Source organism: Sphaeramia orbicularis, chromosome 8 (genome assembly GCF_902148855.1).
Source record: "Sphaeramia orbicularis chromosome 8, fSphaOr1.1, whole genome shotgun sequence".
In the NCBI taxonomy this organism is placed as follows: Eukaryota; Metazoa; Chordata; class Actinopteri; order Kurtiformes; family Apogonidae; genus Sphaeramia; species Sphaeramia orbicularis.
In genome coordinates, this window is record NC_043964.1 from 7248858 (window position 1) to 7391721 (window position 142864).

At 41.2% G+C, this 142864-nt stretch overlaps 9 protein-coding genes, 2 long non-coding RNA genes and 1 pseudogene across 18 annotated transcripts in view; 3 read left to right on the forward strand and 9 right to left on the reverse strand.

The window, feature by feature from the left end:
- Window positions 1-2371: 2371 nt before the first annotated feature.
- Window positions 2372-8022, reverse strand: LOC115423817 (CDP-diacylglycerol--inositol 3-phosphatidyltransferase-like). The gene is made up of 6 exons (XM_030140871.1): window positions 7870-8022; window positions 7180-7314; window positions 6790-6943; window positions 5137-5218; window positions 4076-4157; window positions 2372-2711 (listed from the first exon to the last, which is right to left on the reverse strand). The coding sequence occupies exons 1-6, from the start codon at window positions 7910-7912 to the stop codon at window positions 2569-2571; spliced, it is 639 nt and encodes a 212-aa protein (XP_029996731.1). The 5' UTR covers window positions 7913-8022; the 3' UTR covers window positions 2372-2568.
- A 3818-nt stretch (window positions 8023-11840) lies between these two features.
- On the reverse strand, window positions 11841-17850 carry LOC115423816 (CDP-diacylglycerol--inositol 3-phosphatidyltransferase-like). The gene is made up of 6 exons (XM_030140869.1): window positions 17671-17850; window positions 16308-16442; window positions 15417-15570; window positions 13525-13606; window positions 13309-13390; window positions 11841-12182 (listed from the first exon to the last, which is right to left on the reverse strand). The coding sequence occupies exons 1-6, from the start codon at window positions 17711-17713 to the stop codon at window positions 12040-12042; spliced, it is 639 nt and encodes a 212-aa protein (XP_029996729.1). The 5' UTR covers window positions 17714-17850; the 3' UTR covers window positions 11841-12039.
- Window positions 17851-19902: 2052 nt separating this feature from the next.
- On the reverse strand, window positions 19903-32880 carry LOC115423748 (NACHT, LRR and PYD domains-containing protein 12-like). 5 transcript variants are annotated; one of them, XM_030140775.1, is made up of 11 exons: window positions 32806-32880; window positions 31033-31139; window positions 30859-30952; window positions 30233-30456; window positions 28054-29809; window positions 27707-27883; window positions 26992-27165; window positions 25553-25726; window positions 24335-24508; window positions 22481-22654; window positions 19903-22335 (listed from the first exon to the last, which is right to left on the reverse strand). In XM_030140775.1, exons 2-11 carry the CDS (start codon window positions 31055-31057, stop codon window positions 22326-22328), a joined length of 2982 nt encoding a protein of 993 aa, XP_029996635.1. In that variant the 5' UTR covers window positions 31058-31139; window positions 32806-32880; the 3' UTR covers window positions 19903-22325. The 5 variants fall into 5 exon arrangements, with proteins under 5 accessions (XP_029996635.1, XP_029996634.1, XP_029996637.1 ...); XM_030140774.1 differs by having other exon boundaries at window positions 30859-30957; XM_030140777.1 differs by lacking the exon at window positions 27707-27883 and having other exon boundaries at window positions 30859-30957.
- A 4151-nt stretch (window positions 32881-37031) lies between these two features.
- taok2a (TAO kinase 2a) lies at window positions 37032-71272 on the reverse strand. Of its 2 annotated transcripts, none has more exons than XM_030140773.1 (20): window positions 70797-71272; window positions 60748-60888; window positions 56083-56154; window positions 55033-55134; window positions 54740-54785; window positions 54552-54648; window positions 51714-51827; window positions 50678-50769; window positions 50502-50595; window positions 48540-48621; window positions 48277-48447; window positions 47220-47429; window positions 46964-47092; window positions 45943-46179; window positions 44748-44876; window positions 44195-44398; window positions 43199-43438; window positions 41172-41384; window positions 40722-40904; window positions 37032-39403 (listed from the first exon to the last, which is right to left on the reverse strand). In XM_030140773.1, the coding sequence occupies exons 2-20, from the start codon at window positions 60877-60879 to the stop codon at window positions 38522-38524; spliced, it is 3429 nt and encodes a 1142-aa protein (XP_029996633.1). In that variant the 5' UTR covers window positions 60880-60888; window positions 70797-71272; the 3' UTR covers window positions 37032-38521. The 2 variants fall into 2 exon arrangements, with proteins under 2 accessions (XP_029996633.1, XP_029996632.1); XM_030140772.1 differs by having other exon boundaries at window positions 41163-41384.
- Window positions 71273-71877: 605 nt separating this feature from the next.
- LOC115423758 (heat shock 70 kDa protein 1-like) lies at window positions 71878-79555 on the reverse strand. The gene is made up of 3 exons (XM_030140796.1): window positions 79398-79555; window positions 76938-78923; window positions 71878-72019 (listed from the first exon to the last, which is right to left on the reverse strand). The coding sequence occupies exon 2, from the start codon at window positions 78897-78899 to the stop codon at window positions 76977-76979; it is 1923 nt and encodes a 640-aa protein (XP_029996656.1). The 5' UTR covers window positions 78900-78923; window positions 79398-79555; the 3' UTR covers window positions 71878-72019; window positions 76938-76976.
- LOC115423759 (heat shock 70 kDa protein 1) lies at window positions 71886-76184 on the reverse strand. Of its 2 annotated transcripts, none has more exons than XM_030140798.1 (2): window positions 76178-76184; window positions 71886-74005 (listed from the first exon to the last, which is right to left on the reverse strand). In XM_030140798.1, the coding sequence occupies exon 2, from the start codon at window positions 73979-73981 to the stop codon at window positions 72059-72061; it is 1923 nt and encodes a 640-aa protein (XP_029996658.1). In that variant the 5' UTR covers window positions 73982-74005; window positions 76178-76184; the 3' UTR covers window positions 71886-72058. The 2 variants fall into 2 exon arrangements, with proteins under 2 accessions (XP_029996658.1, XP_029996657.1); XM_030140797.1 differs by lacking the exon at window positions 76178-76184 and adding an exon at window positions 74490-74630.
- Window positions 79556-82488: 2933 nt separating the features above from the next.
- Window positions 82489-102028, forward strand: sh2b1 (SH2B adaptor protein 1). Of its 2 annotated transcripts, XM_030140787.1 has the most exons (11): window positions 82489-82642; window positions 85544-86695; window positions 88268-89076; window positions 90015-90116; window positions 90294-90385; window positions 91625-91707; window positions 93168-93323; window positions 96343-96554; window positions 97797-97971; window positions 98266-98356; window positions 100824-100985. In XM_030140787.1, exons 2-11 carry the CDS (start codon window positions 85831-85833, stop codon window positions 100843-100845), a joined length of 2607 nt encoding a protein of 868 aa, XP_029996647.1. In that variant the 5' UTR covers window positions 82489-82642; window positions 85544-85830; the 3' UTR covers window positions 100846-100985. The 2 variants fall into 2 exon arrangements, with proteins under 2 accessions (XP_029996647.1, XP_029996646.1); XM_030140786.1 differs by lacking the exon at window positions 98266-98356 and having other exon boundaries at window positions 100824-102028.
- A 453-nt stretch (window positions 102029-102481) lies between these two features.
- Window positions 102482-113085, reverse strand: LOC115423840 (uncharacterized). The gene is made up of 3 exons (XR_003936012.1): window positions 112976-113085; window positions 111633-111634; window positions 102482-102492 (listed from the first exon to the last, which is right to left on the reverse strand). It is a non-coding gene; the product is annotated as an uncharacterized LOC115423840 (long non-coding RNA).
- On the forward strand, window positions 107495-119863 carry atxn2l (ataxin 2-like). The gene is given in 25 exon segments (XM_030140788.1): window positions 107495-107606; window positions 107982-108039; window positions 108468-108524; window positions 108897-108968; window positions 109466-109640; window positions 110318-110436; window positions 110775-110866; window positions 110955-111149; window positions 111286-111434; window positions 111437-111505; window positions 112160-112249; window positions 112325-112444; window positions 112523-112600; window positions 112825-112886; window positions 113906-114159; window positions 115432-115501; window positions 115684-115854; window positions 115930-115990; window positions 116280-116440; window positions 117134-117250; window positions 117252-117270; window positions 117895-118010; window positions 118089-118259; window positions 118805-118950; window positions 119653-119863. Coding segments are annotated over 25 exon segments (2787 nt in total). The 5' UTR covers window positions 107495-107589; the 3' UTR covers window positions 119801-119863.
- Window positions 119864-130438: 10575 nt separating this feature from the next.
- LOC115423837 (uncharacterized) lies at window positions 130439-136776 on the reverse strand. The gene is made up of 3 exons (XR_003936009.1): window positions 136677-136776; window positions 131038-131147; window positions 130439-130460 (listed from the first exon to the last, which is right to left on the reverse strand). It is a non-coding gene; the product is annotated as an uncharacterized LOC115423837 (long non-coding RNA).
- A 2906-nt stretch (window positions 136777-139682) lies between these two features.
- On the reverse strand, window positions 139683-141770 carry LOC115424060 (methyltransferase-like protein 23; annotated as a pseudogene).
- A 122-nt stretch (window positions 141771-141892) lies between these two features.
- jmjd6 (jumonji domain containing 6, arginine demethylase and lysine hydroxylase) overlaps window positions 141893-142864 on the forward strand; it is a 12479-nt gene continuing 11507 nt past the window's right edge. Inside the window, exon 1 of the mRNA XM_030140825.1 lies at window positions 141893-142337. Coding sequence (XP_029996685.1) covers window positions 142209-142337 — 129 coding nt within the window. The 5' untranslated portion in view covers window positions 141893-142208. The remainder of the gene's footprint in view (window positions 142338-142864) is intronic.

Genomic DNA, 142864 nt, shown 5'->3' on the forward strand with positions numbered 1-142864 from the left:
CACATGTAGTCAAATATTATTATAGTTAATAGTGCATTTACATATTTCTAGACTCATATATGTAAATGCATGATTAACTTTAATAATATTTGTTCAGACTCTTATATGTAAATGAACTATTAACTTTAATATTTGTTCAGACTCATATATGTAAATGCACTATTAACTTTAATAATATTTGTTCTTGTATCAGTAATATTTTCAGTCTGTGAATATGTGAAACTTTTAATGTGTACAAGGAACTAATATCAGAGCAAATACATTAATAAACAGAGGTGACCAAGACAATATCAACTGCCATGTACACTAGTAATAACAAAATAAATTCACTATTTATTAGTTGAAAAGGAGTGGGAAGAAGAAAACATATTAAATCCCATCCCCTCCTCATTTATACTACAGAACACATGACTTTTACTTCTGTAATGATAAGATTATATCTGTTTAGAGTCCTAATAATGTCACTAACAGATAGTAATCACACATACATTCGTGGAAAAAATTCTTAGACCATCAAAAGTCCTCCAAAACAGTGGTTCTGCAGTCCAGTCCTAACTCCTGTATGTGTCATGTGACTAAAACAGAAAAGAAAACATGGAATGTCTAAAAGCACTTTTTGTCAGTACAATGACATAGAGACTGATGGAAGAACTGAAGTGATTTTGGTTATTATCAAGAAAACATGTTAAATGAAATTAAACTACTATGAGATATTTTTTGTTGGTATCATTATATTTGTTCAAACAAATGGACCTTTAGCTGGACCAGGAATTAAAATGAACAAGAAACTGAAGAAAATAAGGGGTGGGCGAAGAATTTTTTCCACGACTGTATGTGAAAGCTCCCATTATCACCAGTAACAGATCAGTTTAGTGGATTTTCCAACAAGGATAAACTTACCCTGGATCAGTTATTAAACACAAAACACAACAAAGTCCATAAAAACATTTTCACTTGCTTTTATTTGCAGCTTTTTCTTTTTGACTGTAAACCACCTGCACCGCAAACAAAGCCTGTCAAACATCTGCATTTGCACATTTAATACTCTTTAAATACACCGTACACTCTGCCTGTTCATAGAGGGTTCAATAATACATTCATACAAACACCAGGCCTGTGCATATATTTATAGAAACTTCTATTTGGACACACAGTGAAACGTGGACGTACAGAATCTAACCCTATGTTCAGACAGCAGGTCTTAATGCACTAATCAGATTTTTGGGTGAAATCTGATTTTTTTTTTTTTTCATATTCCACATTAAATGCTGCTTCTATCAGTTTTGAGTCTGAACTGAATGTGACCCTGAAGTGGCCCACATGCACTAAAGAGGTCCTGATGGAATACAAGACCACATAGACACACACTGTGTTTACAGAAGGAAATATATTTTTCCTCCATTCCTAGGACCACATATGAAAGTGGTCTGGTCAGATTTAGGACCACATATGAAAGTGGTCTGTATCAGATTTAGGACCACATATGAAAGTGGTCTGGGTCAGATTTAGGACTGCCCAATATTGAAAAAAACTGGCATTGCGATTTTTTTAACCCTGCAATATATATTACAATATGAAAAAATACTCAGGAGGATATAACAGCTGTGGCGCTGACGTAAATGGTCAAACTAATTAGTTGTGTTACATCTCGTTGTGTCGACACAGATCACGTTTCAGTTTCATCCTTCTGTAGCTGAAATAATTCCAGACTACTGACGTTGCTTTTCTTTTTGGCACCAAGTCTTCATTTACGGTGATTTTCTCTTGTTCGTTGCTCATTTTTCAATAGTGCTACCAGTGACTCACTCCAAACTGTTTAAGAACGACTGTGATTGGTGATCTGTGTAGTGTGTGTCAGGTCCCCAGTTTGAACTTAGATGAGAACATGTTGAGTTCATTGACCTTCTACATCACAGAACTTGTGATGTGACTATTAGACACATGTACATCGCGATAAGGATGCTCAAACAATATATTGTGCAGCTCTAGTCGGATTTGAAAAAAATCAGATTGGATACAGGTTACATACGGGAACCCCCCCCCCCCCCCCCAAAAAATTGGATTTGGGCCACATTTGTCTGCAGTCTGAACGTAGCCTAAAATTAAACTCACACCAGGAATAACTGACGACCTGAACCACGTCCTACAGCTTCTATTGGAATAAACGAGGAAACAAAGCTGCTCTAACACAATAAGAGGAAGGGTCGTCATGTCTAATAACTAATCAATATCCAATAACAGCAAAATAAGAGCAGTAATAATAAGAATAATAATACGTGACAATAAAATCAGCACAATCAACAGCTTATAAATACTGTGACACATTCAACAGATAAATGACTTTTCAGGGATTGGACTCGTTCGTTTTTCTTTCGTGTAGATTTGATATAATTGACTCAGATTGTTTTCACTCGTCGCACACTGTTGTTCCATCCAATCGCAACTGATCTGACATAAAAACCGTCACACACCAGGAAATTTAGAGACTCTGGACCTCGTCTTTTTTTCGGAGTTTGAATGTCATGGAATTTGGTCATACTCCTGTTGTTTCCGCGGTGACGGCGTCTCTCACTGCCTCTTCTTGTTTGCCTCTCGCTCGGTGGCATCCAGGGCGGCCATGTTCTGTGAGGCGGTGACGAGATGCACGAGGCTGATGCCGGACTTCAGGAAGAAGATGGTTCCGCAGAGTCCGAGCAGCCAGTAGAACCAGGCTGAACACAAGGACAGAGGAGAACGGGTCAGAAACGAGTCTGACGTGAACCATCAGAACATGATGGAACAGATGACAGATGGGTTTAATGTGGATCAGCTCAAAGCAGCGGGACCGGAAGAAAGTAAAAATATAATAAAACTAACAAACAATTAAAAAAAACTGGACCGTCAACAAAATGAACCAAAAAGAAACTAAATATGTAATAAAACTAACCATAAACAATTAAAAAACAACAGGACTGTTGACAAAATGAACAAAAAAGAACCAAAATATATAATAAAATTAACCATAAACAATTAAAAAACAAGACTGTTGACAAAATGAACAAAAACTGACCAAACTAACAAATACATAAATAATAAATGACAAATGAGAAAGAATAAAGTCAAAACAATGAATAAAATGAAACTAGTGAAAACAAAAAACTTTCAAATGAACAAAAACTGAACGAAATATTCAACAAAATAAATAAAGGAGAACATGATTGTCAACAAAATAAAGAATAATGAAAAAAATAAAAAATTTACAAAAATCTCAGAAAATGAAATACTGACCAAACTACCCAAGAAAATTATTAAAATTAATGCAAAAGAATTCGGTGATTAATTAAATGAACTCAATAAACAACACAATGAATAAAATGGACAAAAATTTATGTGGCATTCAGGTGCATGTACTCTGGGTTTGTGTGGCGTTCAGGTACACGTACTTTGGGTTTGTGTGGCGTTCAGGTCCATGTGCTGTAGGTTTGTGTGGCATTCAGGTTCACATACTCTGGGTTTGTGTGGCGTTCAGGTACATGTGCTGTGGGTTCATGTGGCATTCAAGTGCATGTGCTGTGGGTTTGTGTGGCATTCAGGTGCACGTGCTGTAGGTTCGTGTGGTGTTCAGGTATATGTGCTGTGCGTTCGTGTGGCATTCAGGTGCCTGTGCTATGGGTATGCATGGCGTTCAGGTACATGTACTCTGGGTTTGTGTGGTGTTCAGGTACACGTGCTGTGGGTCCGTGTGGTGTTCAGGTGCATGTACTCTGGGTTTGTGTGGTGTTCAGGTGCATGTGCTGTGGGTTTGTGTGGCATTCAGGTGCATGTGCTGTGGGTTTGTGTGGCATTCAGGTGCATGTGCTGTGGGTTTGTGTGGCGTTCAGGTACATGTGCTGTGGGTTCGTGTGGCGTTCAGATACATGTGCTGTGGGTTCGTGTGGCGTTCAGGAACATGTGCTTTGGGTTTGTGTGGCATTCAGGTACATGTGCTGTGGGTTTGTGTGGTGTTCAGGTGCATGTGCTGTGGGTTTGTGTGGTGTTCAGGTGCATGTACTTTAGGTTCGTGTGGTGTTCAGGTGCATTTATGATGAAGGCTGACCTGCAGGTTCCTGGACGTGGTGCAGGATGTAGAGCAAACAGAAGAACAGCTCGTTTCCTGTGCACATGATGAACAACACCGGCTGCAGACGCACAAACACAACAGTGTCATCCAGGGGTGTTAAAAAATATTGGTTCTGCAATATATCGTGATATTTCACTTCATGATACTGTACTGATATTCAAAAGTATTGTATTGACATTTTTCAGTATTTATTCAAATGCAGACATGGCAGAGGTTCATTTTTGAATTTCATGCTCTTTTATTTCTATATTCATGGGTGTTCTGGGTGTTGTCTGTTGTTTGTTTACTAAAACAGTATTATTGTGATACTGCAGGTCATACATGTAGTTTTTTGAAATTGATAACAGTTATTTCAAGCATCCTAAAAGCACTTCTACTGTCTGAAAGAGGCAGATGTTAGGGTTTTTTTTTTTTTATTGGGAATGCACAAGAATAATGTTCTGATGTTGGATGATTCAGGGACTGAACACTATGGATTCTTTTCGCAATAGAATACGAACATTTAAGCAGGATCTTCAACTGTAATGTCTGTAAAACTTATTTGTGTATTTTTTGTTTTGGTAAAGCCATGTGTTCAAACTATGTTTATCCAAATGCTGAACTAAAAGTTTTTCCAGGAAATAATCTTTAAAAAAGAAAAGAAACAAAACAAAAAAAATATCACCTGGTTAACAGTATTGTGATATGTTGTATCATGATCCTAGTATTGCGATTTGTATCGTATTGCCAAATTCTTGCCTATACACACCACTAGTGTCATCATGTCTGTTGGTTCTGAACAGTTCTAACTAGGTCCAAATGATCCAAACAGAACTGGACCGTCCAAACAGAACCGGACCGTCCAAATGGAACTGGACCGTCCAAAAAGAACTGGACAATCCAAACTGAATCAGACCATCCAAACAGAACTGGACTGTCCAGACAGAACCAGACCGTCCAAACAGAACTGGACCATCCAAACAGAATTGGACTGTCCAAACTGAACCGGACCGTCCAAACGGAACTGGACCGTCCAGACAGAACCGGCCCATCCTCACCTCAGACGTGTAGTAGATCCGTAGGATGGGGTTTCCCGACAGGTCGATGGTTTTATGGCTTGATGATCCTTTTATTCTAGAACTGTCAAAGATGGAAAAAAGAACAAACTCATCCTTTCTTTAATCTGAAAATCATCTCAGTTTTTATGTAACTGTTCATTTATTTTATTGAGTCTCACATGTGACACAAACTCAATGAATCTTCACGGATCAGAACCTACAACTAGAACATTTTAGGCATTTTTACCTAAAATGATCAGTATCCATACAGGGATGTCACGGTGTGTTCAAGTGCACAGTATAAACTCAGATCTACACTTGAACTATCATGAAGATTCAAAGTGGTTTTCCTCTATTTTCCTTCATTATTCTTTCGACAACAGTATTTCATAATAATTAGGGGCTAAAATCATAGGTAAAGGCAGGATAAACAAGTAAAGGTAAATAAATAAACAAAATAACATGAACATCGACCAAAACTGTTTCATCTCAACTGTAAATGAACTGATAAACCAAACACAAATTATCTTTTTTCCCAATTCTTTTGCCTGTTTTCAACATCTTTCCATTCATTATTACTATTACAAGTAATACATGCTTAAAACAGTTTGTTATAGTAAAAAGAAAAGAAAAAAAACAAACTTCATTTTTAAAATCATATTTATTTTTGAAACACAACTGTAAATGTTTATAATGAAACTTTATGAGATTCTAGAAATAAACTCAAGGATTTTCCATTTGTTCAAACATCTGAGTTTGTCTGGATCATTCTGTGTCCATGTTCTTATTTTTAGTTCTTTCCAGTCATTTTTAGCCCTGGCTATATAATAAATAAATAAATGTGTGTGTGTAAATATACAAGCATTTATGGAATAGTTACATCTAAAATACATGGACATTTTTCAAGGTCAAACTCAGGCACTTTTTAGGGTCATTTTTCATCACTGGGGTCAAATCCACATCTACAGGAACACATAAACTCAGGATTATTGATTTCACTTTTTTTAATCACATTGATGTACGTTGTATTATATATACACATCTAAAATGATGTCTCATAATAGCAAAATGTTTACAAATTAAAGGAGAACACAGTTTTATCCAAATATAGGGAAGTCACATGGTGTTCTTCAGACAAACTGGAACCAAAGAGACAAAGGTTCAGATCCAACTGGACCTGGAGTCGACTTGAGAACACCTGGAACTGACTGTACGACACAAAGGTCCATTTATATAAATGTGTCACCTCTGTGGAAAGAGCTTTGGCTTTAATTTCAAGCACTTAAACTAAAATTCAAGCACTTTTCCGACCTTGAAAACACAATTAATTCAAGGATTTTTAAGGATTTCCAACACCTGTATGAACCCTGTATACTACACTATAAAAGTAGAGATAAAAAAAGGATAAGACTGGACAAAAACACGTCGAACACACGAGTAGAACACTCCAAATCACTATTATATACAATTATTTACCAAAATTCCCTGCTGAAACCTCGCTGAAATGCTGATAAAAGTCATAAAATCTTCCATATCTCACTCACTGCACTCTGCTGCTCTCTGCTCTGTAATGTGAATAACAGTGTTTGTAAGATGGTGTCCCCAGAGACACAATGGACTCTGGAGAGAAAACAGAAAACAAAAAACCAGTACCTGTGCAGATGCAGCCAGTGGCTGGAGATGTCCAGGCACATACTGATCTGGAACAGGAAGGTGCATGATGGGTAAAGCAGAGACAGGTTGACCAGCAGACAAATGGTGGCGCAGCGGTCCGTCAGCATGTCCATCATTGCTCCGAACTGAGTGGCTGTTAACAAGCAAACGCTGGTTAGACACAGTCACGATTAACGAGGACACGGACAGATTCAACTATTATTATTATTATTATTATTATTACTACTACTACTATTACTATTACGATTATCATTTATTATTATTAATTTATTATTATTATTATTATTACTATTACTATTATTATTTATGTATTATTATTATTATTATTAATTATCATTATTCTTATTATTTGTGAGCTGTGGTCCGTACACTGGTTGAGCGCCCTGGCGGCGTATCCGTCCACGTTGTCCAACAGGACATTGAGCAGGTAACAGAAGATGGCAGGCCACGGACAACAGGGCAGCAGGTAGAAGGACAGCAGTGCCAGCAGCACCCGGGCATAACCTACAGGTACAAAGACACATCTGGTCACAAGGGGCGGAGCTTCTAGACCAGGGGTGTCAAACATATGGCCTGTGGGCCAAAACTGGCCCAACACCAAGTCCAAATACAAAAACTAAAGATATGATCAAGGATGTTCAAACCAGTGTCATCTGAAAATAGAAAAACTAAAAACTAATGCCTACTCCCACTGCTTCATCTCATTTTAGTGTAAAAAAGTCCAATTATATATAAACCTTTACATTTACAAACTATTGTTACCTCTGCTAAGTGTAACGGCGGAGGTTCTATTTTCATCAGGGTTTGTTTGTTTGTTTGACTGTTAGCCAGATAACTCAAAAAGTTATTGATGGATTTGAATGACATTTTCAGTAAATGTTGATACTGGCACAAGGAACAAATGATTACATTTTGGTGGTGATGGGGTGGGGGGGGGGCTGATCTGCCTTGTGGGGTAGCTGCACTCTCCCAGTGCTTTTCTAGTTACATTCTGATGGGACCCTGGTGGCTAATGCTAAACTAGCTCCGTGTGACCGCGAACAGAGAGTTAAAACTTACCGATGAGGTTCGGAATGAACAGGAAGATGTTCTCCTGGGTCATGGCTCCGGTCCGTGTAGGTTCTGGTCTCAGTAAATGTAGAACCGGGTTCTGTTTTTCTAACGAACTTTGGCTTCAGGAGACAAACTACAGGTGTGGCAACCCGATCTGCATACAACCGAATTGCTTGGCGCATGCGCAATACAGTCAGCCATCATGGTCACAAAACTCCGTTTTATACGCAGATCTGGGAGTCCCAGTGGGTGTAGGGTGTATACCTGCGAATGACGTGGACTAAATAAACTACTGAACTGCAGAATATTCCGCAGCACAGCTTCATGTTTCCTACATTACACTTTAAATCACAGAGTTACAAATGTAGTGTTTCAGTCCCTCCGTGTCCTCTGCTCAGAGTTGCTGATAAAGTCGCTCGTCGCCTGTTGTCTTGTCAAACTCATGTTGAATGTTTACACCAAAGACTGACCATGGTGTAGTTTTACAGACTGTCATCATGTGGATTAACCTACAGACATATTTACTGTCAACTTCCGCATCTGTTTTTTGTAAAATAGCGGCTCACAAAGACGACTATCTGACCAATCAGTGGTCTGCAGTGTGTAAACATGACTGGTGTGTGTGGAGTACTGGAGGGGGCGTTTCCGCGAAGCGCGTGTCGAGGCTCGCTTCATTTAGGGGAGGAGCCACAAATGATGACGTCCGAAGCCCGGCTGTACCACGTGACTGCTTCGCGAGGCGCTGCAGAGGTGGTTGTACCTGGTTCAGGTTTGACAGCAAAATAAACCCCTCAGGCTCCAGTTCAGAATGTGGGGTTTGGATTGAGAGTTACGGTCAGTGCAGAGCTTGAACAGAGTTTGGATAGTTTGGATAGCTTTTATATAGTTTGGAGACAGTTTGAAGAGTTTAGAGAGAGATCATTTGAAGATTTAGGAGAGTGAGAAGAGAAGGAAGAGTAAGAGGATGGAGCCAGTGAAGAAGAGGAGGATTTCCCCTGTGTGGGAACATTTGCATTTGATAACTCCTAATAAGGGAAACTAAATCTAACATTATTTCAGACACATAAGGTTTGCTTATCTGGAGTACTGGGAGAGATAAAAATTACTGTACCCCAATTTATATAATGTTGTTCTTGTGTTTTTGTGCATGCCAGCATCTTCTGTACCATGTGAAAGGGTGTTTTCAAACACCGGAGAGGTCGTGTCAAAAAAAAGGAATCCCTTCAAACTAAAAACTGTTGAGAAACTGTTATTTCTGAATAAAAATGAATAAAATGTCCCCTGTTCTGTACATAATTGTCCAAGTTCCACAAGCACTTTCACTGTCCTCTGCCTGTTTAAGTCCCTGACAGTTTCCTAGAGTGACAAAAAAAACCAAAACAAAAAAACATTACACAACCTCCCACATATGATACTAACATTTGGGGGAAATTTACACACACAGAATAAATTCAAAAATATTTTATTATACACATATGTGATAATTTATGTAGAGAAATTATTTGGTCAAACATTTTTTGTTATTCATAGTCATTCCCAAGAGCCATAACAGACCCAAAAATTGACACATTCTGTGGTTCAGATCCAGCTGCCTGTTATTATACACATGGCCAGGAGGTGGTTTCGTGCGCACATGAAGCTTCGAGAAATGAACCCTTTCTCGATCCAACTGGCTCAAGTGGTTCGATGCCTCATGAGGTTTATCTCAACATCACTAGTAAACGTCACGTTTTAGAATCTGTTCCCCAGTCCTGGAACCTCGGCGGAGGTGACACCAAAAAACTAGTACCGGGTACCAGATTCCAGGTCCTTTTTTGTAATGGAAACACAAAAAAGTTGAGTCAAGCCGGTACCAGGTAGAGGAAAGGCGGCATTAGTGTGACAGTTGGACTGTGGATCAGATATCTGTATTCGTAAATGTAAATGTTGTTAATAAAGTTTTTGTGTTTTTTTTAAACGCAAATCAGATAAGGTCCAAAAATCGTTTTTGTCCAAACGGATTTGATTTCATTGCAATGATGGCCAACCATATTGCACATGCGCGAAGCAAATCAGGCAGGTGCGTACAGATGACTTCCAGTCTGTGGAGTGCGGCAAGCTCAGACTGCCATTTTCACACAGAAGTACATTTCCGGTTTAGCTTTTTAAAATAAAGACAAATATTATTATTGTTAATATGAGTAAATTATGACACGATAATGATCAATATCTGAAAGTATTACACTAGTAATAACAAAAATAAATTCAATATTTATTGCTCGAAGAGTGGGAAGAAGAAAACTTATTAAATCCCACCCCCACCTTATGTATGCAACAAAACACATGACTTTTACTTCTTTAATGATAAGATTATATCTGTTTAGTCCTAATAATGTCAAGAACAGATGATAAACACACATAGGTGAAAGCTCCCATTATCACCAGTAACAGATCAGTTTAATGGATTTTCCAACGAGGATAAACTTACCCTGGCTCAGTTATTAAACACAAAAAACAACAAAGAGTCCATAAAAACATTTTCAGTTGCTTTTATTTGCAGCTTTTTCTTTTTGACTGTAAACCACCTGCACCGCAAACAAAGCCTGTCAAACATCTGCATTTGCACATTTAATACTCTTTAAATACACCGTACACTCAGCCTGTTCATAGAGGGTTCAATAATACATTCATACAAACACCAGGCCTGTGCATATATTTATAGAAACTTCTATTTGGACACACAGTGAAACGTGGACGTACAGAATCTAACCCTACGTTCAGACAGCAGGTCTTAATGCACTAATCAGATTTTTGGGTGAAATCTGATTTTTTTTTTCATATTCCACATTAAATGCTGCTTCTATCAGTTTTGAGTCTGAATTGAATGTGACCCTGAAGTGGCCCACATGCACTAAAGAGGTCCTGATGGAATACGAGACCACATAGACACACACTGTGTTTACAGAAGGAAATATAGTTTTCCTCCACTCCTCCTCCTGCGATGAACAACTGGGACGTTTGTCGCATTTCAATGACGTAAAGGTCGGATAAATGCGACCTGGTCGTTCAGACTGAAGTCACATTGGAAAATATCAGATCTGTATCAGATTTAGGACCACATATGAAAGTGGTCTGGGTCAGATTTAGGGCTGCACGATATTGGAAAAAACTGGCATTGCGATTTTTTTAACCCTGCAATATATATTACAATATGAAAAATACTCAGGAGGATATAACAGCTGTGGCGCTGACGTAAATGGTCAAACTAATTAGTTGTGTTACATCTCGTTGTGTCGACACAGATCACGTTTCAGTTTCATCCTTCTGTAGCTGAAATAATTCCAGACTACTGACGTTGCTTTTCTTTTTGGCACCAAGTCTTCATTTACGGTGATTTTCTCTGGTTCGTTGCTCATTTTTCAATAGTGCTACCAGTGACTCACTCCAAACTGTTTAAGAACGACTGATTGGTGGATCTGTGTGTGCAGTGTGTCAGGTCCCCAGGTTGAACTTAGATGAGAACATGTTGAGTTCATTGACCTTCTACATCACAGAACCTGTGATGTGACTATTGCGCACACGTAGATCGTGATGATTATGCTCAAACAATATATTGTGCAGCTCTAGTTGGATTTGAAAAAACTCGGATTGGATACAGGTTACATACGGGCAAAAAAAAAAAAAAAATTGTATTTGGGCCACATTTGTCTGCAGTCTGAACGTAGCCTAAAATTAAACTCACACCAGGAATAACTGACGACCTGAACCACGTCCTACAGCTTCTATTGGAATAAACGAGGAAACAAAGCTGCTCTAACACAATAAGAGGAAGGGTCGTCATGTCTAATAACTAATCAATATCCAATAACAGCAAAATAAGAGCAGTAATAATAAGAATAATAAGTGACAATAAAATCGGCACAATCAACAGCTTATAAATACTGTGACACATTCAACAGATAAATGACTTTTCAGGGATTGGACTCGTTCGTTTTTCTTTCGTGTAGATTTCATATAATTGACTCAGATTGTTTTTGCTCGTCGCACACCGTCGTTCCGTCCAATCACAGCAGATCTGACATAAAAACTGTCACACATCAGGAAATTTAGAGACTCTGGACCTCGTCTTTTTTTCGGAGTTTGAATGTCGTGGAATTTGGTCATACTCCTGTTGTTTCCGTGGCAACGGTGTCTCTCTCACTGCCTCTTCCTGTTCGTCTCTCGCTCGGCGGCATCCAGGGCGGCCATGTTCTGTGAGGCGGTGACGAGATGCACTAGGCTGATGCCGGACTTCAAGAAGCAGATGGTTCCGCAGAGTCCGAGCAGCCAGTAGAACCAGGCTGAACACAAGGACAGAGGAGAACGGGTCAGAAACGAGTCTGACGTGAACCATCAGAACGCGACGAACAGATGACAGATGGGTTTAATGTGGATCAGCTCAAAGCAGCGGGACCGGAAGAAAGTAAAAATATAATAAAACTCACCATAAACAATTAAAAAACAACTGGACTGTCAACAAAATGAACCAAAAAGAACCCAAATATATAATAAAATTAACCATAAATAATTTTTAAAAACATGACTGAACAAAACCTGACCGAAATATTCAACAACAAAAACATATAAAAGAGTACATGTTTGTCAACAAAATAAATTTTATATATATATATATATATATATATATATATATATATATATATATATATATATATATATATATATATATATATATTTTTTTTTTTTTTTTTTTTTTTTTTTTTTTTTTCAAAAATCACAGAAAATGAACAATTACTGATGAAACTATACTTGAAAAATGATTACAAATAATCCAAAATAATCTGGTGATTAATGAAATTAACACAATAAACAACATAACGAATAAAATGGACAAAAATTAATGTGGCCTTCAGGAACATGTGCTATGGGTTTGTGTGGTGTTCAGGGACATGTACTGTAGGTTTGTGTGGTGTTCAGGTGCACGTGCTGTAGGTTTGTGTGGCATTCAGGTCCATCTACTTTAGGTTTGTGTGGCATTCAGGTACATGTACTGTACGTTCAGGTACATGTGCTGTAGGTTTGTGTGGCGTTCAGGTACACATACTCTGGGTTTGTGTGGCGTTCAGGTACATGTGCAGTAGTTTCGTGTGATGTTCAGGTACATGTGATGTAGTTTTGTGTGACGTTCAGGTACATGTGGTGTAGTTTTGTGTGACGTTCAGGTACATGTGGTGTAGGTTCGTGTGGCGTTCAGGTACATGTGCTGTGGGCTTGTGTGGCATTCAGGTACATGTGCTGTGGGCTTGTGTGGTGTTCAGGTGCATGTGCTGTGGGCTTGTGTGGCGTTCAGGTACATGTGCTGTGGGCTTGTGTGGCATTCAAGTACATGTGCTGTGGGCTTGTGTGGCGTTCAGGTGCATGTGCTGTGGGTTTGTGTGGTGTTCAGGTGCATGTATGACTAAGGCTGACCTGCGGGTTCCTGGACGTGGTGCAGGACATAGAGCAAACAGAAGAACAGCTCGTTTCCTGCGCACATGACGAACAACACCGGCTGAAGACACACAAACACAACAGCGTCATCACGTCTGTAGGTTCTGAACAGTTTTAACTAGGTCCGGCCGGTCTAAACAGAACCAGACCATTCAAATAGAACTGGACTGTCCAACAGTACCAGCCCATCCTTACCTTGGACGTGTAGTAGATCCGGAGGATGGGGTTCCCCGACAGGTCGATGGTTTTATGGCTCGATGATCCTTTTATTGTAGAACTGTCAAAGACGGAAAAAGGAAGAGAAAACATTTCAGTTTTTCTATAACTGTTCATTTATTTTATTGAGTCTCACATGTGACAAAAACTCACTGAATCTTCACGGATCAGAACCTACAACTAGAACATTTTAGATATTTTTACCTAAAACGATCAGTATCCTTACAGGGACGCCATGGTGTGTTCAAGTGCACTGTATAAACTCTGGTTTTCCTCTATTTTCTTTCATCATTCTTTTGACAACAGTATCTCATAATAATTAGGGGCTAAAATCAGAGGTAATGGCAGGATAAACAAGTACAAGTAAATAAATAAACAAAATAACATGAACATCAACCAAAACTGTCCAGGCCTGCCTCTGTGGGTTAGATTTAACATTTAAATCATACAGTTTTGGAATCACCACCACTAATAAGAATTCTAGTTCTTTCTTTTGTGTCACTTCACATGAAATGTTTCTGTGTTGAAACTCAGCAGTGACAGTAGATCCACCGAACATAAAAGCAGCACAAACCCTTTAAGGTCCACCACTAGAACACACCTTATTTATGTTGGTTTAATAAAATAAACAGCCTGCCAGGAACAGAGTCTTTCAGATTCCTACAGATTAGACATTTTGTAAAGACTCACCTCAAAAATTTCAAGAGCATAATAAGTTAGACCAATGTCTTAGAGACTGCAGAGGAGAAAAAAGTGCAATTTCATATGTATACAAAGTATTACGAGAATATGGACAGGTGAACATGGAGTGTATAAAAAAGGACTGGGAAAAAGAACTGGGAATGGGAATAGCTGAGGATGTCTGGGATAAGGGCATACAGTATGTAAATACCTGCTCCCTTAATGCTAGACACCGTCTGATCCAGTTTAAAATTCTACATAGACTACACTATTCAAAAGTGAAGCTGCACAGAATCTATCCAGAAATATCATCTGTTTGTGAAAAATGTAATCAAATGGATGCAGACTTGCTACATAGCTATGTACTATGCCCAAGATTAGAGGAATACTGGGATGCAATATTTTCATTCTTTTCAAATGTCTTTAAGGTTCGGCTAAGACCAGATCCCCTACTGGTTGTACTGGGTGCTTCAGAAAGCTCCAAAAATATACAGAAGGCGCAGCGTCACCTCCTGTCCTATGGCCTTCTCTGTGCAAAGAAGCTTATTCTCCTGTTGTGGAAGTCAAAAGAGACACCAACTTTTAAAGCCTGGATAACAACAATGATGGACACCCTTCACTTAGAAAGGATTAGATACACACTTAACGACAAGCTGGGAGAATTTGAAAACATTTGGAAACCAGTGATGTCATATATGGAAGGGCCAAATAGTTAAGATCCACTACATAAGCAGTAGCCCACAGCGTAGCACTACACCAACCTATTTTAATGGCTCTGGGGATGTGGATGGGGGTTGGGAGGGTGGATGATATGTTTATTTTTTTGTCCTGTTGTTTTCTATTTTGTTTTTTTCTTCTTCCTTTTTCTTTTCTTCTTCTTTCTCACTCTATCAATGCCGTTTATTTCTGAATGTGTGTTTGTTGTGTTGATATTAAAAATGAAGCATGATAGGCCAACTGGGGGATTTCATATCTGCAACTGTGATGAAGCTTCAAAATAAAAATATATGAACACAATAAAATAAACCAAATACAAATGATCTTTTTTTCCAATTCTTTTCACCTCGCTGAAATGCTGATAAAAGTCATAAAATCTTCCATGTCTCTCTCACCAACTGCACTCTGCCACTCTCTGCAATTTGAATGACAGAATTTGCAAAATTTTGTCACTGGAGACACAATCAACGTACCTGTGCAGATGCAGCCAGTGGCTGGCGATGTCCAGGCACATGCTGATCTGGAACAGGAAGGTGCATGATGGGTAAAGCAGAGACAGGTTGACCAGCAGACACATGGTGGCACAGCGGTCCGTCAGCATGTCCATCATCGCTCCGAACTTAGTGGCTGTTAACGATCAAACACTGGTCAGACACAGAGTCACGACTAACGAGGACACGGACAGATTCAACTATTATTATTATTATGATTAATAGGGGTGTTACAAATCTATTGGTTCTGCCATATATCAGATATTTCATTTCACAATACTGTGTTGATATTAAAAAGTACTGGATCAGTATGTTTAGGTATTTATTCAAATGCAGATATGGTGGAGTTTCATTTTTGTTTTTGGTTTTCTTTATTGTTTATATCTTATTTATTATGATTTAACACTGTTTTATTAAATAATGGTTATGTGAAGCATCCTAAAATCACTTTTTACTGTCTGAGAGGCAGATGTTAGTTCTTTTGTTGGGATCGCACAAAAATAATGTTGTGATGTTTGTTCTGAACTAACAGAATATGAACATTTGAACAGGATCTTAAACTGTAATGTCTGTAAAACAGAATTTCAGTTTGAACACAGGAACATTTTGTGATATAGCATCAGATCCTGTTGTGATCAAATAAAAATGTGTTTCGTATTTGTGCATATTTCTGGTGTAATTCAATTTTTCCAGGAAATAATCATTTTTAAAAAAGAAACAAACAAAAAATTGCCTATTTAACAGTATCATGATATATAGTGATATATTGTATGGTGATCCTTGTATTGTGATTTGTATCGTATTGCCAGATTCTTGCCAATACATAGCCCTGATTATTATTCATTCTTATTATTTCTGAGCTGTGGTCCATACACTGGTTGAGCGCCCTGGCGGCATGTCCATCGAAGGCATCCAACAGGGCACTGAGCAGGTAGCAGAAGACGGCGGGCCATGGGCAACAGGGCAGCAGGTAGAAGGACAGCAGCGCCAGCAGCACCCGGGCATAACCTGCAGGTACAAAGACACATCTGGTCACAAGGGGTGGAGCTTCTAGACCAGGGGGGTCAAACATGAGGCCTGTGGGCCAAAACAGATCCAACACAGAGTCCACATACAAAAACTAAAGATATGAGCAAGGATGTTCAAACCAGTATCATCTGAAAATAGAAAAACTAATGCCTACTCCCACTGCTTCATCTTAACAAAGTAACAAAGTACAATTATATGGAAACTTTTACATTTACAAACTATCACAGAAAATATGAACAACCTGAAATGGATTCGAAGAAATAAGTTATAAGTTGTGTTCTTATTGTCCTGGTTCTGACTCACTTTAGATCAGATTGGTCTGAATGTGGAACCTGAACTAACAGAACTTTGACATCATTTACTGTTTCTATCTTTAGCATAACTTTTACATTTCACTAATTTATCCAACAGTCTGGACTCTGATGGACCGGTTTTGGCCCTCGGGCTGAATGTTTAACACCCCTGATTTAGATCATCAGTGGAAGACAGACGCATATGTTCAAATAGATGTATAAATATATCTATAGAGACATATATGTCTACAGATGCTTATTTGTTTAAAATGGATTCCCATTAGTTGCTACCAAAAAAACACTAGTCCTCCTGGGAGCCATCACTTCAGATGTAGGCCTATATTTAGATGTATGGATGTATATAAATGTATACATAGATATCTACAGATGTATATGTAAATGTTTATACAGATATCTACACATAGATAGAGAGATAGATAGATCGAGAGTCATATATAGATGCATGTATATGATGGAAACAGTCCTAAACAGTTCGACCGACTGTAAATCTTTTTATAAGTGGAATTAGCTTATTTTTCTACCATTCATTCTATCATGACGGTAGTTTGACTTATTTTTTTACATTTTAACATGACTTTTACTATATTTCTGAGACCATTTCAGTTTAACTTATCAAGAACAGACTTATTTAACTTAATATTTCTATTTATAACACTCATTTTAACAGGAAAATTACATTACACGCACTTTTCAACGTGTTTAGTTTATTTCTGTATAACCTGGTCTTTTTCTAGGGGGGGGTTTCGTGTATTTGTCTCCAACCAGCTCTTCTTTAAATGCATTTTCTCCCATTTTTCCAGATTTTATTTCATTTCTGCCTCCAGTCTGATGAGACCCTGGTGGCTAATGCTAAGCTAGCTCCGTATGAGCGCGAGCAGAGGGTTAAAACTCACCGATGAGGTTCGGGACGAACAGGAAGATGTTCTCCTGGGTCATTGCTCCGGTCCGTGTGGGTTCTGGTCTCAGTAAATGTAAAGCCGGGTTTTGTTTTTCTGACAAACTGCGGCTTCAGGAGACAAACGACAGGATTTTCCGGAGGGATGACTTCCGGTCTGCGATGGAGGGTCAGACCGCCATTTTCACACGGAAGTACATTTCCGATTTGGCTTTTCAAAACAAATACATTATGACACTATAACGATAATTATCTTTATTTTATTTATGTACGTACATTTTGTGTTTCTAGGTATGCACGTCTCATTTTGCGTTCCACTGTTTTTCTCTGTTACACAGAGAAAGAAAATTCTCATCCATCTGCCCAACTTATCATTTTTCTTTTGTTTCTATATTTGTGTGTTTCTTAGTAGTATTTACTATGACAGTGTTCGATAGCAGTTGATACAGTTTTATTTTGTGTTTATTGTACAATTTTCTGGCTTTAGTTTCTATTTTCTGTGACCTTCTGTTGTCTTGGCCTGATCACTATTGAAAAAGATATTTTTAGTATCATCTAGTCATTTTTCTGGTCACATAAGGTTTAAATAAATATTAGACATGACTGAGTGATTAAATCAGGCTTTATACTGGTGTTTAAAAGTTTGTGTGTTTGTTTTTTTACCAGGTGTATTGTAACTGCAGAATTAATTTAAAGCTTTTATTTTATAGACAGAATCCTCCGTTTCCGGTTTGGTTATGAGTTGACAATCACTTGATGACGTCCAGTCCCTGATGCGTCATGACGTTGTTTAACGCATCCTGTGACGCCTCCCTTTAAGGAACCACAATGAGAAGTTATTTTTAGGTACGTTTCCGTTTTCTGAGTGTTTTGGCCCAGAATTGGATTTAACCCCAGTCTGTTTATAAATCTGACCTACAAACATCCTGACAAAAGGCTGTTTATCCATTTATTTCTACGTGTCGTGGGTAAAATTCTTCCATTTTGACACAGATTTCATCCCATCAAAGGAGGTGATTTAACATTTACTCAAACACTCTGTTCAAAAAACATATAAAACAGAGAAAATACAGATTCAAATGGAACATATTAAATCAAGATCCAGCAAAAACACAGACTACTAATTAATTACCACTAGTTTGTTTTAATTGGGTCTCTGCACAAAATGTAAATAAAAACCAATATGATAAAGGCAGATTTTATTCACATTAGAACAAAGAAAACATGTCAGATGTTTAAGCAACAAAATATTTAATAGATAGTATTGTCGCTGCATTAAATAACAATACATTTATTTGCAGTATTTTTTTTAGACTTATCAAAAGCTTTTGATCCAGTCAGTTATATTTCTTTCAAAATTACATGTGTATGGTTTTCATGGAGCTGCTTTTAAATGGTTGCAAAAACTTATATATTGGCAATAGATCTCAGTAGGCCTGCATTAATGGCTGCAATTCGAATGGGATAGATATACATTGTGGAGTCCCTCAGAGGTCCATCAATATTTTTTAATTTATATAAATCATTTGTGTACAGTTTCTTACTCTGTTGTTTGCTGATGACACCACTTTATGTCTCATTCAAATGTATATGCACTTATAAACCAAACCAGTGTGGATTATCTGCATACGACAAATGGTTCAACAGTAACAAACTAGCTTTGAATACAAAAAAAGCAACTATATGATTTTTAGTGGTAAAAAAAAAAAACATTTTCAACTCTAGCCCTGAGCTCAACTTTGCTTCAGTTGAAACAGCTGGTGTGTCATGCACCAGGTTCCTGGGTGCAGATGTAGATGAGAACCTAAACTGGAAAGAACACGTTGACTGGGTGACTTGAAACAGAAATAAACCACTTGGAATTATAAGAAAAGTTAGTCATCATGTTGATTTCAAATGTACAATGTCTTTATATGACAGTTGAATGTATCCATATCTGTTGTATTGTAATATGCACTATCCCATCAACTTTGAATAAAATATTGATCTAACTGAAGCGCTTTGTTTGAATTCCAACCTATTCTACCCCACTGAGCTCTTCTGCTAATTTATTCTTCAAACTAAATTTACTTAATATTTTTACCTCCGCCAAGGAGGTTATGTTTTTGCCAGGGTTTGTTTGTCTGTCCGTTAGTGTGCAACATAACTCAAAAAGTTATGGACAGATTTGGATGAAATTTTCAGGGTTTGTTGGAAATGGGATAAGGAAGAAATTATTAAATTTTGATGGTGATCGGGGGTGGGGGGGCCCATGGGGGGGGCCACTGATCAGCCTTGGCGGAGGTCTGCGCTCTCCGAGTGCTTCTAGTTGATATTAATATCTACCAAATTTGTATTTTTATTTATAAAATTCTGTTTAATCAAAGTACCTTCCCTGAGCATTTCATTTACTATTTTGGAACCAATGCTGCAGTTCATACTAATATATTTTTTTTAAATTAATTAATTGGTTTATTTAGCAGGGACAGTAAACATTAATGAACTTTTCTGTAAATGTGCCATCATTAGTAAAAAAGCTATTTTTCAACTGTTGTCCCTGAGTAAGAAGTAAAATACCAGCATTCATAAAATTAGAAATATATACATACTCGTCTAATACTAATACTGGTCCAAACCAACATTTTCATTTGTCTATATGTGTCTCATCTACAGTTCAGTTTTACATCAGGTACAGAGGGTTTAAACTGCAGAACCAATGTTCACATGTTCTTGGAAATAACACATCAGAGATATGCTTTAAGAAATATTTAAGGAAATCAATTATGATATCGCATTGATAACCCTGTTCTTAAATGGTAAATTTGTCCATGAACATTTTGACATGTAGATACTTGGAGCCAGGATTTGAACCACCAACCCTTTGGTCATTGGACAACCCACTCTACCAACTGAGCCACTTGAAATCAATGGCAACTTCTATGCAAACTGCAGAGGAAAGGATCCACAATGGCATATTTTTTTCTTGAAGGAAGTACTTTGATCGGTATATATTTTGGAATAGATAAATGATCTCCTGAAAAACAAACTAAAAATTATAAAAATCCATTGACAGTTCAACCTTTTGTCAAAGCCCAAATGTTAACATCAAAGCAAACCTTTTATAACTAACCTATTAAGAATGACATCAGGGAGGCGATGGTTTAAATCCAGCAGAACCACGAGGAAAGTTCACAAACAACCGTTTGAATCACAGAGACTAGTGTTCTTAGAAGTCCATTATCTGGGGCCATTCTTACCTAGACTGAACTCACAGAGCTCACAAGTCTGAAATCAGTGAATTTAATATTGAGAAACACCCCAAGTCCTCTAGGGGTGATGGTTACTCTCTGGTGAGCCCAGGGGTCAAAGGTTGTTTGGGGGGGTGTAGCGTCTCAGACCACTACCTCGGTCCAGGGAAGGTGTTTCCACTTTTCCAAAGATGCTTCTTGGACTTCTCTCTCAAATCACTTGTCTTCTCTGGCCAATATTCGGACATTTGTGTCTTCAATGTACTGTATTTTCCAGACTATAAGCTGCTACTTTTTTCTCATGCTTCGAACCCTGCGGCTTATACAACGATGCAGCTCAAGTATAGATTTTTACAGGCTAACAGCCTCCAGGGGGTGCTCTGGCAGGAAGCGTAAAAGCCAGACAGACAGGTGGAAGAGGTGATGAAGCACAAACCCTCATCATGGAAAACATACAAAGAAATGCCTAAGATGCAGCTTTGAAGTTCAAACCAGTCGATGTGTCTGTAAAGAAGGAAATGGAGCTGCAGCACGTAAGAGACAATGAGAGACAACGGAAGAGAGACGTAGAAAGTGTGTGACAGTGCCTTTCTAAGGCTGTTCAACTCCGATACTGAAGAAGACGACGACTGCAGTGGTTTCAATGAGCAGAAGGAAGATGAAGATAGAGATCAATGACTTTTCTGGGTTTGGGAACCAGCCTGTTATTGCCGTTTTACTGCCGTGTTACAGGCAATTTGAAAAAAAGCAGTGAAGGGATGGAAATAAATATGTAAATAATCTGTCTGTTTACCATCTGTCTGTGAAAATAAAAAATGTTACGTTTACACCTGCAGCTCTGGGGCTCAGGTGCACTCTATAGCCTGGAAAGTATGGTAGTATCCTCTTCGTTCATCTGCAGTCAGACTGCAGAGCCTGAGGTGCAGGTTCTCTTCATGGGGGGGTTGTACACATGTATGGATCAGCACATACTGGACAGTTTATCTTTGGGGTGCTGGTGGGTTTGAAGTTTACTGGGATAATGTGTTGGTTGAAAATCCTTTAAAGTTTCTCATAGACTTAAGCCGTCTAAGGAATGATGAGGCCTTTTCCTTTTTCTGCCTCCAGGTTCTTGGTTTGGCTTTGAAGAAGGTCCAGTTAGGAGAACCACAGGTCACCAGTGTTTCCCTGCCCTGTGGTTCTTCCTTCTTGTTTCCTTATTTCCACAGTCAGTTCAGCTGCCAGAGTGGACATAAAAACAGTTGAACTGTGTGAATCTGCAGACTGACGTCATCTTCCAGGTTGGTGTAAAACAAATCCAGTGTAGATCCACTGATGAGACTCTGTGGGGCTCCAGAGGACCAGGACGTGGGTGAACCTGAGGCTCATCAGGATCCAGCTGGTCTTCACACAGTCCAGATCACTGAGACAGGTACAGAGGTCAGACCTACCAACATCTGATGAATGAAGACAGAAGAAGAAACCTCGAATCAGTTCAGTCATAGCACAGATGAAACAAACACTAACTAACCAACCAAGATCTGATTGGTCAACTGTTCTCCTCCAAACTTGGAACTGTTCAACAAACCAACATCTACTCACATCAGAGTCTGCAGAGCATAACCTGGACTCTGCACCAGATCTTTCAGCTCCTTCACATCTGAATCCTTCAGGTCATTTTGAGTCAAAACCAGTTCTGTGAGATATGAGGGATTGGACCTCAGAGCTGAGACCAGATAAGAACAGCTGAGCTTTGACAACCTGCAGGAACTCAACCTGAAGAAAAGAATCAAAGATGTCCATGAATAATCCATGAATAATCTAGTTGTGTTCAGACCTGCAGCTCAGCATTTCTGTGTTCCAATTCAAAAACAAAACTGAAGCAAATGAACATCTTGTAATGCGGCTAGTACGAACCCAGAACCCAAATGCAGAACTAGGAGGCGGATGTAAAAGTTTACAGAGTTTATTAAATTCAGGTATCACAAAAATACTGGCTGTGATAATGAACAGGATCTTGAGGACAGCAGCCAAGGAAGTCCTCGAGGGATTCGTCCTCTGGGCGAGGGACACGAACCCACGGTTAGTCTCCGGGTTTTGAGTCGGCACGCCGACTAGGGAGAAGCAGAGGGAGGTCAGGGACGGAAACAGGTCAAACACGGGAGAGCAAACAGACAGGCAACAGGACATAGGGGTAAAGCTAGCTCACGTACCAAAAACCAGGCGAAGAGGTCAAAATCCAGGGAGGCAGACAAAACCGACAGGGAGCAGGCAAGACAGGCAAAAACAGGATGACAAAACGGGTCGAAACACAGGTAGGCAAACGAACAGACAGGATCAAAACGCTGGTAAGTAGACTACAGGAGAATACGAACTGGCGTCTGATCAGGGGAAAGGACAGGGTATAAATACACAAAAGGGAGGGAAGACAACGAGACACAGGTGGAACACATCAGGGCGGAGTCAGGTAATCAGGGAAAAGGTGAACACGAACCAGGAAGGGAAGTAAAGACAACAGACAAGACACATGAGGAAAACTTAACAAAATAAAACAGGAAGTGGCAGACAAACATAAAAGACAGACAACACCAGACTAACGTCCGGTAGCAGGCTTCACACATCTAAACAATAATAATAAGACAAAGAAAAGGTGAAAATAATAAAACCTAGGAGCTGCAGAAGTTAACTGTATCAAAGTTAAACTTTAATATTTCACACATGACCATGACAGGTAAATATATCAATCTTCTGACAGTCGATCCATTAGTTTTAGTAACTGATAAACTTATCCGATGGGATCTGACCTTAAATAAAATATTGACTTGAAACTGGATGGCTTGGATTGGCTCTGATATGGAGACAGTAGGTTTCTAAACTGAGGCTCTGATATGGAGACAGTAGGTTTCTAAACTGAGGCTCTGATATGGAGACAGTAGGTTTCTAAACTGAGGCTCTGATATGGAGACAGTAGGTTTCTAAACTGACCAATCAGAGGGAGAGGCTTCTATTCAATGCCCACCCACAGTGACAAAATTCAGCAACCGTGAGTGCGTAGAAGGCAGAGAATAACAGTGAGCGTGAAAAAACGGATAGAGAGTGTGTGTAGACGGTGGGATTTATGTACACTGACTCAGTTTCTATGCGTGTGAATTTTATCACTAAATTATGGCCGTAGAGCTCTGTGGCCTGAGAACAAAACCAAACAGATGAAGGTGCAGCTTCTTTCCTGAGGCTGAGGATCATGAACATGAACCATGACACAAACTGGACTGTGCACCGCACCCAACATGTCACACTTTAACCTGCTTCTATTGGGTTTTACAGAACAGAAGTACTGCTTTTTACATTAGATTATTTATCTATTAATTATTACATTGGTCCTCGGTGACACTTTTTGTTCCTCCATGTTTTTCTATGTTTCTGAATGACAATAAAGGATTCTGGTTCTGAACTGACCACAGATTCTTCAGTCTGCAGTTTCCAATCCTCAGCTGATATGACAGAATCTTCACTCCTGAATCCTTCAGGTCATTATTACTGAGGTCCAGTCCTTCGAGATGAAGGGGGTTGGACTTGAGAGCTGAGACCACATATGAACAGCTGATCTCCGACAACCCACAGGAATTCAACCTGAAGAAAAGAATCAAAGATGTCCATGAATAATCCAGTCCTGTTCAGACCTGCAGCTCAGCATTTGTGTTCCAATTCAAAAACAAAACTGAAGCAACTGAACATCTAAACAATAATAATAAGACAAAGAAAAGGTGAAAATAATAAAACCTAGGAGCTGCAGAAGTTAACTGTATCAGAGTTGAACTTCAATATTTCACACATGACCATGACAGGTAAATATATCAATCTTCTGACAGTCGATTCTTTAATTTTAGTAACTGATAAACCTATCTGATGTGATCTAACCTTAAATACAACATTGGCTTGAAACTGTAGAAGTTAGAAGACATGTGAGAGCATGTGAGAAGCAGAGGGCCACACTTCATTTATTTATATTAACCCATAGAGACCCACTGTTACTTCTGTGGCAGTTTCCAAATTAATGTTTATTTATTTTTAACCTTTCTTGTCTGATTTATCACTATTTATTCTAATATTATACTCTGTATTTGGCATTTTTAAGTATAAATCAGGAATTTTCCTTTATTTAATTCACTGATCATGCAGATGTTCATTAAAGCTCAGATTAAAGTTGAGGATTATTATTTAAAAAAACAGTGAAAACTGAATCACCAGTGTCTTTTTCAGTCCAATCTGTCATTAACTGAACATAAACCCAGTGTGTCCATCCACTGTCACTGATCCAACTCCATGGGTTTTACTGGTGAATCAATGCTGTAGAAGATGACGATGTTTCCACAGTAACTACAGAGCCTCTGGATGTCCAAATATGGTCATATCTGATGACCATGAAAGAAGGTGCAGCTTCTTTCCTGAGGCTGAGGATCATGAACATGAATCATGACACAAACTGGACTGTGCACCGCACCCAACATGTCACACTTTAACCTGTTTATTGGGTTTTACAGAACAGAAGTACTGCTTTTTGCATTAGATTATTTATCTATTAATTATTACATTGGTCCTCGGTGACACTTTTTGTTCCTCCATGTTTTTTCTATGTTTCTGAATGACAATAAAGGATTCTGGTTCTGAACTGACCACAGATTCTTCAGTCTGCAGTTTCCAATCCTCAGTTGACATGACAGAATCTTCACTCCTGAATCCTTCAGGTCATTATTACTGAGGTCCAGTCCTTCGAGATGAAGGGGGTTGGACTTGAGAGCTGAGACCAGATAAGAACAGCTGATCTCCGACAACCCACAGCCGTCCAATCTGTGGGGAGGATAAATGATGGAGAGTAAGACATGAGTGTTTGAACATGACAGTTATCAATACATTTGGATTTTCCAGTGGTCTTTGTTCCTTAATTTATAATTTACTGTACAGTGACATGAAAGTGGTCTCTGTTGGTTTGGAGAAAAACAACGGAGATAAATAAGATAAAGTACATTGGTTTTGTCCATTAAAATGTGGACTTTCATGTATTAGATTTTTATGTATATTATCTCCAATGAGACAGAACTTGATAAGATTAGATTAGATAATTATTAGGGATGTACTGATCCGATCTAAAGATCGGTATCGTCTGCCGATCTGACATTTTCTAGAAGATCGGATCTGATCGGATTTAGTCACATGATCTGTCCGATCCAGTTTTCGTCTAACGGCTGCTGTAAATAAAAACTTAATGTCATGCAACATGTTCACTGTGTGGGAATAGTTTTGTCTGGAAAGCAATGACAGTCAAGCAGTGACTTGACAGATGTGTCAACTGAAGGAGGAGCTTCAGGACTGACTTGAATACGACAAATCAGATTCATCACTTACAAAAGTATCACATGACTGAGTACGAGAACTACCAGACTGATGTCATGAAACACCATTATATGTCACTCAAGTTCTTATGGCATTTGTCGTGTTATACGTATGCATTGCCGACCTTTTGCATGTTATTCAACACCATTTGATCACGTATCAATTTACACCAAGATCTCCAGTTCACAGAACCCGAACCCTAACCCTCAGTGCCTTTGGGTCGTACTTCGGTTCCATTTAATTTTAAATCTGCGAAGAACTATTTGGATGTTAACCATTAACCAGAAATTCATGTTTGTTATAATATCAAAATGTAATAGTAAAAAGTATTGGCATTGGATCAGTATCGGCAAAACTAATCATAACAAAATCGGATCAGCAGAAGCAAAAACATCACCAAAAATTATCATATTTTTAAATAAAAAATGTAAAAGAACACTAACAATAACACACATTTACAGTCATGTTACTATGTCCAGAACACTTTGGCAGTGACTGCTGGACAAATGTGGTACAACATGAACAAATACACAACAGAATAAAAACGACCACATCTAGAACCTGTGGATCCATACAGAACAACGAGCTAGTTCTATTTAAGTCACAAAAGTCCGTTTCAGTTTCCAGACAGTAAACATGTTTCTGTGTTAGAAATGACTTCAGGTTATTGTTTTAGAAAAACACAAAGATCTAACTTATGAGTAGACATGGAGTGAACTGACCTCAGCATCTGCAGACCACACTTCGGACTCTTCAGTCCAGAACAAAGGATCTTCATTCCTGAATCCATCAGGTTGGTCTCACTGAGGTCCAGTTGTCTGAGATGAAGGGGGTTGGACTTCAGAGCTGAGACCAGAGAAGAACAGCTGCTCTCTGAAAACCTGCAGTCTCTCAATCTGCATCAAGAATAAATATAGATTCAAATCCACCAATAACTCCTTCAGATTTGTGTGTTTTTCATGTTTAATAGAATCTGTATTTTGTCAGTAGTAGTGTCTGTCACACATGTAAACATGCTCCACACACACATATGTGTCTTCTACCTTTAACCAGCACTAGGCCATGCATCACACACACACTGCATGCTGGGAGCAGTGGGCTTGCCATGCCAGGCACCCAGGGAGCAAATGGGGGGTTAAGTGCCTTGCTCAAGGGCACATCAGCCAACAACTCTCCACCAGTCCAGGGAATCGAACCAGCGAACCTTTGGTCACAAGCTGACTCTCCAGACATCTAGTACACGGCTGCACGGTAACTTATTGTTATTTGAACCATTTTAGTGAAAAAAAAATTATGCTGCACTTTGGAGAACAGGAATGATTGAAAATGACTTTTATGAGTGAACTGCAGACATGGATCTGAGCAGAACCCAGAACACAGAACAGAAGCAGTCACTGTGGCAGGTTTGGGTCAGTTTTAGTCAGGAGGTGAGCTGACCTGAGAGCCTTCAGTCTACAGTTTGGACTCTTCAGTCCAGATGATAGAATCTCCACTCCTGAATCCTTTGACGTACAGTCCAGTCTCAGATCCAGTTCAGTGAGATGGGATGGACTGGACTTCAGAACAGACGTCACAAATTCACACTGAGGTTTTGAGAGCGGACAGGCGGAGAGTCTGTGAATACAGATTTAAGGTAAAGGTCAATATGTGGAACATATTCACTGAACATCTGAGTCTTGACAAAGACGACTTAATGTTTCATGTAAAACTAGTTCTGGGACTCATACGGCGTTCTACAAAAGAAAAATGACACAGATTCATCATGGTAAAACTTTCCTTCTTACCGAGCCTTTCTACAGTTCCTCACAAGTGGGATCAGTCTCTGTCGTCCCTCATATGATGTGTTGAACTTCTCCAGGTCCATCCCATTCAGAACCTTCTCTGACATCTGCCATAAGTAGGCCGCAGCTGAACACTGGATCTCAGAGAGTTTCTTCTTTGATCTGTTCTCTGACTGCAGGACCTCTTGGATCTCCTGACAGAATGAGGGGGTGTTCATCTCCATCAGACAGTAGAAGATATTGACACTTCTATCAGGAGAGATGTAACCAGTGTTCATCTCCTTCAGGTTGTTGGTGATGGTTTTTTTTGTCTCTGGACTGATCTCTGTTGGACCCAGCAGACCTCCTAAAACTTTCTGGTTGGACTTCCGACAGAGGCCATGAAGGAACCGGACAAACAGATCCAGGTGACCGTTTTTACTTTTGAGGGATTTTTCCATGGTTTTTCTCAGGAACTCATCGAGTGTTGAATTATGGTCCCAGTCCTCCAGAAACCTCTCCAGAACTTCTGTGTTGTTGCTGGTGTAACAGTGGTAGATGTAGACTGCAGCCAGAAACTCCTGAATGCTCAGATGAACAAAGCTGTAGATGGTTTTCTGGAAGATCACACTCTCTTTTCTGAGGATCTCTGTACAGATTCCTGAGTAAACCAAGGCCTGTGTGACGTCCAGACCACACTGCTCCAGATCTTCTTGGTAGAACATAATCTTTCCTTTCTCCAGATGTTCAAACGCCAACCTCCCCAACTTCAGAAGAACCTCCGTGTCAGCCTCGGTCAGCTCTACCTCATGTCCTTTTTCATACTTGTTCTTCTTCCTCTTTGTCTGGACTGTGATGAAGTGTGAGTACAGGTCCGTCAGGGTCTTGGGCAGCTCTCTTCTCTGGTTTGAAGTCAACATGTGCTCCAGAACTGTAGAACTGATCCAGCAGAAGACTGGGATTCGACACATGATGTGGAGCGTTTTGGATGTCTTGATGTGTCGGATGATTCTGTTGGACAGATCTTCATCAGTGGATCTCTTCTTGAAGTACTCCTCCTTCTGGTCGTCAGTGGTGAAGCCTCGGACTTCTGTTACCCTGTCGACACATGAAGGAGGGATCTGATTGGTTGCTGCAGGTCTAGATGTTATCCAGATGAGAGCTGATGGAAGCAGGTTCCCCTTGATGAGGTTGGTCAACAGGACGTTGACTGGTTTCTTCTGGGTGACGTCTGAAACCACCTCACAGTCGTGGAAGTCCAGTGACAGTCTGCTTTCATCCAGGCCGTCGAAGATGAACAGAAGTTTGCAGACGTTGATCTGCTCGGCTGTGACCTTCTGTAATGTTGGATGGAAAACATGGAGCAGCGTCAGCAGACTGTACTGCTCATCTGTGACCAGGTTCAGCTCTCTGAAGGACAGCAGAACCACCAGACTGACGTCCTGGTTTTCTAAACCCTCGGCCCAGTCCAGAGTGAACTTCAGCACCGAGAAGGTTTTTCCAACTCCAGCAACGCCGTTGGTCAGAACAACTCTGATGGGTTCATGTTGGTCGGGTAGGGCTTTGAAGATGTCCTGACACCTGATGGGAGTGTCTTGGATGATCTTCTTGGTGTGTGTCTCCAGCGTCCTCACTTCATGTTGGGTATTAACGTCTTCACTCTGTCCCTCTGTGATGTAGAGCTCAGTGAAGATCCGGTTCAGACGGGTTCTACTTCCTGTTTCATCGGTTCCTTCAGTCACACATTCACATCTGCTCCTCAGACTCCATTTATGTTCATCTGAAACCACACAATAAAAAACACTGTTTCTCTGAGTTCATATTAACAACAGGTTCCAAACACAGGACTCTAGACCTGGATCTGCTCATCTGTCCATGAACTGAGGATGGACCAACACAAAGCTGGACATGGACCAGCTGAGCAGGTCTTTGTCTAAGGTAAAAAGTCTGCAAAAAACTGACCTGATGGTCTAAGACCGGGGTGTCCAACCTTGGTCCTCCAGATCTACTATCCTGCATGTTTTAGATGATTCCTCTTCCAGTCCACCTGACGGTGGTTTTCAGTCTTCTGCAGAGCTGGATCATAGGCTGATCATTTGAATCAGATGTTGGAAGAGGTGAACATCTAAAACATGCAGGACGGTGGCTCTGGAGGACCAGGACTGGACCTGGTTTAAGACTAAACTTACAGACTCAGTCTTACTTTGTGCAGTGCTGTCCATATGTGGTCCAGTTGTGGTTCTGGATCTCTTTCCACACTGGGGACAGGTGGACTCTCCTGATGGACCAGACTGGTCCCAGTATGAAGTGATGCACTGTCTGCAGAACCAGTGTCCACAGCTGGTCTGGACTGGATCACTCAGGACCTTCTGACACACACAACAGGACTGTGGGTCCAGTTCAGGGCCAAGACTCCTCTTCCTCCGCCTGTGGACATCAACACATTCTTTAAAACAAACATATGATGGGTTCTATTTCAGGCACCACCCCATCGACAGCCCGTCCTCATCTGGGAACTTCTGTTTGTCCTTGTTTTTGTTGATTGTCCTCCTTGGTCTGTTCTACAGTGAAGGACTTTTATGATTTTAGTTTCTTTAATTTGGGTTGGAGACTACTGATGGTCCAGGTACTGGGTTTGGTTCAGGTTAGTTGGTTTTCTTTCATATAAGTTGGTGGGTTGGTTGTCTCAGGTTGAGTGGAACTGGGTTTGAACTCCAGTAAATAGTGTTTGTTTCTTTCTCCAGACTTTTCCATTTAACGTAAATATTTCATTGAACACTTGCACTTAGAGACACACTAATTAAATCAACAGAATAAACAGTCTCTTACCTCATGTGTGAAGGTCTGGTTTCCTTTCTGAAGTTTATGGATCTGCCATTGGACCAGTCACTCTTCATGGACAGACAGACGGACGCTGCAGACTCTGATCTAGAAACAACAAACACAGTTTATCTCCACAGATGAACTGGCCTGAACGTAAACAAAGTGGACCAGTGGACTCACTGTAGACCAGAGGGTCCAGGTCCATGACTGCCCCCTGAAGGATCCTTCAGAGATGAGTCTGCTCCATCCTGTTCATCCAGTCTGTGACTCATACTGTCCACTTCAGCCTGAAACCACAACCAAACAGTGAACCAATGAATGAATGAACCAATGGTGGTTTTCTTTCAGACATCTGTGGATGATTTTCTTTTTGCACCTACATTTCATGTCCACATGTTTCACTTACCCTGATTTTTTCTAAAATGTACCAAATATTTACAACAAAGTCATTTAATTATGTGTTTAAGTGTTTGCTGTCACTTAAACATAAATGAAATGCATTTCAAATATTAATCTGTATTTTACACACCTTTTTAGTGACACACACACACACACACTCAGGTTCCTTGTGTTCCTCAGTGCCGTGGAACCAACATCCTCCAGAAGTAGACGTCATAAAATTATAAAACTTTTTTTTCCTTTAAGAATTTGATAGACTAAACTTAATTTTATTATGTAATTGAATCTGGTGAAACTGTATTTCTTATTTACTATTTTTTCATATTGTACATGTCCCAGTGGTAATTTTCCACCCTGTTATAATGTCCTTAATTACCTTAAAAAAAACAGAAAAACAATACAATTCCATAAAAACCCTTTACAGGAAGTGGCATCATTTGTTGTTTTTTTGTTTTGTTTTTTTTGTATTGTCCAGCATCCTAACAGCAGAATGGTCATCTGGCAGCCTTTTGATGAAACTCCCCTTGATATTCTACTGTGTTTATTATGAGTGACATGGAGCGGGGGGGGGGATGACCGGCTTCCGTGACCCGCCTCGGAGGCCAGCCCCCCACTCCACTGTCTGTGGGTTCTGGTTTAAGGCCCAGTGGACTTTCCATTGGGGGGGTTCCCACCCTTCCTCCGTGACCGACCTGAACCAGAACCGGCACAAGCCACACTGACAGCCCGTCTGGTCTTCAATCAGCCTAAAAGGGCACATGTCACCCCGTTACTTATTGAGTTACACTGGCTACCCATAGCTGCCCGCATCAAATTCAAATCGTTAATCCTAGCCTACAAAATTCTCAGTGGGTCTGCTCCTACCTACCTAGGTGCACTGATAAAAGCTTATGTTGCCCCATGACCACTCCGCTCATCTGGGGAATGTTGTCTGGTGGTCCCCAGACCTTGTACAAGACAATCCAGGCTCTTTTCATGGGTCGTTCCACGTTGGTGGAACGTTCTACCGAGCACTACGAGAACAGAGGCGTCCCTGCCTATCTTCAAGAAGCTCCTGCAGACCCAGCTCTTCCAGGAGCACCTCCTGTCCTAGCACTGTCAGACATTCCATTTTAAATATTTTAATAAGGTTTTTCCCAGGATTATCACAGATTTTCCCAGGATTATCTCTGGACCTGCTGCGGTAGTCCTGCCTCTCTCCTGCCTTCATCACCACTCACTTATCCTCAACTGTCTCCATGTGTCTCCCCCTCTCCCCCAGTCTCTATCTCTATTGCTCTCTCTTTTCTCTTTCTTTACTCTCTCTCTTTAACCCCAACTGGTCAAGGCAGACGGCCATCCTCCAGGAGTCTGGGTCTGCTCCAGGTTTCTGCTGTTAAAGGGAAGTTTTTCCTTCCACTGTCACCAGTCACAAGTGTTTACTCACCGAAACAGAACAACAGAAACCACTGCTGAACTAAGGGATAAATAAATGTTTCCTGTTCCAGTCCACACAGATAAAAGTGTCTCATAAACTTTCAAAACCTTTTAATCTCATAAATAAATGTCACTCACCTTCGGTCTGAACTTTAAAAACTGTCCCAGTCTCAGTTGTCTTCACTTTCACCTGGAACTCCTTCTGACTGTCCTTTTCCTCCTTTTCCTCTAAGTCACATGATCACCAAGGCACCAGCAGGACACCGCCCCCTAGTGGACAGTCCAGGGCTGGACAGTCCAGGGCTGGACAGTCCAGGGCTGGACAGTCCAGGGCTGGACAGTCCAGGGCTGGACAGTCCAGGGGCTTAAATTAATAAATGCATATATCTATGTAAAATACATTTGAATATAATGTTAATATTATTTGTATGTTGTAAATATTGCAAATAAATGTATATGATATTGATAATTGAAATAAAACATGTTTAATTTGATATTTTCTTTTGTTGTCCATCTGTGACGCTGACATTTGTCTAAACTCTTTCTATTTAAGTTTGATCTAATATTTGTTTTTCCTCTATAACCAATTATTTGGTTGTAAAATAGAAGATTTAAGGTTTACACTGAATACATTTGAGGACGAAAATGTCAGCGGAACTTTATGGAGAGCCATTTGTTTCTTTATTCATCAATTAAAAATAATACATTTTCAACCAAAAAAAAAAAGAGATCTGAGAGCAAAAGACAGTAAGTTGCAATCCCCCCCCCCCCCCCCCAAAAAAAAAGATCATTTTGCTTATAAATCCTCTTTGCTTGTGAGTTAAAAACTTTTGCTTGAAAATCACTCCTCTTTGCAACTTCAAAAGTTTTGCTTGTGAATTTAACTGCACTTAATGGGCGGGGCCTACGCTGATGGATGACAGAAGAGTTTCTATTGGTGGGTTTGACCTGGCTCCAGCTTCCGCGTTACACCCACTTATACTTAATTTCTAAGCAAAATGATCTCTTTTTTTGATTGCCACTTAGTTTTTTGCTCTCAAATCTCTTTTTTGGTTGCAAATCCATTCTTTTTGATTGATGAATAAAGAAACAAATGGCTCTCCATAGAACTTCACTTCGGAATTCTTGCAAAAAAACACTTTTTTTTTTGTTGATGCAGTAGTTGTTGATATTGTTCATTTAAAACAGTTTAAAACTAAATGTTTCCCTTAGAGTCTTTCAGATGGACTTTAGACCTTTACAGTTCTGTGGAATATTTGTGTGAAACTGTTCTGGTTCAACAGTTATGACTCAAACAGTAGTGGGCGGTCCATCTGTAATCATGGTTACTATTAATATTGTTACGACTACACTGCTATTATTTTATTTCCATTATTATTATTAATAAAGTATTTCCACGGTGCAGTTGTTTATTTTTACTGTTTACATATGGTTTTGTTTTTCCAGCTGAATTTCTGGCATTTTCAGTTTGCACGTAAAAAAAAAAAAAAAAAAAAAGACAAACCTTCCTCAGTATTTTCCAAAAATACAGAAAAATCAGTGTTTGGATAAAAAGGTCAGGGTATGGTCATATTTTATTTATTGGTATTTTCATTTTCATTGACAGTAAAAACCATAAAACTTCATGGATTCTGAAGCGTCTTGTCAGTTTGTGTCACTATGGTTTAAATGTGATATGTTTCTAAATATATTTGGACGATGTGAAGTAAAACCTCATGAAAACTATTTCATTTCCTAAAATCCAACACATTAAAACAGTCACATTTTTTGTTCCTTTATTTATTTCTCCAAAATTATTCTGTTATGTTTCTGTACAACTTGTTTTTTTTATGTCACGCCTCTTTAACATTTTGCAATAAACCTGAACATGTTGAACCTGGCGTTGCACATCCACCATCATCATCATCCTCATCATCATCACCATCATCATCAGGGTGACGGGGGTGGGGGGTGTTTGGGGGGTGGGACTTAAACGGACCCAGATGTCAGAGGAATCATCATTTAAAGGAACAGTGCAGTATTTTAGGAAACCTGTTAGTCGGATTTTTTCTTTTCCATCTTTGATCCAAACTCTGGTTCTGATCCTCAGCTCTGGTCTGTTTCTTTTTCAGTTTCCTAAAATGTTCCTTTATTCCTGTCATGAACGGTCCAACAGGACGGTGACGGATTAAAGGGAAACCTATGACCGGTGTGCCTTAACCCAAATGAACTCTGGGTAATTCTGGACACTTTGTGACGTGAGAACTGGTATGTAAATGTTATTTTTTGGGGGTTTCATGACAGGTTCTGCGATATTGAACAAATCGACCCTTTTCCACCAACATTCCTAGGAACTTTTATTCCCTGGTAAATTCATCTACGGTTTTTGTTTCCGTCCGTTTCATTTATTCAGTTCAGACTGTTGGATTCAGACGAACGCAGGTTATTACAACGACCACTGGAAGGAGTGGATGCAGACAAAACTCACATTCGACTGGTAGATTCACAAAGAAAACATTCAGACTTAACGTGGAGGAAGTTGTAAGATTTCTGAGAAGAAATTCAAAACTCTGAGTTTGTGAAGAAAAATAAATTAACATCAAAGGAACAAACTAATGATTAAAAACCTGGATTTTCTGACAATGACAATGGAAATTTATGTTAAAAAATGTTGATATTCTCTGAAATAAATAAAATATTTGCAGAAAAATCTAGATTAAAGTTGAATTTACAATAAAATTAAGACCACAGTTTGAATTTTACTTCAAGAAAAACTCATTTTCTTCTTTAACTCTTCACCTCGGCCCATTTCCATTGCCTTTAACGACAGATTATTATGATAAAATCTAATGAACGCAAGTGTGGAACACTGATAGTGTGTTCGACCACTCAGCATTCACCAACATAAAGCCCCACCCACATGAATTCCAGGAATATAGGAAATTTTACAGGGAAAGTTTGAGGTCGAGGAAAAGATTTTAACCGGGATATTTTTGTAAGAATAGATGGAAGTTTTTCCGAATCAACAGTAAAATCGAAGTTAAAGAATTAATACATACAAACTAATTTCCCACCAAAACTTGAACAATTCTTCATTTTTTAAGAACTGATATAAACATTAGCGAAACCCCGAATTAGTTGAGACGTTTGTGAGGAAAGATTGAGCCACGAGTTGTGTAGTTTTACATTGGATTATTTTGAATGTAAGTGAATGGGAGGAGCCTCTAGTGGCGGTCAGTGGTATTACAGCACTAACGTACAGACACTTCATTATCTTTAGTGTTCGCAGCCTCGCCGTTCATCAGTATTTGGTTACATTTTGGCAGAAAATGCTTCTGATAAATAAATAAGCTCATGTTTTTTTGTTTTTTTTTTTGGGGGGGGGGGTGAAAACTCTGGTGTCTCATTGGTGCAGTTTCAGTTACATTTTTATCGTGATAGAGACACTGAGGACCCCCCCCCCCCCAACTAAAACCTGGTGTTTCTTTCCCTTTAATCCGTCAGCATCTATGTTTAACGTAGTGCAGCTTTAAGTGGCAGAAACAGCACAGATGAAGGAATGGTCGGCACTAAAAGACATCTAAACAAACAAACAAAAAAAAGAAAGTTGGCAAAATCAAATCTCACTCGTCAGATATTTCGTGGATGTAGAGGACAGTTTGGCCCCACCCCCTGCCACCCCTGCCCTGCATTCACCAACAAACTCCAACAAACATAAAAACACATCAGCGTCGGCGTGAATCCTCTGGTCTTGCGCTCACACTCGTCAACATTTACACAAACACAGGAAAGAAACGTGTTTTCCGTCGTACCCCCCCCCCCCCCCCCCCCCCAAAAAAGCAGTCTGACTTTTCTCACCCACACATTCTTTTACTATCAGTGCAAATGAGGTAGACATGACAACGAAAGACAGCATCGGATCACGCTGAGGTCGGCGTTCTGCAGCAGCGATGTCCACGGGGGGTGGGGGTGTCATGTGACCTCTGACCCCGCCGCAGAAACAGACCCCGATGACTTTTCTACCCATTCGAACTGTGCAAAATCAAATGATGAGGTGTCCGTTTAGAAAAGAGGTGGAGCTCCGCAGGGGTACAGTGTTTGGGAAGAAGAAGAAGTCCTTCGAACAGTGACAAAAAAAAAAAAAAAAGCAAAAAACTAAACTAAACATGGCACCAAATGTCGTGAAATAACCTGAAACACATGTCGGCGGTGGACGCTCCACACTTTAATACTGGCTCGAAATGAAAACAAGTGAAAATAAAAACAAAAAACAAACAAAAACAACATGGCCCTGCCCAGTACTGTAGACTCCCACCCTGAAACCTCCACAGGAATGCTGGGAAAGGTAGTCCTTTTGTCCTCCTTTAAAGTGTTTTTTTTTTTTAATAGCTCTATCACAGTAACATTGCGCTTATTCCCCCACCTAGTGGTCAAAAATTGGCAATTACATTTTAAAAAAACAAAACTTAACATAAATATTCCAACTGCAGTAGTAGTAATAATAATGATAGCTTCTATTTGACAGATCGGGATAAAGTCACATGACAAAATAATCATTATTATTACTCTAAGTCAGTCTCCGCTGTAGTGCTTATGTACACCCTACATACAACGCGTGGACCATCTTCAGGACGCCTGCTTCACGTCCACAGGCGCCGGACGTTTCTATAAATAGGTCGAGTGCACGTCGTCTGTCCAAACGCCTCTGTACACACGTCCGTGCGCCGACGGGGACGAATCTGAAATGCACATGTACATCGTATCTACACATCCGACGGACTCAAAGCGCCCGGCAGTGTCTGGTCAAAGGAGCACGAACCGACTCTGAGGAAAAAACAACAGGAGAAGCCGCCTGGAAGAGTCCGAAAACACGGGAAGGACGAGAAGACGCTTTTACAGTAAAACCAGTTAAAAAGAAGCCCCACCCACCAGATTAAAATCCATAAAACCTCTGACATCGCATTCAAATCTGTGGGAAATATTTCTGCGTTCATGTTCAATTTTCGGGCGTTTTGTATTCATCAGTTTTCTTACGTTAATATGGAGCGTCGGAACGTAACGTCAGAAAAATGGAGTGTTTACAGGGAGACGCAGAAGCATCAATGCTCAGAAAATGAAACTGGATTATTTTAGGGAATGCGTTTGGGTCGGATCCTTCGTCAAGGTAACCTGGGATTTCCGGTGCGTTGACAAAGATGATTAAAGAGAGTCCACTGACCTTTGACTGGCTGATTATGGTTGTGGGAGTGGACTGGGGGCGGGGTTTGGCTTCGTTTTGTGCCGATTGGCAGGTTTTTTTGGGGTTGGACATTCTTTCAACCCGCGGGACCGGATCGGACTTATCAATCGTTAAATGACCCGGTTCCCCAGACGTCGGCGGCTCCTCCCACAGACTCCGAGGCGCTGGCAGATTCGCCCTGGGTTCACCCAACAAACCGATGGCAGTGTTTTTAATGTCATATACAGAATCTTATCACTACAAAGTAAAGAAATGTGTGTTAAATGTTCCCTTCCTGTGCCGTCCACATCCTCCGAGTGCAGGACACACTCACGGATCAAACCCTGGTTTAAAGTCAACCTTATCTACATAGTTACAGTGGTTCTTAAAGCACCGCTACCATCACTCCCATCAGAACCGCACCGCCTCACTTTAAAACCAACACTGTCCAATAGTGACGCACGCACACGTCGGATTTTAAATCGTTTGGGTTGGTTCTTCTGTGGTCGTGGCGGCGGGGAGGGAAACCTCGTCCCGACCGTTGAAAACTTGTTGACAGAGATCGGACGTGTTTTAAATCCTGGATTTATCTTTAATGCTCTAATTTCTCTGCTAAAACGCTCTAACTAGCCCCTCCCCCCAGCGGGGGTGGCGGCTTCATGAGTAGGACAGGTGGGAGCCGTTGGAGATGTGTGACGTGACCGATGTGCTCCGGCTGAGGCCGCCGTCGCTGCCACCGCCCGGACCGCCGGACGCCGTCCTGCGCAGCGGCTGGGGGCTGTTCCTCAGCGCCATTAGGCCGGCGCCGCGGACGCTCAGGCCGCCGTAACCGCCTTGAGACGAGGACGATGAGGAGGCAGAGGAGGGGGGAGACGAGGAGGACAGAGAGATGGGAGGGGGCGGCGGCGGGGGGGGCAGCAGAGCCAGGGACTGGGAGGAGGCGTGGGACGACAGGTGGTGGTGGTGTCCCTGGGAGTGGTGAGAGTAGTGGCTGGCCCCGCCCACCCACTCCCTGGCCCGCTCGCGGTCTCGCTCACGGCTGTCGTGGCTGTCGCGGTACAGCTGCGGCGTGCTCTGGTGGTGTTGGTAGTGCTGGGGGAGGTAGTGCTGCTGCTGCGGCTGCTGGTGGTGGTGGTGGTGGTGGGAGGAGGCGTGGCCTCGGGGCTTGGGCTCGCTGTCCCGGCCCAGGCCGTGGGATGAGGTGACGGACTCAGCGCGGCTGAAGGCCCCGCCTCCTCCACCGCTGTGGGTCTGACTGCGCCAGGAGGGCGTGGACACCGAGTTCTGGACGCTGTGGCTCCAGTGACTGCCGGAGCGGGGGACGGGGCGGGATGGCCAGCCCCCGGACCCCGAGGAAGGGCTGGGAGTAGGGTAGCCCTGGTTGAAGGCCTCGGCCGGAATCCCGCTCAGCGCCATGTTACTGAAGCCCAGACGCATGCTCTCCGAGTCGAAGGCCTCGATCTCGTGGGCCTGACGCTCCAGTAACGTCCGGATCCTGTCGGAGCGTTCGTTCTGCAGCGACAGCATCTCCTCCTCGATCTGAAAACACATGAGACCAGAAGAAAAACAGAGACGGCGTTAACGGTGTCAGAGGAGACCGTTAATCACCTGCAGACGAGTCAGAAGGTTTAGAACTGTTTAACTATGTTTTTTCATCAACTTGATCCACAATTAAAAATACCAAATAATAACTGTTGTATTTTAATCCTTTAAATGACAGGTTTGGAACGGAAACAAACCATGTTTTTTGATGCAACCCCCCTGTTCATTTCAAATACTATTATCACTGACAGCAGTAGTCCAGCCAGAATATTTGCATTTGAAAAGCTCAGTGTCAGCCCCAAAATCATGTTTCTGTTGTCATTGTGTGTTTTGGTCTGATGCTCCACCCATCACCTGTCTGCCAGTCACTGAGTCAGTAGCCTTTCAGCTCTAGTTTCGCAGTTCCCACTGAGCTCCAGCTGGAACATTTCTGATCATGAATGTCTGACGTTAATAAACCTAAAAGGCTTCCTATTATTCCCAAATACATCGTGACAAAATGAGAAACAAAACAAGGAGATGTATAGGAGACTATTTTGAAACATGGAGACGGCTGAAAGCAGAGAAGAATTTGAAGACTGACGCCGGTGTCGTCTCACCACCCGGTAAGAGCCACTGAAAGCCGAGGCTGCGGTCTCTTCACCCGGTCCCAGACCGTTAGTGTCTCCTCCCGGGGCTGGGCTGCAGTCTCTTCTCCTGCCCCTGGTGAAGAGACCGGGTACCGGAGTAGGACTTGTCTCTTGCCATGATAGCTCCTTGTAGTTCAGTGTTTTCTGTGGAAGTGACCTTTTCATGTAGCGGTGTGTAATCCGAAAGGGTGGGGCGCGTCCATGGTTCGCCCGGGGGGAGGGGGTCGGCCAGTTTCTTATAATACAACGGGGGGGGGGGTTGTAGGTACGGTAGCAATCCATGCCGCTGATCCGGACGTTTGTCCTGGCCTATTATATATTACACTTGTGTATAATAAGTCTGGTGATGATTTTTTTGTATGAAATTTATGGTGTGGTGGCAAGGATTAGTGGAAACCCTAGTAGTAGACGCTCATGCTGGTTCTGGCAACCCCTAGTCTGGGGGGAGGAGGAGGAGAAGATACACTCTACAGTATTTTGAATGTGATTGCAGTACCAGTTTTGACACCTTTAAGTGAAAATGTTTACATTTACAAACTATCCATTAACAAAAAATGTGAAGAATCTGAACAAATATGAACCTGAAATATCTTCGAAACAATGCGCAGAATTTTAACATCATTTTGTTCATGTTTTGTTCTCGTTTATTTTGTTCATATTTGTTGAACCCCCACCCCCTATCGTACCCGTTGCTCCAGCAGCGCCCGTCGGATCGACACCCTCTGCTCCAGATCTTTGACTTCCCGTTCGTGCTGGGTGTCGGTGTGGATCTTGATCTTGCTCTGGTAGGCGTTGAGCAGCTCCAGCTCCTGCTGCAGCTGCATCCTCAGAACCTGGTACTCGGCCTCCTGAGTTTCATCCAGACGCAGCTGTGGGAACAAACGGACACACATGACCACAGAATCCACTGAACTGGTACCACTGGACCCGTTTACATCCACTGAACCGGTACCAGTGGACCCGTTTACATCCACACCAATACTCTGATCAGTACCTGATTTATGCAGTTATCAGATTCTTCAGTGATCATGTAAAGGGTTAGGGTTTCAGATGTGTGTTTCAGTTGTGTAGGTTGAATGTGTGTGTGTGTGTGTGTTTTGCGCTGCAGATGCTCGGCCGGTCCTTGCCTTACTCACGGCCTGTGTAGACAGCATATCGTTGATGGAGTGGTCGTACTGCTCGGCCAGGATGGCCAGCTTACGTGTCTGCTCCTCTTTGAGGCGTTTGAGGACGGCCTTGTGGTCGGACTTGGGCGTGCTCTCCAGCAGGTGGTTCCTCAGGGCTTTGTACTGACGGGTCTGGATCTTACACGTCTCCTGGAACTGACGCTTGATCTGCAGCTCTTTGGACTAGAAGGACATTTTCAAAACGTGTTAGATGTTCTGTCTGAAACACTGGCAGGTTACAGGGACGTTTCAGACAAAAAAAGAGCAGATCCGAGTATTTCTGTGAGTCTGTAGATGAAGAAGCAGTTGTCCACATTGAACCTTCAGACCATCTGAAGATGAAAGGAAACAGTGTCAGGATTATTAGAGGCTGTGGTATCAGCTCCCACTAGAACAGGACGAGATTTATTTATGTTGGTTTTGTAAGAAAATTGGGGTTTTTTTGTCAATTCTTTTGCACCTTTTTACATGAAGAACTTAACTTCCAATACCTTCCCATTAATTATCATTATTATATGGAATAAATGTTTAAAACGGTGAGTTAGAGCAAAAAATCTTAAAAACTGACTTAAATTTTTATCATATTTATTATGGAAAACAACTGTAAATGTTGATAACGAAACTCTATTTTCCATGTGGTCATTACGGAAGAGGAGTCGGGCCACTGCGGGGGAGAAAAAAAAAAAAAAGAAAAAAAAAAGGTCCAATCTATTTCTTTATTATTATTATGAGAAAATAGTCAGAATTCTGACTTTTTTCTCACAATAATAATAAAAAAAAAAAAATAGATTGGACCTGTTTTTTTTCCCAGTGGCCCTACTCCTCTTCCGTAGTTGATCCACTGTAGTTGTTCTAGATCATTGTGTGTCCATGTTCTTCTTCTTCTTTTTGGTTCTTTGGTGTCATTTGGATCATGTTGATAGTCTGTGTTCACTTTGTGTCTAGTTGTGGACAGAGCCCCTCATTTCACTGACAAAAACATCCATCATCTGATTCAAATACACACACTGCATCTGTGTATGAACTAGATAGATCTGGACAGACGTTTACACATATAAACAAATATACAGACATTTAGAGAATATTTACAGATACAAAAGAGGATCTGCACGTGACGTCACCACTAGCGGAAGTCACTGCGGTTCCACCCACTGAGTGGCAGAAAGAGGGAGATGAGTGACAGCGTTGGCTTCAATACTGTCTAAACTGAAGAACAATCTTTAATAAAAAATGGGGAAGAGCTGTTGTGCGATTGATTGTATGAACAGGTTTGAAAAGCAGTCGAAGCTGTTGTTTTACAGACACCGAAAGACAAAGAAAAGAGAAGTAGATGGATCCACAAATCCAGAAAACCAAACCTAGATTTGTGGATCCCGTTTCCTGTCAGGTAACATTAATTTATGCTGTATTTTTGGGTCAAATCATACCTTAAATTACGTATTGTTTTGGCTAACGTTACTTCTTAGTAAAGCTCTTGGTTTCATGATCAGATCTTTCATGGTTTTTGTCTTCATTTTGTGATTCTGAACCTTGTGCTCCTACACGATTTATAAACTAACTTAAACTGAGGCAAACCTAGTTTTTCAAATACAGGAGAACTGGAGAATAAAGTTACGACGGCATATTAGGGCCACATAAGAAAATAAAAACACTTGTCACTTCGAGAATAAAGTCATAAAATATCGATATAAAACCCGTAATTTAAAAAAAAAATAAAATCAGTAAAATAATGAACAAAATGAACAAAACTGAACAAAAATTTAATAAAATATGGAAGAAAAAACCTAACAAAAATGGAGCAAAAGTCATGAAAAAATGAACAAAACTGAACAAAAATTGAGGAAAAATAATGAAAAGATGAACAAAACCCTCCAAAAATTCAATAAAATGCTGAAAAAAATGAAAACTAAACTAAATAAAATACAGTCATTAAGGAAACTATACAAACCACAGAAGTACAGATAAAAACAAGCCCCCCCAGCCCGTTTCCTTCCTACCTTGAGGCTCTTGGGCTGCTGCCGGACCTCCATGGTGTGCTTCTGCCTCAGCTCCTGCTCCCGCCTCTTGTTGTACTCCATCTGATTGGTCAGTTCGGTCTGGTGCTGGGTCCGGATCAGCTCGGCCCGGGTTCGCTGCACCGAGCCCAGCTGCCTGAACTCCAGCTCCTGGGTGGACTCGTGGTGCCGCAGCAGCATGGCCCTTTCCAGGTCCTTCTGGGTCTGCTTCTTATTCAAGTCCTGATAGAGAACAATGAGACCCAATGTCTACGAGAACCAACATGAACCTGCAGATCCAGACCTCCAAAGGGTCTACAGCGGACAGTGCAGATGTCAGGGTTCAAATATGAAAAAATGAGCACAGACCCAAAGGTCCAACACATAACTGTTACTGCAGTTTGTCAAACCCCAACCCAAATTATCATCAGATTTTAGGATTCAAACACTGAAACAGGCCAGGGGGGTCAGTCGTAGATCTAGGTGTTAGGTCAGGGGGGTCAGTGGTAGGTCCAGGGGTCAATTGTAGGTCCGGGGGTTAGGGGTCAGTCGTAGGTTCAAAGGTTAGGGGGGTCAGTTGTAGATCCAGGTGTTGGAGGTTAGGGGTCGGGGGGGTCAGTTGTAGGTCCAGGGGTCAGAGGGTCAGTGGTAGTTCCAAGGGTCAAGGGGGTCAGTGGTAGTTCCAAGGGTCAGGGGTCAGGGGGGGTCAGCTGTAGGTACAGGGGTCAGAGGGTCAGTGGTAGTTCCAAGGGTCAGGGGGGTCAGTGGTAGTTCCAGGGGTCAATGGGGGCCAATGGTAGTTCTAACGGGTCAGTGTTAGTTCCAGGGGTTAGGGGGTCAGTGGTAGTTCTAGGGGGTCAGGGGTAGTTCTCGGGGGTCCAGGGGGGTCAGGGGTAGTTCTAGGGGGTCAGGGGTAGTTCTCGGGGGTCCAGGGGGGTCAGGGGTAGTTCTAGGGGGTCAGTGGTCAGGGTCAGGGGGGTCCAGGGGGGTCAGTGGTACCTCTCTGAGCAGGTCCTGCTCCAGGTTGTGTCGTGCTAGCAGCATCTTCCTCTTGTACTGGCGACACTGCAGCTCGTAGTACTGCCTCTGCCTCCGCAGCAGACTGGCCTCCTCCTCCGCCTGCATCTGCTGCAGACACTCCTTCTGACGGATCAACCACTCCTGCTTCTCACGCTTCGGAGTCGACTGGTTCTCATTCAGCTCCTGGAAAAAAGACCCCACATGGATGAATCCAAAGACAACAACCGTCTCAACTGATTTGTTTTGTTTTCATCCATGATTTTAAATGTTCTACCTTTAAATGTCTCTAATATTTTTCCTGCTCTAACTGTAAATAATAACCATCTACTTTCATCAAATCTGACTGAGACAGAACAATCTACCCTTAAACTACAGTGAAATACTGATGTTTCTGTGTGTGATCCTCATGGACAGGACCTGTTACAACTGTGGACAGGACGTGTCCACATATTTATGTCCATATACTTTATAAACATGAGTATGTCCTTATAGTCGCTGTGGTCTGTGTACAGGTGAACTGTGGGCGTCATACCTCTTTGAGCTGCTCTTTGCGTTGGCGATACTGGCGTTTCTGTGACTCCAGTAAACTGGTCAGTTCTTTCTTCTGTTGACCGAGGATGTGCTGCTGGAACTTCTTCTCTTCTGCCAGAGCAGCTTTAGTCTGCAGGAAAAACCACCGGGTTCAAAGGTCACATACTGGGACAACCACTCTGAAGTTAAAGACGATGTGGAGAAGACATTCAGGACTGTTTTCACAGATTTTCACTGACATAAACCAGAGTTTTCATGTGGATGGAAGGAAAAAACACAGGAAACAAATCTATGTTTTTACAGATAGTGCCTCAATGGTAGATTAACACCCCCCCCCCCCAACAGGACATGAAAAATGGTGAAAATAATATAAGCGCTCTGCAAGGATTTAAACCCTGGTCTCCTGCATCATAGACTGTAGTGTTACTGGCTGAGCTATCCCTCCACATGTTCTTCAAAGTCCCAAGCCTCTCCTATCTTTTGTATTGGGGGCTAAAAAGGATCACAAAAAGAAGTTTAATCTAGACTAAAGTCTAATCATGAAGAGACAACTGTCTATTCAACAGCATCTGAGTTGATATGAAAAATCAATGTTCAGCCACAGACAGTCTGAATGTATGATTGTACAGATGGAACTATAGAACTGCATGAACTGAATATGAAATATGTTTGAACAGACACAGGTGTCAAACATTGGCCTAGACCTCAACTGGATCCTGTTGGTTCTAATTTTAAACTAGAAGCACCCCCCCCCGATCACCACCAAAATTTAATCATTTCTTCCTTATCCCATTTCCAACAAACCCTGAAAATTTCATCCAAATCTGTTCATAACTTTTTGAGTTATGTTGCACACTAACGGACAGACAAACAGACAAACAAACAAACAAACCCTGGCAAAAACATAACCTCCTTGGCGGAGGTAATGATGTGAATGTAATTAAATCCAACGTCATAACTGAGTCCAGCCTTATTAAACCAACTGTGCTTTGGTTCATAATTTTGGTTCATCATTTTTTCTGAATCCACCACTGCAGCTACATGTGAACATGGTGTCAAACACAAACAACTGTTTGGTTTCTTCAAGTTTTGTCATCAGACTTGACAGAAACACTGATGTGACATTTCCTGTGATAAGCACTGTTATAACATCTTGTTTATATCTAGCCATGTGACCTTTGTGGCCCTGCCCTCACCTCCTTCTCTAGGATGGCCTGGTGCTTCTTCACCAGTTTGTCGGCCTCGGTGGAGAAGCTGTTCCTCTGGTTCTCCAGCTCTTTGTCCAGTTTCAGCTGGTGTTCGTCCATCTCTGCCTTCAATTTGTTCTCCAGCCCCATCAGCTGCTTCTGGTGCTGTCGCCTCATACGCTTATATCCAGACATCTGCTCCCTGAGCGCCGAGCCCTGCTCATGTTCCTGGATCTGACGGGTGACCTGAAGGACGACCAGAAACAGAGTCAGGGAGGAGGACGGATCTGTTAACCCTTAAGACCCAAACGTCCACCTTTAACCCTTAAAGACCCAAATGTCCACCTTTAACCCTTAAAGACCCAAATGTCCACCTTTAACCCTTAAAGACCCAAACATCCATCTTTAACCTAAACCATCTACTGATCTAAACTGTTTAAATACCTGTTGATTGATTAAGCCTATCAATCCATGTCAATAACTGGTGTAAAATACAGTTCTTCATCTTTTCATGGTCATCAGATATGACCATATATGGACATTCAGAGGCTCCGTAGTTAGCGTGGAAACACTGTCATCTTCTACAACATTGATTCACCAGTAAAACCCATGGAGTTGGATCAATGACAGTGGATGGACACACTGGGTTTATGTTCAGTTAATGACAGACTGGACTGAAAAAGACACTGTTTATTCAGTTTTTGTTTGTTTTGATAAAAAAATCTTTGAATTTACTCTGAGCTTTAATGAACATCTACATAATCAGTCAATTAAATATAGAAAAACACAGGATTTATGCTGAAAAGTGTAAAATTCAGAATATAATATTATAATAAACGGTGATAAATCACTTTTAAAAAAAGTTAAATCTAAAGATATATTCATTTGTGAACTGACAGAAGTAGCTCTGAGTCTTTAATAACAGATGACAGTTTAATCATAAATCATATTCAATGATGGAAACGTCTCCTTTAAGTTTCTCTTCCATTGTCTGTAAAAGGTGTGTTGTTTTTTTCTTTTTCTCTCTTACCAACGAGGCCGTTCGGATGGTGGCGAAGTGGTCGCGGTTGCGATAGTAGGCGCGACGGCGTCCGGCAGACGGAGCCTGTGGTTGGTCCATCTCCGGCTGGTAGGGGTCGTCATAGATGTTATCCTGATTCTGAGGAGAAGGGGTCAAAGGTCAAACTACGCTCTCATTCACACCTCACAGGTTACATATAACTCAGGTACAGGCGTGTGTTTGGGTCTATATAGTTCATTTAAGTCAGGTACAGGTGTGTTTTTACCGTGGGTCGGTGGATGATGGAGCTGTTGGAGGTGACCGTGTGCTCCCCCTCCTGCATCATGGCCATCTCGCTGCTGCTATCGTCGGAGGCGTCGGCCAGGCTGTTGACCGAACTGCTCTGGGAGCTAGCGGAGATGGACATACTGGGCACCGACTGGGAACTCTCCATGCTGTTGACGGTCCCGGTCCGAAGGAGGTACTGCTCCACCTCCTGAAAAGAACATGGACACAAATCAGCTCCTGTCCTCTGACATGTATGACAGTAGACACTCCAAAACAGCACTATTACTATTATATACAATTATTTACAAGAATGCACTGCTAAAACACTGCTAAAACCTTGCTGAAACTTTGCTAAAACACTGCAATAACACCTAGCCACAACACTGCTGACACCTCACTAAAACGCTGCTAAAAACTTGCTAAAACACTGCTAAATCCTCATGAAAACACTGCTCAAACCTCACTAAAACGCTGCTAAAACGCTGCTGAAATCTCGCTAAAACGCTGCAATAAAACCTTGCTAAAACGCTCCTAAAATCTCGCTAAAACGCTGCTGAAATCTTGCTAAAATGCTGCAATAAAACCTCACAAAAATATTGCTAAAACCTCACTGAAACGCTGCTAAAACGCTGCTGAAATCTCACTAAAACGCTGCTAAAACCTCACTATACTGCTGCAATAAAACCTTGCTGAAACGCTGCTAAAACACTGCTGAAACGCTGCTAAAACACTGCTGAAACCTCGCTAAAACGCGGCAATAAAACCTCACTAAAAAATTGCTAAAAGTAAGAAAATGTTTCTGTCTCTCTCATCGACTGCACTCTGCTGCTCTCTACCCCACCCACTTCCACCCCTCCCCCTCAGCCAATGCAGACCTCCATCTTAATGTGTTATAGACCAATAGAAAGAACCCATTCTCAACAAAAAGATGACATTTAAGGAGCTACGTCATTTAAATGACAGTGGATGTAAAAATGTGTCAGTGGAAACTCAACCGTCTATAAAGGGTTACATCGATAAACAACCTAATGCATCCATGTGAAGCGCTCCCTCACCTCCTCCTCGTCACCGCCCTCAGACACCGGCCCGTTCTGCTGTGTCTCCTGGAACAGGATCTTCTTCATCTTGCGGTACTGCAGGTTGTCCAGCTCTCGGACGGCGTCCTTGGTGCGTGCGATCAGGTCCATGATGACCGTCAGGGGGCGCTCACGACACAGGAAGCGATGCTGAGGGTGGAGACGTAAAGGGTGGGTGAGAACGCCGCGGTGCGGGGCGTTAACGCATACGTGGTCATTAACGTGGACATGCACATGCTCACATTCAGCAGCACATCAGAGGTAGGACGGTCCTGGGGAATCTTCTGGAGGCAGGAGTCGACGAAGTTACGGAAGGAATCAGACCTGGAGGAGGACGGAAGAATGGAACGAACGGAAATGAGTCAGAATGAAGAGTCACAGACAGAGTAGAACACAGACAGATCAGCAGATCTTAGATCAGAGACAGAGCTCCTTACATTTACACTTTTAGCACATTCCACCTTGGAATGTAATATTACCTTTGGTGATGTCAGCGTTTGTTTGTTTATGCCAATAAAACCTTTTTTGAATTTAAAGGAGTACAGACATGATGTATGATTATGGAGGGTGAGAGAGAGAGCGGGAGAGAGAGGGAGAGAGAGAGCGATAGAGAGGGAGATATAGAAAGAGAGAAAAAGAGAGGGAGAGAAAGAGAGAGTGAGAGAGATACAGAGATAGAGAGAGAGTGTGTGAGATAGAAAGAGAGAGAGATAGAGACCATGACAACAGCTACATCAGGTTTGTCTAACCCATGTTAGTTCAGGTTCCACATTCAGAACCATATGATCTAAAGTGGATCAGAACCAGTAAAATAAGAACAGAATAACTGATAAATAATGACAAAGACAGTTTCAGTGCAAAAAAGTAAAATTACATAATGAAAATGTTTACTTAAAAACTATCCTTTAAAAAAAAATAAATAAATAAATAAAAATTATATATATATATATATATATATATATATATATATATATATATATATATATATATATATATATATATGTATATATACACACACACACACACACACACAGGGGTTGGACAAAATAATGGAAACACCTTCACCTCAAGATGATAATGCCCCAATCCATACAGCTAGAATTGTTAAAGAATGGAATGAGGAACATTCTAATGAAGTTGAGCATCTCGTATGGCCGGCACAGTCCCCAGACCTCAACATTATTGAGCATTTATGGTCAGTTTTAGAGATTCAAGTAAGACGTCGATTTCCACCGCCATCGTCTCTAAAAGAGTTGGAGGGTATTCTAACTGAAGAATGGCTTAAAATTCCTTTGGAAACAATTCACAAGTTGTATAAATCAATACCTCGGAGAATTGAGGCTGTAATTGCCGCAAAAGGCGGACCTACACCATATTAAATTATATTTTGTTGATTTTTTAAGGTGTTTCCATTATTTTGTCCAACCCCTGTATATATACAGGGTGGGGAAGCAAAATGTACAATGAACATTTAGTTGTTTTTTCTCAGCAGGCACTACGTCAATTGTTTTGAAACCAAACATATATTGATGTCATAATCATACCTAACACTATTATCCATACCTTTTCAGAAACTTTTGCCCATATGAGTAATCAGGAAAGCAAATGTCAAAGAGAGTGTGATTTGCTGAATGCACTCGTCACACCAAAGGAGATTTCAAAAATAGTTGGAGTGTCCATAAAGACTGTTTACAATGTAAAGAAGAGAATGACTATGAGCAAAACTATTACGAGAAAGTCTGGAAGATACTATTAAAGAAGAATGGGAGAAGTTGTCACCCGAATATTTGAGGAACACTTGCGCAAGTTTCAGGAAGCGTGTGAAGGCAGTTATTGAGAAAGAAGGAGGACACATAGAATAAAAACATTTTCTATTATGTCAATTTTCTTGTGGCAAATAAATTCTCATGACTTTCAACAAACTAATTGGTCATACACTGTCTTTCAACCCCTGCCTCAAAATATTGTAAATTTTGCTTCCCCACCCTATATATATATGTATAAAATCAACAACCAATTGTACCAATCTACAGCCTCAGTTTATCATTTCCACATGTTCATTCTAACGTACAGATCAAAGTGGATCTACAAATACACAGAACATTTAACAACAGATAGCTGGAACTGAAATTGAACTTTATGATCCATAGTTCTGTAAAGTCCTGCCCAGGTGGGATTGGACCTGCAGTTCCAGACATGCTCACCAGTGATTGGACTGCAGGATTGGACTTTCATTCTGCGCGATGTGGTATAAGGCACTCATAGCGTTCATGTTGAAGAGCGGGGGCTTCCTCTCAGCTGTGGAGGAAGAACAACACAGCGTCACAGCGGGTTCAGTCACAGTCATGTCGGACGTTCGTACGCTTGGACAGGCTCATACCCAGCTCGATGCAGGTGATCCCCAACGACCACACGTCCACCTTCCCATCGTACTGACCCTCGTCCATGGCCAGGATCACCTCTGGAGCCATCCTGAACAAACCCAACAGACACAGAAGTGAACACCAGAGCACAGAGGACACCGAGGATGAAGAGTTAACTCAGTAAAAAGAAGATTTAAGGAGAAAAGTGACAGATGGACAGAACACAGACTGGAGCAGGGACATCAAACTAAACCACAGACAACCCAATACCATCTAAAGGGGTTCAGACCAGTAAGATAATGACATCAGAACAGAAATAATCACAAATATATGTCACTTTGTTTGAGTGTGAAAGAAGTCTAATTGCATTATGAAAATCTCGACAACCTGAAATTTCTTCAGAAGATCAGTATAATTTGACCAATATTCGGCCTCAGTTTATCATTTCCACATATTCATTATAATGTACAGATACAGTGGATCTACAAATACAAAAAAACATTTAACAGAAAAAATATTGGTACAAATACACTGACTGATTGTATAGATTATTGTCAAACTGTTAAAAATAGACACAAATTTGAGAAACGTGAACAGAAATTAACCCAAAAATGATTTAAAAATTCAACAAAAATTAACAAAATAAACAGTAACAAGAGTGAAACAACTGAAAAATTTGAGGAACGTGAACAAATTGAACAGAAATATGTTCATGTTTTATATTCATTTTGTAATTTAAATTTTTTCATATTAAACCAAGATGAACATTTGTAGTTTTGTGTAAATATTTACAGGTTATTATGTTATTTTATTTTATATAATCGTGGTTTAATATCTTCAGTTTTAATTTTTGCATTTCACCAGTTCATCCCATGGTCCTCTGGTGGGACGGTTTTGGTCCACGGGCCGTATTTTTGACACCCCTGGACTAGAGAGTCCCAATAAAACAGATGAGACCAGAACAAATCCTGGAAAAACACTGATATGTCGTATTTTTTCGGTGTAAGTCAATAAGAGTGGCATCTAGTGGCCATCGGCGGTATTACAACTCACCAGTACGGAGTCCCCACGAACGAGTTGGCCGGAGCCACGATGGAGGCGGAGCCAAAGTCGCCCAGTTTGACCTGCCCGGGTTCTGTCAGCAGGATGTTCCCCGCTTTCACATCCCTGCATTCAGACGAGAAGACATGAGTATGACTGGTGTCTCCAGGAAAATGTCCCACATGAACATGTTCACATTCATCTGCTTTATTAGTGAAAACATTCATTCATATTTGTATTTATTCATGGTAAACTCACAGGGTGAGACCACAGATCCAAGGTTAAAAAACTGTAAATATCAGCCCCAGAGCAAGTACAACTTTAGAACTTTAACCCTCTAAGGACCCCCATTATAACTAGGAGTGTTAGAAAATATCTGTTCTGCAATATATCATATTTCATTTCACAATATTGTATTGATATTAAAAAGTAATGTATTGATATTTTTAGGTATTCATTTAAATGCAGATATTGTGGAGGTTAATTTTTTTTCTGTTTTGTTTATATTTTATTTCTTATTATTTAACACTTTTTTATGAAATAATGTTAGTTCCTTTGTTGGGATTGCACAAAAACAATGTTCTGATGTTGGTTCTGAACTAATACAATACGAACATTTGAACAGGATCTTAAACTGTAATGTCTGTAAAACATAATTTCACTATGAACACAGGAATATTTTTGATACAGCATTAGATCCTGTTCTGATCAAATAAAAATGTGTTTAGTATTTGTGCATATTTGTGGTGTAATTTAATTCTTCCACGAAATAATCATTTTAAAAAAGAAACAAACAAAAAATTGCCTTGTAAAAGTAGCATGATGTACAGGGTGGGGAAGCAAAATTTAGAATATTTTGAGGCAGGGATTTAATTGACAGTGTATGACCAATTAGTTTATTGAAAGTCATGAGAATTTGTCACAAGAAAATTGACATAATAGAAAATGTTTTTATTCTATGTGTCCTCCTTCTTTCTCAATAACTGCCTTCACACGCTTCCTGAAACTTGCGCAAGTGTTCCTCAAATATTCGGGTGACAACTTCTCCCATTCTTCTTTAATAGTATCTTCCAGACTTTCTGGTAATAGTTTTGCTCATAGTCATTCTCTTCTTTACATTATAAACAGTCTTTATGGACACTCCAACTACTTCTGAAATCTCCTTTGGTGTGACGAGTGCATTCAGCAAATCACACACTCTTTGACGTTTGCTTTCCTGATTACTCATATGGGCAAAAGTTTCTGAAAAGGTATGGATAATAGTGTTAGGTATGATTATGACATATCAATATATGTTTGGTTTCAAAACAACTGACGTAGTGCCTGCTGAGAAAAAAACAACTAAATGTTCATTGTAAATTTTGCTTCCCCACCCTGTATATGTGTGTGTGTGTGTGTGTGTATATATATATATATATGTATATATATAGGGTGTCCCATAAGTCTCCATACATAGGAAAAATAAACGTTTCTTGACATAAACCATTTTTATTTATATAATATGCTCTATTTGACTGCCATTTTGTCGGGAACACATTTCAATGCGTGTCCTCCACAGCTGAAGAACTATAAAGAAGAAATATAAAGAAATACATGTTAGAACCTTATGTATTATGTCTCCTATGTATGGAGACTTATGGGACACCCTGTGTGTCCCGTAAGTATATAGAAATTATATATATATATATATATATATATATATCTCGTATCGTGATCCTAGTATTGTGATTTGTATCGTATCACCAATTCTTGCCAATACACACCCCTAATTATAACAGGCCTAAATTAATTTGGTTGTTTTTGCAATAAAAGTGTCTTTTGCACCTTTTTTCAGGAAGAACTTAAGTTTCAACATCTGTCCATTAATTATCATTCTAATATGTAATAAATGCTTAAAACAGTGTTATAGTAAAAAAAAAAAAAAAAAAAAACATTTATTTTGAAAAACAACTGCAAATGTTGATTATGAAACTATCTGAGTTTATGTAAATAATTTTTCATCTCCTTTCCATGTGTTGATCCATTGTAGTTGCTCTAGATCACTATGTGTCCATGTTCTTCTTGTTCTTTTTGGTTCTTTGGTGTCATTTGGATCCTGTTGATAGTCTGTGTTCACTTTGTGTCTCGCTGTAGACAGAGCCCCTCATTTCACTGACAAAAACGTCCATCATCTGATTCAAATACACACACTGCATCTGTATATGAACTGGATGCCTTTTATTTACTTGTTTATTATTGATTTTAGTACTTTTAATATTTGACTTTATTGTTTCATTTGAGCATTGTTGTAGTTTTATGTCCTTATTTATTGTTTTTAGTATTTCTTTTAATTGTTTTATTGTTTTTATGATGTGCAGCACTTGGAAATTCATTGAGCAGAAGTAGGGTTGTAAAAACCAGAGGGAGTGTCGACCCGCCCCCCCCCCCCCCCCCCCCAACAAATTGCAACCTGATTATTTACATGAATTTATCATTAAAACCTTGCTAAAACACTGATAAAATACAAATCTTCCATGTCTCTCTCACCGGCTGCACTCTGCTGCTCAAAGCCCTGCCCACTTCCACCCCAGCCAATGCAGACCTCTACTCTAATGTGTTCTCGACCAATAGAAAGAACCCAATCTCAGATAAAAGATGATGTTTAGATTGTGTCAATAGTAAATAGTAAATTTGAATCCCATGAGCTTCATTTAAATTTTCACGTGTCTTTTCTATCTTTATTCCAAACTCAGGACATGAACCAGAATGTTCTGGATCCTGGGTCAGTCTGGACTGACCCCTGATTATTTTGTGGTCGAGGCATTTTTCCAGTTCCAGTTCTGGACATCTGTAAACCTGAACAGATCTTACCTGTGAATCATGTTGTGAGAGTGTAGATATGCTAGTCCCTGCAGTGCACCATGGGTAATAGCAGCTATTTCGACCTCCTGTAGCGGCTTCTTATGAACTACAGAAAAAGAACAGAGGAAGGTGAGGTCACAGCCACATCAACCTGAGGGATGATGGGTACGTGTGTTGGTGTTTGGGGCGTCACTGACCTTCCAGGAGGTCTGAGGCTGAGCCGAGGCAGTACTCCATGACCAGCTGACGGACAAAGTCACATGACACAGGGTTAACAGATATGCACCCTGACCCCCCGACCTTAACCCCTAACCTTAATCCATACAAACATCCATCTGGGTGGAATGAGTCCACTGAAATTTGAGTTTTAATTTGTTTATTATTTTATAAAGTTCCTATCATCACCCTCCCCTGCTGCCGCCCATTGTCTCCTACACCCTTCCACCGTCCCCCACTGTCTCCTACAACCCCCCACCCCCCACCCACGTACCCATGCCGTGTGCTCCTTCAGGTAACAGCCTCGGTACTCGATAGTGTTGGGGTGACGGAGCTTCTGCAGGAACTTCACCTCTTTGATGATGTCCTGCCATTTCTGCACAAAACACACACACACAGATTTAGCTTCACTTTACACAAACATTACTTTCCATCTCATTCTCATCATATCTATTATTCAATCATTATTTTAGATTGGCTGTACATTTCACTGACACTAACGTCCTTTAATTCAGACAGGGACAGAAGTTTATGTCAATACGTGATTATCCCAACTGTAGATCGTAGATCAACAGCTTCAGCTTAGCTCCTTCTTCACCACAATGGGCCGGGTTAGCGTCCACATCATTGCAGACGTCACCCTGATCCGCCTGTTGATCCCGCTCCATCCTACCCTCACTTGCAAACAAGAGCCCAAGATACTTAAACTCCTCCACCTGAGGCAGGACATCCCCCTAACCTAGAGTGGGCACTCCATCCTTTTCCGTATGAGGACCATGGTGTCAGACTTGGAGGTGCTAATCTTCATTCTAGCCGCTTCACACTCAGCTGTGAACTGCCCAAGAGAGAGCAGGAGGTAACAGCTTGATGAAGCTTAGAGGACCATATCGTCTGCAAAAAGCACAGACCAGATCCTCCCACCACCGACCTTGACCCCTTCTACCACCGAACTCCACCCCTTTTACCACCGAACTCCACCCCTTCTACCATTGAACTCCACCCCCTCTACCACCGAACTCCACCCCCTCTACCACCGAACTCCACCCCTTCTACCACCGAACTCCACCCCCTCTACCACCGAACTTCACCCCTTCTAACAGCAAACTCAATCCCCTCTACCACCGAACTCCACCCCTTCTACCACCGAACTCCACCCCCTCTACCACCTTTTAGACCAATAGAAAGAATCCAATCACAGATAAAAGATGAGGTTTGGATTCTGTCAACAAACAGTTCAGTAGTTACAGTCATTTGAATAACAGCGGAGCCGGAGACACGCCCACCCTAAAAGGGTTAATGAAGCTTCGTTAGTGACAGTCGTTACCTCATTAGTCTGTTTGCCGCTGTAGGACATTTTCTTGATGGCCACCACCTCATTGTTGCGCACATCTCGGGCCTTTTGGAAACAGAACATAGACAGAATTAAAAGTCAGACAGAAACCGGGTCAAAGGTCGGCGCTCCACCCTCTGAGTCATTATCCACTTTACCATGGAAACCACACATGACCTTTATGTCCAATAACAAACCTATTGATGGGTTTGAAAGCTCTTAATGGACGGTCCCTAAATGCAGAAAACCTCTGCGATGTTCCATCCTTAAATTCACCGGTCTCTCTCTGATGAACTGGAACTGTTGGGTTTTATTTCCAGTTTGGTCCCTGGAGCTGCTCGCCCACTAAACCTGCAGCCGCTGCCTTTGTTTTCACACAGGGTTATTTTCAGACGCTGCCAGTGCAACACTCACAGATGCTGGAATCCACTCTGAGTGGGCTTCAGGCCTCGTCAAACTGTGGATGGGACTCGTTGTAAAGGTTCGAGTATCACCGTGGTTCTACCTAAAAAATAAAGATACTGGCTCCGTCCACTGCAGATGCAAGTGTGAAAGGATGATTTATTACTTTAATTCAATTCCAATGAAAAATAAATAAGACAAACTAAGACTGTGTGTGTTTAGAAACTCCACAATCAAAGTTTGTTCAGTTTAAGTCGCTAAAAAAATACCATTTGCATCTCACATTTCTATACTTGTTGAATTTCCTCTACAGCAGGAGGGTTGAACTCATTTTATTCAGGTTTCCACATTCAGACCAACTTGATCTAAAGTGGGTCAGAACCAGTGGCATAATAACAGAATAACCTATAAATAATGACTGTTTTACAGTGAAAAAGAAGTCAAATTACATTATGAAAATGTGAATAACATGAGCTACCATGTACAACCTGAAATGTATTAAGAAACTTAAGTGCAGTTTCTCATCTATTATTATTATTATTATTAATCAACAAATACAAAAACATTTAATAACAGGTAAAATATTTCTCAAATTACGCTTATTTTTCATTAGAAATTTGAGGTTATTCACATTTTATTGTGAAAATGTTAATATTCTAATCATGTCATTTTAGTTTTTTCATATTAAGCAGAGGAGAAAATCTGTAGCTGTTATTATTTATGGTTTATTATGATATCTTTTTTTTTTTTTTTTTTAACTTGAGGTCACATTGGACCCATGAACTGTAAACTGGGTTGCAAGCCTGGTTTATTCCAGCTCTATATGTAAGGAGTCAACATTTGATACGATTTGGTGCTATATAAATAAATTTTTATTGATTGATTGAACTAAAAACAGTTCAACACCATTGATGTTTCATGTTTTCAGTCTTTTCTTGCACACATTCATCTTGCAGGCTGGATTGGACCCTTTGTCAGGTCAGTTTTGGTCCACAGGCTGTATGTTGGACCCCCCTGTTTTAATCAACAGGTTAATACTAATCAGCAGCTGTACTGTTTACAGTTACAGGTGGTTTTCCACTTCTTAAGTGTGCAGGTTTTTCCTTTTTTTCCTGGTTTGTCATCAGAAACTTGGAAAACTGTGACTACGGAAATAAAACTCATTGGACATCTGTCAATCATTTCGACTTCAACTGATCATTGGTTTATCTCAGCTTCAGAGTCAGATCTAATAAATGTTGTTGGCATCATCACTGCTCATCTTATGATGAAACTGAAATGTTCTGACACCTTTTCTGGAGCAGAGTGATGGTTCATTTTAGTCAAGTTTGAGACACCAGGAGATGGATCGGACATGTTCACTGAGCAGGACCAAAGACAGAAACATTCACATATCAAACTACATGAGCTGAATCTAGTGACGAAGCAGGTGCAGGAGTCCACATGAGGTACTGGTCTAAGGCCTGGTCCAGGTCTAAGGCTTCACATGTAAATGAAGAAGGACTAAACAACCGCCAGAGGTCCAAACCGGCCTTCAGGGTGGATTTGTGAAGTGAAAAAAAAAAAAAAAAAAGACACTGAAGATATTTACCCTTTAAGCGCCAAGGTCACAATATTGCAACAAGCAACATAACGGGATGAAACAGACAGCTTTTTGAAATTCTGATATCAAAATTTAATATTTTTTGGAAAAAAAAAAGAAAAAGTTCAGGTGCCTAAATCAATCATTTCAATTCAGAGGATGCATACAGATCCTATTATGGTCTCAAGTGGATCAGATCAGTAAAATACTGCCATAATAACATATAAATAATGACAATGTGTACATTTACAAACTAGCCTGTAACAAAAAACGTGAATAATAGGAACTAACTGCAGCGTCTTAAGAGAAGTCAGTGTAATCTTAACAATATTCTATCTTCTATTAAATGTTTTGTGTATTTGTTGTTCCAGTGTGATATAGAAGTTATTATATTCATGTGTAAGTGATAAGTGGAGGCAAAGTTTGGTTAAAAGTGCACTTATCTGTCTTAAGTCGTTTGGGTTCATGTTACTCACATTTTTAAAGGTTAGTTTGTGGATGTAAACATGTTCATAATGTAATTTGACTGTTTTCCTGGTTCTGATCCACTTTAGATCATACTGAGCTGGATGTAGAGCCTGAACTAACAGGAGTTGGACAGAGCTGCTTTAGATCGTCAGCTACACATCCATCTGAAAACACACAACTCAAGTCAAAGCTGTGTTCACCCTCAGTACTGATGCACATGCTCTATTTCTGTGTCTGCTCTCTAATGGCCTTTTAAGGATCCTCTGAAAGGCAGACGTTGGTGAGAACAGTGTGGAGGTGTGGGTCGACCACAGCTTCAACATCACAATACAGGACAGGTGGAATGAGATGCACGGCTCACACTGCTTTTATAACCATGTGGAGAGAAATTCATGAGCTCAGATTCCTGATTAATGCTGAAATGCAGATGAGACGCTGTAAACCCACACAGACCGGCGTCCTAGGTTCAGGACGTTCATCCAAAGAAAAGATCTAGATCTAATCCAGATAAACTCTGTCCACATGGACCACATCAGGGAGGCCTCGCCAACATCAGGTCCTGACCAATGGAACGGTCTTATCTGGGCTGATTTAAAGGCACTGGAACCCTGAGCCATGAAGCCAAATTAAAGACTTTGAAAGACAGTTTTAAAGGTGTTTGGGTCAAATTTCAGACCTTCCATTCATAGAAATAACAGTCCAGGACATTGATATTTGTCCATGAATAATGTTTGTATTACTGACGTTCAACTGCTAAAGCTCATACCTGAACCCCTCCACCCAAGGTGTATACCACCCTGAATACAAAATGCACTAAAATACAAAAAATGCACTAAAATAGTAAGAAAAAAAAAAAAAAAAGCCAAATACACATAAGATATGTTAAAAATACAACTCAAATACATTAAATATACATAAAATAAAAATAAAATACACTAAAAATGCACAAAATATGCTAAAATACACATAAGATATGCTAAAATACACTAAGAATATGCTAAAATACACCAAAACATGCCAAAATGCACTAAAATACACAAAAAAAATAGGCTAAAATACACATAAGATATTCTAAAAATACAACTCAAACACATTAAATATACATAAAATACAAATAAAATACACTAAAAATATACTAAAATACACATAACATATGCTAAAATACACTAAGAAATGCTAAAATACACAAAACATGCCAAAATGCACTAAAATATTTTTTAAAAATACACTAATATATGATAAAAATACAACTCAAATATATTAAAAACACATAAAATAAAATGATAAAATACACCAAAATAGGCCAATATGCTAAAATACCCTAAAATATGCTAAAATACACAAAATATGCAAAGATACAATAAAATGCCCAAAACATACAAAAAAAACAAACAAACTGAACTTCATCCCACTCCCTTTTTTGTTTTTTCTTACTTTTTTTCCTTTTTATTCTTTTTACATTTTTTTTTTAAAGATTCTCATTTAAAACTTTGACACTTTTTAAGAATCAGCACCGGTTCAGGATAACCTGGTAAAAGGGGCTCATGTTAGTAAAACACAGAGTATGAGTTGAAGTGTCATTATTCCAATATAAATGTATATAACATGATAAACACAACAGTAAAAAAGGCAGAAAAAATTAAAACCACAGAAAACACTAATATTTGTACACAATTGTAAATAATATAAAAGACCCAGAGTGTTTTTAAGACCTCTGAGTGTCAGATTTAAGAATTAATGACCAAATTTAAGGATTATTAACCTCCTAAGACCCAGCTATTGGTTTTCCACCCATGTTTGTGGACAAGAGTTTCACAGCTTTATACAAAAACAAAACAAAAAAAACTGTCCACCGCAAAGGACACTCCATAAAATGTTTTAAAAATCCATCTGAAAAAACTGTTGAATCATGATGTTTCTAATATAGACAACTATTTAATAAAAAAAAAGGCAGAACTTGTACTATCTTGACATTTCCTGGGTCTCAGGAGGTCAAGGCCTTAATTTAGGACAAATGTGAGACTTTTGAAAACATCATGATCATTGTATGCTTCATCATTTGTCCCCATTGAAGCAGTAAAAGTCATGAAATATGAAGCCAAAAAAAAAAAAAAGTCTACTTATTTTTTGGATGATAAACATTGAATGGGGTCAAATTGGAAAATACGAGGGTTAAACCTCCAGGAAACTGAAGGTCTTCTACTCACAAAGTAAACGGCTCCGAAGCTGCCGTGGCCAATTTCTCGGAGGTCTGCGAACAGCTTCTCCGGGTCATCTTTGCAGAACAGATCAGCCACCTCCGGGTCTTTCAGATTGCCCGCCCGTGCATTCGAGGGCATGGCCAGGGCCTGGAACACAGCAGAGTGAAGAAATGAAATAAAATAAATGAAATACAGCATGAAGGGAAAGTCCACGAAAGGATCAAACTGAAGTGGAAATTACAATTCCATCACAAAAACAACACATTACTGTCCAAACATCCATCAGATGGAACCAACAGCAGCAGTTCCTGATCTAAACATATGTTCAAAAATGGATTTATGGATCATGAAACAAACTGCACAGCTTTACTAAAGAGCGCTAATGCCTCGGTCACAAAGATTCTTACGAACGATGGGTTTGTACGAATCTTCCAGTTCGTATGAAATCTGGGCATCATAGACATGCTCTCTACAAATGTCTACGAACTCCAGATTTCATTCTTTGAAAATGACAACATCTGGTCTCAGAAAATGAAAAAAAAAAAAACCAGGGGATTTTAGTCCGTTTTTTCCATTTCTGTCAGGTAGTAACTTTATTTTTTGTTATTAGAAAAAAGGAAAATCAATCAACTTTTAAAATTTGGTTTATCTGTTTTGACACTGAAAAAGAAAAAAGCCTTGAAATTAAATTTCAATTCTTCGATTTTTTTTTTTAACAAAAATCAATGAACCACTAGTTTTTCCTTTTGTTTCTGAACAGATCCACTGACCCTAAACCCTGGTTACAACATGCTCCAGTTCCTCTTCTCATTTGTACAAACGTATCATTCCCCTTTTTCAGACTTTTCAGGTTGTGCTGGTCCTAACTGGACCTACTGGCCTCCTGCCCTTCCTTTTACTGGATTAAACTCCATCTTTGCCACATTCTGTTTCACCGTAAACTGTTGGACTACATCAGGGATCTCAAATATGCGGCCCGGGGGCCAAATGCGGCCAACCAAAGGTTCCAATCCAGCCTGTGGGATGAATTTGCAAAGTGCAAAAATTCCAGTCTTGAATTGAATTAAGCAAAAAAAATCAGATTGAATTAAGGAAAAAATCTTGAACTTCAAATTTTTTTGTTTTAGTGCAAAAAATAAAATTAAATTATGAAACTAGAAGCACTCGGAGAGCGCAGACCTCCGCCAAGGCTGATCAGTGCCCCCCCCCGTGGGCCCCCCCACCCCCGATCACCACCAAAATTTAATCATTTCTTCCTTATCCCATTTCCAACAAACCCTGAAAATTTCATCCAAATCTGTTCATAACTTTTTGAGTTATGTTGCACACTAACGGACAGACAAACAAACAAACAAACCCTGGCAAAAACATAACCTCCTTGGTGGAGGTAAATATTTACATTTACAAACTATCCTGTAACAATTAAGTGTGAATAACCTGAACAAATATGAACAACTTGAAATGTCTAAAGAAAATTAAGCACAATTTAAACAATTTTCTGCCTGTTACTAAGTGTTTAGTGTCTTTGTAGATCCGATCCATAATGCACATGTAGAAATGATAAGTTGAGGCATAATATCGTTAAAATTGCACTTATTTTTCTTGAGAAATTTCAGTTTTTTCAGGTTCGTCACATCTTTTTTGTTTGGATAGTTTATAAAAGTAAGTATTTTCAGAATTTAATGGGGGTTTTTTTGCACTAAAACAAAGACAAAAATTTGGAGTTGTAATTATTTATAGGGTATTATGTTATTATTTTACTGGTCCGGCCCACTTGAGATCAAATCGGGCTGAATGTGGAACCTGAAAGAAAATGAGTTTGAGAGCCCTGGACTACATTATATATGAAGGAATGTTGCAGGAGGTGGAAGTGTGTGAATTCATGTCATTAAGCTCAGATTTAAAAGGAACAAGCATCGCAGAGTTGCATTAAACCAACACCCGGGGCCGTGTTTTCATGCATTCATTGAACCCGAGTCCTGGTTCTGTTGTGGTTTTTCTTCAGGGCTCCAGCTGACACTCAAGGATGAGCAGCTACATTAACCCCATTCTAACAGGACGTTCCATTAGTCGATAACCAGGGCTCAGCGTACGGCCACACACCCCATCCAATAGGCCAGTTCAGTCACCAGAACCAAGATCAAAAGTGTCAGAACAGGTTCCACATTCAGACCAATATGATCTGAGTAGAAAATACTTTACTTGCCATTTGCACAGATACATCACAGTATAGGTACATTGGAATTCTTGTGCGTTTCCCTGAGTCACGGAATCCAAAAAGACATGAACAAAAACTGAAAGAAAACATGAACAGAGCTAAAACACATAAAAACAGTTATTGCACAGGCAAACACAAATACACACTTGTAAAATAGAGTACTGTATCAGAAAAAATAAATAAATAAATAAAATAATAATAATAAAGTGGGCTGGACCAGTGAAATAATAACACAACACCACAGAAATAATCACAAAAACAAATTATTCTCTTTGTTTTAGTGTAAAAAAGCCAAATGACATGAAAATATTCACATTTACATAAAAATCCTTTCAAAAAAAAAAAAAGTGAATAATCTGAACAGATTAAAAACAACCTGAACTGTCTTCATAAAAATGAGTGTAATTGTACCAATATTCTGTCTGTATTTGTAGATCCACTGTATCTGCATGTTATAATGTACATGTGGAAATGATAAAGTGAGACAGAATATTATTAAAATTACACTGATTTTTCAATGGAACTTCCAGACTCATGTTCATATCTTTACAGGATTGTTTAAAGATGTAAACATTTCATTATGTAATTTTATTTTTTCCACTATAAAATACACACAAAAGTTTGTATTTGTTATTATTTACAGGTTGTTTTGTTATTATTTTGTGTATGAACTAAATGAGTTTGACACCCCTGAGGTATGAGCAGACTCCAGAGCTGGTCCAGGTCTACGTAGAGTATTTGGAAACCCTGACCACGGTGACTATGCTGGAGTTAAATGTGAGTTGGATCATATGGTGAACATCTGAACACCTCCACACACTGGAGTTTAATTTGAAGAGTGACATCAACCACCGTCAGACATTTTACAGTCTATGTCTTTGTGCTTTTTGAGACGCCGGCGCCATCAACATGGAAAATAGAACCCATTCTGCCCTCGTCAGTCTCATGATGACCTTCATGGTTGACTCATTAAAGGAGAACCAAGTGATTTTGTCGTGGTGTCGTCTCAGCGTGTCGTTGACTGTCCTCATGTCTGTCATCACACGCAGCTGGTTGGTTAACCGCAATTAGTTCAATTAGTTAAACCTGCCCATAGAGCTCTGTTAATCACCTAAAGCGCATAATACATACAGTGTCGTACTAATGTCAGAAGGTTTTTCATACCGTTTGTTTTTGACTTTTCACATTTTTTTGTAGTCCACCAGCTTGAGGCATAAACAAAAATACCACATACTCTATAACCGTCATGTTTTTAACCCTTTAAATGACATGTTTGTAATGGAAACAAACCATATTTCTGATGCAAAAGCAAAAAAAAAAAAAAAAAAATATATATATATATATATATATATATATATATATTTTTTTTTTTTTTTTTTTTTTTTTTTTTTTTTTTTTTTTTTTTACCCAATACTCTACATAAAAATTTACAGAAGAGGATTAAGGCCACTGGAAAATAAATTAAGGTCATATATATATATATATATATAATTTTATTATATATATATATATATATATATATATATATATATATATATATATATATATATATATATATAATTTATTATTATTATTATTCTGAGAAAAAGTCAGAATTCTGACTTTAATCTCACAATTCTAACTTTAAAAAAAATTTTTTTTTTTATTGCTCTGAGTTTAAAGACCAAATTCTGAGAAAAAAAGTCTGAATTCTGACTTTTTTCTCAGAATTCTGACTTTTTTCCTCAGAAATCTGACAGTTATAAATATTTTTTAAATTACTGTTCTAAGATCAAAGTGAGAATTCTGAGAAAAAAAGGTTAAATTCTGACTTTTTTCTTAGAATCCTGACTTTTTTTCCTCGGAATCCTGACTTTTGTCCTTCAGGATTCTAACTTTTTTTCTCAGAACTCTGACTTTTTCTCAGAATTCTGACTGTTTTAAATATTTTTTTTAAATTATTGTTTTGAGATTAAAGTGAAAATTCTACAGCTGAAACGATTAAACAACTCAAAGTGATTCAAAAAAAAAAAAAAAAAAAATCATTCAACCACAATTCTCCTGAATCAAAGCTTCGTTTCCTTCATTTCTCTGCTATTAAACATTGGTTCCACTGTTTTGTTTCACACGGACACTTATTGTGATGCACAAAGAAGCTTCAATTCAGGAAAACTGCAATAGAATATTTCCCTTCAATCAATTCGATTTGATTAATTGAATTGTGAATTTTTGCATTTGCTTCAAGCACCTAATCAATAAATCGGTTTCAGCTCTAGAAAATTCTGAGAAAAAAAGTCTGAATTCTGACTTTTTTCTCAGAATAATAATTAAAAAAATGTACTGGACCTTAATTTTTTTTTTTTCCCCAGTGGCCGTAATCCTCTTCTGTAAAAATTTGATTAGTTATTTTTAGATTTCTTAGTCCTATCATATGTCAGTGATTAACACCAACATTGGTTCATATCCATTATTATTTTTAGTTCTAGGTTAAATGTGAAATGCGTCAGTATGTATTTTGTACTCACTTGGTCGAAGGGTGATAATGTTGGAATTTAACACTGTTTATTATGGGATGGTTTCAGTGGATGGATCAGAATTAAAAAAAAAAAAAAAAAATAGACAAAATGAACAACTGTTGAATTCAGACCAAAAACAAATTGTCAAAAATAATCTGAACTTTAACAAGATGACATGCAAAGTGTGTTTAATATGTTGACCTGGACACCAGAGGGTTAACAGTCCTGCATCAGATGGTTTCTGTTTGTTTGTCATCAGGTTCACCTTTAAGGGAATTAACTGATTCACTACCAGGATGTTTTCGAGCCAACAGCCTGTACAGTTGATCAGATCTGTGTGTGTTCTCATTTATATTTATAATAGGTTTTATATATAATGTACGGATTGGACGGCACTTTTAAATGTCGTTGTACTTCTTATCATGATTCTGTTCTCTTCTCTTCTATTAGTGTGTGACGTATCATGTCAGTAGTCGTGTGTTTATTCCTTTCTGCTCAGAGTTTCTCGTCGTTGATCATATGTCCATGCTCTTTGTGGAACCAGCTGCCGTTTTGAGTCCACATCCGCCTCCATCCTCTGCCCGCCACGTCCTCGGCCTCACATGTCTCATCCTCCATGTGTACGTGTCATGACCCGTTCCTGCTCCAAATAGATCACCTGTGGGACATTCCGCTTGTTTCCGTCACCGAGGAGCTTCACAGCCCACATGACGGGATCTGGAAAGTGTCCTTAGAGCAGCAGCCCCGTATGAAATATGTGGAATAGTGCAGAATATTTGTAAGCGTACGAGCGATTCATAACATGAGAGATGTGGATAAAGCCACAGAGGAGACGGTTGAAAATGGGTCAGTTTGGAGGAGAACAGAATGCATTTTCCAGCATGTTTAACACATTAATTCTGTTCTGCACAGCTGAAGATGCATCATTTTAAAAACAATATGAGCACACAGTCAATGGGTTCAAGAGAAACAAAAAGACTGGATTAAAAAACTCTGTAAACCTTCTGGTACTTGGGTGTGTGTTATCACGCACACATTACACTTTATGTTATTAAAGGTCAGGAAAACCTTAAAAGAATTACATCAAATTTGTCACAATCGTTCACATGGACACAAAGATTACAACTGATGAGAGTCTGGTAGTCAAAGGGTCAAAGGTCATTGTTGGTCATTAATAAGCAACACGTCAAAGGTCAGTGATGACAATGGAAAGATCTGATTGAATGTCATGGTTAATAAACTAAGAGCAGCAGAGCTTGTGAATGTTTGAGTAAATAATGTCTAGTATTAGCCATTACCATATATGGTCAAAAACCAAGAGGCTGAAGAGGCTCCGCCCACTTCTGTTAAACAGTCTGTAGTTGCTTTTCCTTTGGACATCTGCGCAAAACTTTGCTGATATTTACTAAATGTCGAAAAAACAGAAGTGCGTAATGTGGGTTTTTCCATTAAATCACAAATGCAATCAATTTATTTATTATCGCCAGGTGACATGAGAAGTCATTCCATAAACATGGTGACGAACGTAAATATGGTGTTGATTTACAGATATAATAATTATTATTATATATTACTTGTCTATCCCGTACTAAAAAATTATTGCGTTTCCTGGTGTGTCCACACATACCGCGACATGTTTGTTTTAAAACTCTTCTTCTCTTGTTGTAACGTCCGTCAACATTAGGTTTTTTTTTTATTCACATGACTCGTTGAAGAAAAAGGTCTCTCCATTACAGTTTTGTGTGATATACTAATTGCACTACGCCTGAAAAACCACCTCTTGCCAGCACAAAAACTTTAATTGAAAAATGAGAGTTTTGGTGAAATTGTCATTTTTTCCATTAGGTAAATTTTTATGCACAAGTTATATTTGCATAATTTGACGGTCAATGGAAAAGCGACTTGTGGTTCTATCGCGTTATTCTAACACACTAATAAAAACCAGAATGTAACGTGTCTCAGCTGATGAATTAACCCTCTGCTGTCCAGGTGAACATATTACATACACTTTACACTTCCTGTTATTATAGGTCATTTTTATTTTTCACAGTTTGTTTTTGGTCTGAATTCAACAGTTGTTCATTTGTGTCTGATTTTTAAAATTCTGATCCATCCTCTAAAACCATCCCATAATAAACTGTTAAATTCCTATACTAACACCGTTCTTCCAAGTGAGTATAAAATACACACTGACACATTTCACATTTGACCTAGAACCAAAAATAATAATATGAACCAATGTTGGAGTTATTCACTGACATATGACAGGAGGAACTAATAAAAAAATCTAATAACATTTCCATGTGTATATTGAGAATAAAGTTTTTTTGTCTGTTTGTAGTTGACGAAATTAAAAAAAGTAAACAAGTTGAAAACAAACTGTATAAAAAACATTTTGACATTAGAACGACAGTGCTGATCAGAAGAACCTCTACGATACTTAAGGGTGAAACCATTAAGACCGGATGTAGCATTTGTCTGTTTTGGTCTTCATGACTGGTGACATTTCATCAAAGTTTAACAGGCTGTTTCCAAACAATCCTAAGGCCTTAATGGGTTAAAAAAAAAAAAAAGAGAAGTCTTATGACGTCTATTTCTGTCATTTTCCAAAGGAACAACTTTAAGCTCTTCCAACAATGAGGAAGCAAGTTTCCTGAGCTCCCACAACAAGTCTGGGTGAGTTTAAAACCCACAAGAGACCAAGAAGAGAAGGGAAAACTGGGAAACAATCCGTCAGCGCAGCCTGATGACCAGGATCACATGGATGACACCACGCCTGAAATGGAACGGAGAAGCTCCTGATGGGAATGTGAACCCATCATACCAAGATAAACCCCCCTTGGTGGACAAAACACAAGTTGCTGAATAAACAGGATAAACAATTTTGGCAGGGAGTGGTCGAAACATGAAAGAAAGACTTCAAATGTTCTTATGATGCACCATGAAACAGAACTGGAAAAGGGAAACTAGCAGCTGCATTCCAGAGGAAGTCTGGACTAAATATTGTGATTTTCAGTGGAGGGTGTGAAGCTCCGTCTCAGTCCGTACTTACATCACACCTGTTAAAGGCTCAGAATCCTCCGGCTGCTGGAGGAACCACAAGAAACCGCAAGCACCACCACCAGTTTAGTACAGAATTACAGATATGTTTGAGTTTAACCCTTAAAGATCCAAACGTCCACCTTTAACCCTTAAAGATTCAAACGTCCGCCTTTAACCCTTAAAGATTCAAACGTCCGCCTTTAACCCTGAAAGACCCAAATGTCCACCTTTAACCTAAACCTTCTATTGATCTAAACTATTTAATACCTGTTGATCCACTAATCCTATCAATCAATGTCAATAATAAAATAACTTGTGTAAAATACAGTTCTTCACCTTTTCATGGTCGTCAGAAATTACCATATTTGGACATTCAGAGGCTCCGTAGTTACCGTGGAAACACCGTCATCTTCAACAACACTGATTCACCAGTAAAACCCATGGAGTTGGATCAATGACAGTGAATGGACACACTGGGTATATGTTCAGTTCATGACAGATTTTGTTGAGAAAAGCTACAATTTCCTCAGTTTCCTGTTTTTGATATAATAACCCTCAACTTTAGTCTGCGCTCTTATGAACATCTGCATAATCAGTATATTATATTTCAGAAAACACCGGATTTTCACTGAGAAAACAAAAATACACAGGATAATATTATAATAAACGGTGAGAAAAATTTATTTATGAACTGCCACAAAATCAGTGGGTCTTTATGGGTTAATTAGGACAAACTCCTTTCAAACCTCGTACATTTAATAAATTGTAAATGGACCATTTACTTATGATCCAATGAGTCTCTACCAAACAGCGATTAAATACACGGTTTGAGCCGGAGACTCCATCTACTCCAAAAACTGTGTCGTGGAAAGACTCAGATTCTACCAGGAGACTTCTGGACTTTCACTTGGAGAAAACTGGAGATGTAAACTTGTCTAATGTTCTAATATTCCCCTCTCCCTCCTTCTTATATCAATTTGTGTTATTTGTTATGTCCTATTATAATTAAAAACAGAAACTACTGATGCTTGTCTCACTACAGATGAATATATGAACTTTTACACCATGTGGTCAAGACATTAACAGAAGTCCTTCCAAATATATCTGTGTGTGAACTAGGGCTGAATACAGGACCTTGATATGTTTACAGCACTGACACTACAGAATATAAAAAAATGTCTTACTGAAAACTCGAAAATACAAAATTGCACCAAAGCAATAAATGTCATCAGTGCAGCACACACAGCATATAGACATGTTTACTGGTGAGATAGACAGCTAACCCTAACCCTAAGATGTGCAAAGGAATAAGTCAAATAAAAAGTTATGCTGAACAACTGCTTTGATTTAATCAAAATGCTGATGAAAACTGCACTTTTTTACCATATTAATAAATATTTACTACAATACTACAGTACACTTTTGTTACAACACATTTAGAAACTGTACTGAAGCCGGTGTTTGCGAACAGTGCCAGCCCTGGACTAAACTAGATCATCCTTAAAACCTCAATCTATTCATTGTTATGGTAAAAAGTCAGAGAAAGTTGAATGAGTTTTACTGAGCTGATGCCAAACATCCTGAGGCAGACAACGACTTTTTACTGGTAAACATTTGCCTCCCAAATTATGGAGGTCAGAACAAGATACAACGCCTTAGTTTTGGACTTAAAATAGTTCATTAACGTCACTTTTCAGAGATAATCCATCATGAATGGCCTGTGCACTGCCCTGATAATAACTCAGACATTCAGATTAAAGTGGACATTAGTATAAAGGTCAACTGCCTAAATAGTCCTATTTTGGCAGAAGCACTAGTTTTATTTACCAGGTGAGAGAATTCGTGTTCTGTTTTAAAGACTAAATCTGCCTGTAAAGAATTAACACCCGCTTTAGAAAAGGGACTAGTAATTTAGTGATGTAGTTAAACCTCCTGTTGGATGACAACATTATAATCAAATCACGACACAGTTTTTGATGCCATCTCTTCAAGGACTCACTAAATGTTGCTATATTCATATTCATTAATGTGACTTGTATTAAAATCTCTACACTACATAATAAAACGGTTAGTGTCTGGTCACTAAACATAGATCCATATTTCAGATGTATGATAGTAATCAGCGACACCGAACTTGACAGTAATTCCCAGTTTACTGAGGGCTTCAAAACAAATCAAAGACCGCTGAAAGTCCCCGGACCCAAGTTTGAAAACCTCTGGAAAAGCTAACTAGGTTAGCTAGCACTGCAGCTAACTGGAGCAGCTAGCCACAGAGCTAAACCCAGCATTAGCGGACTTACCGCGGCTTATTGTGGTTCCGCTCTGGAACGAAAAACAAGTGTTAGCAGCCAAGCTAACGGTTCCCAATCCTCATAGTCCGGGTTCCGTCGCAGTAGTTAATCGACACGACGCTGTCCCATGTCCGCCGGAGTCCCTCCTGGTTTCAGAACGACGGTGAAATCAATTCACAGTGTAAAATATGAATTTAAAGCTTTCCCTCTGATACCAACCTTAGCTAATTGGCTAGCTTAGCTTTGATAGCTTGCGGGCTAACGTTAGCTATTCTCCGGGGTGTGGCTGCGGTATCTCCACGGTGTCCCTCCTCAAAGCATGCTGTCCCGTTAAAATAACTTATTAAAATATATATCCCTGGAAATTGACTCAACATCTGCGCCCCATCCTGAGCTTGCATTTATTTCTGACACCGTTTTTGTTCTAGCTAAATTCAAGATGGCACAGACCGGAGGGGCGGGACTCAATATGTATTGACCGGAAATGACTAATTCTATTTCCGATGAGGTTACGCTTCGCAAATAAAAGTGTATAAATAAATCGACCCAGATAATATTAATAATCTGGTACAATGGCTCGAAGGCTTGATTTGATGGAGGTACAGCACTTTAACGAGACTTTTCCCATTAACTCAAAATGTTTCCATTAGTTCATTAAAGGTCTCATTTTATGCAAAAAAAAAAAAAAAAAAAAAATCTATTAAGACTGAAGAATTACGAGAAATAGAAACTCGGCCTCTTATGAGAAAATCCATCCTTCAGTTTATCACACACAGTGGAACCATGCTCTGTAAATGGTCCTAATAAATGAGTGTATTGCTAATTTTTCCACATTTTAAACTTTTATTGAGGTTGTCTTGTTACTCTTAGGCCTCCATCTACGTCCTCCATTTTTATTATTTCTGTATTTATTTATATCTTGTTTAGATTCATGTTGCAATGATTAAAAATTGGGATTAGTAAACAGTCTTCACTTTACACATTTCTCGCTATTTTGTGCAGGCTTCACGTTTATAACAGGTCTCCCTCGAAAAAGAGATTTTATCTCAAGGGACTTTCTGGTTAAATAAATAAAATAATGAGCAATCAATCAGTTTCTCATTTTATACAAATTTATTTATTACACATTTAAACATAATCTTATTTGCAAAGTCCAGCATCGCAAACATTTAAGTGAATAATTTACTTTCACGGTAATTTCACTCTATCAATCACATCACAGTGAAGTCAACATTTATGAAAAGAGTCCAGTGAGTCCGTCAGCGTCCTCTTCAGTCCACCTCCTCGATGGTGGGCCCCTGGGCTCCTCCTCGGGCCTCCTGTCCACAGGTGCGTGTAGAAGCTCCACCCCCATACAGCTGACTGATGATGGGCTGACACGCCCCCACCAGCTCTTTCTGCTTGTGTTGGTACTCGTCTTTATCGGCCAGTTGGTTGTTCTCCAACCAGGCGATGGTCTCGTCACACTTCTCCGTCAGCTTCTTCCTGTCCTCCTGGCTGATTCTGTCCTTCAGGTTCTCATCCTGCAGGCTGCTCTTCATGTTGAAGGCGTACGACTCCAGCGAGTTCTTGGCGGCGATTCTGTCCCTCTGATCGTCGTCTTCGGCTTTGTACTTCTCGGCGTCCTGCACCATCCTGTCGATCTCCTCTTTGCTCAGACGGCCTTTATCGTTGCTGATGGTGATCTTGTTCTCTTTGCCGGTGCTTTTGTCCATGGCCGACACATTCAAAATGCCGTTGGCGTCAATGTCGAAGGTGACCTCGATCTGCGGGACGCCTCGCGGTGCAGGTGGGATTCCCGTCAGCTCGAACTTGCCCAGCAGGTTGTTGTCCTTGGTCATGGCTCGTTCCCCTTCGTAGACCTGGATGAGGACCCCAGGCTGGTTGTCCGAGTATGTGGTGAAGGTCTGGGTTTGTTTGGTGGGGATGGTGGTGTTGCGTTTGATCAGGGACGTCATGACTCCTCCGGCCGTCTCGATACCCAGGGACAGAGGTGCCACGTCCAGCAGCAGCAGGTCCTTGACTTTACCCGACGTGTCACCTGACAGAATGGCGGCCTGGACGGCAGCGCCATAAGCCACCGCCTCATCTGGGTTGATGCTCTTGTTTAGCTCCCTACCGTTGAAGAACTCCTGCAGGAGTTTCTGGATTTTGGGGATTCGGGTGGAGCCTCCCACCAGGACGATGTCGTGGATCTGTGACTTGTCCATTTTGGCATCCCTCAGGGCTTTCTCTACCGGCTCCAGCGTTCCCCTGAACAGGTCGGCGCACAGCTCTTCGAAGCGAGCCCTGGTGATGGAGGTGTAGAAGTCGACGCCCTCGAATAGGGAGTCGATCTCGATGCTGGCCTGGGAGCTGGAGGACAGCGTCCTCTTGGCCCTCTCACACGCTGTGCGCAGCCTCCTCAGGGCTCTCTTGTTCTGGCTGATGTCCTTCTTGTGTTTCCTCTTGAACTCCTCCACAAAGTGGTTGACCAGACGGTTGTCAAAGTCTTCTCCGCCCAGGTGAGTGTCTCCGGCCGTGGATTTGACCTCAAAGATGCCGTCTTCGATAGTCAGGATGGACACGTCGAAGGTGCCTCCTCCCAGGTCAAAGATCAGGACGTTACGTTCTCCTGACTTGCCTTTGTCCAGACCGTAGGCGATGGCGGCCGCCGTCGGCTCGTTGATGATCCTCAGGACGTTCAGTCCGGCGATGACGCCGGCATCTTTGGTGGCCTGTCGCTGAGAGTCATTAAAGTAGGCGGGGACTGTGATGACAGCATTGGACACCGTTTGGCCCAGGTAGGCCTCAGCGGTCTCCTTCATCTTCACCAAGACCATGGAGGAGATCTCCTCAGGGTAGAAGGTTTTGTCCTCCCCTTTGTACTCCACTTGGATTTTGGGCTTCCCTCCGTCTCCCACCACCCTGAAGGGCCAGTGCTTCATGTCCGCCTGCACCACCGGCTCGTCAAACCTTCGCCCGATCAGCCGCTTGGCGTCGAACACGGTGTTGCTGGGGTTCAGAGCCACCTGGTTCTTGGCGGCGTCTCCGATGAGCCTCTCGGTGTCGGTGAACGCCACATAGCTGGGGGTGGTCCTGTTGCCCTGGTCGTTGGCAATGATTTCCACCTTCCCGTGCTGGAACACACCCACACAGGAGTAGGTGGTGCCCAGGTCGATGCCAATCGCTGCACCTTTGGACGCAGCCATCATGTGTTTATGTTTTTTATTTGAGTCCTGGAATAAAAAGGACAGAATAATGAAAAGGAGATTCAAAACACAATGAAACGCCTCGACTTTAGTTTAACAGGAGAAATTAACTCCATTTACTGAAGAATATATTTGAATGAACATCGTATTTATAAAGTTTGAGAAACAGTTATTTCTAAAAACTAAACATATGGTTTTAAATGACTAAATTAATCAGTTCATGAAAAACCACAAAATATTTTATATTGTAGAAAACGGTGGATGAATTTAATTTTAATTATTCTATTCCCATAAAACAACAGTTAAATGTCATATTTTTAGTCTGAATATAAACTGTATTAATGTATCGACTGTTAAACAGTAAAAGAACAGAGTGAGCTGCTGTTCTAAACTCAACTCCATCATATTAAACCTACATTCACATAATGACACTTTTCTATTAAAGTTTAAACGTGAAAATGAATTAAAGGTCAGTTTTGTAGAAGAAGAAGAAGAAGAAGTCTGTACTTACAGGTGTTAAAACTGACGATGAAGAGGTTCGGTTCTGTTCGTTTATGCTAGTCTGAGTTCGCTTTTCTTCCGTTTGGCTTAGTTCGGTTCACTCAGGTTCGGCCGTACTGGGCTCGGTTTGGCTCGTTTCGCCTGTGTTAGTCTCTGCTCTGCTGTTTCCATCTCTTCTCCGTCCGTCTGCGGCTTTTATTTTCTCCTCATCTGCTTCCGGTTGCTTCTCGAATCTTCTGACCAATCACAGGCTGAGCGCGAGCCGTGACGTCAGCGGCCGAACTTTCTACTGTATTCTGGACGAACCGAGAAACGGACAGAAAATACCGGAAAAAAACACCAGTCAAACAGTGTAACATACAAAAAACACCAGAAAAGACCAAATACAAAAATCAACAGCAAAAACAACTGGAACAACACCAGAAAACACCGGTTAAAACAGCGACCAGACAGAAAATAGAATCAAAAAACAGAAGAATGAGAGAAAAAAGAGAAAAGATCAGAAGAACCAGGAGTTCAACACCGTCCACACAGTAAAAACACAGGATAGTTTAGTTTTATTAGTAATTATTATTATGCTTATTTACGTCTCATTTCAGACTCATTTTTTAAAATTAATTTTCAGTTCGTTAAACCAACATTATTCCCAATGTTGTGACCTTCATGTCCTGGTTGGTTTGTATTTTTCTCTTGTTGATCAGATTTATTCAAATCATACATACATACATATATATATATATATATATATATATATATATATATATATATATATATATATATATATATATATATATATATATATATATATATTCATCCCATAGGGAAATTTACAGGTTCCATCAGTATCCACAAACTTAAAAACAAACAGTAGTGAAAACACAATCGCAAAAAAACACTTTAACTTTCCACAAGGAGTCCGTGCAAAGGAGACTGCTGTGCTTCGAGTCACTTTGTGTTTCCATAGATTGACCACCAGCTGTCACCACTGGGCTCCATTCAGCCACTTCCACCATGAAACTAATGAACAGAAAATGACACTTTTCAGGACTTAAGGGACTCATTGGACTGAAATGTACCAAAATAAAACTGAAATGTTCAGCATGAGAAGATACACAATGACATTTAAGTGTAAACAGGTTCATGAACAGACTTTAAACATCAGACAAAGGTGAGTATTTGTAAAGTTAAATAGAATGTGGCAGTCACAGTTTGACTAAATCGCTTTCTGTACAGTATAATTTAAATATTCCACCTTAACCATAACTGTCACAGCAATATTTTTTCCATGCTTATATATGTATATTTCTGTAAATTATCACATTGACAGTATTTATCTAGTTAGTATTACACAAATTGCTGTTCTAATTGTGTTTAATATATTGTTTTTATATGTATATAATGTAAGATATAAAAGGATATATACAAGTAATATAAAGTCACAGGTAACTTCTTTATTCTTTCTTGTTTTAACTCTTGTTTTTTTCCTTGTGTCCGTTTTCCAACTGTGGGTTTCCTCGTCCCTGGGTCTATCCTGCAGGTTCTCCTCCAACCCCCTGACCTCGGTGCCCCTCGTGGCCCCCTGGCAGTGTAACCTGGGGGCCGCCCTGCTGTGGCCCCTCCAGCTCTACTGGTTCGGTTTGATCTGCAGAGGCGCCGTCCGAACGTTGACGGGACGACGGCGCTCTGCCTCTGAACCACAGCGGCAAAAACTGAATACGACCTTTGACCCTCAGACGCAGGCGACACCATTGTTTTATGAAGATATTTATTTATGAACATTTGTATGAAATTATTTAATGATTAAAGCTGAAAAATATGCAATTAGTTTCTCATTTTCATTACTTGACTTATTTAACTCCAGACTTTGATGAATAACAATGAAACATCAGAAATTAAACTAATATTCAATATTGTTCAGAAAAATACATGAACATATTTACATCTCTAAACCCTTTAAAACCTATGACTATTTTTGTTGTGATTTTTTGCTATATTTAATTGAATTATCCCCATTCATTCTAAGATTATCGTCTGTATTTGACATGTTTCAGTGTAAATCATATATTTTCTTATATTTAATTCACTGATCTGGAAGGAAAATCAAACTTACATTAATATTACTTTAATCCCAATAAACTGGGATTCAAATAAATTAACAGATGTTGGAGAACTTTCTGTTTGATCATTTACACCTGAAAACCTCTTAATATCTGATTTAATGATTAAACAATGAAATAGAAATAAAAACAGAATCTTTTCATCTTCATTTTATTAATCTTTATTTGACTTTAACCATCACATCATTTTCATTTTAACAAATTCAGAAACATTAAATTATAAGTAACTCTGTGAAACATCCGTAAAAAATAAGAAACAAGTAGAAAATAGGAACATTTGCATTTTTACATTTTATACATGATGAATGAACTAAAGTTCAACTGATCACAGTGAAGTCAACAGGTATGAAAAGAGTCCAGTGAGTCCTTCAATGTCCTCTTCAGTCCACCTCCTCGATGGTGGGTTCCTGGAATCCTCCTCGGGCCTCCTGTCCACAGCTGCGCGCAGAAGCTCCGCCCCCATACAGCTGACTGATGATGGGCTGACACGCCCCCTCCAGCTCTTTCTGTTTGTGTCGGTACTCGTCTTTATCAGCCAGTTGGTTGTTCTCCAACCAGGCGATGGTCTCGTCACACTTCTCCGTCAGCTTCTTCCTGTCCTCCTGGCTGATTCTGTCCTTCAGGTTCTCATCCTGCAGGCTGCTCTTCATGTTGAAGGCGTACGACTCCAGCGAGTTCTTGGCGGCGATTCTGTCCCTCTGATCGTCGTCCTCGGCTTTGTACTTCTCGGCGTCCTGCACCATCCTGTCGATCTCCTCTTTGCTCAGTCGACCCTTATCGTTGCTGATGGTGATCTTGTTCTCTTTGCCGGTGCTTTTGTCCACGGCCGACACATTCAAAATGCCGTTGGCGTCGATGTCGAAGGTGACCTCGATCTGCGGGACGCCTCGCGGTGCAGGTGGGATTCCCGTCAGCTCGAACTTGCCCAGCAGGTTGTTGTCCTTGGTCATGGCTCGTTCCCCTTCGTAGACCTGGATGAGGACCCCAGGCTGGTTGTCTGAATATGTGCTGAAGGTCTGGGTTTGTTTGGTGGGGATGGTAGTGTTGCGTTTAATCAGGGACGTCATGACTCCTCCGGCCGTCTCGATACCCAGGGACAGAGGCGCCACATCCAGCAGCAGCAGGTCCTTGACTTTACCCGATGTGTCACCTGACAGAATGGCGGCCTGGACGGCAGCGCCGTAAGCCACCGCCTCATCTGGGTTGATGCTCTTGTTTAGCTCCCTACCGTTGAAGAACTCCTGCAGGAGTTTCTGGATTTTGGGGATTCGGGTGGAGCCTCCCACCAGGACGATGTCGTGGATCTGTGACTTGTCCATTTTGGCATCCCTCAGGGCTTTCTCTACCGGCTCCAGCGTTCCCCTGAACAGGTCGGCGCACAGCTCTTCGAAGCGAGCCCTGGTGATGGAGGTGTAGAAGTCGACGCCCTCAAACAGGGAGTCGATCTCGATGCTGGCCTGGGAGCTGGAGGACAGCGTCCTCTTGGCCCTCTCACACGCTGTGCGCAGCCTCCTCAGGGCTCTCTTGTTCTGGCTGATGTCCTTCTTGTGTTTCCTCTTGAACTCCTCCACAAAGTGGTTGACCAGACGGTTGTCAAAGTCTTCTCCGCCCAGGTGAGTGTCTCCAGCCGTGGATTTGACCTCAAAGATGCCGTCTTCGATAGTCAGGATGGACACGTCGAAGGTTCCTCCTCCCAGGTCAAAGATCAGGACGTTACGTTCTCCTGACTTGCCTTTGTCCAGACCGTAGGCGATGGCGGCCGCCGTCGGCTCGTTGATGATCCTCAGGACGTTCAGTCCGGCGATGACGCCGGCGTCTTTGGTGGCCTGTCGCTGAGAGTCATTAAAGTAGGCGGGGACTGTGATGACAGCGTTGGACACCGTTTGGCCCAGAAAAGCCTCAGCGGTCTCCTTCATCTTCACCAGGACCATGGAGGAGATCTCCTCAGGGTAGAAGGTTTTGTCCTCCCCTTTGTACTCCACTTGGATTTTGGGCTTCCCTCCGTCTCCCACCACCCTGAAGGGCCAGTGCTTCATGTCCGCCTGCACCACCGGCTCGTCAAACCTTCGCCCGATCAGCCGCTTGGCATCGAACACGGTGTTGCTGGGGTTCAGAGCCACCTGGTTCTTGGCGGCATCTCCGATGAGCCTCTCGGTGTCGGTGAACGCCACATAGCTGGGGGTGGTCCTGTTGCCCTGGTCGTTGGCAATGATTTCCACCTTCCCGTGCTGGAACACGCCCACACAGGAGTAGGTGGTGCCCAGGTCGATGCCAATCGCTGCACCTTTGGACGCAGCCATCATGTGTTTATGTTTTTTATTTGAGTCCTGGAATAAAAAGGACAGAATAATGAAAAGGAGATTCAAAACACAATGAAACGCCTCGACTTTAGTTTAACAGGAGAAATTAACTCCATTTACTGAAGAATATATTTGAATGAACATCGTATTTATAAAGTTTGAGAAACAGTTATTTTTAAAAACTAAATATATGGTTTTAAATGACTAAATTAATCAGTTCATGAAAAACCACAAAATATTTTATATTGTAGAAAACGGTGGATGAATTTAATTTTAATTATTCTAATCCCATAAAACAACAGTTAAATGTCAGATATTTTTAGTCTGAATATAAACTGTATTAATGTATCGACTGTTAAACAGTAAAAGAACAGAGTGAGCTGCTGTTCTAAACTCAACTCCATCATATTAAACCTACATTCACATAATGACACTTTTCTACTAAAGTTTAAACATGAAAATCAATCAAAGGTCAGTTTTGTAGAAGAAGTCTGTACTTACAGGTGTTAAAACTGAGGATGAAGAGGTTCGGTTCTGTTCGTTTATGCTAGTCTGAGTTCGCTTTTCTTCCGTTTGGCTTTGTTCGGTTCACTCAGGTTCGGCCGTACTGGGCTCGGTTTGGCTCGGTTCGCCTGTGTTAGTCTCTGCTCTGCTGTTTCCATCTCTTCTCCGTCCGTCTGCGGCTTTTATTTTCTCCTCATCTGCTTCCGGTTGCTTCTCGAATCTTCTGACCAATCACAGGCTGAGCGCGAGCCGTGACGTCAGCGGCCGAACTTTCTACTGTATTCTGGACGAACCGAGAAACGGACAGAAAATACCGGAAAAAACACCAGTCAAACAGTGTAACATACAAAAAACACCAGAAAAGACCAAATACAAAAATCAACAGCAAAAACAACTGGAACAACACCAGAAAACACCGGTTAAAACAGCGACCAGACAGAAAATAGAATCAAAAAACTGAAGAATGAGAGAAAAAAGAGAAAAGATCAGAAGAACCAGGAGTTCAACACCGTCCACACAGTAAAAACACAGGATAGTTTAGTTTTATTAGTAATTATTTTTATGCTTATTTACATCTCATTTCAGACTCATTTTTTTAAAATTAATTTTCAGTTCGTTAAACCAACATTATTCCCAATGTTGTGACCTTCATGTCCTGGTTGGTTTGTATTTTCCTCCCGTTGATCAGATTTATTCGGATCATTGAACTGAACTGAATAACTGAATTGCGCTTTGTTATCATTTGACAGCACAGAATACATGAAACGATTTGTATTTCCATAGATTGACCACCAGGTGTCATCACTGGGCTCCATTCAGCCACTTCCACCATGAAGCTAATGAACAGAAAATGACACTTTTCAGGACTTAAAGGGCTCATTGGACTGAAATGTACCAAAATAAAACTGCAATGTTCAGTATGAGAAGAATCACAGTGACATTTAAGTGTAAACAGGTTCATGACCAGAGTTTAAACATTAGACAAAGGTGAGTATTTGTCAAGTTAAATAGAATGTGGCAGTCACAGTTTGACTAAATCACTTTCTATACAGTATAATTTAAATATTCCACCTTAACCATAACTGTAATTAAACACAGCAATATTTTTGCAAACTTTATTATGTACATTTTTGTAAATTATCATGGTGATGATATTTGTACATATTGTACAAATTGTTGTTATATTTGTGCTTAATACAGTGTTGTTTACAAACACATGCACACACACACACACACACACACACACATATACATATATATATATATATATATATATATATATATATATATATATATATACACATATATATATGTTTAAATGTAGGTTATATAGTGGTAATATGGGATACTGGTAAGACTTGTATGTAGAATTGATCATTTCTTTCCTGCTACTTCTGTAACACCCAATAATGTCCCCCTTCTGATAAATACCATGAATCTCTCAGTCTCGTTCAGTTCACATCATTGTGGTCCCGATGTTCAGTGAGGTCCTCCATGAGTAGGGTAGTCCACAGAAGAGGTCCAGATGTTCACAGAGTCTGGGTCACAACAGACTGATAGAAGGTAAAGGTGGAGGAGAAACAGGGACCACAACAGTCTGGAGGAGAACGTCAAGAACCACCAGGAATCTAGCAGGTTTCTTGTTGCTAGAGTCCAGATACTCCTGAACCAAAGACGAGGGGATGAAGACCTGGACCACAGTCCTGTTCTCAGATGAAAGAACATTTCAGATTTCGTCTGCGAATCCAAGTCAGACTCCAGATGAAGAGTGAAGAGGCTCAGAGTCCAAGTTCTTTCAAGTCCAGAGTCTCCAGGTCTTCAAAGTCAGGGATGGTTCTGGGTGTCTGTTCATCTACTGGTGTTGGTCCTCTGGGCTGGATTAGTTCACTGGCCCATCACTCATGAGCTGTTGGGAAGGTGATGTTCTTCATTGTTATCGTCATTACTGTTGTCGTCATCTTTGTTGCCATTTTCTTCATCTTCTTCTTCATTGGCAATTTCTCCAAATATCTTCTCTGAGTAAACTACTGGTCAGATTCATTTCTGATTTTACATGTATCTTCCTGAGGACAATGTCTGCAAAGTTTGTTCACAGTTTTGAGAAATTTAGATTTTTTTTTTTTTTTTTTAGCAATTTTTTTTTTTTTTTTTTTTTTTTTTTAGCAATTTTTGAAATATTAACATTTTGCTTTTACTTATAATGTCCATAGTTGACTGTCCATCCAGCTGGTCCGACCTGAACCATTCCAGAATCTATTGGACGATGTCCAGACGAGGATGAGAGACACCAGATGAGTGGAAACTACTGTCAAAACAACCTGGATTCTCTCAAACTACAACTGTCTCCTCCATAACACGCCATATTGATCCAGGAATTCATGCAAAACAAAGGTCCGACCATGTTCTGAATGAATGAATGAACATTTTCATAGAACATACTCCACACTTCTGTATCATAAACACCTGATTATTGATCTTACAGGAAAGTTCTTTTTTTTATACTTTATTTTTATTGTTTGATTTCTGTACAATACAAAACAAACATAAGGGTCATTTGGGATACACTGACCATAAATAATCTTTGTGACTGACAACTGGTTTTAGTAATGTGACACTGAAATGAAAATTGTCCATTTCTCCTATTTATGATGAAACTGCCCGTAAGGAATGTTCTAATAACTTTTAGATGCTGCATTTGGGACATTCATGAGCTGTAAAATCATCTGATCATCACAATTAAAACTAAAAAAAAACAAAAAACAAAAAAAAAACCTTGAAATATTTCACTTTGTGTGTATTGAATCTAAAATATGTTTGATTCAATGTTGGGAAAGTGTACCCGTTCTACTGGAGGAACCTCCACATGGACCTTCACCACCTCTGAATTTATTGATGATTAAACATTGATCAGATAAAAACCGAACCTTCAGCCTCAATCTAACACAGAATAAACCCACTGATGTACACGCAGGTTTTAAAGCTCTACAAAGTTCTGCAAATCCAATCTCTCACATTTTCTGCTCAAACCTCAACGGATTACGGCGCAACTGCACAAACATCGCGAGAAAACACTGGCCGTGCGAGAGTATCGCGGCCAGGCCAGGCATAGCAATATTCATATTTAGCAACAACAACAACCTTTACGAAAAATGATTGTGCCGCTATGTAAACGGGGAAAATGACGAATTACCGGCAGGTTTCAGCTACAGCAGCAGGTGGAGACTTTGGACTGTGATAAACAGGTAGAGGAAACACGGCGCATCCATTTAGTGAAGTAATATTGGTCAGAGCTGGTTTATTAATAGCTAGCTAACAGTGGCTAACGGTAGCCACATTAGCTTAGCTCGCTGTGAATCTTTGGTGAACGCTGCTGTTGGATGATTCAGTATGTAGTTATCCACAGACGGGACACACCGGCCTCTACACAACCCGCTACCCCCGGCCACTGTGTCCAAATGAGGCTGTTAATTAGCCGCAGGCCCGTAAGCATGTTCCGTGAGGTGGCTATTGTTAGCTAAGTGGCTAACACGTCTTTAAAGAAAGCTGAATGAGCAGCTAGCGAGTGAAATGTCCATCTCACACCGCTATCACCACTGTCAGCTAATGACCCAGACCGGTAATTAACGGGTGTGTGGGTTAATTACATCGAGACACGGTCTGGAACAGTCTCAGTTTCTCATTTAGCGGCAGAGATTTGTTACACATTGGAAAGATCTACTGAAAACATCTGGTCACGCAACATCTGCGGGTTAAAGGACAGGTTCAGTGTTTTCCAAATAAAACTGCCTTCAGGTGTCCATGTGGACTAAAATGGAAACATCTACTATATGTTCTAACTGTGAGATGGGACAGATCTACATATTGAGATCTCTATAATGTTCCTTCATCACTAGAGCAGGGACACGTGTGATCAGTTGATATCGCTAAGGCTTTGTGTCCTTTCTGTCCCTACCTGTCCCACTGTCATAGACTGACTCAGGAATAGTTGAATGTTTGATTCCATCTTCTGATTCCATATATTGATCTTGTCCAACTCTCTAAACCTCCAGATGCTGAACTCGGCTCCATTTGACACTACCTTGAACCACCAATATTTCCTCCAATTCCCATCAAAGCCCTGATGCAGTTGGATTCACTTCTATATCATTCATGCATATAATAGTGAAATAGTGCCTTTAATCCATATCCAGCTCCATAGAATGACCAAACATGACCTTTGACCGGAACTCATTTGAATATCATGGTGAAAAATCTAGTCAGGTCATTGGGTTGGACTTTTCAAATCTATAAGAACATTCTGGTCCACCTCAGATATTCTATTGGTGTAAATCTGTTCAACACACTATATTTATCCATCAAATATATCAGCTGTAGAATCTATGAGGAGGAACAGATGTTCAATTTGAAGGACAACTAAGAAGGTTGAACACTGATCCATTCCATGTAGAAGTGAATGGACCATCCAACTGATCACCTAAACATGTCTGATTTACTCATGTTTGTTGTTCTTCTGATCAGAAGGATTTGTTGCTTTAATGGACCTCCTTTCCAGTTGAGTCAATCATGTCCCGATGAATCCAACAGAGTTCAGACTTAGTTTTACAGACATGATCAGGATAAAGGATCCATTTGGAGATGATGGATCTGACTGTTTTACTGCAGGAACTGAGTCATGCGTCACTGAACATGGACCAAAAGGATTTAATAGACACAATTATGCATTTGACTGAGACACACACACCTATTTATAAAATACATCCAAACAGATAGGAGACCAGGACATGTCCTTACATGATAAAAGTAAAATCATTAATTATTGGCTGTTTAAAGTCTGACTTTTGATTCAAAGTGAATGAAACCATTTGAAAAAATTAAGATGGAACTTGGTGAAAACTGTGTAAAAGATGTAAACATAACTAAATAGATACAAGAGAAAAACTAATTTGGTGATTTTCATGCTAATTCTGTTTATTTTTAGTTTGAATGTTGTAAAAGCCTGTTTGTCATTTAACAATTGAGTTGTAAAAGTCTGTTGAAACACCCGTTAAAGGATTCGTTCATCTAAAACTACTGTTTATTCAGCTCTCATGTGGAAACATGTTGCATGTGTTAGAGCTGGATGATGCGGTGTAGATGATTAAAATAAAATACATTTTTATAGATATCAATAATTATCACAATGGTCAAGACAGTCAGAATTACTTTACAGTTTACAGGATGATTTGTCATCCTGAATTGAATAAACCACTTACGAAATGGTTTAGGTCAGAAAGTAAGTAAAATATTTGCATAATAACCTATAAATAATGACAACTCTTGGTTTTTCTCTTTGTTTTAGTGCCAAAAAAGACCCACTGAATTATGAAAATAGTTACATTTTACAAAAAAGATGTGAATAACCTGAAAAAACTGAGATTTCAGTAGAAAAATTAGTGCAATTTTAACAATATTCTGCCTCAACTTATCATTTATACATGAACATGACGCACAGTGTTACACAACAGGCAGAATATTGTTAAAATGTTAGAGTTTGGAATTAAAGTAAGAACAAGTCCCACAATATTACATCTCATCTTATTATTAACACGACTTACAGATGAGAGTGACTCTACTTTATACTTGTATTTATTTGCATTTTATTGTGAAAGGATAGTTAGTAAATGTAAACATTTTCATAGTGTAATGTTATTTTTGTCATTTAAATTTTTTTTCACATAATTTTTCAAGTAGAACTTTAGTAGTTGTCATTATTTATGGGTTATTCTGTTCTTATTTTACTGTAGATCCCATTGGTCTGTATGTGGAACCTGTACTAAAATGACTTTGACATCTTTGACTGTTAATATCTTCAGTGACACTGCAGTGTTTCATTAATTACAAATACTGTGGCAGCGTTTAATGGGTCTAAATACGAAATAAATCAGTTACTGTAATCGTTCACATACACAGACCATCCCATCATGTAGATCTGAAACCCAGAAAGACCCAAACATTCAACATGGACCAGAACCATCCACTGATATAAACTGTTTTTCTTCTTTTTTTACACACCCTGCTTGTTTTATTTATTTATTTATTTTTTTACCCCCCCGTTCGTCCATTTCTGCTGAATTCACTGATCTGTTGTGTTTCTTTTTTTCCAGGATGCGGCGTTGCTTCTGTGGATGTTCGACAGATGGTGAAGATGTTGTGAATCTGTGGTCGTCGTTCATCTGAACCTGCATTTTCCTGTTGAACTGTTGTTTTCTTGGTTGAATAATGTAGCAGAAGGCAGAGCTGTCGAACCCCGTGGTCTGTTGAACTGTCGATGGGGCTGAGAACAGCGCTCGGCCCCACCCTCGTTAGTCGATCCTCAGACCTATGTGCCGTGTTTGTCGTCAGCTGTGCCGTCACTTCCTCTGTTCCTTGTTTTGAAGTGATTTGATCGATCATGAACGGCTCTCTGTTGACCCCGCCTAGCCCGCGGGCCGCTAACTCCTCCCCCCTGCCCCCTTCCCCGTCCCCGTCTCCATCACCTCCATCGCCGTCGTTGCTGCCGCTGTCGCCCCGGCCGCCGCCGCTGCCTCCCCTGGTGAGCCCCCCACCGCAGGCCCACCCCTCCTCACTGTCAGACACCCCCACACCGTCGCCTTCACCCTGCCTGAGCTGGACCGAATTCTGTGAGCTCCATGCCCGTGTGGCGGCTGGCGACTTCGCACGTCACTTCAGGGCGTTCCTCCTGGAAAACCCCCACTACTCCCCCGACTCGGCCGCTGCCTTCTGTCGCCGTTTCACCGACCGCTTCGTTCGCCACTTTCAGAGTGAGCTGGAGGGGGCGCTGCCACCGAGCTGTGCTTCTGGGAGGGAAGAGATGGTGAGCTGGGCTCCCCAGTCCGACGCCACCTCCCTGGAAGAAGAGGCGGTGTCGCCCCTGTCTGCGTCTGGGGGTGCGGTCCTCCCCGCCACACGGGCCTCGTCTAAACCACCCCCCAGTCGGCTGGTCCTGGAGAGCCGAAGCGGAGACAGGTTTCAGGATTCGTACGCCCACGGTCAGGTCCTGCCCCCGTCGTCGTCATCGTCGTGTTGCTCCTCAGTGGGCGGGAACAACGGGCGGCGCGAGGACCGGGGGGGCGTGGTGGCTCCTGGGAATGGGGAGGCGCCGGTGGAGGAAGAGGAGGACAGCTGGTTGGGCGTGGCGTCGGTTGGGGAAGACGTTGAGCCAGAAGAGCGGGAGTCCACGGAGGTGGACCACACAGACCCCGCCCACACTCCTCAGAACACGTCCTCCTCTGTCACTCCTCCACCCAGTTCCAAAGGTAACGATATGGCGGCGTGTTGGAGAAAATCCATCAGCGTCCAGGGTTCAGCGCACAGATACTCAGTTCAGGCGGAGTATCGGATAACAACAATAATATCCTTAAATTAAAACCAGGTTCAAACAAACTCCTCAAAAGACTAAACGTAAACACAGACCTGATGGTTTTGGACGTGGATGAAGTGAAGCCACGTGTGTCACACCTGTTTTAAAACAGCTGAGTGACGAAACAGAGTCCAGAGGCGGAGGTCCAGTTTAGGTTCCTCTGACTTTACACCAGGGACATTAGTCATGTTGGTTCAGGTTCCACATTCAGAAACAGGATGGTCTAAAGTGGATCAGAACCAGGATGATCTAACGTGAATCAGAACCATTACGATCTAAAGTGGATCAGGACCAGTACAATAACTCCAAATCTTTCTCTGTTTTCTTGCAAAAAAGTAAAAATGTAATTGTACCAATATTAAATCTCAGTTTATCGTTTATTCATGTTCATTCTAACGTATAGATAAAGTGAATCTATAAATACACAGAACCTTTAAGAACAGACAGAATATAATTAAAATTACACTGATTTATATGAAGACAGTTCAGATTAGTTTATATACGTTATAGTTCAGGTTCATCAGATTTATTTGTGAAAGCATAGTTTGTAAATATGAACATTTTCATGTAATTTTTACACTGAAAAACAGAAAAGTTGTCATTATTTATAGTTTATTTTGTTCTTATCTTCCTGGTTCTGATCAAGGTTATAATAGTTGGATTTTTCATTATAGTTTAGTTTTATTTAGTTTTGACTTTTTTTTTCTCTAATTCAGTTAGTTTTAAGTACTTTTTAGAGCAGGTTTGCGAGTTTTTATTAGTTTTCATTTTTTTCTGAATGGTTGGTTTTAGTTTAGTTTTAGTATTAATTTTAGTTTTGTCGTATCTTTTCTCTTCTTCTCCGTCATATTCAAATAAATCCCAGACAGGACTCTGCTGCTTTCTCCCAACTTTAGTCTCCATGTTTCCAGGTAGAGTGGGGACCAGAGGACGACTCTAAACGACAAGTGACGAGAAGTGACGGACTGTGAAGTTCCGTACGGTGCCGCTAGCTAAAATTGCTAGAGTGCAATAAATTGCTTTTGTATCAATCCGACATTGACAAAGACGAAAACGAAGGGAATTTTATCCATAATTTTTATACATTTTAGTTAGTTTTGTAAGCACACAATACAGTTTCAGTTAGTTATTGTTTTTTTCTTTAAATTATAGTTTTTATTTTAGTTAAAAATGTTTTTTCAGTTCTAGTTTTCATCATTTTGTTAGTTTTCATTAATGATAATAATTTTGGTTATGATCCACTTCAGATCATATTGGTCTGAATATGGAACCTGAACTAAAATCTTTGTTAATATTTTCAGTTAAATTTTTGCTGGATCAGACTCTTTAACGGCCACTTTTGGCCCACGGGCCGTATGTTTGACCCCTGACCTGAGTAGAAAACAGTAACTTCAGTGTTTTTGGAGAATTCATTCAGTATCATGACAAATTTTGGTGTCTAAGTGTAGTACTGTCTCCTGTCGCCTAGGTAATGGGACACCGAACTCGTCCAAGAACAAGCTGAAGAAGCGCTTCTCACTGCGGTCAGTGGGTCGCAGTGTGCGGGGCAGCGTCCGGGGGATCCTGCACTGGAGGAGCTCGTCCAGCGACTCGGCCCAAAGTCAGCTGCCCTCCAGCTACAGCTACACCATGGGCGTGCAGGATGCCGCCGCCACCAAGAGGAACTCTGGGACGCAGCCACCCACGCCCACCTCCTCCATGCCCGTGTCCCTGTCCATGCCCCTGTCCCTGCCCCACTCGTCCTCATCCTCGCTGCCCCCCTCCTCCTCCAGCAGCGCCACCTCCCTGTCTTTGTCTGAGGCCGCCCGCGACCGGAGGCGGAGCAACGGTGAAGGCGGCGAGAAGGAGAAGTGGAGCCACCGTCTGGAGAAGCTCCGCCTGTCCCGGTCGCCTCCTCCGGTCCTCACCTCTGCCTCTTCCACGCTGCCCCCCAGCAGCGCCGCCGCCGCCTCCGCCATGGGACCCCCGAGGAAGGTGGGGCGGCTGGTCCGAGAGGGCGGGGTCAGCGTCAGCTCGTCCAGCGACGAGCTGAGCAGTGGCCACGCTTTCTCCGGCTTCTCGTTTGGTCTGCTCCATCATGGTACGGACAACAACAACGTGGCCTCGGCTCCGACCGCCGCCACCCCGGCCGGGCCAGCGCAGCCTCTGGGCAGCGGGGGCAACGTCCCCTGGAGGGGGGGCCGCTGGCACAAATGTCGACTGGTCCTCAGAGAGAGGGACCGGGAAGGAGGGGACAGGGGGGAGGAGTACTACCTGGAGTTCTTCATTCCACCCAAAGTAAGAGAACCCTCTGTCACACTATTGGAGCTATCAGTTGGGTGGGGGGCTTAACGGAGCACTACTGCAGAAAGTGGGTGGGGTTAACTAAGTACAGACTACAGGTATTTTTAAAGTCCTCCAGTAGTTCCCATTTTGAACATCAACTACATTTGACTGTTTTATGAGTTTTTCATTTAATTTTTCTTCCATCGTGTTCTTTAGATTAGATTATTTTAGATTACAGTCAATTTGATCAGATAGAACTTCATTGATCCTTCAGGAAATTCAGGTTCCAGAATTGGAACAACACGAAGTGTACACATATAAGAAATATTACAAGTAAATATGAATAGCAATAACTAAAAATAGTAGTGAAAAGACAGGCAATTACACATTAGAAAGTAGAAATAAACAAAGTAAGAATAAGAATAATTATGTTATATTTATGTAATAAAGTGATAATAGTAGTTGTAACAACGATATACAAGTAATAAGTATGTGGTAGTTATAAGGAATAGTTAAAATAACAAAGAATAAGAAAAATAAATTAACAACTACATGAACCAAACATTACACAACATTGTTCTTGTCCAGGAACATTACACTGAAACAGTAATACTAAACATATTAAAAAAAAAAAAAAAAAAAAAGAAGAAAAACAATAAAACAATAATAGACACACTGGGAGCTGAAGCCCTGCCCCCACAGGGGAGGGTAGGTTTAATTAGTGTGTTAATGAACTTCATGTGTGTGAATATTTAGCCTAAACCTGTTTATATTCATCTGAAAACAGCCTAATCTGAGCTAATGATTAAAAAGTGATTCGTCTATCAGTGGATTGAAACTGTTCAGTGTCTGGTGTCACATTATTCCTGTTCCTGATGCTGATTCAACAAACGTTTGGACGCCATACACTGGCTCCTCCTCTTATTTTCACTTCCTGTTTGCGTCCCCAGTCGTCGAAGCCCCGCCTCACTGTCCCCTGCTGCTCCATCGTGGATGTGAGGAGCACCACGGCGCTGGAGGTTCCCGACAAGGAGAACACGTTTCTACTGCAGGTCAGTACACAACAGCTCATACACAAAACACACACAATACACACACAACACACACACAAAACACACACAAAATACACACACAATACACACAAAACACACACAATGGATTGGACTCAGTAATGCAGTCGTCCTATTGGCTGGTCGTGTAACTGAACTGACTGTTGGATTCTGTTTCAGCTCGAAGGTTCAGCTCAGTACGTGATTGAGACCCGGGATGCGGTTCAGATGAGGGCGTGGCTCAGCGACATCCGCAACGGCATCTGTCTCAGGTAACCAGGGGGCGGGGCATTTTGGCCTCCTTGGTGTGGAGATGTAAACTCATCCACAGTTCTGAAGTCACTTATTAGAGTTGTTCTAAAACTGTTCTAAGAGTGTTCAAAGCATGTTCTGAGTGTGTTCTAAGAGTGTTCAAAGCATGTTCTGAGTGTGTTCTAAGAGTGTTCAAGGCATGTTCTGAGTGTGTTTTAAGTGTGTTCAAGGCATGTTCTGAGTGTGTTCTAAGAGTGCTCAAAACATGTTGAGTGTGTTCTAAGAGTGTTCAAAGCATGTTCTGAGTGTGTTCTAAGAGTGTTCAAAGCATATTCTGAGTGTGTTCTAAGAGTGTTCAAGGCATGTTCTGAGTGTGTTTTAAGTGTGTTCAAGGCATGTTCTGAGTGTGTTCTAAGAGTGCTCAAAACATGTTGAGTGTGTTCTAAGAGTGTTCAAAGCATGTTCTGAGTGTGTTCTGTGTTCAAAGCATGTTCTGAGTGTGTTCTAAGAGTGTTCAAAGCATGTTGAGTGTGTTCTAAGAGTGTTCAAAGCATGTTCTGAGTGTGTTTTAAGTGTGTTCAAAGCATGTTCAGAGTGTGTTTTAAGTGTGTTCAAGGCATGTTCTGAGTGTGTTCTAGGAGTGTTCAAACCATGTTCTGAGTGTGTTCTAAGAGTGTTCAAACCATGTTCTAAGTGTGTTCTAAGAGTGTTCAAACCACGTTCTAAGTGTGTTCTAAGAGTGTTCAAACCATGTTCTGAGTGTGTTGTGTGTTCTAAGAGTGTTCAAAGCATGTTCTGAGTGTGTTCTAAGAGTGTTCAAAGCATGTTCTGAGTGTGTTCTAAGAGTGTTCAAAGCATGTTCTGAGTTTGTTCTAAGCATCTTGTAAGTGTGTTCTAAGCATGTTCTAAGTGTGTTCTAATTGTTTTAAGTGTGTTCTTAGCATGTTGTGTGTTGAAAGCGTGTTCTAGGTGTGTTCTAACCGTGTACTGAATGTGTTCTATGTGTGTTCTAAGTGTGCTGTATGTGTGTTGTAAGTGTGTCTAGGCTCGTTCTAAGTGTGTTTTAAGTGTGTTCTAGGTGCGTTCTAAGTGTGTTGTGTGTTCTTAGTGTGTTTTTGGTGCGTTCTAAGCCTGCTCTAGGCATATTCTAAACATGTTCTGTGTGTGTTCTAAGTGTGTTCTAGGTGTGTTCTAAGCATGTTCTAAACATGTTCTATGTGTGTTCTAGGTGTGTTCTAAGTATATTGTGTGTTCCATAGTGAACAGGAGGATGCTGAAGGTGTGTGTGGAGGACCGCTGGAAATCAGTGGGACGCCTGAGATTGTCGACCGTTTGTCACAAGGTTAGTCCATGGTCCAGTACTGTAGTCCACATCTGGACCCGGGTCTCCACCCATCTGGATTTGGATTAAGTCTTTCAGTTTGGTTCATTTATTTTTATTTTATTTATAGTTTTGTTTTTGCTTATGAACTCAGTGTTTGTTATTTTTATTTTTGATCTGGTTTTTTGGAGTCCTTCTGGGTTTAGTCTTAGGGTGTATTCACACCTACCACGTTTGGTCCATTTTAAAACGGACCAGAGTTCGTTTCCCCAGAAAGTCCAGACTTTTTTTTAGGTGTGAATACAAACGTGAACTCTGATTCGAACCAAACAAGCGGAGGTGGTCTCGGTCCGCTTCCAAACGGACTCTGGGCCAGTTCACTTCTGGTGTGAATATAACCGACCTCGAATCGAACCAAACCAAGGAATCTTGTGCCTTTTTGTGCTTGACGAGCCACCGTAGCCGCTGGAAGTAGCCGAAGTTTACAGGTGGTCAGAGCTAATAGCAGCAGCTATGAGCTGTGGACAGACGTGGAGCAATGAGGAAATTGAATGTGCCACTGACATTTGGTCAGATGCCCGTATTATGAAACTGGCTCTGACTGAGCTTTTCTTGAGTGTTAACATTATTTTCGAAAATTTGTGTCAGTAAAAATACAATTTATATTCCGAAAATGATAACTGTAAGTAGGAGTACCACGATTATTTTCATCAACACCGGCCATCTCTAGTTCACCCCGCCCCCGACTTTTCTGTCCAATGCTAGCGCAGTTCGTCACATGCGTGCTTGTGGTCAAGCATTTTGGTCCACTTGCAAAAAGTGCAATGTGAATGCAATCCGACCCAAATGAAAAAAATAAAGTCTGCATTTGATCTGAATCAAATAAGCGGACCAAAGGACTTTTCAGGTGTGAATACACCCTTAGTTCCTCTAGACCTGTTCCAGATCTGTCCGGTCTAAGGGGTCTTCATCTGGTCTAAGTGGTCTTCATCTGGTCTCAGTGGTCTTTATCTGGTCTAAGTGGTCTTTATCTGGTCTAAGTGGTCTTTATCTGGTCTCAGTGGTCTTCATCTGGTCTCAGTGGTCTTTATCTGGTCTAAGTGGTCTTTATCTTGTCTCAGTGGTCTTTATCTGTTCTAAGTGGTCTTTATCTGGTCTCAGTGGTCTTTATCTGGTCTAAGTGATCTTTATCTGGTCTCAGTGGTCTTTATCTGGTCTAAATGGTCTGCATCTGGTCGCAGCGGTCTTCATCTGGTCGCAGCGGTCTTCATCTGGTCTCAGTGGTCTTTATCTGGTCTAAGTGGTCTTTATCTTGTCTCAGTGGTCTTCATCTGGTCTAAGTGATCTTTATCTGGTCTAAGTGATCTTTATCTGGTCTAAGTGATCTTTATCTGGTCTAAGTGATCTTTATCTGGTCTCAGTAGTCTTTATCTGGTCTAAGTGGTCGTTATCTGGTCTCAGTAGTCTTCATCTGGTCTTAGTGTGTTACGGGGGAATCGGAGGCTCCTCTCCGCTCATGGATCCTCTTCCGCCGGAGCTGCCGCCTCGAGCCCCGCTGGACGAACCTGACGGCCGGATCCTAGGAGGAGGCGGGGCCAGTCTGGGCACGCCCTTCGCTGAGACGCCAGACGCCACAGGTGGGTCGTTATCGTCATCAGTACCAGGTTAATTTACTGTAATAATCTGTGACTGACCCAGTTTAGACTCGGGCTTAAAGTTAAACTTCAGTCATTGCATGTGATTTTCACCCTCTAGACCAGGGGTTGGCAACCTTTAACACTCAAAGAGCCATTTCGACCCAGTTTCCACGGAAAAGACAACACTGGGAGCCGCAAACACTTTTTGACATCTGAAATGAAGATGTTAGCCTATATATACCGTAAATTCCGGACTATAAATCGCTACTTTTTTCCCACATTTTAAACATTGCGGCTTATACTCCAACGTGGCTTATACAACGATTTTACCGGTACCACGGCTTGGTGCAGCAGCGGCGGCACACCTCAGGGCGGCGGCACACCTCGGGGCCAACGCTAGGTGCCGTTGCACCGCCGTACCATGGCTCGGTGCCAGGTGCCGTGGCACCGCAGTGGTGCCTCAGCTCGAGGTGCCGGTGGTGCCGCGGCACCGGTGGCTCCCAGTTGTGGCACCACGGTTCCATGGCACCTGACACCGAGCAGTGGCACTGCGGTGCAACGGCACCCGGCACTGAGCCGTAGTACTGCAGTACCACGGCACCTAGCGTTGGCCCCGAGGTGCCGCAGCACCTTGGTCGTGCCATGGCACCTGGCATCATTAAATATCCTATTTTCTTCAGATATTTTTCTTTTCTTAGGTTTCTCCATACTTTGCCTACCTGGGGTTGAAAGTCTCGATAAATGTACGGTGTTTTGGCGGGCTGTCGGAAAGTGTGACGCATATTTTGAGCGACGAAAAATAATGATATATATATATATTAGGCCTGTAACGGTACACAAAATTTTCGGTTCGGTACGTTTTCGGTTTTCAAAGCCACGGTTTGGTTTTTTTCGGTTCGGTACGGGAAGAAAGAAAACCCCTCAAAATGTCTTTAATACATTTATGAATTTTTTAACATTTTTCCCCCAATTTTTGGACACAATAGAATATAGAAAAACAGGAGTAATATAATTCTGCTGCTATAAATCAAATAGAAAATAAAATAAATTATTAATATGACTAAATGTATTTTAAACATTAGTATTGCACTTTTCTCTGACAGGTAGTTTTGAACAAACAAGAAAAATCTAATCACAGTTCTGTCAGTTCACATTCTGCAGAAAAATATCAGCAAAAAAATTCTGCATGAAGTGCAACATTAACAGGAGGGTAAACTGGTATTCTGTTTAAACAAACTGAAGAGCAACATTGACAACAAACTGAACCAAATTATTTATTTTAGGACAGAGAATAAACTGTTTAGGACACTGTGTGTACTTGTGTGTATGTGTGTGTGTGTTTGAGTGTGCGCGCGCGCATGGAACGTACAATTTGTCTGGGGGATGGTTTGTTTGTTGTTTTTTTGTTTTGTTTTTTTTGGTCGGAGCCGGGGGGTGGGGGGGTGCGGTCCGGTCCATAACTAACGTAACTAACGCTGGCGTGAAACGAAAGTGAAACTTTATTTTTATATACTGTCAGTGGCCAACTCCGAGTTTTATTCCTCTGTTATACAGCGTGCGTGAGAGAGAGAGAGAGAGAGAGAGAGAGAGAGAGCTAGTGTGTTTTAGAACTACCGTAGTTCCTAGGGGCCAAACAACGTCCGTCTTATCGACGTCTCTTTCCTCGTTGTTGTCTTTCACCGGGACCTGAAGTGATCCAAACTGGACTGTAATGATGGTGGAGGGTCTTCAGTCTCTTCCTTCCAGGTTCACATCATTTATTTATTTATTTATTTATTTATTTTTTTTTTACCTTATATCAGCTGCTATTTGGTATTTTGGGTCAATGTGCGTGTCCTTTAATATGTCCGTGTGAAACTTGCGCGAATTTAAAGTTCCGCATTAAACGACATCTTTCGTTCCTTTTTCTTTTTGTCAACATACTGTGCCGTTTCGGTACAGCTGTGTGCTGAACCGAACAGGTGTGTACCGAAACGGTTCGGTTCGGTACGTGTACCGTTACAGGCCTAATATATATATATATATAATTTTATTGTAATATTTCGAGATCACAATAATCTTACAATTTACAACTACAATTAAACAAACGAACAAACACAAATAAAATACTTTGTTCAGATATTGTGCAGTTTTGGTGTCGCAGGGCATTCCACGCATGCCGGCTGACACGTCAAGTGCTGTGAAACGTCTCTGAAGAACGCGACTGCTGATCACCGAAATTGCACAAGGTCTGAAGACAGAAGTTAAAAACTTTGACTTAATAAGAAGACATGGTACACGTTTTTGAGACAAATAACATACACTTCAATCGGACACTTATAATTTATTTTCCCAAGCCACGCAGAGCCACATCATAAGGATGAAAGAGCCGCATGCGGCTCCGGGGCCACGGGTTGCCGACCCCTGCTCTAGACTTTAGAACCCGATCAAAGGGAAACTTATTTAGTCAATATTCACTGAAAATGTGGAGTTTAGTTCAGTTTGTGTTACTTTTAGTTTTTGTTAGTTTTAGTTCAGTTTTTGTTAGTTTTAGTTTAGTTTTTGTTCATTTTAGTTCAGTTTTTGTTGGTTTTAGTTCAGTTTTTGTTCATTTTAGTTCAGTTTTTGTCAGTTTTAGTTTAGTTTTTGTTCATTTTAGTTCAGTTTTTGTTGGTTTTAGTTCAGTTTTAGTTGGTTTTAGTTCAGTTTTTGTTAGTTTTAGTTCGGTTTTTATTACTTGTTCATTTTTTTTGATACTTTTAGTCATCTTTTGTGTGTTAGTGTTTGTCAGATTCAAAAAGGTGGAAAATCTGTTGTAACTGTGTCCTTAAAAACCCACCAAAACCTCAGGCCATTAATAGATAAACAGCCGTCCGCTAAAGACAGATATAACATATGTGTCCAAATGTTTGTTATTCTGAAGAACCCTCAAAGTGCAAACGTCAGTAGGATGTAGACTCCACCCTCAGCCTTAACTCAGCTGTGTGACTGGACTCCTGACGTGTTGTCATGAACATTTGTTGTGGCTGTTGTCCGTCAGGGTCCTTCCTGTTCTCCGAGGTGTCGTCAGCCGAGGCGGTGGAACATCCACTCAGCGAGTGTCAGTGGTTCCACGGAACATTGTCCCGTCTCAAAGCCGCCCAGCTGGTGTTGGCGGGAGGCCCGGCAAGTCACGGCGTCTTCCTGGTTCGACAGAGCGAGACGCGGCGCGGGGAATACGTCCTGACCTTTAACTTCCAGGGAAAGGCCAAGGTGAGGAGACAAGGACATGTGGAGCTTAAAACCTGGTTCCATCACACAGGAACATCTGTTATCAGATTCAAAAACTAATATGAACCATGAGAACAAAGGCAGAAAATCGATGAACCCATAAAGACCCAAACACTTTTAACCTAAACCATCTACTGATCGAAACTGTTTAATACCTGTTTATCTACTAATTCTATCAATACATGTAAATAATTAGTGTAAAATACGTGTCTTCATCTTTCCATGGTCATCAGATATGACCCAGTGATACTTTTTGTGTCAGTTCCCAAATCAATTTTTCTTTCTATTTTATCTTTTTTAAATGGTTCATATTTGTCTAATCCCACTTTTCTTAGTCTGTGGTTCATTTTTTTTTGTGTGTGGACCCTAATAGTTCAAACAGTTTGAATTTGAACCCTCCAGCTGCTGCAAAACTATCTTTGGATTTCTACAACCTCTTTGAATTCCTGCTTAATTAGTTCAGTCTATAACTAGGTCCGTCTCCACATTTACACATATAAGGTCCAGACTTCAGATGAACATTTCTCCAGTATTTCTCTATAATTGTTTGTCAACAGCAGCAGTTCTAGTCCATACTGAAAATATGTCCAAACTTGGAGCCCATTACCTCAAATGTTCAGTTGTTGGTTGAACGGGACAGAGCAGCACAGCTGACAACCTGGAGGGGGCGGGGCCTGAAGTGGCTCATGTGCATTTAAAGGGCCAGTGCTCCAAACCACCTTTCTGGCGTCATAAATCAGAAATAGGGTTGAAGATGGACCTGTGGAGTTGAATGAATGAAGAATTCAGACCCAAACAGAGCATTTACAGTTTATGGAGACCACAGGGAAAAGTAGGAAAACAAAGAATAACATTAAAAAAGAAAAATATCACTGCCTTAAGTGATTTATCACTCTTAATCATTACATTATCCTCTGCATTTTTCACTTTTTCAGTGAAAATCAGGTATTTTCTTAAATTTAATTTACTGATCATGTACTTTAATCACCATTCTGATTTTACATTTGTAGGCTATTATATCAAAAACAGAGAGAACTTAAGAAAAAGTGACTTTTCCAGTAAAATATATCATTAACTGAACGTTCTATCTAGAAAAGTGACCCTGGGGTCAGAGTTCTACATGATACTGGTGTTGGCTACGTTTACTTAAAGCAGCTGGGGTGTAATGTTGGCATTGATGTGTGACTTTTGACCCCTGCTGTGTCCCTGCGTTCTGTCCAATAGCACCTCCGCCTGTCCCTGAATGAGGACGGCCAGTGTCGAGTGCAGCACCTTTGGTTTCAGTCCATCTTCGACATGTTGGAGCACTTCAGGGTCCACCCGATCCCTCTGGAGTCTGGAGGAGCCTCCGACGTCACGCTCATCAGCTTCGTGGGCGCCACCGCCGTTCGCCAGCCAGGTACGAACCCCCCCCCCATTTAAAGAGGGACATCAGAGGCTCTTTTTGAACATGCACAGGTCACTTTTTACCGTCTGTGAAGGCTGAGCACGTCTTCACAGTAAAAAGTGTCGTCTTTATCACTTCCTGTTGAGTCAAACACTGGCGTTTCCTTCCAGTTTGACTTTAAACCATGTTGTTGTTGTTGTGTTGTTTCATCTTCCCGCTACAGCGTCTGCACCACCTGACCTCTCTGTTGTTGTTGTTGTTGTTGTTGATGTTGTTGTTGTTTATCCGTTGGCTCATCCCCTGCAGGCCGCGATAGGGCAGGCAGTCGGCCTTCAGCCTGTGATGTCATCACCACGCGCCATCCCGACTCTCCATCAACCCCCATCTCTGACTGTGTGTAAGTGAGACCGGACTCGAATGAATGAATGAATGAAACGAACAAGTGAATGAAACGTTTACACTGAGTTCAGACATTTAAACCCAGAGGATGAGGAGGATCTGAAGAACAAAAGCCTGGTTTCATCAAATGTTTCCAAGTTACATAGAACATACACAATTAGAAGACTGAAAGAAACTATCAATACACACATATGTATGTGTGTGTGTGTGTGTGTATATATATTTATATATATTAGGGTATATATTTATATATATTAGGGCTGCACGATTTTGGCAAAAAAAAAAAATCCCGATTTTTTTTTTTTTTTTTTTTCCTCTAAAAACTCGATTTTCGATTTTGATTTTTGGGTAAAACTACAAAAGACAACAGAAGTCAGCATGTCGTTTTCGTGAGCAGCCCACAATGCAAGGCACTGCTCTGACCTCACATCTGTGATGGTATCACGTGATGAACCCAGAGAAGTTTATTTTTTCTTAATTAAATCTTTATTGAATGAAGTCGAGTATACAAACAATGTATACAACAAGAAAAATAACAGAAGTTTGCCAGGGGGAATACACTATAATACAATGTCCAAATCAGAGCAAATACTTATGTTTTTTATACCTTTTTTGTACCTGCCTTTTTGTTTCCAGATTTATCTAACAGCTTTAAATAAAGTTCAACATATTTCAAAAAATAAATAATATTTGGTTTTGTGTTACAGAACTTATATTTGTGAATGAAAAATTTAGCAAGTAAGAGGACTAAATTAATTATTTAAAAAAAATATATATTATATTTTATTTTATTTATTTATTTATTTATTTATTCTGGGTATCTGGGCCCACAGAAGTGATACCAATGTAAGTCAGTGACAGGCATCAGTCGTGCGTGCGTGGACCAGGTTAATATGAGTGATCCCCATGGGTTCTGTTTAAACTGGGGGATCTGAGCGTGGAATAGACTGACCCAGGACACGCTGGAGGGATTCTATCTGTGGAGCTGGTGGATGTGTGTGGGCACAGGGCTGTCTGAGCTCCTCTGCTGAGGCTGCCGACCCCGAGACCCGGACCAGGATTGGAAGGAGACAGTACGGTACAGATCCAAGACAACGGAAGATGAATGATCCGCATGCAATTATATTTCAGTTGCGGGATCCGTGCGTGAAGCCACGGCTTATATTGCTATAAGTACTGCGGGCTCATGAACACATTTAAAGTCCGGTCATTACACAGACTTCTGTGATAGACCGCTGTCACTGATAGGAGGAGGAGCCTACGGGAGCCCGCAAGCACGCGGCCCGCAGGCACGAGAGCGATTAAATCGATTTTACGATTTCCCTTTTTTAAAAATCGTCCTAATTAAAAAATCCGATTTCGATTTAAAATCGATTAATTGTGCAGCCCTAATATATATATAGCTGTAAACATATGTATGTGCCAAGTATTTGTTAATATTCATATTAAAACACAGAACAACAATTTGTACAATATGTACCAGACAATAGGATAATTAAAAGAAATATACATAAATCATATACATATATATATATATATATATATATATATATATACAGGGGTTGGACAAAATAATGGAAACACCTTAAAGAATCAACAAAATATAATTTAATATGGTGTAGGTCCGCCTTTTGCGGCAATTACAGCCTCAATTCTCCGAGGTATTGATTCATACAACTTGTGAATTGTTTCCAAAGGAATTTTAAGCCATTCTTCAGTTAGAATACCCTCCAACTCTTTTAGAGACGATGGCGGTAGAAATCGACGTCTTACTTGAATCTCTAAAACTGACCATAAATGCTCAATAATGTTGAGGTCTGGGGACTGTGCCGGCCATACGAGATGCTCAACTTCATTAGAATGTTCCTCATGCCATTCTTTAACAATTCTAGCTGTATGGATTGGGGCATTATCATCTTGAGGTGAAGGTGTTTCCATTATTTTGTCTAACCCCTGTATATATATATATATATATATATATATATATATATATATATATATATATATATATATATGTCATGTAAATGGTATCTATTATCATTATTATTATTATTTCCAGGTTTTTTTTCTCCTCAGTTTGGTTCCTGTTGTCATACTTTTAATGACTGACTCATTTCACTGAAACTAGGCTTTAGTCGTTGTATAATTCTTACAGTGTGTATTTTTTTATGAGTGTGAGTGTGTGTGTTTGTTTGTTTGTGAGTGGGACCGCCTCCATGACTCCCATGGACTCGACGACCACAGACCTCCTCACCAAACTGTCATTTTCTCTTCTTCTCTCCTTCTGACTACACTTCACTCCTCACACCTTCACCTCACCTCCTCCTCTTCCTCCTCCTCCTCCTCTTTTTCCTCCTCCTCTTCCTTGTTCTTCTCCTCCTCTGCCTCCTTTTATTTACACTTTTCTCTCCCCCTCTCCTCCCTCTGTCCTCCTCCTCCTCTGTATTTCCTTCTCCTTCATACAGACTTGACCAGCAGACCCCGTAGCCCTCCTCAGCCGCCTCCTCCTCTGCCCCCAAGTCGACCGCCGCCACCGACTCCGCCTCAGGAACGGGGAAACTCCGATCCAGAGCTGATTGGAGGAGGAGGAGGAGCCATGATGCCGACAACAGCAGCAGCAGCAGCAGCAGGAGGAGGAGGAGGAGGAGGCGGCAGTGGCAGCGGAGGAGGAGGGAGCGGAGGCAGTGGAGGTGGGAGTGGAAGTGGAGGAGTGGAGGACTGGGAGGACAGGGACAGGGACACGCCCCTCCGTCAGCTGGACGCCGTGGAGGGCGAGGAGCGTGACGGAGCAAGAGCACCCCGAGCCATTGATAACCAGTACTCCTTCTTCTAATGAAGGGAAGGAGGTGAAAAAAGAAGAGGAGGAGGAGGAGGAGTGTTTGTGTGTCTGAATGTGAGTGTGTGAGCGTGTGATTGGATGAGGCGGCGTACATCATAGCCATTCATAACCAGTATTTTTATTTTGTTAGCAAAGCAGAGGCGGAGCTGTGGAGAAGGAGGAGGAGGAGGTGGAGGAGGAGAGTAAAAGTACTAACACTATAGGAGAGACTAAAGGAGAGACGGGTGAGAGCAGCTTTACAACACTAAACTAGCGGTACACTTTGTTTTTAATGGTAGTCAGATAAGCTTCGTTTTTTGCCGGTATGCCTCACGGAGGGCTCCACCCCCTTTGGAGATGCCCGTGACGCCAGCAGCCCTGATACCTCACAGTGGTCCTGCCAAAACCGAACACGCCAACCCGACGCCAAACGTACGTAGACGCTTCTACTGGGGCACGTAGACCCGGACCGTTAGCATCCGCTGGGGTAGACCACGTCACAGCAAATGCCACATCACAAACGCCACGCTGCTAATGCAACGCCTCGAATATAACCAGACCAGCTACCAGTTCACATTTTACGCCTCTGGTTCCTTTGAATCCAAGTCAGTGCATCTGTGGTTCAGGTTACGTCTCTGACTGAATCACAGATGAAACAGAGTATCAAAAACAGCCTGTATCTGCTGCACTGAAGTCTGTACATTTCACCAAAACTCTGAAGGATTTTAGGAGTTTTTGCTCCGATTTTTAGCTGAAAACTACAACAGCGAATTAGTACCACAAAGAAAAAATAAAAACACTATCACTACAAGAATAAAGTCGTAGTAATATGAGAATAAAGTCATAGTTTAACCCTTAAAGACCCAAACTTCCACCTTTAACCTAAACCATCTACTGATCTAAACTGTTTAATACCTGTTGATCCACTAATCCTATCAATCCATGTCAATAATTGGTGTAAAATACAGTTCTTCATCTTTTCATGGTCATCAGATATGACCATATTTGGACGTTTAGAGGCTCCGTAGTGAAAAATGGAACAAAAATGAAAGAAAATTTATTAAAATTGCCAACAAACGTAACAAAAATTAATAATAAATCAACAAAATAGTACGTAAAATGAACTAAATAAGCCACAAACTGAACAAAACTGAGGAAAAAAACAATAATGTCATACTTTTATGAGATTAAAGTCATAATATTTTGAAAAATAAATTCGCAAAAAAGTTAGTCAGTTCCTCCTCCACAAAATACGCAATTTGCCCCAAATCTGTTCGGTTCTTACAACGAAACAAATCCAAATGTGTGCGAACTGTCTTCAAAGTTCGACTAATGCTAATGTATTGATGGTGGGCGGAGCTAATAGGCTCAGTATTTGGCCTTTGTGTGTAAACCCCAAATGAAAGTAGAACCTCACAGAATGTTCCAAGTTTTACATTATGAGACCAGTGGGTACGACTGTATTCTGGAAATTAGGATATTTTTCCACCTGTTTTTAAATGACGACATTATTCTCGTAATATGGCTTTATTCTGCGAATATCACAACTTATTCTCAAAATATTATGACTTCTTTCTTGTAATATTTTGACTCTTTGTATTCAACTTTATTCTCATAAAATTACGGCTTTTACCTCGATATTTCACGACTTCATTCTCGTCATGACAGGTGTTTTTATTTTCTTATGTGTCCTTAAAACGCTGTCGTAGAAAACAGATGGAATAGAGACATTTATTCTCTTTAAAGGATGTGAATTCGTCCCTGAATGTGCTTCACTAGGGACTGAAATGGTCTTAAAATGCATTTTTAATGAGGTGTGAATGTGTCAAGTTTCACCGCTTGGGTTTTTATCAACATGTTTTTTGGTTTATAATATGGTTTGTGAATCTGAACGTCAGACACTAAAGCAAAAAACATAAAGGACTTGAATTCAGAGAACCAGGAAGTGCAAAATGCAAACAGAATGACAGATTTTCAGAGTAATTTCTGCGCCAAAGGTGAACATGTGCATTAGAAAATACCTGTGTCTGTTCTAAAACTTAAAGGTTTGATGAAAAACCGAAGGACAGAAGTGTGACTACGACTCCCAGAGTGCATTTCACCAGCAGGACTCCAATCACAGAGCTGTGAGTGGTGCCTTCTGAAGCCTCCGCAGCTGTGATTGGCTGATTCTGCCTAGCAACAGCAGATGATTGGATGAAAAAAAATAAACACTGAAAACTCGTGGCCTTAAGAAAAACCTTCTGTTCAGTTCAGTCGAAAGAAAAAGTTCAAATACAGTCGTTTATATCGACTGAAGAGCAACAGATGAATGTAAACACGATAATCCTGACACTAATAAATGAACTTTCACTACTGTTTTTTTTACATATTTAATTTCCTCACATTTAACGAGTGAACGTTGGATGTTTTTTCCAGTTTGTGATACTTTTCCATCATTCAGTTTGATGTTCGTTGACGTCTATAAAAAAAAACAACAAACAAACACAAGTTTAGGGTCAAAAACTGTAAAAGAGTCGAGGACGGACAGTGTCGTATTCAAATAACAGGATTTTCTACAGTTTTGTTCCTCGTTAGCGTTGACACTAAGGTACGATAAAGGTGGATGTGACAGTTAAAAACAACATTCCCCATAATCCTTTGCAGCATAACATTAATGGATGAAATTCAGAATAAAACTGTAAAAGTCACAGAAAAACATGAATGAACTTAAATATATACATTTATCCGACTTTTGAGTCTCAGAATTTATTTTCATGTTAATATTTACATATAAATTCCATGAAGATGTGGTAAAAACACTTTTTTAAATTTATATTTAATAAAATTTCATCATTTTCTTTAATTGCTTTAGTTAAGATGAAAATGCAACGTTTTCAGTAATTTTTTTTTCACTTTTCCTTTATTAACTTTCATTGTGATGAAAACACGACTTTTTCCCCAGAAAAATTTCAACTTTTTCTTTAATTACTTTAGCTAAGATGAAAATGCAACTTATGCAACATATTTTTTAACTTTTCCATTAATAACTTTGTAATTAAAACACAACTTCTTCCAGAGAAAATTTTTTGACGTTTTCTTTAGTAACTTTCTTTGATACGACTTTTTCTCATAAAATTTGGAACTTTTTGTTTGAACATTACTGTCTTTTTCTCGTAATAGTAAAACTCGATAATGAAGACTTAATTCCGTAAACGTCGGATTTTAAAGACTCAAATCCTCCTCCTTGTTCTGTAATTATCTCTTTTTCGGTAAATTCGTCGGGTTTTCTGTTGCCATTTGCTGTGACGTCGTCCGAACCCAGAGGAAACGTAACGAACAGGATCTAAACGATGTGTGGAGTCGAGGCAGGAAACGTTTACCTCAGTCACATCTTCACTCAGTCTGTTCTCTGAACCGATGAAACCGACGACAATAATATGGAAATAAAAATGATAATAACAACGGTCAGAATAATAGTATTAATTTTCTTTGTGCTTTTTTTTTTGTTTGTTTACTCCATGTATGTTCCACTTGTTCCAACTCCATCTTGTTTAAAAATGTCTGTGCCTTTTTTTTTTTTTCTATTTTCGGGATAAAAAGAAGGAAACGGAAGCGTCGTTCTTCGTCCTCGCTCCTTTCGTGCTGTTTCTCCTCCTCGACCTCGTCCTCCATTTGGAAAAAAAAAAAAACAAAAACAGGTGAAATGGTCCCTGATCCTTTTTCTACTTGTGCCTTTCTGTGTCTGTCGTCGGCCTCTGCCTTCCTTCAGTTTCGGCTTCTTCGCCTCTCGTTTTTTTCTTTAAGCCACCGAACATTTCAACGGGTCCGGATGCCCCTCCCCCCGTCCGTCATCATCCCGTTGTGTGTCTTTTCTCAGTTTCAGAACTCTTTGTGCCTTTCTCTGTCTCTTTTCTCTCTTTGCTGGGACCGTGTGTTGAGGGGGGGTCGGCGTCGCTCGGCCCCCCCCGTGTGGTTAGTTTCAGGTACTACATTGAATTTAATGATAATGATATAATATAAATATAGTGAAACAGAGTGGCTCATGTGTCGTTTTTAATCACCCAGCGCCTCAGTCACAAACATCACATGACACGAAAATAAATAATATTATAAATATGAATAAGAAGTAATATATAAATATGTCAGTTTACAAAGGATTGTTGACTTTATACTGATAATATGGAGTGTTTTTAAGGTTCATAAACATCACGACCACAGTTTAGGTTTGAAATAAGTCCATTTGGACATTTTTTTGTCAAACCAACGAGAAATATTTCATACATTTCCACCACTTAACATCGTCTTGTTAAAAATAAAAATTTTACCTTTTTTTTTCTCAAGATTTTGCAACTTTATTCTTGTAATATTAACTTTTTTAAATGAAACATGACTTTTCTTGACTTCATACTTATATTAAGATTTTTTTCTCATGAAGGTCATAAACATCACATGACATGGTAACAGTTTAGGTTTGTCTTCAACTTAAAGTCAATAAATGTAATTTTACAAACATATTTGTCGAACCAAAGAAAAATGTTTAATTTTTCACTTTGTATCTTATTTGTTCAAAATAACTCATTATTTTGAGCAAATGCCTTGGGATTAAGTCACTTATTTCAGACAGAGAGTTTCTATAATGATTATAAGACGCTAAATTTATTGTTTGACTTAACAGGTTTATTTGTTTCATCACAATGACACAAATGGACTCACAGTAAAATAGTTCAATGCTGTGGTTGTTTCTAATTAGATTAGATTAGATCAGATTATCCTCATTATAATCAGTGACAGTGACTGGAAACATCCATAAAACAGCATCAGTGAAGAGAAACGGGTCAGATTCTGCGTCCAGGTGGATCGGACCAGAACTAGGTACGAAAACCATAAATGTTTTATTGGGGTTCACCTCGAATCTGTCGAACTCTTAGATTCTGAAGAAACCACTGTTAACTCTGAAAACTGGATAATCTGGGGCAAAAGGGAAAAAAGCACAGTATGCAAAAAAACAAAACGAAAAGTTATTATAAAAGTTCCTTGAAGTGTTTTATTAGTTATGGAATTCACTTTTTTTTCCCACAATGTTTTGTTTAAGTTTCACAGATAAAATATAAAATAATGTCAACAGCAGCTTCTCTCTTACATTAAAGAATAATGAAAACAATTGGTAATCTGTTACTAGTAAATAGTGTACAATGAATTCAAATATGTTTTAAATTAAGGAATCATCTTAACCAAATGAATGGGAAATAAAGATAAAATAAAAATAAACAACAGAAAATTAATAAAGATAAAATCAAGTCAGAAATAAGTTTTTAAAAAATAAATATAAAGTAAAAAATTCAAAAAGAAAGAATTATTAAAAAATAAATAAATAATTAAAAAAAAAAATTGAAATAAAATTAAAGGAGTGAGTCTTTTCCTTCTAGATCTGAACCCAGTGTTTTCTGTGGTTTAATCCTGGCTCTGCATTAATAAACATTAAAATACCTGCGTTCATTAACACCAAAAACAGCTTTAATTTACTTGTATTTTTCATTCATGTTACATACATGGTACATTTTGCTTCTGATCGTGGAATTTGATAAGAGTTTAATTTTTCAGTAGAAATAAATGATGAAACATAATGCAGTGCATTGAATATTTAACGGACGGTTTACTGTAGTAAAAGAAAATTAAAAAACGTCTTTACATTTGCATGAATCTGATACACAGGCTGGAAAATATGTTTTATTAACATATGTTTTAATTATATTTATAGTTAAATGAAAGTGTTGGAATCGAACACACTGAGATGATTTTAAAAAATCCATTAAAAAAGTATCATAAAACGATTATAATTTCTATTAGTATTATTATTGTTGTTATTATTATTATTATTATTATTATTATTATGGTTTTTTTATTAATAACAATAATAACAACAACAACTTAGTGTCATAAATATTTTAACTCTTCTGTTTGTTTTTAATGTTTTTCTTCATAAAAAAACATGAGACATGAAGTGGGAGGTCGTTCTTAATTACAGAAGACCATCCAATCAGAGGTCAGATCAAAAGTGAGGAACAGAAAACTCATCCAATCAGTTTGTAGAGCACCCCAACAGGCGGAGTTTAGTTTTAATGTGTTCGTTGTATTGGCTCCGTCAGACCCGGTTCACGGTGACCTGCTGATAAAACACATTTAAGCACGTACAGTCAGTGTTTGTGTCGGTAGAAGTAAATGTGTTGGACATGAATTAAAGCTCTGTGTTTTAATCCAACTGATTTCCTCAGAATTCTCCAGCTCCTCTTGTCTCCGCCCGCTTGTTCTCTGAACACTGGCTGTCCAGGTATATAAATGGAACGCCCCCGGTGCCGTGTTTTGTTGTTGTTTTCCGCGGCGCACCGTGTTCGGCCTGTCAAACCGACGGACTTTTCGGTGGGATTACGGGGATGCTAATGACTAAAAAGTATAATTTACACACTTGAACGGGCTCTGCTGTTGGGTTTGAATGCGCTCACAGTGTCGTTGAACGGCTTTGGCTTTTGAACGCGACATTTGACGTTGTGTTCTGTTAGCTAACAGCTAACCTAGCTAGCTGACTTTTACTCTTTAATTCAACAACAAACACATGCGTCATGATTTACCAGGACGAAAAACACTTTAGTTACTATTACTGACGTGATTCAGAGTAAACGGCGCCGTGTCACCGTCTGAATCTTCGGTTTTGTTGATGTTAGTGGAGTCGTGCTGCGTTCACGGACGGGTGGTCTGTTATTGTTCTTAATGAAGCTGATGGTGATTGAATAAAAGTGAGTTTGTTTGTATGTTTGTTTTTTCGCAGGACGAGGATCACGATGAAACCTCCGCCACAGAGTCCGTCAGCTCCTGTCAGCAACCTGGTAAGAAGAACCCACAGAAGAACCCAGGTCCAAGACAGCAATTAGAACCACAACCACAATACTCTATTATTATTATTATTATTATTATTATTATTGGGTGTTAAAGTTGCTCCATTCAAGTATAATAAAAAGTAGAAGAAAATAAATTATCAATATAACAACAAAAAATATATATACACCAAATATACATATTACAGTAGACACTCTGTTAAATGTAATTCAAACAGACATAATGTACCGGTGTGTTTCTTATTGCCATTAGTTCACCTTTTTTATTTCTACTTATGTTCAAAATAAAGTTAATTGTTATAATTTTATGTACTAGACACACACACACACACACACACACACACACACACATACATATCTCCACTTTGTGGACCAGAATTCAGTGACTGTTCCTTTGGTTCCTGTTTGTGTTTGTGCAGATGTTTGAAGGTGTTTACAACAACGCCCGCATGCTTCACTTTCTCACTGCCGTTGTGGTGAGTTCAAGGATCCAGACTTTTACAGGATCAGTGGTTTTTATTCTGATCTCATTTAAATGAGTTGTTTCACCAGGTTCAGTGGTTTTTATTATTATTATCATTATTGTTATTATTTGTCTTTATTGGACTTTGGTTTCTATGTGAAACATTCAGTTTTGTTTTTATTCTTTTCAGTTTCTGCTCTCAACTGTATTTGATTTGATTATTGCGTCTGTGTTTCATTCATTGTGGATTATTGTGATATTATTTTTATGTAACAGCACAGACGTCCCTAAAGCTCCATAAATGAAAAGTCTTGTGTTTAATTCCAGTGGATGGATGATGGGAACCTTCAGCAGTTCCGGTGTCATTAGTTTTGTGTGTTTTCAGGGTTCAACATGTGACGTTAGGGTGAAAAACGGCAGTGTTTACGAAGGAGTCTTTAAAACTCTGAGCTCCGAGGTACAAACACACACACACAGACAAATACACACAGAGACGCAGAAATTCACACAAATACGCACACAGAGGCAGAAATACGTGCACAAACAAATACACACACAGACACACACAAATACACACACACAAAAATACACACAGATGCAGAAATACATACAAACACACAAATACACACACAGATGCAGAAATACACACAAACACACAAATACACATAAGGGCATAGAAATACACACAAAGACACACAAATACACAGATACACACAGATGCAGAAATACACACACACACACCCAAATACTCACAGACACAAACAAATACACACAGACACACAAATACATACAGACACACACAAATACACACATACACACACACAAATACACACAGACAGATGAGCGTCATCGTTTCCTCCACATTTATCAACTCAACATGTTTGTGCGTGTGTCTTTGTGTGTGTGTGTGTGTGTGTGTGTGTGTGTCTGTGTATTTGTATCTTTGTGTGTCAGTGTGAGTTGGCTGTGGATGCTGTTCATAAACTCAGTGATGGAGGAGGAGGTGTTGAAGGAGGCGGGTCTCCGTGGCATCCACAGGTGGAGGACATCACAGACACCATGGTCTTCAGTCCGTCGGACCTGGTCACCATGACCTGCAGAGACGTCGACCTCAGCTTCGCCGTCAGAGGTGAGAAAAAAAAACACAAAGGACACCAGAAGAAAAGAGATGACGTCTTGTATGTCTTCAACACCCTCTAGTGGACGGGACCGGATCTGTAACTGATGCTGCTTTCAGGTGCTGTTGGGAAGATGAGCCTCTCCACTGGTCAATTCAAATCACGTGTGTGTTGTGTTCAAGTGCTTGTGTCGTCGTAGTAAAATAAAAAACGGCTGAAACAGACATTCTGTTGACCTGACACTGGAGTCAAACAGTGTCTATTTAATGTTTTTACAAACTGTGTAAAAGATAAATATGTAAAATCATCTGTTAACAGCAGCAGAACGTTCATAAAACTATTGTTTGTCCTTGAATCCTTGTTGTAAAGGTCATCTTCATCTTGTATTAAATATTTTCCTAGTTCTCCATTGGAAAATACAACACGACAGTGCGTTCAAGTGCCATTTTCCACTTTGTAGCTAGTATTTACCATAATTCCCATAGCCCCTGAATGCAGCATTAGACTGGGCTCAGGTTCTGGTCCGGTTTCAGAAGTTTAACCTGTGTGATGTGTTCAAAGTCTCTGAACCAACACTAGTCGTTGGATAAAATTCAGTAGGACAGACATTAATAATCCAGCTGATACTGAGACGGTGGAGTTGGTGGTGACTGGTCTCCGGTGTTTCCATGTTTTTGTGTCTCTACAGACTCGTTCACTGACCCGTCCATCGGCTCATCTCGTCTGAACGGAGATCACAGAGAAAAGGTTCTGCAGAGATGGGACGGAGACGGAAATGGGGACAACTATGAGCTGGAAACGGAGACGGTGAGAAAACAACAGCCCACGTACATCAGACCTCCCTTATGTCCGTCAGACGTCCCTTATGTCCGTCACTCGTCCCTTATGTCCATCACGTGTCCCTTCTGTCCGTCACGTATCCCTTATGTCCATCAGTCGTCCGTTATGTCCATCAGACATCCCTTTTGTCCATCACACGTCCATTATGTCCCTCAGTCGTCCCTTATTTACAGTTGTTTTTCATAATAAATTTTTTTTTTTTTTTACTCTAACTCACTGTTTTAAACATTTATTACATGTAAGTAATGATAATTAATGGACAGATAATGAAAGTTAAATTGTCTGTCTTCGTTGTTCTCCGTCAGTCCAACGGCTGGGACGCCAACGACATGTTCAAGTTCAACGAGGACACGTACGGCGTCAAGTCCACATATGACTCCAGTCTGTCCTCGTACACGTACGGACCTCCACACCGACACATCTGGACCATTTTATTTGTTTATGTCTCACTGCGTCTGACCCTCTGTCCCCGCCTCTTTTCCCAGCATGCCTCTGGAGAGGGGGAACTCCGAGGTTTTCCGCCAGCGAGAAGCTCGAGCTGTTCGTTTGGCAAACGAGATCGAGGGCAGCGCCCAGTACCGCCGCCGGGTGTCCCTGGAGAACGACGAGGGACGCAGCGACGAGGACAAGTACAGTGCCGTGGTCCGAGAACGGGACAACAGGGGCGGAGCCAGCACCAGGTCAGAGGTCATCAGGGGAGGGGTTTCGTAGGAAACACTGGAGATGGAGGAGGAGGATGATGATGATGATGATGATGAGGAATGTACCATGTCCATTGACTTTTTAATTTCTGTCTGTTTTGTCTTTCTTTTCCAGGGAAGGTAAATACCTCCCTCTGCCTCAAGGACTCGGACATCTTGAGGGCGGAGCCTGCGGTCAACCCTCGGCCCCTCCCACCTCCTCCCCTAAAGCGTACTCTGATAGGAGCAGCCCCCTGTCCGTCAGACCTGCATCCTCCAGTCCTCCCGCTCTGCCCACGTCCTCCCTCACTCCCTGTCTCATCCTCAGGCGCTCAACGACTCACACGTCAACGGAGGTAAGAGGAGGACTACTGTACCCATGAGCCTCAGCAGGCGAAGCGCCACCCACAGCTGTAACATGGAAATGGAGTCTAAACCTCCATCCTGTTAGTTCGTTCAGTTTCACCTTTAGTTTGGTGAAACTTCTGTGGTTCATATTTATTTGTTCTGTTTGAAACAGTTTCATTAAGTCTCATTTTGTTTCACCACAAAAACAGCTGTAGTTTATTAGAAAAACAATACATTAACTCCTGACTCCTCCTCCTTCTCTTCCCCCTCCTCCTCCTCTCTCCTCCTCCCCTTCCTCCTCCTCCCTCCTCTTCCTCCTCCTCCTCTTCTTTTCTCTTCCTCCCCCTCCTCTTCTTCCTCCTCCTCTCTCCTCTTCCTCCTCCTCTTCTCCTTCTTCTTCCTCTCCTCCCCCTCCTCCTCTCTCCTCTTCTTCCTCCTCTTCCTCCTCCCCTTCCTCCTCCTCCCTCCTCCTCTTCTTCCTCCCCCTCCTCCTCCTCCTCTCTCCTCTTCTTCCCCCTCCTCTCTCCTCTTCCTCCTCCCCTTCCTCCTCTTCCTCCTCTTCTTCTCCTTCTTCTTCCTCTCCTCCCTCTCCTCCTCTCTCCTCTTCTTCCTCCCCTTCCTCCTCCTCCCTCCTCCTCCCCCCTCCTCCCCCTCCTCCTCAGTGTCCTCCAGAACGTCTCCTCAGTCCCACCATCCCCACGTGAACCGGACCCAGAACCATCGGACCCTGGTGTCTCACTCGTCTCCTGCAGGTAAACATTCGGACCCTTCACACAGAACCTCTGGTCCGGTTCCTGTCAGTCTCACCCGTCTCATCCTCCCGTCAGCGTCTCATGCCCCAAAACCGGACGTCCCTCCTCACCTGGACTCCTCCCCCTCTGTTACCGCAGCAACCACCACCTCCTCCTCCTCTCTCTCTGGCTCCGCCCCTCTGTTCCCCGTCGACGGTGAGATGACGGAGCTCAGTAACGTCCTGCCATCGTCTTTTTCTGAAACTTGACGGTTTGTCTTGGTTTCGTCCACAGTGAATGAAATTCTGAACTCGGCTTCGAAGGACAGAACGGACTCTGGTTCTGGTCCACAGGATGGAAAGAACAGCAGAGGTAACAGAGGAAAGGGAATTAATGTCAGAATGTTTTTCAAAGTTTGTTTAACTTTTTTTGTTTTTACATTTTTTTTCTATTTCATCAAATTCATCCATAAACAAAAATACCAAATACTCAATAACTGTTATATTTTAGTGTGTTCACCTGGACACCAGAGGGTTAACAGATATTTAACTGTATTAAACCTTCTACTAAACCATGTTTATCGACTGTTCCATCAGCGCCGTTGGTCCAACAGAGGTCTCAACTCGAGGAACTTCGCAAGTTTGGCAAAGAGTTCAGAGTGAGTTGAACAGGATTATATCAGAGTTTTATTTCATATTGTTCTGTCTTTGGAGGTTTTCACACTGGGTATCCGAGTTTGTACCATACTTGGATACGTTCACACCTTTCCTGCAGATGTTGCGTTCATAAGCACGTACCATGGCCCACGTACAAGTACGAGTGGGTGTCACAGGGACGAAACAGTAGGTGGAGGTGTGGAAGGAAATGGAAAATTGATGTTAATAAAGTATATGGACTAAAGTCTGTGGACCCGTTGAATCCAGGTGTTTCTTTTCTAACAGGGGTCTGGAATAAAAACAATAATGACTAATGTCAGAATATAGTTTTATATTATGGGATAAATATCAGTGCATTGGTTAGTTTGGGTTAAATTATTATCTTTGTTTCCAAATGAATTTATTTCCATTGACGGGCTGGGGGATTAATGTGACCACTAGAGGGAGTAGCGAGTCACTCAAAGGATGAGAACCATAAAGAACCAACTGTCAGTCCTAGAACAGAAGTGCTGAAACTACAGTGGTTGTTTTGGACTCAGCTGGAAATGGACAGATGGAGTTGCACGGAAATGTCAATGTTTCTTCTACATGGGTCAGTTTGATTCTGAGGCCAGTGAAGGCCTACAGTTATTATGGGATGTTCTTGTTGTTTCTAAGTTTCCGTTTGTTGATCTGTGGTTCAGACTAAACTGTGAAAGTTCTGACCTTGTTTGTTGGATTCAAACAGATCTTTAGTTCAGTTATTGACGACACAAACCAACAGAAAACAGGATTAGTGGTTTTACTGAGGCTGTTTTAGTCTAACAACAGAGCTAAGCTAACAGAACTATAATGTAAACTATCAGCTGATGCAGTGTCAACATTATAAAATACACTGTTATTTTATCCACTGTTAAAATAAGCGCCTGTGAGTTTGACTTTGAAGTTCTGGTTCTGGTACCAGTTTGTTTACATCAGGTCTGTGTCTCTGATCCGGTTCGATCCGCTAACGGTGGACTCTCTTCCTCTTCGTCTCCGTCAGCTTCAGTCCAGTCTGTCATCTGTGGACCTGCCCCTTCCTCCTCCTGACTCCGCCTCTCCTCCTAAACCCTTTGATCTGCAGCCCAGTGCAGAGATGGCTCCACCCACCTCCACATCTGCAGCCGCTGTGACCCCGCCCTCCTCAGGGTTGGGGTCCGAGGTCAGTCAGAGCAGGACTCCTCGGTCCACGCCCCTCAGCTCTGACGAGTCGAGTTCGGAGATTAACGAGCGAACTGAGGCGGCGGCGGCGACAACGTGAGTCAAACAGAAACAGAAACATGGATAAAGGGTTAAAAAATATAAAATCAGAGAGATGATTCCAAACAATCTGTTCCTTCATGTTCCTGTTGTTTGAGCCATTTTTGAATTACCATTTAGTTCAGACCAATAACAGACTCACTTCTAAAAGCTTTTATTTATGTTTAAGAGTGAAAAAAGTAAAGTAATATTATGAAAGTAATTACATCTACAAACTATCCTTAAAAATATGAAGAACTTCATCAACCTGACATTTCTATAGAAAATCAGTGTCATTGGACCAATATTCTACCTTAATTTATCATTTATACATGTTCATTCTAACGTACAGGTGCTATAGGTACGTGCAGATCTACAAGTACACACAACATTTAATAACAAACTGAATATTATTAAAATTACACTGATTTATATTAAAACAGTTCAGGTTATTCATTGTTGTATAGATTATTAACATGATGTGAAAAATGGAAACGTGAACAGAAATAACCAAAAAAACTATATATATGTGTGTGTGTGTGTGTGTGTGTGTATGTGTGTATATATATATATATATATATATATATATATATATATATATATATATATATATATATATATGAGAGAGAGAGAGAGAATATGAACAAAACGAGCAATAACAAGAATGAAATGTAGACAAAAATTTAAGAAACATCAATTAAATGAACAGAAATCAGAAAAAAATACAAAAAATGAAAATAAATAATAACAGCAACAAAATAAACAATAATAGGAACAAAATCTGCACAAAAAATTGAGAAATATCAACAAAATGAACAGAAATCAGCAAAAATTACAAAACAGGAACAAAATAAACAATAACATGAACAAAATAATAACAGGAAATAAAATGAACAATAACAGGAACAAAACCTGCACAAAATGAACAAAAATTTGAGAAACATCAACAAAATGATGTTAAAATTCCACTTACTTCTCTTCAGACATTTCAGGTTCATGTATATTTTTTAAAAGGATAGTTTTATAAATGTAAATATTTTCATGTAATTTTACTTCTTTTAAAAGGTTTTATCAATCATTATTTCTCCGTTCTTCTGTTCTTATTGTCCTGGTTTTGATCCACTTTGGTCTGAATGTGGAACCTGAACTAAACCGATTGTTGAAGTCTTCAGTGTCGTTTTCATCCATGGGAGGGGTCGGACCCTTTTTTGGTCCACAGGCCGTCTGTTGGACACCCCTGGTCTCCTCTGTCTACTCAGTGTCCTCTTTCTGTTTTCTGATTTTTTTCAGGCAGGTGAAGAACTCGACGCTGAATCCAAATGCTAAAGAGTTTCAGCCGGTGAAAGGACCCTCCGCTGTGGTCAGTCTGACATCTATAAACCATGCCCACATCCACGCCCATCCGCTCCTGTCCTCATCTTCTTCGTCCGCCCTTCATCCTTCTTCATCTCCTTCTCCTCTTTCTGTTGCTCCTGTCCTCTTTTTTTCCAGACACACACACTGAAATGTCCAAAATTGTTTTGTTTTGTTTTTTTTCTGCAGAAGTCCGCCTCGGCTCCACCCCCTCCTCGGCCAACTCCGCCCAGTCCCTCCATGGTTCTGAACCCTTCTCCTCCTGCAGGACAGCCAGGAGGCGGAGCCATCTACAGCGGCCCACCCGGACCCTACTTGTCCTACATGTCCCCCCTCCCTCTCCAGGGACACTCCATTCAGGTCTGAACCCTCAGGTTGGTGGTGGACTTGTGTTCAGGACCTGGACTAAAGTGACCTGTGTCTGTGTGTCCTCAGGGTCAGCTGTACCAGTACGCCATGTCCTCAGTGACCCAGGGGAAGTACCCCCGCCCCAAAGGTACATCCCACCCCCCTGTAATCCCCACCCCAAAGGTAGCCCCACTCCACTGTGACCCCTGCCCCAAAGGTTACACCCCCACCCACTGTGACCCCTGCCCCAAAGGTACACCCCCACCCACTGTGACCCCTGCCCCAAAGATACACCCCCATCCCACTGTCACCCCACTTTCACCCCAGATGGTTTCAATAATGTCCTGTTGAGAAAAAAAAAAAAGCTCAGTGACTGTATTTAAAATGCAGAAAGTCATTGTTGTTATTGTCGTTGTTGTTGTTGCTGTTGCATTCAGGTGCGGTGGTCTCCTCCCGTCCTGACCATGGCTCTTCCTCCTCCTCCTCTTCCATCATCTCGGCACCATCTGCTGGACCTCCTCTGGTGCCTCCTTACGCCCAGTCCTACCTTCAGTATGGACAGGTGATCCAGACCGTGGCTCCGCCCTACCACGGACAGGTGAGCCCCGCCCACATACACTAAGGCCCATAAGTATTTGGATGGTGACATAGTTTTATCATGTTTCAGATTTCACCCAAAAAGTCCAAACTGTACATTAAAGTGGATCAGAACCAGTAAAATGACAACAGAATAACATGTAAATAATGACAAATACTAACGTTTATCTTTGTGTAAAAAGAGTAAAATTACAGAAAAATGTTTATGTTTATAAACTGTCCTTTCACAATAAAATGTAAACCTGAAATGAGAAATAAGCAGAATTTTAACATCATTTTGTTGATGTTTCTCAAATTTTTGTGGGTTTTGCACGTTTATTTTTGTTATTATTTTGTTCATATTTGCTGACTTTTTACATAATTTTTGGTTTGTTGTGTTCATTCTGTTCCATTTTCTAAATTTTTGCCCATTTTTTAACATTATAATAATAATTGATAAAACCATGAACATCCTGAACTGTCTTCATATAAACCAGTGTGATTTTACGAATATTCAGTCTGTTATTAAATATTGTGTGTTTGTAGATCCGCCGTGTCTGTACATTAAATGAACAGGTATAAATGATAAACTGAGACAGAATATTATTAAATTCCACTGGTTTTTCTTCAGAACATTCAGTTTGTTCATGTTTTTCAGTCCTTCTGTCTGAACGGAGCCTCAGCGTCTCCTGTTTGACGTTTCTTCTTTTTTCAGGCAGTTTACTCGATGCTTCACGGTGGGACCAGGTTGCTGACGTCTGGAGCACCGCCCCCTCAGCCCATGGGTCCTCCTGGTCAGCAGTACCCTGGTCCGACCGAGGGTCCGGGGGGTCCCTCAGCAGGGTCTGTACGGTGAGGACATGCCACAGACAACATGTCTCCGCTCACATGAGGACAGTTGGACGCCATCTTTAAACGTGTCCGCCGTCTTTAAACATGTCCACCATCTTTAAACATGTCCGCCGTCCTTTAAGCATGTCCTGCGTCTTTAAACATGTCACCGTCTTTAAACATGTCAACTGTCTTTAAACATTGTCACCGTCTTGAAAAATGTCACCATCTTTAAACATGTCCGTCGTCTTTTAAACGTGTCCACCGTCTTTAAACGTGTCCGCCGTCTTTAACATGTCAGCCATCTTTAAACATGTCCCCCATCTTTAACATGTCCCCCATCTTTAACATGTCACCATCTTTAAACATGTCCGCCATCTTTAAAAATGTCACCATCTTTAAACATGTCCGTCGTCTTTAAACATGTCGCCGTCTTTAAACATGTCCGCCATCTTTAAAAATGTCACCATCTTTAAACATGTCCGTCGTCTTTAAACATGTCGCCGTCTTTAAACATGTCCGCCATCTTTAAAAATGTCACCAATCTTAACATGTCCGTCGTCTTTAAACATGTCGCCGTCTTTAAACATGTCGCCGTCTTTAAACATGTCCGTTGTCTTTAAACGTGTCTGCCGTGTCTTTCAGCCGCTCCGTCGTTTTCCCACCACTCGGGCGCCATCCACCACCCCCCGCCCTCCCCCACACCCACCGGGACCCAGGCCCCACCCCAGCACCCGGCACCCAGTCCAGGACACAGTCAGGTCAGTGTAGACCCCAGGTAACCCCCCCCCCCCCCCAAAGAGCATCATGGAACTGTAGTCTGTGTGTTGTGTCTTCAGTCTCAGACTGGTCAAGCTCCGCCTCCGTCCATGTTCCACTCCGGAGTGCTGTCCACGCCCACCCCGCCGGGACACGCCTCCACCCAGACCCCCTACCCGGTCCAGGGTTACAGCCTGAACCCACATCAGACCCTGGCTCATGGGTTCACTTCAATCAGCCAGATCACACAGGTCAGAACCAGAATCACATGTGTTCACAGGACATGACAATGTCTTTGTGTTGAAGGTAAAAGGATTGAAAACATGTTTGAAGCAGAATTAAATCCACAACCCTTTGGTCCACTGTGGTTGTTTTAAAGTACTTTAAATAAATAATAAAGTTGAATTGGATAAAACCTTTAGATCAGAATCAAACTCATGTTAGTTCAGGTTCCACATTCAGACAATATGATTCAGAAGTGGATCAGAACCAGTCAAATACTAACAGAATAACCCATAAATAATGACAATTACAAACTTTTCTGTGTTTTAGAGCAAAATAAAATGACAATTACATGATGAAAATGTTTATATTTACAAACTATTCTTTAAAAGATTGTGGATAACATGAACAAACTGAAATGTCTTCCTATAAATCAGCGTAATTGGACCAGTATTCTGTCTGTTGATCATTTCTACATGTTCATTCTATCGTACACATACAGTGGATCTACAAACACACATTTAAACTGAATAAATTTCAGTAACATGAAATCCTCTTTTTTCGTCGTCTCCAGGCTCATGTATCTGCAGGTTATCTGGACCTCATCACTCAGCGGGTCATGGACACCCCCCCGTCATGCTGCACTACGCCTCCCCCAGCAGACTGGTGGCTCCGCCCCCAGCAGGGGGTGTCCCAGCACTTCTATCGGACCCCACCAAGGTATATATATATATATATATATATTATATATATCTATATATATATATATATATATGTGTATATATGTATATATATGGTATATATGTATATATATATATATATGTATATATATGTATATATATGTATGTATATGTATATATATGTATATGTATGTATATATATGTGTGTATGTATATATATGTGTATATGTATGTATATATGTGTATATGTATATATATGTGTATATGTATATGTATATGTGTATATGTATATATATGTGTGTATATGTATATATATGTATATGTATATGTATGTATATGTATATATGTATATATATGTGTATATGTATGTATATGTATATATGTATATATATGTGTATGTATATGTATATATATGTGTATGTATATGTATATATATGTGTATGTATATGTATGTATATGTATATATGTATATGTATATGTGTATGTATATATGTATATGTATATATGTATATATATGTATATGTATATATGTATATGTGTATATATATGTATATGTATATATGTATATATATGTATATGTATGTATGTATGTATATATATATTTTTTTTGTTTGTTTGTTTGTTTGTTTGTTTGTTGTTTTGATCATTTCTTTGTTGCTACTTTTTATTCTACTCATTCGGAGCAGGTGTAACATAATCATTTCCCTGGGGCTAATAAAGGGTTCTGGTCTTTCCTTTTCAGCGATCCAGGTTCAGACTCACCCCTCCCAGACACTGACCTTTCCACCCCTCCCCCAACTGAAGCCTCGCCACATTCCCACCGATTGCCCAGCACAGACGGAGACGGTCAAGCTGAAGCTTCAGTCGTGTACGCACAGACTGAGCCCTGACGATGGTCGCCATGGAAACCACAGACTGTTTTACAGAAGATCATGAATAAAACTGAACTTTTACACAAAGCAGACAACTGGTTTTTATACAAACACACACCATCAGCACTGCCCCCAACACCACGAACCACGCCTTCAGAACAGGAGGGTCAACAATACGGTCTGTGGGCCAAAACCAGGCCCGCCACAGGGTCCAGTCCCACCCCCAAAGAGTCCAATCCCACCCACCAAAGGGTCCCATCCCACCCCCTAAAGGGTCCAGTCCCATCCACCACAGGGTCCGGTCCCACCCCCAAAAGGGGTCTGGTCCCACCCCCAAAAGGGTCTGGTCCCACCCTCCAAAGGGTCCACTACCACCCCCACAGGGTCCAGTCCCACCCCCACAGGGTCCAATCCCATCCACCACAGGGTCCAGTCCCACCCCCCAAAGGGTCCAATCCCATCCACCAAAGGGTCCAATTCCACCCACCACAGTGTCCGGTCCCACCCCCCCTGAATGTGGAACCTGAACTAACATGCTTTTGACATCTCTGCTTTAAAACATCACATTTAGACGATTCACACATTTTGTTGATGTTTAATCAAACTGTAGTCATTAAAGAAACACAGGTGGAAACGGTAACCATGGTAACACATAAATACAGTCTAACAGTGACGACATTCTCAGGAGGCGTCAGTTAAAAAAAAAAAAAAAAAAAAGGTAAAGCTCAGACATGTATTAAAAAGTCTAACTGTTTCCAGACGGCAGTCAGAGGTCGGTGGCAGGCGTCCCATCATGCACTGGGCTGGCTATGACTCATCTGAAACAGAAAGAAGACGGTCAACGCGCCGTCTGTTAAACGGGTTCATGTAGGTCTGACTGATCCAAGTTCTGGTACCGGGGGTTGGTTCACGTAGTTCCCCTCGTCATCGTCGCTGCTGCTGGCTGCTGTCGCTGTCGCTTCGAATTGACAAATCAGCCGTCGACCCTGAAACGACCAAAGACACGCCCACAAGTTTAGTTTAACGGACAGTATGTATTATTATCAATTATTATTATTACTATTATTATTATGATCATTACTATTTTTATGACAGAAGCGTGAGGCAGAAGAGAGAGACAATCTATGCCTACGGCCCCTCCCATCACCAAACATTCATACACATTCATACATCAGTCTGAGTGACACTGGAGGGAAGGAGGGTGAAGGGCCTTGCCCAAGAACACACAGCACATGACTAGGACAGAGCGGGATTCGAACCACCAGCACTTCGTTTATTGGATGACCCGTTCTACCATCTGAGCCCTGTTGGTCTGAACTGCTGAAACTCTACACTGTGGAGGCTCCCTGAACGTTGTCGTACTCACGGTGCAGGTTGAGCGGTTCCACGTTCAGGTAGTCTCTGTCCTCTGGGGATGGAACCACAACACAGCGCTCAGGCCTCTTTTCTAATTGGTGGAATGAGGCATGCGTTTGTGCGGATCTGTTACCTGATTCGGCGTCTTCTGCCTTTGGGACGTTCTCGTAAAGGTGTTGAACATCTGAGGAGGAAACGGAGACAGGTTTAAGGTCACGTGACCTGTGACGGACAGGTGAGTCATCACGTTGGACAGGTTCCACGTGGTTGCTTTTTCCTAGCTGTACCTGAACTAGGCGTGGACGCTCGGCTCTGATTGGTCTGAGGAGTCTCTCCTTCAGGTAGAACGATTCTGAAGAAACAGAAGAAGAGATGGGATGAGACGGCACTTTAAGACCTGAGAACAGCCGTTTGATTGGACGAGGACAGGACGTACATGTATCCAGGGTCTTCAGCGTCGCTCTCAGTGTTTATGTAATTAGGTTCTGAAACAGACTCATCATCCTCATCATCATTGCCATCATCATCTCAAACAGTCATCATCATCAACAGTCATCATCATCACCATCATCATTGTCATCATCATCATCAGTCATCATTTCATCCTCATCCTCATCATCATCATGTCATCATAATCATAATCATCGTCATCATAATCATCCTCATCATCATCATTGTCATCATCATCAGTCATCCCATCATCATCTTCATCCTCATCTTCATGTGCTTACCGTCTGCTGGATTCTCATAACTGGGATTAGATTCTGTAGAAACAAAAGCAGGGACACATTGACATGGACATCATGTCCAAACGTCCACTTTACCTTCAGTCTGATTCTGCGTCCACATATTAACTGTTGTTTGTCCTAGATCATCTTTTCATGGTGTCAGTCGTCTAAATTGTGGTTTGTTTGTGTCTGTGTCCACAGGCTGGACATAACATCTATGGACAGTATTATCCACAGAGTCCACAGGTGGGACAGTGTCCCCTTGTCTTTCTCTGTGTTCATGTGTGAGGTTCTGCTGAATAACTGGGTTCTAGTGTGGGTTCTGTGGACAGGTTCTGTGGACCTCACCGGTCTCGGTCGGGGTGTATGAACACTGTCTCCTCTGGGACCCGGCGTCGACCACCGGGGATCTGAAACAGAAAGTAGACGTTAAACCACAGATAAACGAGAGTCTAACGTGAACAGTGTTGGTGAATTTGATATTTATTAATTTATTTATAGACCCATTTATCTGCTGCTGTTCTTCCAGTGGTTCATTCAAAAAAAGAAAAAAAAAACCCCACTCAAACACCAGCAAAAAAACAAAACAGAAAATATATTTGAAAAGTCACTGAATCCCATCCTGTATTTGGTGAAAGTAAAACTCTACATCTACTGATTATGGTTCAAACCTTCTCTCATGTTGGTGATCATTTGTCTCCATGTTTAGTCCATGATAATGTTCTGTCCAATGTGATGGACAGACATTCTGCCTCCTCTAGTTGTACCATCAGCTGAAGAACAGAACGATGGAAGACTGTGTGGACTGATGGGTTTGAGTTTATAAAAATAGAATCCAGAGCAGCCGCAGAGACAAAACCTGACTTTCACTTCTGTTTCACTGATGTTTATTCGAGCGTAGACGGAGGAAAGGCCAAAGAACAGATGAGTTAGAGAAGAACAGAAAGAACAGATGAGTTAGAGAAGAACAGAAAGAACAGATGAGTTAGAGAAGAACAGAAAGAACAGATGAGTTAGAGAAGAACAGAAAGAACAGATGAGTTAGAGAAGAACAGAAAGAACAGATGAGTTAGAGAAGAACAGTAAGAACAGATGAGTTAGAGAAGACAAAGAACACATGAGTTAGAGAGAACAGAAGAACAGATGAGTTAGAGAAGACAAGAACAGATGAGTTAGAGAAGAAACAGAAAGAACAGATGAGTTAGAGAAGAACAGTAAGAACAGATGAGTTAGAGAAGACAAAGAACACATGAGTTAGAGAAGAACAGAAAGAACATGAGTTAGAGAAGACAAAGAACAGATGAGTTAGAGAAGAACGAAAGAACAGATGAGTTGGAGAAGACAAGAACAGATGAGTTAGAGAAGACAAAGAACACGAGTTAGAGAAGACAAAGAACACATGAGTTAGAGAAGACAAAGAACACATGAGTTAGAGAAGACAAAGAACACATGAGTTAGAGAAGAACAGAAAGAACAGATGAGTTAGAGAAGAACAGAAAGAACAGATGAGTTAGAGAAGACAAAGAACACGAGTTAGAGAAGAACAGAAAGAACAGATGAGTTAGAGAAGAACAGAAAGAACACATGATTAGAGAAGACAAAGAACAATAGTTAGAGAAGAACAGAAAGAACAGATGAGTTAGAGAAGAACAGAAAGAACAGATGAGTTGAGAAGACAAAGAACACATGAGTTAGAGAAGAACAGAAAGAACACATGAGTTAGAGAAGAACAGAAAGAACACATGAGTTAGAGAAGACACAGGTTCACACTTGAACAGCTGATCAACAGATGAAAAAACCCACTCATATTTCATTGGACCAGTTTCAGTGGACCCACTCTGGACACAGGCTCCACTGTCCAGGTGTCAGGACACAGCAGAGAAAAGACACTTTTGTCCCCAGACTGTCCAGCTCCTCCTCTCTGGACCCAAACCTCTTAGCGCTTTACTTCTGTGTGTTCTTGTCCTTGTTTGTGGACACCCTGAACTGTCTGCTTTTAAAGCTATACCTACTGATGTGGCATTTCTCACAGCATTAGTAAAAGTTTGAACATGAACAACCCGCCTCCCTCCAAAGCCCCGCCCCCTTCCCTCTGCCTGAGCTCTGAGGCTCCTCCTCCTCTCTCCTCCTCTCCTGATGCGCGATGGAAACAGAGGAGGAAGCAGAGGTGGAGGTCCGGTCCGTTTTGGCGTGTCCGCGGACCCCTCCCTCAGTAATCAGATGCATCATCCACCACCTTCCATCAGTAGACCTGTTCCATCAGTAGACCTGTTCCATCAGTAGACCTGGTCTGTGCAGTACTGGGTCAGGGTCTTCACTGGAGTGCCCAGGGGATGGGCGCGCGCACTGTGAACGCGCGGCCTCCGTGAATTTTCCGTGGACATTTGAAGTTTCATAGTCCATACAATTATCATCCTACATCATCTTACATTGTGTGACACCATGTACATGTACCTGTATGAGTCCCACCGTCATAAAAGCTGAGCTTTATGCAGACCTGTTCAGTCCAGTTCAGCTGACTTCCGGACTTTTATCTCCATCCTTCATTCATCAGACTCCCGTTTGTGCCCCTCAGTTGTTGTTTCTGTTCATAAATCCGTTTTTTCCCTTCCACATGTGCATGTCAGTTCTATCCAAACACATCCTAGACAGTAGACTGTGGTCAGTGACAGGAGAAACAGCACCAGTGAAGCGTCAGATTCAGAGGGTCACATATTGGATGTGAGACGGCGATAATGGATCGGATGCTGGACGGCCGTAATGGATGATTGACAGGAGGCTCAGTCAGGTTCGGCCAGTTATTTCATTCGGACCGACTAAATGATTGGTTTGTGGTGTACAGGATATGGCGTTTCTCTCACCCAGAGGATGTTGTGGCTTGTGGGGCGGGTTTTAGCACCCACGAGGAGTGTTGAGTTTTTCATGATTGTTTCTGGTGGCTGGAGAGAAATAAAGTTGGCTCGCTAGCAACTGGCTGGTTTCTCCTTTTTCCTTGCCACATTGGTGACCCCGATTCGAACATGTCTGATCCAGCTGAAGAGAGTGTTTCCTCTTCAACTTCGGCCGCGGACTCGGCCTCCTCTCCTCTCCAGCTCCCACAGCCGGCTTCTTTCTCCGCCGCCCCGACCGCCATCAAGCTTCCAGAATTCTGGCACAGCGACCCGGCGTCGTGGTTCCAACACGTCGAAGCCCTTTTCCATCTACGGGGTGTAGACGCGGATGTTTCCCGGTACTATTTGGTGGTCGCGGCCCTGGACCAGCAGTCCACCCGCAGGGTTATGCCGCTGCTGCGTAACCCCCCTCAGAGCGGGATGTACGCCGCTCTGAAGCAGCTTCTGCTGCGGAGGTTCAGCCTGTCCTCCGCCGAAAGAGCGGATAAAATCCTCAGCCTGCCTGGTTTGGGGGACGGTACGGCCGTGGACCTTATGGACGATATGCTATCCCTCCTTGGTTCAGATGACGGCGGTTTTCTTTTCCCGCACATTTTCCTGCGTCAGCTCCCGCCGCAAGTTCGAGCGGCTTTGGCTAACTCTCCTCGTCTGATCGCTGGCGATTACCGTGGTTTGGCGGAAGAAGCTGACCGGATCCTGCTGGCTACCAGACGCTTCATGGTGCAGAGTACTGCGGCGGAGCCCCAGCAGAGGACGGCGGAGGACCCGGCGGTGGTGTCTGCAGTCGGCGCGGGGACTCGTCGTCGTGGGAGCCCCCTGTGTTTCTACCACCGGAGATTTGGCAACAAAGCTAAGCGCTGTGCCCCCCATGCACGTTTGAGGTGTCTGGAAACGCAGTGGCTGCCGTGGGCGCCGACGGACGAGGTGAGCTGCTCTTTATTAAAGACTCCCTGTCGGGACAGCGTTTTTTGGTTGACTCTGGCTCTCAGAAGAGTTTGGTGCACCCCACCGGTCCAGGGATGTCAGACCGTGGGGTGGCCCACTGCTAAGTGCGGCTAACGGTTCACCTATTGAGACTTTTGGCACAAAACGGACAACTGTTTGTTTCCACGGACGTGAGTTTGAGTGGGACTTTGTAGTTTCCTCTGTGACTGTTCCGATCATTGGTGCTGATTTTTTGTGTGCTCACAGTTTACTAGTTGATGTTGCTAACCGCAGGCTTATTGATGCTGTAACTTTCGCCACTGTTCCATGTGAGGCTGGGGGAGTTGGGCCGGTGACGCACGGGAATTTTTCAGCGTCTGGAGATATCTTTCAGTGTCTGCTGGCTGAGTTCCCATCCTTGACTACTCCTGCCTTTTCCTCCACAGTCACTAAACATGGGGTGGAACATTTTATCCCCACTAGTGGTCCGCCGGTTTTTGCGCGCGCGCGGCGTCTTGACACAGGAAAACTAGCTTGCGCTAAGGAGGAGTTTTACCATGGAGAGGCTGGGGATCGTGAGACGCTCTAACAGCCCCTGGGCATCGCCCCTCCACATGGTGCCTAAAGCAGACGGGTCTTGGCGCCCGTGCGGTGACTTCCGCCGTTTAAACAACGTGACGACACCAGACCGTCCTATTCCTCACATTCAGGATTTCTCGTTCGGTTGTCTGCGGCCTCTGTTTTCTCTAAGGTGGACCTGGTGCGCGGGTATCATCAGGTTCCAGTGCGGGCAGAGGATGTGCCTAAGACGGCAGTAATCACCCCTTTCGGGCTTTTTGAGTTTCTCCGTATGCCATTTGGCCTCAAGGGGGCAGCCCAGACTTTTCAGAGACTTATGGACTCGGTGTTGCGCGGCCTCGAGTTCGTGTTCGTCTATCTTGACGACATTTTGGTGGCCAGCTCGTCCCCCGAAGAGCACCACGCGCACCTCAGGGAGGTTTTTCCGGCGCTTGGATGCTCATGGCCTGATTGTCAACCCAGCCAAATGCAGTTTGGGTTGCCGGTGATCGATTTTTTAGGTCATCGCATTTTCGGCGTGTGGCGCCGTTCCGTTGCCTGTTAAGGTTCAGGCCTGTAGCGGATATTTCCCCCGCCCGGTTGTAGTCAAGTCGTTACAGGAGTTTTTGGGCATTGTGACTTCTACAATAGTTTCATTCCCCATGCCGCCCATCTCCTGCAACCGCTTTATGACGCCTTGCGTTCCAAGAAGGCTGCTGACACTGTTGTCGGACTCCGGACCGGATTGTTGCTTTTGAAGGAGCTAAGTCTGCCTTAGCTAATGCAGCTCTCCTGGCTCATCCTGACCCTGATGCTCCTATCGCCCTCACGACCGATGCTTCTGATTTAGCTGTGGGGGCTGTTGTGGAGCAGCGGGTGGCAGACGCTGGCAGCCTCTCGCATTTTTAGCCGCAAGTTGCGGGACTCTGAACGTAAATACAGTGTTTTGACCGGAGTTGGTGGCCCTGTTTTGGGCTACACGGCATTTTCGGTTTTTACTGGAGGGTCGTTCTTTACGGCTTATGTGGCCATAAGCCTCTGACGTTTGCCATGTCTAAAGTATCAGAACCCTGGTCGGCACGGTCAACAGCGTCACTTGGCGGCCATTTCTGAGTTCACTACTGACATACGTCATGTCGCCGGGAAGTCCAATTCAGTTGCGGATTGTCTTTCACGCGTGCTGGTTTGCCCCGTGCTCCTCGGGACGGATTTTTCGGCTATGGCGCCGAGCAGCCTGCTGATCCGGATATCCTTGCTCTTCGCTCCGGCGGTACAGGTTTGAAGTTGGAGACGGTTGTGTTGCAAGGAGGGAGGTCCCTCACTCCTGTGTGACATGTCCACAGGACGGCCTCGCCCCGTGGGTTCCGGCAGGTTGGCGGCACCGCGTTTTTACTCTATTCACTCACTTTCACATCCGGGTGTGCGCGCGTCGGTTAAGCTGGTCGGTTCCCGTTTGTGTGGCCCGGTTTTCGTAAGGATTTAAGGGGTGGGCAGCTGCTTGTTGTTGCTTGCCAGCGGGACAAGGTTGCACCGGCATACCAAGCCCCTCTTGAAACTTTTCCAATTCCTGCCAGGCGTTTTGACCATGTGCACGTGGATCTGGTTGGGCCCCTGCCACCTTCGAAGGGTTCACTCATCTGCTCACTATGGTGGATAGGACCACCAGGTGGCCCGAGGTGGTTCCCCTGTCCTCCACTGCGTCCACCGAGGTGGTTGGTGCCTTTCTCTCTGCTTGGGTGGCCCGTTTTGGTGTACCGTCAGACGTTACTTCTGACAGGGGCCCTCAGTTTATTTCAGAGCTCTGGTCTGGGATGGCGCATTCCTTGGGGGTACAGGTGCATCGTACTACGGCTTACCACCCTCAGGCTAACGGGTTGTGTGAACGTTTCCATCGTTCGCTCAAGGCAGCTCTGCGCGCTACGCTCGTGGGTGATGGTTGGGTGGATCGTTTGCCGTGGGTCCTGCTTGGGTTGCGCTCGGCTCCCAAGGAGGATCTTGACGCGTCCCCCGCGGAATTGGTATTTGGTCAGTCGCTCCGTGTCCCAGGTGAATTTTTGCTGGAGTCGGCCGCACCGAGTCCCCGTTCTTCAGTGGACCCCTTTTCGTCCGGTGGCGCTTTAGCCCCGGGCCCTGTGACCACTGTTTCCCAGGGTCTTTCGTTCCTACAGCTCTCCTATCTGCACGTTTTGTTTTTGTACGTCACGATGCCCACCGCTCGCCCCTCCAGCCTCCTTATGATGGTCCGTTCCGTGTGCTTGAACGGGATACCAAGGGTTTTGTTTTGGATATGGGTGGGCGCAGAGAGCTTGTATCTGTTGATCGCCTGAAGCCGGCCTATGTTGTGGCGGGCGAACCTGTGTTGCTAGGCCAGGTTCCTCGGCGGCCGTCCGCCTTCCAGGCCTCCAGTTTTGCCTCCTAGTACTGATTGTGTTCCTCATCCTGTACTGGACAATGATGTTCCTGCCCATTGTTCTAATGAGCACCTTGTTTTGCAGGTTCCTCACACTGACTTGACGGTGGTTCGGCGCAGTCGCTATGGGAGGCCAATTAAGCCCCCATTGAGACACTGAGTTGCAGGTTGTGTTCCCTTCTGGGTGTTCGGGGGGGGGGCCTGTGTGGTGTACAGGATATGGCGTTTCTCTCACCCAGAGGATGTTGTGGCTTGTGGGGCGGGTTTTAGCACCCACGAGGAGTGCTGAGTTTTTCATGATTGTTTCTGGTGGCTGGAGAGAAATAAAGTTGGCTCGCTAGCAACTGGCTGGTTTCTCCTTTTTCCTCGCCACAGGTTAGACTTTTATTGGAAATATATGAGAATTAAACATTTTTGAGTTTCAATACCTGGTGGATTTCTTTTACATTTTAGTTTGACACACCCTTATTAGGAGCATTTTAAGATGACAAAAGAAAAGTGTAAAAATGCCACATCATACGGTATAGCTTTAATGTCTCTCTTTAATCTACTTTCATGTCCTTTTTTAATTGACCCTTGGGATAAATAAAGCGAATTGAAGATACAAACTGGACCTGCTTTCATTTTATGCTCAGAGCCAAAAACTAGAGTCTTTCGTCCAATCCCAATTCACCCATTGGCCCTCCCCCTCCCCCTTGGCCCCTCCCCTCACCCCTCCCCCTTGGCCCCTTCCCCTTCAACCCCAGTTCAAAGGAGTAATGGTTGAAATGGTCCAACTCTGCCAGACCTGTTCCGTCATCATCAGTCACTGATGTCACTATAAACAGCTGTTCAAACTTTGTTGGGACAGAATTCTCCACGTCGTCAGCAGCTGGAACCGTCTCTGTTCCATGGGCTTTGGACGTGTTTACCACTATCAACCACAAACTGCACAAACAACATCTATAACACACTGAAATGACATTAAACGAACGATCACATGATTCAGTTGTTTCTGCAGTAAATCTGTCCAGTTGTGTTTCTTTGGTCACTGCTGCTTTGTTTTTGCAGTGTTTACCTTCATCTGACCAATGATTGGAAATGAATTATGGGAAATTTCTCAGACCCCTGTGTTTGAAGTGTGGTCCTGAAATATCTGTTTGAAGGGTCAAACAGCCCCTCCTCCTTAGCCCCTCCCCTCTGTCCTATTGAGAATCGGAACAACACTACCCCTTCACATGTACGGGCAAAACTGAAGGGTAGGGCTAAGGGGGAGGGGCCAAAGGGTGGATTGGGATTCAGCCTTTGTCTTTGTCACATTCAACACCACCTTGTTTGTCTTCATCTGTTGGACAGAGAGACAGTACCTCCTCTTTTCAGTTTTCACTCAGATCTTTGACATTTGTTGCTGACATATAAACTGTGGTATCATCTTGGTACGTAAATATTTTCACTTCATTCAACACAGTCAGTAAATCATCTGTAAAAACTGTACAATAGAGGCCCCAGACAGCTACCCTGTGGCACTCCACAGCTCTGAGGGAATCTACTCACAGCAGGTGGGAGGATGGATGGACAGAGGAACAGCTCCGTCGTCTGCACTGAAACAAACAAAGAACTGACATTTAATCCAACAAACTCACGAAGATGGAAGCTTTAATGTGGATCAGTCGATAAAAAACTCACCCGGACTGATGAGTCTGAACTGAGTGGATCTGAGGAAGGAATCAGACCAGTTTTAGAAGCAATTTAAAAAGAAATGAGGACGTTGATCTGAGACAAACAGACTTACGGCATGTAGTCCTCTGAAGGGTTGGTCTGAGGGATGGATGCTGAGACCAGGACATGGACATGGGTCAAAAATGAGGAAAAAAACACAAATACAAAGATCTGACAGGTGAGTTCGGTCTGTTTATGTAGATTTAAATGAGTCCACATCTTTACATTTGAAGGAACTGAAAAAAAATGATGTTTTTATAGACATTTGAAATTTGGGTCATAATAAATAAATAGAAGAAAATAAAGATTTAAAAAAAAAAATCCTAAAAATTTAAACTTTGACCTACTTTTCCCCAACAATATAATGAGATCTGTTCTGGGTCACTGTCAGTCTATAAAACCAAATTAGGTCTGAATTCAACCTTTAATTCCCTTAAGACCAAATGTCCGCCTTTAACCCTTAAAGACCTTTGATGTTAGTGTCTTCAGTTTGATCACATTCTTACTGACTCGTGATAAGAGTGAATTTCTCGAATTGCACTGATTCCATTCCACTTCCTGTGGCGGAGTCAGTTCAAATTCATTCATTGAACTGAATTAAATTCAGAATTTTGAGTGAATACTGTATGTGTGTGTGTGTGTGTGTGTGTGTGTGTGTGTGTGTGTGTGTGTGTGGACTTCCAGTCCCACCCAGAGGACGTTTGTTCCTGCAGTTGAGACACACGATGAGCAGAAGGACCAGGGACACCAGGATGGACACGGTCAGAAGGAGGTGGAGCCAGGATACGTCCATCCTTCACCTGAGGACGGAGGAGTTAAAAACAGGGTTCCACCCGGGTCTTAAAAGTCTTGAATTTACAAATCTGTATTTAAAGGTGTTAATCTGACGTGGTTTATCTTCTGTTTCCATAACTGGTTGTCTGCGTTTGTGTTTCAGTTCCACCCGTTTAGACCCGACAGTTTATATTAAAGTTAGAACCAATTATCGCTAACTTTACATCCCCTGAGAAACGACTCTGAACGACAGGAACCAAAGTGTTGGAGTCAATAAATACACTTTCATAAACTCTCAGAGTCATGAATTTTTGAAAGTATTTATGTGATGTAGGCCTTAAATTCTTTTCTAAGTGTCTTAAAAAGGCCTTAAATGGAACCTGTGGAACCCTGTAAAAACCACCTGATGAGGCGTTCAGGGTCTGACTGGAAATACAACAACAGAGAACAATATTCAGAGGGTAAAAGATGAAGAGACATGTTTTTACTGACGTTTATTGTGGTCTGTTTTTACCTGTGGCCATTCAGCTTTACTCAAATATTGGATTTATTTTTATTTATTTTATTTAACCTATATTTAACCAAGGAAAAAAAACAGTCCTATTGAGATTAAGAAGCTCTTTTTAAGGGGGTCCAGGCCAAGAGGCAACAGGAATAGCAACAAACATTTAAAACAAACGGTACAGGACAAGTCAAACTATGAAAAATAAGTACAAGTTATTGAGTTATTCTGTAGCACTTGAGGTTGAGTTTAAAAGTATTTAAGGAGTAGATCAGTTCAGTCTGTTTCTAGTCTTTTAGTCGTATAGTCTTTTAGTCTTATACTCTTTTTGCTCTTATAGTCTTTCTGTCTTTTAGTCTTTTAGTTTTATAGTCTTTTAGTCTTATATTCTTTAGTCTTAGTCTTTCAGAAGTATAGCCTTTAGTCTCATAGTCTTATAGTCTCTTAGTCTTATAGTCTTTTAGTCTCATAGTCTTATAATCTTTTAGTCTTATAGTTTTGTAGTCTTATAGTCTTTTAGTCCTATAGTCTTTTAGTTTTATAGTCTTATAGTCTTTCAGTCTTTTAGTCTTATAGTCTCTTAGTCTTTTAGTCTTATAGTCTTTTAGTCTTATAGTCTTTCAGTCTTTTAGTTTTATAGTCTCTTAGTCTTTTAGTCTTATAGTCTTTTAGTTTTATAGTTTTTTATTCTTATAGTCTTTCAATCTTATAGGAACATATTCCATGTGTGAGGAACAGTGTAGACACATGACCTTTGACTCAGGTCTGTTCAGGTGAACGGCACAAAGAGGAAGAGCTGATCATCTGATCACAGACAGTAAGGAGCAACACTTGTTCTTGTTTTTAAACTACAGATATAGGAGACAATAGTCCAAGTATGTCCCAGTGTCCCAGCCTCCGAGTGGAAAGGACAGGATGTCCCACTCTGGAATACGACTCACACTGATGTGTCATGGCTTTAGAATCAGTGTTAAACGTCAGAGAGACTGGATAAACCGTGCCCACCACTTGAAGACATTTGGACGATGCACTCATATAAAGTAGATCTGCATGATTGAACACCAATAAAAAACTGGCAGAGACAAGACACTTTTTTACATCAAAGAAAAACACAACTTATTTCCAAAGTAAAAGCCCAGTTTAAGCTTTAACTTCTTTACCAGGTTTTCAATGTGGAGGCATCAGTCCAGAGCCCAGATCCTTCTACACATGGACCACCTCTAAAACTGAAACTAAAGACTGAAGAAGACGCACAAATCTGAACCTGTCCTATAATCTGTTCACACTGAGGGTCTCCTCCTTTAACAGAGGGAGAACCAAAGATGATTTCCAGGTTGAAGGAAGAGTTGGATGATTTACACTGAAAAATGAAAATACAGACCATAATAATATAATAATATGATAATATAATAATATAATGGATGATATTCAGTTACTGAGTAAAAGTTAAATATAAAGAAAACTCCATGTGAAGTCACAGGATGTTTGGGTGTTCTGTTCCTTACATGAACTGAATTATTGAAGTTTCTGTTGTTTTTGTTTTTTCATGTTCCGTCATCGTTCTTCAGACTCGGTTCTTTCGTCTTCTGTTCCTTTACAGTTGAGGTTCTCACCTTCCTATTTTGTTCTGTGATGATGTTCTGACATGAAGATGTTTTTAATAAACTTGTAGTTTTTCAGATTGTCGTCTTCACAGGAAGGAGAACCACCTGCTTCCACCAATGTGTTCCACCAATGGGTTCTACTGACAGGTTCCCCTAATGGGTTCCACCAACGGGTTCCGCTGGTGGATTCCACTGATGTGTTCCACCGACAAATTCTACTCTTTTCACTTCATCAGTAAAAGTTCAGACTCTCCACAGACGATCTGTTTGGAACCTGGAACAGAACCCTCTAAGCTCCGCCCTGCTGTTCTGTCTGACTTCAGCTCTTGTTGTGAACTTCAGTTCCACACTGAAGGTTTATTTTGGTTCCACCTCAGAAATGTCTGAAGCAACTGAATGAGAGCAGTCGACCACTCAGAGCGAGCAAAACCAGATCAGACAGGAAGTGGAACAGGAAGACCTGAACGGTTCATCAGTGTCTGCTCAAAGGAGTGGAACCCCTTTAAACCACCAGACATGCACTAATAAACACTAATTAACAGGCAATTAATGTTTACTAATGATGTAATGTTCACTATAGTATTTATATTAATGACATTAACACTATAATAACTTATTTCTGTAACACCTTTAAACCTGAGTTTACAAAGTGCTTTGACAGACAGAGGAGAAGGAAATAACAGAGGAATAAAAGAAACAAAGACACTAAACAGAAAAAACAACAACACAATAAAGGAAGGAAAGGAAAAGGAAAGGAAAGGAAACAAAATGAAAGAAAAGGAAAGGCCTCAGTTACTGTTCTGTCATTGTTTGGACTCCTAGAAGAAAAACTGCATCAAATCAACAGACTTTTCTAGTTAATAATCTGCATTGTTTTGGTTAAACTTAAACTTACGTTAAAATGTACAAAACGGTGAAATTTCTCTTGCCTGTCCAGGCAGCACTCTGGGTGCTCAGCCCCCCTAAACCTCTGATCCTAGAATCCACCCTGCTTTGGCGGGCTGGATTTGGCCCCCGGGCCGCATGTTTGACACCTGTGATGTAGAGGGCTTCAAAACTCATGGATCAAATATGATACGTTGGTGTTAAAGGGTTAAAACCTGCTGTGAGAACATGGTGACAGAGACAGAACCTGAGAACCTCACACATTCAACTGGGGGGGATTCAAATAGAACATGACGGACAGGGACACGGGTCTTATTTAAGGCAAACATTGAGGAACACATTCAGGGTTTTTTTTTTCCTGTTCTATCACCTTTTGTTTCCAAACTCAGGCCTGTTTTCACCGTTCTAGTCGTGAACCAGTTCCTGAACTGAACCAGATGACTTTTTGGTTCTTTAGTCATTTCAGTCAGTTTTTCATCTCTGACTTTTTTGCCGACGACAGGAAACATTCGTGTTTTATCTCATTTATTTGCGTTTCACTGACACGCGTTGGCGTTTTACTTCAAGTATCGATGAGAAGATGAAAACCAGTCCAGGAAGTTCCACACATTCACAGCAGAGCAGATGAAAACGCAGATACGAGGACCTTTACAGACCGAAAATACAGGACAGAACCAGAAAAACACAGGACTAAATCACAGGTTTCAAACATGCGGCCCGGGGCCAAATCCAGCCTGCCAAAGGGTCCAGTCTTGCCCCTGGGATGAATGTGTGAAATGGAAAAAATTACACTGAGACATTAATCATTTCAGTTCAGGTTCCACATACAGACTAATTTAATCTGCAGTGGGTCGGATCAGTCAAATACTATGATATTAACCTATAAATACTCACAACTCCACATTTTCCCTTGTAAATGTAATATTTTCATGTCATTTACTGTATTTACACTAAAACAAACTAACTTTCACAAAAACACGAATAACCACAACAAATATGAACATTTTGAATGTCTGAAGTGTAATTTTAGCAATATTCTGCCTGTTATTAAATGTTTTGTGCATTTGCTGATCCACTGGGATCTGTACGTTGTAATGAACATGTGTAAATGATAAACTGAGACATAATATTGTTAAAATTGCATTTAGTTTTCTTAAGAAATTTCCATTTGTTCACGTTATTCGCATCGTTTTAAAGGATAGTTGGTAAATGTAAACATTTTCATTGCATAATTTACTTTTTTCGCTCTAAAACACAGAGGAAAGTTGGAGTTGACATTATTTATATGTTATTATTTCACTGGTCCGGCCCACTGCAGATCAAATTTGGCTTAATGTGGCCCCTGGTCCCTGAGTTTGACAGCCTTGTCCTAAATGGAATGTGTCTGGAGGCCAAATTCAGCTGATTTTTGACATTTTAGGAACAGATGATCGTATCACTGCTCGGTTCGTGTCGCCTTCACGACTGTTTTTATACTAAACTGACTGGTGTTTGTTTGGATAATGTGTTGAAATCATAAGTATTTGTCTGTTTCTTCGTCGTTCAGAGTAAATAATGAGCGGTTAAAGCTGTCAGACAACCTGAACCCAGTCTGCAGAAAATACAGGAAATCCTCAAAGACCTTGAACATGAGCTGAAGTACAGCCTGGTGACAGAGCAGAACCTCAGAGTGTTGGATTTATTTACTATTAGAAACATGAACACAAGCAGATTTATGTCAATTATCGGTGAATCTGGACAGGATTCGGTCATTTATTCCAATGAGTTTACTGTAAAATCACAGATGAGTCGAGTGACTGAGTTTTGTTAAAAGTATAAATCTACACAACTACTGGAAGTACTCAGGGAAGTACCTCGAATGTGTACAACACTGCAGTAAAAGTATGGACAGTGGATTCTAATAGTAGTATTTTTACATCCTTGTTTGTTGTTTCGGGTTTTTTTCTTAAATGTGTCCAAATTTTATGGTAAGTTTCAGATTTTCTGCCCGAAACAAATGAAGCAAAAAGTTTATAAATACTCTATAAAGTACCACAAATATGTATTAAACTCAGTTATACAGTAAAAGTACATTCTAACAGCAGTATTTCTGGTATTTCAGACTACTGCAGTGTTTACTTCTTAAATTCGGAAACATTTTCTTTTTTTTACTAAGAATGATGTGGAGTCGAGTATAACTGTAGAAAATGAAAATACTCTATAAAGTACCTCAGATATGTATTAAACTCAGTTATACAGTAAAAGTACCTCCTAACTGCAGTATTTCTGGTATTTATTTTTTTTTAACTTTTTTTTTACAGGGAGGTTTCTGTCAAATGTTCCCAAAAATAATAACTCTGAACTCCATCATCAGATAAATGTTGAGTAAAAACTCTGATATTTAAGGAGGTATAGTCAAATAAAACCTGCTCAAACTAAGTCCTCCAGAAGGTCTCAGGTCCTGAACCTGGTCCAGGTCCTGAACCCGGGCCTTCTCGTCCTCCTCATGCCTCAGATGCATGCTGGGAAAAAAGAAGTCGGCGTCTACACACCATGTTCCTGTCCGTGAACCGTGTCAGACTCACCCGGGGTCGGTCTACAGGGTACAGGTCTGGTTTTTGGGCGTGGAGGAGGTCTGATGGTCTGTCCTGGTTCTGGTCCACATGAGGCGACTACTGTAACCAACGTCCGCCATGTCTGAAGGAGCGTCTTCCTCGTTCTTCGCGGCTGCCTCTATAAAACCGTCCCCTCCTCTGTGATCCAATCAGAGACCGGCGCTCGTCAGCCTCCCGCCACAGAAGCTCAGATGTTTGGTAGGAACCTCTGAGATCTAACACCTGCCTGGTTGTGGAGACCGTAGAAGTTTTAACCAAGATGCCAGTTGGTGCGTGAGTCACAGACCAAAGAGATGCTGGAAGTTCACAGCTCTGTGTGGGTTGATCATCAGATAGATCGCCTTTTCTCAGCAGCTTCAACCTCGGACCAATCAGAAGGTGCGACTGCGACACCTCGGAGCGTCGTCGCCTTCAGCTCTGTGTGAACAAACACCGCTGCAACCGTCCTCAACATCCTCCCCACCTACAAACAGGAAACCACAGACCTCCTCCTCCTCCTCCTCACCTTCTACTGCCTCCGCTGTCAAACTCCAACCTTGAACAAACGCCCAGAATCGATGATCAGTTTTTTACTAATGTGAGAAGAAACATCTGAGCAGAGTCTGGAGACCTTCACAGAACCTGTAGAGAACGTCCCACAGAACATAACAAGGAACCAGAACATTTCAACTCCTCCTCTTTCACCTCAGAAAACCCTCAGGAGTAATGATTCATAGTTTCTTTTTTTCTCGTACACTCTTGTTCCAACAGATACGAAAACTGAACCGTGGCTTCCACCTGAACACCCCTCAGAAACAACACGAAAAAAAAAACCTCTTCATTCGACCTTGTGTGGAACAAAAAATTGTGTCACAGCTAAAAGTTTTGTCGTGTCTGAAAACCAATCCACTGTACGATTACCATGAACCCACCTTAGACCTGGACCCCACAGCCTCCATGAACCCACTTCAGACCTGGACCCCATAGCCTCCAGGAACCCACCTCAGACCTGGACCCCCATAGCCTCCATGAACCCAACTCAGACCTGGACCCCATAGCCTCACTAAAATGACATGCTGACTTCTGTTGTCTTGTAGTTTTGCCCAAAAATCAAAAATCAAGTTTTTTAGAAGAAAAAATCAGGATTTTTGGCCAAAATCGTGCAGCCCTAACTGGAGGCACTAGGCCTGACGGGTAATCACTTCATCTGCCACTATTCTCACCCAGATGGTCCATCGCTCTGGAACAGGGTCATGGATGAACATCTTCACAACATAGACTGAAACTACTAAAACAGTTTGTTGAGGATTTTTTTTTAATTAAGATATGACAAATGTGAATGTTCTTGTAGGTTAAAAAAACTCTCCATCATCTCCATCCATCTTCTGTGATGGTTCTGTGATGAAGTTTTGTTGCATTGAGTTTTCTCCCACCACAGCCCCCACCCCCCCAGATCCTGTTATGTTCGTGGTCGTCCTTCGTCCAGGGTGATGATCATCATCTGGATGCATGTGGACTTCCTGGTAGACTCGATCCTGCCAGGTCTGGTTTATCAGCATCGAATTGTTTCCAGATGGATGTCAACACAGTTCAGGTTCCACCGGTGGAGGCAACACCTCGATCGACCAGTCGCGCCCCTAAAAACACAACGACAAATTAAAAGAACCCCCAAACCTGCTTCCTTGCACCATCAATGGATGAACACCATCTCTGAGGTTCTGACCAAGGTTATTATCATAATGAAAACTAACGAAATGGACTGAAAACTAGAATTGAAATAACATTTTTGTTAACTGAAATAAATAAAAATATAATTAAAAGGAAAAAAATGATAACTAACTGAAACTGTATTGTGTGCTTACAAAACTAACTAAAACGTATAAAAATTTGGATAAGATTCCCTTAGTTTTCGGTCTTTGTCAATGTCGGATTGATACGAAATCAATTTATTTTGCTCTAGCAATTTTAGCTAGCGGCTAACCATAGCGGTATTCACAGCCCCTCCCTTCTCATCACTTGTCATTTACAGTCGTCTTGTAGCCCACTCTTACCTAGAAAACAGGAGACTAAAGTTGGTGAGAAAGCAGCAGAGTCCCTTCTGGGATTTATTTGAATACGACGGCGAAGAAAGGAGAAAAGATAGACACTAAACTAAAATTCAATACTAAACTAAACTAAACTAAGCTTTAGAAAAAAATGAAAACTAATAACAACTAGCAAACCTGCTCTAAAAACTATTAAAACTAACTGAATTAGAGAACAAAAAAGTCAAAACTAAATAACTAAATAAAAACTAACCTATAATGAACTAGAAAAGCACTTGGAGAGCGCAGACTTCCGCCAAGGCAGATCGGTGCCCCCCCCCCAGTTACCACCAAAATTTAATCATTGGTTCATAGTGCCAGTATCAACATGTCCTGAAATTTTCATCCAAATCTAATCTATAACTTTTTGAGTATCTTGTGCACGGACAGGCAGACAGACAGACAAACCAACGCCAGCAAAAACATAACCTCCTTGGCAGAGGTAAAAATCCAAAACTATTATAACCTTGTTCTGTACCTCCACGCCTGAGGAACACCTGCAGGGAAGAAGTCTACAATGTTATGGAGGGTATGTTAAGGATCCTCTAGAACAGAACTGTCAAATTCATGTTAGTTCAGGTTCCAGGGGGTGGACTATGTGCCTCTGGTATACGTCGGAGCTACATGGGTCTTGGGGAGGGGGGGTTGAGTGGTGTATAATGTTGTTGATGTACAACAGTAGTCACCATGCACCCATGTGTGCCTGAGCACCCCCCTCTCAACTTTCTTGTTCCAAATGCCCCCCACCGATGTCACTCACACACACCCTGTGTGCTCAGCCCCCCCCCCGTTAAGAACCACACACGTAGATTGTCGGATTGTTTCAAGAACATTCTTGGACATTTAAGGAATGTTTTCACCATTTCGATGAATTAAAAACAACCTTCCTTCTAAATCAAAGCTTCCTTTCTATTTAAAGAACATCATATCCCACAATTCCATGCGGGCCAAAGCAGTTGTACCTTCTTTCCTGGTACGTCGTCCAAAACTGAGCCTTGGGGTTTTTTTGTAGCAGGAACGCAACTGTCACCAGAACGTCTTCAAAGTCTGGAACATTTCATTGACAGGTTTAGATCATGCATGAACATACGTGGGCGGGTTTGCACGGTGGGTTCCATCTGACCTTTGGGCTCGTAGAACACGTCTGCTCCCAGGATGAGGTCTAGTTCTGGGAGCAGAACCAGGTCCGGTGAGATGTCCCCCAGGTCAGACCCAGGACCTGGACCTCTGTCAGACCGTTGGCGTCGCAGCTCCGCCTACAGTTCTGCAGAGTCAGAGGCTTCGTATCGCTGTCGGACAGGATCACCTTCGCGCCACAACGAGCCGCCACGACGCCGGGAAGACTGGCGCCAGCACCGAGCTGAGGACACAGAACCACCGTCACATCTGGACCCAGAACCGGAACAGTCTAATAACCTACAGATTAGAACAGCAGATCACCTCCAGCACCGTCCTGGATCTCAGCTCTTCTCTGTGTTTCCATAGATATTGAGCCAAAACCACCGCACTGGGCCACACATACATCCCATACTGTGGATCCAGAACCTGAGGAGAAGATCACAATTAGACTGGACGTGTATAAAGACCTCAGACTGATAGAACACATGATACAATGAAATAAAGTTCCCCAGGTCTCTGTGTTTGTAGCATAAAAAAAGATAAAATATTAAATAAATATGAAGTGTCTCTGTCCCTGATCCTGTGTGACTACCTTGCTATGTGTCCCTCAGGTCCAATCAGTGTGCTGGGTCTGTCCTGTGTAGACTGGTAACCTGTCCACTGCAGACACAGTACTGTGACAGAACCATCTATCCATCTAATTGTGCTACTTATTTCTGTTTATTTTTGTCCTTTTTCGTGCCTATTTTGTTAAGATTTTATTCATTTTGTGAGTTTTTCCACTAATTTTGCTGCTTAATTTTTGTCTTTACTCATTTTGATGCTTATGTTTGTCAATTTTTCCCCTTTGCTTTGTTAGTAGTTTTCTTAATTTTTTTGTCATTTTGTTAATTATCCATCCTGTTGAGGCATTTTGCACGTGTACATTTGGTGATTTTTCAACCATGTTTCATCCCTCAAAACACAACCAGTTGACAGGAGAATAATAGGACATTACATGGGTTCCTGCACAGAACCACAATCTAAAAAGGGTCTGCCTATTTGTGGTGGTCCAAAAAGGAACTCAGAGGTAACTGTCAGAGTAAATGGAAATATAAGACATACGATAAATACTATAAATACATCACAAACCTTCTCCCAGTAAACAATATGCAACTATTGTGCCAAATGTAGTTAAGTATGCATTATGTAGTAAAATCGTCCCGTTGGTTTAATGTCTGGAGTCATTTTCTTACTGCATTCATTCCATTGAACTCATCCAGTACAACAGTGAATACAATATAGAGTATATTGTATTATAATTGAAACAGGCTCAGTCTGCAACATATGTCCTCTTTAAAGTGTTAATACATGGTTTTCACTTGTATTAAATACATGCCGAAATCAAAAGGGTGACCTAAAGTATTGTATTAAACCTGTTAACCCTTATTCAGACCAGTCAAAACCACTTTACACCTTAAATACATTAAATATGAAACTATTTTAATGCGGTTCTGTCGGATGCGGTGAGATAATAGACGTCTAAAGGTGGTGTAAATGCTGGTTTAAAGTCAGTTGTACTCAGGGAAACAGTGGATACAGATACAGTTTGAATAAATGCAAGTTATTAATGTGTGAATGAAACCCAACACACCTCTGGGATGGACACACACAGGGACTCCGACGGGATTTTCCCACTTTCTTCAAACTTGAACTCTTTGTAGGTTATACATGGTGTTTCGGCCTCGTTGTCAGCCATCTTAGCTTTTAATTACAATTATAAAATATTTGGCTGCTTTTCCGGCCCTGCTGCATCTAATAAATAACCCATTTTGATCAATTTCTGCGGTGTTTACGTTGCTCCACTCTTTAAACGATCCACGCTTAATCTATTTCCGCATTAGAAAAAAAACAAAACACCAGAGTGACTTTAGTGAAAGCCAATCAGATCTATGCATATGCCTGGCGGGAAGGCTTTTAGCCAATGGAAGTTCTGTGCTCTCGCAAGGGGCGGGATCTGCTAGTGTCAAACAGTCTCAAAGCATTGTGTCAGGCAGTTAGCTGCCGCTGTTAGCTAGTTGTTCATTAAACTGTCCCGCCCAAGCAGGTTGGATAAGTATTTGTTGTAATTGTTAGCAGAAACGTCTGGGTGTGTTTGGCAGTGTCAGAGTTGTGGTTTTCTTGTCTTATCAACAGTTGAGAGTGTTAGAAAGCCACAGCTAGCCGGGTAGCAGTGCAGGCTAACGGCTAATGTGTTTCTGTAGTGAGCGCAGGTTAGCTCGGTAGCTAGCTGTTAGCTGAGCGGCGACAACACGTTTTCTCGTTAAAGCTAGGAGCAGTAATGAATCATAAGAGTAAGAAGAGGATTAAAGAGGCCAAACGGAGCGCCAGGCCCGAGCTGAAGGACTCGTTAGACTGGATAAAACACGGCTACCATGAGACTTTCGACCTGTCGCACCGCACCGTGAAGGTAACTGACAGTGAGCTAAGCTAACAGAGCTGACAGGAGCAGTGCAGCTGGTCACGTAGGCACCGGTGTGGACAAAACTAGAAACAATACCTGAACTCCAGCCACACCTCACACCTTTAGGAACACTCCTAAAAATCCAGAAACCAGTAAATAACACCAATACTATGGGATAAAACTGCGTTAAAAGAGATCTGAAAAGTCAGAAGCAGCTTTTAGATAAATCAGTGCATCTCATTTGACTTAAAGACATAAACAAAAGCTGATTTCAGGACATGGAAGCACATTTATAGAATTAGGATGACATAGAAAAGACAACACCACTGCTTAGTATCTCAAAATAATAGAAATTACCATTAGAATAGTAGTAGAACTATAACATCTTCATTATAAACATCATAGAATACTACTTTGAGACACTAATTTTGAGTTTCCCAGTATTTTTATGATCTAATAAGTCATGAAATTTACGTTTCCATTTTCTAAAACTGTCAGAAACCAACTTCTGTAGAGAAGTTTCTCACAAATTG

What these genes read in the sequence shown, in the direction of transcription:
- LOC115423817 (XM_030140871.1), bottom strand. Translation starts at nt 7,912, where the DNA reads ATGACCCAGGAGAACATCTTCCTGTTCATTCCGAACCTCATCG. An exon ending in GGATCTACTACACGTCTGAG is followed by an intron (nt 4,158 to 5,136) that starts GTGAGGATGGGC and finishes GTGCGTCTGCAG; the next exon opens with CCGGTGTTGTTCATCATGTG. An exon ending in CCACGTCCAGGAACCTGCAG is followed by an intron (nt 2,712 to 4,075) that starts GTCAGCCTTCAT and finishes CCTTGTGTTCAG; the next exon opens with CCTGGTTCTACTGGCTGCTC.
- LOC115423816 (XM_030140869.1), bottom strand. Translation starts at nt 17,713, where the DNA reads ATGACCCAGGAGAACATCTTCCTGTTCGTCCCGAACCTCATCG. An exon ending in GTTCGTCCCGAACCTCATCG is followed by an intron (nt 16,443 to 17,670) that starts GTGAGTTTTAAC and finishes TTGTACCTGCAG; the next exon opens with GTTATGCCCGGGTGCTGCTG. An exon ending in GGATCTACTACACGTCCAAG is followed by an intron (nt 13,391 to 13,524) that starts GTAAGGATGGGC and finishes GTGTGTCTTCAG; the next exon opens with CCGGTGTTGTTCGTCATGTG.
- LOC115423748 (XM_030140774.1), bottom strand. Translation starts at nt 31,124, where the DNA reads ATGAGTCACAGACTGGATGAACAGGATGGAGCAGACTCATCTCTGAAG. An exon ending in CCTGGACCCTCTGGTCTACA is followed by an intron (nt 30,958 to 31,032) that starts GTGAGTCCACTG and finishes TGTTGTTTCTAG; the next exon opens with ATCAGAGTCTGCAGCGTCCG. An exon ending in TGCAGACTGAAGAATCTGTG is followed by an intron (nt 22,655 to 24,334) that starts GTCAGTTCAGAA and finishes TCTTTTCTTCAG; the next exon opens with GTTGAGTTCCTGCAGGTTGT.
- taok2a (XM_030140772.1), bottom strand. Translation starts at nt 60,879, where the DNA reads ATGCCCTCGAATGCACGGGCGGGCAATCTGAAAGACCCGGAGGTGGCT. An exon ending in GATCACCTGCATCGAGCTGG is followed by an intron (nt 50,596 to 50,677) that starts GTATGAGCCTGT and finishes CTTCCTCCACAG; the next exon opens with CTGAGAGGAAGCCCCCGCTC. An exon ending in AGCAGCCCAAGAGCCTCAAG is followed by an intron (nt 41,385 to 43,198) that starts GTAGGAAGGAAA and finishes ATGTCCTTCTAG; the next exon opens with TCCAAAGAGCTGCAGATCAA.
- LOC115423759 (XM_030140798.1), bottom strand. Translation starts at nt 73,981, where the DNA reads ATGATGGCTGCGTCCAAAGGTGCAGCGATTGGCATCGACCTGGGCACC.
- LOC115423758 (XM_030140796.1), bottom strand. Translation starts at nt 78,899, where the DNA reads ATGATGGCTGCGTCCAAAGGTGCAGCGATTGGCATCGACCTGGGCACC.
- sh2b1 (XM_030140786.1), top strand. Translation starts at nt 85,831, where the DNA reads ATGAACGGCTCTCTGTTGACCCCGCCTAGCCCGCGGGCCGCTAACTCC. An exon ending in AGAACACGTTTCTACTGCAG is followed by an intron (nt 90,117 to 90,293) that starts GTCAGTACACAA and finishes ATTCTGTTTCAG; the next exon opens with CTCGAAGGTTCAGCTCAGTA. An exon ending in ACTTCCAGGGAAAGGCCAAG is followed by an intron (nt 96,555 to 97,796) that starts GTGAGGAGACAA and finishes TCTGTCCAATAG; the next exon opens with CACCTCCGCCTGTCCCTGAA.